The sequence below is a fragment of the Sus scrofa genome, chromosome 14, assembly GCF_000003025.6.
Source record: "Sus scrofa isolate TJ Tabasco breed Duroc chromosome 14, Sscrofa11.1, whole genome shotgun sequence".
In the NCBI taxonomy this organism is placed as follows: domain Eukaryota; kingdom Metazoa; phylum Chordata; class Mammalia; order Artiodactyla; family Suidae; genus Sus; species Sus scrofa.
Genome location: NC_010456.5, coordinates 60,480,305 through 60,604,716, shown reverse-complemented (window position 1 = coordinate 60,604,716; position 124,412 = coordinate 60,480,305). Strand labels below are relative to the sequence as shown.

General features: G+C 45.1%; 1 protein-coding gene and 1 long non-coding RNA gene across 7 annotated transcripts; one reads left to right on the top strand and one right to left on the bottom strand.

Annotated features, from left to right (window-relative positions):
* On the bottom strand, nt 4,909–76,088 carry LOC102163174. Of its 2 annotated transcripts, XR_002338974.1 has the most exons (4): nt 75,734–76,088; nt 74,057–74,154; nt 8,753–8,832; nt 4,909–6,764 (listed from the first exon to the last, which is right to left on the bottom strand). It is a non-coding gene; the product is annotated as an uncharacterized LOC102163174 (long non-coding RNA). The 2 variants fall into 2 exon arrangements; XR_002338975.1 differs by lacking the exons at nt 4,909–6,764; nt 8,753–8,832 and adding an exon at nt 15,573–16,290.
* On the top strand, nt 76,168–123,233 carry RAB4A (RAB4A, member RAS oncogene family). 5 transcript variants are annotated; one of them, XM_001925483.7, is made up of 8 exons: nt 76,168–76,512; nt 100,334–100,414; nt 103,313–103,427; nt 110,154–110,216; nt 111,694–111,848; nt 113,220–113,315; nt 116,440–116,574; nt 121,527–123,233. In XM_001925483.7, exons 1-7 carry the CDS (start codon nt 76,482–76,484, stop codon nt 116,553–116,555), a joined length of 657 nt encoding a protein of 218 aa, XP_001925518.2. In that variant the 5' UTR covers nt 76,168–76,481; the 3' UTR covers nt 116,556–116,574; nt 121,527–123,233. The 5 variants fall into 5 exon arrangements, with proteins under 5 accessions (XP_001925518.2, XP_020930071.1, XP_020930072.1 ...); XM_021074412.1 differs by lacking the exon at nt 121,527–123,233 and having other exon boundaries at nt 76,175–76,512; nt 116,440–117,036; XM_021074413.1 differs by lacking the exon at nt 103,313–103,427 and having other exon boundaries at nt 76,266–76,512.

The following is a 124,412-nucleotide window of genomic DNA, read 5'->3' as shown; positions in this document are numbered from 1 at the left end:
TGGAATGCAAGGATGGATCCACATATGAAATCAATCAATGTAATATACCACATTAATAGAATGAAGGGAAAAAAAAACATGATTATCTCAGTTACTGCAGAAAAGGCATTTAACAAAATTCAATACTTTTTCATGATAAAAGCACTCAACAAATTAGGATTAGGAAGAAAATTCCTCAAAATGATAAAGACCATAAATGAAAATTCACCACTAACATCATTCTTAATGGTGAAAGACTGAAATCTTTTTCCCTAAGACTGGGAAGCAAACAGGATTTTCAGTTTAGGCACTTCTATTCAACATAGCTTTGGAAGTTCTAGCTAGAGAAATTAATCAAGAAAAAGAAATAAAATGCATACAAATTGGAAAGGAAGAAGTAAAATTATCTCTGTTTATGGAACCCATGATCTTAAGTGTAGAAAGCCATATCTCTACACACACACACACACACACACACACAAACCTGTTACATCTAATAAACAAATTCAGCAAAGTTAAAAGCAAGATAAAAAATTAACACACAAAAGGAGTTCCTGTCGTGGGTCAGTGGTTAACGAATCTGACTAGCATCCATGAGGATACAGGTTCAATCTCTGGCCTTGCTGAATGGGTTAAGGATCCATTGTTGCCGTGAGCTGTGGTATAGGTCACAGATATGGCTCAGATCCTGCATCCTTGTGCCTGTGGCGTAAGCCAGCAGCTACAGCTCCAATTTGATCCCTAGCCTGGAAACCTCCATATGCCAAGGGTGTGGCCCTAAAAAGCCAAAAAAAAAAAAAAAAATTAACACACAAAAATTAGGTGCATTTCTGTGTGCTTATAATAAACAATAAAAAAGGAAATTAAGAAAACAAGCATAGGGAGTTCCCATTGTGGCACAGCAGAAACGAATCTGACTAGGAACTATGGGGTTGCGGGTTCGATCCCTGCCCTCGCTGAGTGGATTGAGGATCCGGTGTTGCTGAGAGCTGTGGTGTGGGTTGCAGATACGATTCAGATCTGGCATGGCTCTGGCTGTGGCGTAGGCTGTCAGCTGTGGCTCCAATTCGACCCCTAGCCTGGGAGCCTCCATGTGTGGCAAGTGCAGCCCTAAAAAACAAAAAACAAAGAAAGAAAGACAGAAAAAGAAAAACAAGCATTTACAATAAATCAAAAAGAATAAACTACCTAGGAATAAATTTAACCCAGAAGGCAAAAGACTGAAAACTATAAAACATTGCTGAAAGTAATTACAGAAGACATACAGAAATGAAGACATCCTGTGTTCATGGATTAGAATAATGCTAAGATTGTAAAATGAAAATATTATCCAAAGCAATCTACGGATTTAATGCGATCCTTACCAAAATCACAATTTTTTTTTTTCAGAAATAGAAAAACCCAGGTGGGAAAACAGAAAAAAGCCCATTTTCCCAAACATGTAACCCCAGCCTGGGTCCCCAGTAGAAAAGCTGAGAACATACTTAGGGTAGCATCAACATAAGGACATTTTTTTTAAGACTTTCATGATCCCATTGAAACATTTTTTGACATAAGCGTCTTGAGAAAAACTTCTGAATGCTTTAGATATTCATAAACACAGTGTTCAGTGCTGTGTTCATTTTCAGTTGCAGCTGGTGGTGAAAGTGGTGCGCCCAGGGCTCCTGGGCTTGAGGTGGGAGTCAGAAAGGCGCTGGCAGCTTCCAGCCCCACCTCGTGGCCCCTTCTGCCCTCATCAGGGAGAGAGAGGCCCAGAGAGGTTTCAGGGACCCAAGTCCAAGACCCACAGCAGAGCAGCAGCAGAGCGAGGCTTCAGGCCCAGCACTTGCTGCAGAAGCCAGATACACGGACCCCACTTTCTGCACCTGACTGGAGCAGCCCCAACTCTTCCTTCACCTGCACATGGGAGGATGACCCCAGGGCCAGAGCAGACCCCTGCAGGACCACTCCTGGGGAGCAGCTTTTACCTGCACACCACCAGGAAGGGGCAGTGCCCCCGCCAGCCAGGCTGTGAGGTTGAGCAACCCGTCTCTAGGTTGGCTTAAACGAATCATAAGAGAAAACGCTGAGAGTTTGCCCAGACATAGAGCACTCAGTTCTCCTCCAAGCAAGCCATTGGCCAGTGTTGGGGCTCCAGGTCCAGCAGGTCCCATCCTAGAGCAGGGAGTGTGACCCCTGGATTCACAGATCCAGACTCTCTCCATCCACAGGAGAAGCCCACCCGGGCCCCTTGGGGGTGCTGGTTTCCAGCTGATGGTGGACTTTGGGCACAAAGGCTGGGGCTCAGTTCTGGGGGCCTCCTTTTCTAGGGGTGCCAGAACCTGAAAACGCTGAGAAACTGCTCAGAGGAAGAGTAAAGAGCTCTGGGCAGAGGCCAGAACCTGAACACAAAGCAGGACCCAGGACTTGAGCACTGGCATCTGAGAGTCAGGACCTGGCGGGGGGTGGGGGGAGAGAAGAGGGGGAGCAGCCCCATGGTTAACTTGCATGGGCAGATTGTGTGTCCCTCCCTCTCAAGGGTCCTCATTGCCCCATCCCCCAAGACATCCCAGATAAAAATGTTAGCATTGGAAATGAGCAAAGGGTGTGCTGTCACTCTTCTGTAAACATTGTCATAAATGAAGCATCTCTGGAAAACTGCTGTCATCATCAGGGGTCAGCAGTCAAGGGTGAGACAGAGGGTTTCCAAGCTTGGGCAGGTCATCTGCCCCCTAGGACACAGAAGCATCACAGCTGTAGGTGAATGAATGCACGCTGGGGCTGTGTTCCAATAAAATGTTATTTACAAAGGCAGGTGGTGGCTGGATTGGCCCCCTTCGTGCTCTTTAATTTGGCATCTAAGTAAAACCAGGGTGCTTTCAAACACAGCTGTGGCTGCAGCAGATGATTCTAGCACCCCACCCCCAAACAAATGCCTATGAAAATCCTAGAGTGCCCCTAGTCCTATATAACCTTTTCCTGATACAAGCCAGGGTCTCTACACCTGGCACTAAGTCGGGGTGTCTGCCTGGCCAGGAGGCGGAAGAAGCCAGGAGGTCTAAGTTAGTCCTGAAGACAGCAGTGTGGAGAGAGTTCACACTCCCTGCTCCTCAGATAGGAAATTGTTCTTCTGGTCTTTCTCCAGAGAACTGCATTGATAATAAACAGATTGACGCCAATGAAAACAAGAGGGGAAAGTTGACCCTTTCCTCAGGGAAGGAGCACATCCCGACTGGAAACCAGTCTGCTTTCTCCTTCCTGCCAGGCGGTAGGGGTGGTGGGGGACCAGGGCCTCCAGGACCCAGCAGACAGGCCAGGAGACTCACACGTGGCAGGAAGGGAGGGGTTTAATTTAGTCTGGGGATGCTGGATTTCTGGGAAAGGCTTGTACAGTCTCATTTCCTTGAGACTTCTAAGAAAAAGTGAGGTTCTCACTGCTTAGAGGGAGTGGAGATAAGATTTCCTAAAGGCAGAAAAGGCAAGACTTCTTAGTTTCTCCATGGTGATAATCATCATGTGTGGATGAAGGTTGCGGTTCCGATTTATTAAGGGCTTCCTAAGTGCCAGGCCCTGGGCCAAAGTTGCAACTTCCATTTTACAGGGAATGAAGCAGATTTGGGACAGTGTGTCCAAAATCTCACAGTAAGGAGAAGAGCCAGGGTTTGAACACAGGACTGCAGATCTCTTTGGGAAACACATTTCTTAACACCCTCACCACGGGGAGTGTGGTCTTGCAGTTGTCAGGGCTGTCCAGAGAAGCAGGAAGCAGAACTGAGGTGGGCAGTGTGTGTGTTTTTGTGTGTGTGTGTGTGTGTGTGTGTGTGAGAGAGAGAGAGAGAGAGAGAGATTGATTTTAAGGAATTGGCTCAGAAGATTGCTGAAGCTTGGTAAATCCAGTCTGTGGGCAGGTCCAGCAGCAGGAGACCTAGGGAAGAGCTGCAGTTCATGACCATAAACGTCTGTGGACAGAATTCCCTCTTCTCCCGGGGAAGTCAGTCTTTGTTCTCCTAAGGCCGTCACCTGATTGGACGAGACCCACCCACACATGGAGGGTCATCTGCTCTACTTAGTCCTGATTTAAATGTGAATTTCATCAAAAAATAGCTTCAAAGAAACATCTAGAATAGAGTTTGACCAAGTGTCTGGATATAGTAGCCCAGCTATGCTGACATAAAACTAACCACCACAGATCCCCTCAGCACTCCTGCATCACCTGGGAACTTACTGGTAACCTCAAATCAGGCCAACCAGGCCTACAGAGTCAGAATTTACATGGAGAGTTGGAAAAATGCCACTGCAATCTGCTGCTCAGCTCTAGAGCCCTGAATTTGTTGCACTGACTGCACAAAAGTCAAAATCTAAGGATGCAGGCATTTTAAGAATTAAAAAAAAATTTTTTTTGGCTATACTGGTGGTATATGGAAGTTCCCCAACTAGGGATCAAATCTGAACCACAGCTGCAACCCCACTGTGCCAGACAGGGATCAAAGCAGAGCCTCAGAAGCAACCCGACCCGATACAGAGACAATGGAAGCTCCTTAACCAGCTGTACTGCAGCAGGAACTCCAAGAATAAATTCTTATACAGTTTGGACTAGTCAATAACTTTCAAGACTAGATCACCTGCTTCAATGGGTATTTCCCTAGGGGGCAGGAAAAGCCCATCTGATAATAGTCCCTGCAGTCCCCTTTGTAAGAGAATTTACTCTCACCACACGGGCTTTTGTGAGCCAGAAGAGTATCATTGGAGTTCCCATCGTGGCACAGTGGAAACAAACCTGACTAGGAACCATGAGGTCGGGGGTTAGATCCCTGGCCTCACTCAGTGGGTTGATAATCCAGTGTTGCTGTGAGCTGTGGTGTAGGTCTCAGACACGGCAACCTGGCATTGCTATGGCTGTGGTGTAGGCCAGCAGCTACAGCTCTGATTAGACCCCTAGCCAAGGAACCTCCATGTGCCGAGAGTGCAGCCCTAAAAAGACAAAAGACAGAAAGTCAGGAAGGAAGGAAGGAAGAAAAGAAAAGAAAGGAAGGAAGGAAGGAAAGAAAAGTATCATCAACTTGGTTGAGAGGCAGGAGGTTTTTCAGTTTACTGATAAAAGGTCAAGGTCTCATATGGGCACCATAACATACCCAGAGACCTAGGTCCCCAGAATACGGTCATGGACATGTTCCAGAGATCACGGTGAACACATCAGAAACAGAATCCTGCCAGCAAGAGTGGTCCGTAAACCTGTGCCTGCCTTGACCCGGAGTCCACCTGAGGGGCCCGTGGAAGCCTTGAGGTGGCAGTCAATGACATCTATTTCCAAGTTTGGGCCAAGGGAAGGTGTGGTGGGGCTTCCCAGAGTATTGGTGTGGTCCCATCAGCAGGCACCCAGGCCTGGTCCCCCATTCCAGTGGAGAAGAGCTGAGACTGAGGAAGAGGAGACCAGCCCTCACCTTCCCTGATGCCACTGCCCAGCCAGGTGAGTTAGGGAGGGCAGGTGGCTGCAGAGCAACCCCTGAGGGGCCTGTGGAGCCATGAAGGCAGAAATCAGGCCTCTGCAGAGAAGGACGTCTGCCAGCAGTGCTGGATGGGCATGGGGGAGGGAGAACATTCTGGGGCTGAGCTCTGCCGTTTTCAGTGCCACTTGAGCTAAGCAGCATAAGGAGGAGACTTATTTCTTCTCAAATGTTGATGCTAATTTTGAAATCTTCCTATTCTAACAAGACATCAAACTATATAATAGAACACACAGATTGCCACCCGAGTGACAGCTCGCCCAAGAAAAGCCCACATGTTCTGCTCTGTTGTTCCAAAGCCTGTGCCGCCTCCATAGGCCCCACCTCCACCCCCACTTCACCAGCTCCCATGCTGGGAAGGCTCCACACAGCCTGCCCCCAGGGTCCACGCCCTTAACACTTGTTCCCCAGGCATGTTGTGAGGTTAAATGTCATCCCAGACTAAGAGCCACCCACTAGCGGCACCTTCTGAGAAGTTGGACCCCAGCAAGGCCCACCCCTGGCTAACTCTGCAAGGCGAGCTGAACAGCCTCAGAACTGTTCAGCAAATTCATCTGCTCAATGAGTCAGACTTGAGCTGATATGTACATTGGACATTGGCATTAGCGCCTGGGAAAGAGAACAGTGAAAATTGAGACAGGATTGGTCCAAAGTCTCTTTCTTAGCAGAAGAGCTGAGCCAGCCTTCCCCCACTCCCCCACTTCTCTCATCTTTCCTCCTCCCGGCACCATGCAATGCCTGTAACTGCCAATCACACTGGACCTGCTTCCTATCTTTACCACTACAGTGACTTTTCTCCTTCAGTTAGAGGGTAGCTCCCTCAAGGATCAAAAAGTCCCCCAGACACTGCTGTCATTCACAGCTGGCAGCAGCACGCAGCCCTGCCTTGTCCAGACCAAGTGACTGCCGAGCTGGCTGGGCCTCCAGCCCCATGCTTCCTGGCCCTCGAACCTCGCCCAGTGTAGGTGACTTGCTGTTGAGCTATGGGACAGGACCTGCTTGACTGCAGCAAACATCTTTAAGATAATCATCCTGGAAAAGTCTTTGCAAAGGACTGGACAGGCACATCTGGACTCCAGAGGCTGATCTAGAAAGGAAACATGCCCCAGCCCCCATCTGCCTCTCGGAGAACCTGGGACTCATTCTCAGGCTGGGGTGAGCCAGGGGCGTCTTCTCAGGTCTAACCAGGTGAAGAAGCATCTCTTCAGCTTCAGGGCAGCCAGTGACTTCGCTTTTTCCTGAGCCATATTTTGTACAGGAAAAGACACACATCTTTCCAGCTTCCATTGATCGCCTCTGCACCTGTATAAAATAATCACGGTTATTGGAGCTAAGACATGTTGGTCCCCTGCTCTATGTCCTGCCTTGTCCTAAGCATTTTATGTGGCTGCTCTGGCTGAAGTCTCATCACCACCCCATGGGATGTGAGCATCCCCATCTCATAGAGAAAGAACAGAACCTTTAGGGACAGTGACATCCGAGATGTCATAGCCCACAGCACAGAAAGTGTTTCAAAGCCAAAGTCCTAAATCATCATACAATCCGGTCTCCCCGAACCTGCACCAACAACCAGCCTTCATCAGAGAAGCGGTGGCCTCCTGCTTTCCAGGCCTTCTGACCTGGGGACAGGCTCCTGGGCTACCCTGGTGATGTTCTAGGCCACGGGGGCCGGTGTGTGGGGGTGGGGGTTGTCAGGTGAAGAAGTATTGCAGAAGTTCTTCCCAAAACTAGGCAGGGTGTTGTCTGCTTGGTCTGCAGCCCTCCTTCTACGGCTGGTCTGCTTTCTTGTCTGGAGCTCTGCCCTCAGCCAGCTCTGCAGACCCTCTTCTGAGCACCCCCAACTCAATACACTTCCTCCTCACTCTCGACTCTGAGCTTCTGTGTAAGGTTTCTCTGGATCCTGCCCCAGGCTCACCTGCAGGACAGGGGTGGCCCCTCACTGGCCTCATGTCTGCCCTGGGCCTGGACTGGCCAAAGATGCACAGCAAAGCCACAAAGCAGGGCTCAGAGAAACTGAGTAAATTTTCCCTGGTCTTATAGCCCCTGGATGGCAATATTTCCTTGAGTTAAGATTCCCCAACCCAGTCACACTTTCCTCTGCACCATCTTGGCCTGAGCACTGGCCCCCTTCACTGGGTGAAGGACAGTGGAAAATGCCCCAGAGCAGACTCCGGTGGATGCGCCCTCTGTCATGACACTGCTGTCCGCACTGGGGTGCAGGGGATCAGACAGAGAAGCTGCCCAAAGGGGACAGTTGTGGGCTGGACGCTGAGAGAACTGAGGGCTGGGGAGTGTGGGAAGGGGGTGGGGAACACGCATCTTGGGAGGAGGAAGGTCTCAAGTGAAGAGAGCCCTTCTCCAAGTCCCTGTCCGGAGGCAGCAAAGGGCATCAGCAAGTGGACAGCTCCATGGGGTAGGGGAGGAGTAGAGGGAGCGTGTGACCCCAAAGATCTGGGGTGAGACAGATGAGCTTGGGGCTGACCTCTGTAGCAGAGAGGCAGGGAGGGCCTGTGTAGGGACAATGCCCTTAGAGGACAGCTGTGTGGCCAGCAGTGTCATGAGTGCTACAAAGGAGAGACAGTGGGAATAGATGGCAAGAAGCTGGAAGGGGTTCATTGCAATAATCCCGCCTCCAGCCACACCACACCTTGGTCAGGTAGGTGAACCCCCAGTCTTCCCCCAAGAGGCTGGGCCATGGATGTGGGCTGAGAAGCCAAATCCCCCTGCCTGGCCCCCGAGGCTAGAGTGCTTGGCTCCTCCCAGCTGGGGGGTGGGGTTGGGGGTTGCCTGCAGAAGGACCTGTTGCTGCAAAACCTCTACTCCTCCCTGGAGTCTCCCTTGGAGGAGGTTTTGTTTCTCTGAGGGTGACCCACACACCACTGACATCACGCCATGCAGAAAATTGTTGAAATGTGGATGCTTAGGCTCAGAATCCCGCCCTCAACACACATCAGAGCTGGTTTTAGGAACAATACTATTTATGCAGACTTTTAAAACAACTTTTATAGGAGGTCCCACTGTGGCACAACGCATTAAGAATCCGACTGCAGCAGTCTGGGTCACTGCAGAGGCGCAGGTTCGATCCCAGGCTGGGAGACTTCCGTATGCTGTGGGTATAGCCATAAAAATAAAAATATAAAACAAAACTTATCATATATTGTTTCTATATTGTAATTCCCATAAATAATATATTTGAAATATTTAAAACACAGGAGATAGTGACATGCACCAAGTCATGGGGAGGGGATGGCAGAGAGGAATATAAGAAAGGAAATAATAAAATTACTTACAGGGTTAATGGGCCTTGGGTTTTATATGCCCTGGTTTTATTCCTGAGGAATGGCAAGCACATGCCACCGATCATCAGCACCTGTTATTCAGAGGGTTTGATACCTCAGTATTTGTTATAATATTCTTTGTGCCATCCTCATTTTTAATTATTTTTTCTGAAGGGCAGCGCAGGGAGAAGGACACCTCACACTGACAGCAGTTTGGTTCCGTGGGCGCTTCCTCACACACCTTTGAACCCCTCGGCAGGACGACCAGGATTCCACCCTCCGTGTCTCACAGGAACTCGAAGGGCTGGCAGGAGTGGATGACTTGCTGAATCTGGGACCAGTAACCCTGCCCTGACTTGGCAGTGGCCTCCCTGACTCCAGGTTCAGAGCTCTGGGCTCTGTGTCACCTGCCCTGAGGTTCAGGACACACCTGGGCCTCCTGGAAGAAGATGCTGCCACTGAAACCAGGTCTCAGGGGAGCCTAGAGGGGAGATGCCCGAATCTGCTGGGGGCTGTGCCCAGGAGGCCGGGATCCCAGATGGGGACCAGGAGGTTGTGGCAAATCCATTCACTCACCCAACCATCGTCTAGCAACCTCCCGCCATGACCAAGCCCTTCTAAACTCTTCTGATACAAACAGATGGGCAAAATCTCCTCACATTCCACAGGTAGAGGTGGGTGCTCTTGGGCCCCTGGGGGTGAAGACAGAGATTCTGCCTGGGGCAGGTCCTCACTCGCTCTGGAGCGCTAGGCTTTGGATCACATTCCTCCACAGAGCCTACCTGGGCAGCTCCAGCTGGTCCCACCAGGTGCGAAGGCACAGAACCCACGGGAGGGTCTGGTGCTCACGCACCTCGCTCCCCTCCCCCTCCATCCTCCTTTCCCCTTGGTATCCGGGCAAGGGTCCCTCCTGCCACCACCTCCGTCTCAGTCTCTTCGTTTACTCTCCTCCCTACTTGTAAGGTTTGCTTTGAAAGTTTGCATAGGAGTTCCCTTCATGGCTCAGTGGTTAATGAACCCAACTAGGATCCATGAAGACTAGGGTTCAATTCCTGGCCTCCATCAGTGGGTTAAGGATCCCGCGTTGCTGTGGCTGTGGTGTAGGCTGGCAGCTATAGCTCCGATTCGACCCCTAGCCTGGGAAACTCCATATGCTGCAGGTATAGTTCTAAAAAAAAAAAGAAAGAAAAAAAAAGAAAGTTTGCATAAAGCAGCTCCATGGTGGCTCAGTGGGTTAAAGATCTGGTGTGGTCACTGCTGTGGCTGGGGTCACTGCTGTGGTGTGGGTCTGATCCCTGACCCAGGAACTTCCACAGGCAGACTGAGCCAAATAAAAATTGCATAAGTAATGCCCCATATCACTTCTTGCTCTTCCAGAAGCCCCTTCCTTCTCCCTCTTGGTGGAGACAACTGTGCAGCCTCCACTCTTCACTGTCCTGCAGCCACAGCTGACCTGCTGTGAGTCCTGACCACCCTCTTTCCATCTCAATAGCTGCCCCCAACTTGAGCTCCTCCTCACCCTGATGTTTTCATCCAAAACACATCAGCTCCTAACACAATATTACTCACAGCTTGGGTCTGCTGCTTGTCTGCCCCTCCCCCGCCTCCATTACAAGCTCCTGAAGGCAGTTTTATCTATTCTGCTTCAGCTGCATCCCCAGCACCCAGAACACCCCCTCCCCCCACATACAGCATTCCTTTAATAGCTGTATTTTGAGTGGATGAGAAGAGAGAATTATTCACCAGAAGCCACCAGAACCCAAGCATGTGGCCCTGGAGGTCTGAACAGCTGGCAGGTGGTGTCAGGACAGACCAGAGCACAGGTGTGTGGGAATGACAGGCTTCCGAGAGCCTCATAGCCTTCAGGTGACCTGGACAAAGCCAGGACCTTGGGAGGGAGGAGTCTGCTGGGAATTAGAGCCTCTGGGAGCCTGGGAGGGAAGAGCTAGGCTTGCTGTCCCAGAAACCTAAACCCAGGCTGACCCTACCAAGCTCAGTTCTCAGGCCTGAGGTTTCATTTCCCCAGCTCCAGGGACAGTGTGTTGCCAGAACTCAGCCTCTGCTCCCTGGTGCAGGATAGAAAATCAAACTCGGAGACAGAGTTTTGGTGAAGGAGAAAGAATAGCTGTATTGCTTTGCCAGGCAAAGGAGGATCACAGCTAGCTAATGCCCTAAAGACTATGCCCCCTTTAGAGAGATTGTGAGGTGGTTTTCTAATTTGGGGAGTGAAAAATAGGACCACAGATAAGGATCAGGGTAGAGGCAAGCTTGCACTGTTTTCAAAGCTGGTGTTCAAAGGTCTGGTGGTCTTCTTTCCAGAATAAAGAATGCTTCATTAACATCTTTCATTTGTTGGGGGGTTTAGTTCTGCAGAACTCAAAGATATTGTTATCTATATTCCTTGAGGAGGAATCAGGACCCTGTCCCAAGGCTGCACTGTTGTCTCTTGACAGCTCCTCTCTGATCTCGGCATCCCCTCCCTTCTCTGATTAGCAACTGCCCTTTGGAACCCAGGGAAGGTCATGAAGGCTGAAGTTTATTCCCTAAAAACAAGAAATGGGGGACACAGAAAGGCTTGTGTGCCCAGGAGCCCCACAGGACCCTGCTTGGTTTCAAATGCAGGCCTGTTTGTCTCAAGGGAGCACAGCACTAGGTGATAAAACCGATAGAGGTAAGGCTTTAGGATGAAAACTATCTCTTTCTAAAAGCTCGCTCCACAGCTTACACAGAACATAGGATACACATAACAGATATCTGAGTACAGACTTTGGGAGCAAGAGGTCACTCAAGAAACCAGCTTTTAAGTGCAATTCGGTACAAATATTTATTGAGCGCTCACAGTGCACCAGGCTCTTTAGGGCTGAGGGTAGGAGCCATCCATTAGAGCTGCCTCTGCAGTCCTTCCCCAGGGAGGTGAGGAGGGGCCTCCATCCGTTTAACATGCAAATGTGAACAGTGCTCCTCCCCGGGCAAAGCTCCACCGCTCTCTCATTTTGTTATAGCTTTTTTCCCAGGGAATGGAGCTTCCCAAGAGAAAAATCAGCATTTTCAATCTGCGCTGTTGATTGTTCACAGCTCCACACCCCTACCACCCCGCCCCTTCTTTGCCAGAGTCGATTGTAATTGCTGGTTTCTCCCCCGCCCCCATCCACAGGATTTCATATGGTTCATCTCCAAGCCTCATTTCATTTTATAGCCACCATTTTCTGGCTTTTCTACCAGCAGATGTGGCTGAAGCAGCAGTTTCTCAGATTGGATGACCCAGGATCTTAACATCCAGAGGGCTGTCTCTTCAACACTGCACACTTGAGCTTCCTATAAGCCCTTACATTGTATTCGTTAAGTCGGACTTTAAAAATTCTGACATCCGCTCAGGCAGTAGGTTAGAGAAGGCATGCCTCTCCTGTTTTCCACCATATCATCAGCCATCTCTCCTCATGCTGCACCAACACCCTTAGCATTTAGGGACTGTGGGAAGTGTAGGACTTCAAGGCCTCTTCAAGGAGATAAGACTCAAAAAACCTCTGGCAGAGATAAGAATTACCAGAACCTTATGGCCCCACCATCTCATTGTCATCGTTACAAAGTTCCTGAACCACAATCCCCCCACCCCACAAGCAACCTGGCCAACTTCTCCCTGTCCCCTACTAGGAAAGGTATGTGGCCCACTCCTCACCCCACCTTATAGGTACCTTATAGGCCCCCATCCAACCAGCAAGTGTATCATAAGACCCTTCTTTCCCCATCCAATCAGAGGTCAGCAGGTGTATCCTGAGACCTTTCCTCTCTCCCTGGGCTATAAAAACAGACATGACCATGCACTCAAGGTCAGCTCTCCCTGATTATCAGGAAGTCAGCCCACTATGTTAGCGCATTTCTTGCCTCAATAAAACTGTCTTTTCTTCACCCTGCTCTGAGTCTGGAAGTTCTTTTCCAACCTGTGCACGGACCACAGTAGGCAGTAAGAACAGGTGGTCCTTCTGGGGAAGTGACAGCGGTATCCAATGTCCTATCCTGAGGTGTGGATGCTGAGTTGCATATGGGTCATGGTCTTGCTCTTGGCTGAATAGTCCCGATTCCTTTATTCCTGGCTGGGCACCATCCAAATCCACTCTCTGGCCTCCTGGAGATTCTTCCAGCTCTCTAGGACAACGCAGGACTTCTGCCCAACTTAACCTAGATAGATGGGACTGTTGGGTCAGAGGGGAAAATTCTGCCAATTCCAGAGTCTAATAATGTAATGGATTGTTTCTAAAAACAATGGACAATATCTCATTTTAACAGGACCCTGGAAAAAACGGACAATGATTTTAGCCAGCTTGAGATTTTTGGTCTTAGCCTGGAAATTACTTGAAATTTTTCCGCCATTTTATCTATAACACATTATTGATTACATGTAGATTTAAAAAAAGAAGAATTAAAAACAGAAATCTTTGCATATGAACTGGAAAAAGCATCCAGTCCAGAGCAAGGAGTCCTGGAGCATCGCCGCTCAGACCAGGGGGACCCTGGGTGCAAACTCACCATGTGGCCCACTTGTGCCCTCAGCCTCCTGCAGCACCTTCCTCTCACCAGCCTCCTGGCCTCACCTCCCCACCATCTTCCCTCCTTGGCCCTGTAAGCAGGGATACAGGTCCTCTTCAAACAGCACTGCTTCCCAGACCTCTACCCACACCCCTTGACACAGTGTCCATGGGAACACGTGCAGCTGAGGGCTGATCACATTCGTGGGATCAGCCTGGCCATAGCCACAGGCCTGGGCAAGCCTGTTGATGCCAGAACTCTTGCATTTAAGAGCGAGTGTGCAGGATAAGAGGACGAGGCAGCCTCTCTCCCTTCAGGAGATCCAGGAAACTTGGGGGACAGGGAGGCAACAGGAGTGTGAAGAAAGATGATAATCTGATTCACGAAAATGTCCAAGTGGGCTTCATATAAGCAACTAATCTGCTGTATTTTCAACTCAATTCTATGGATTGAAACTTCATTTCTTCATAACTTCTCTGGAACACATCTATAAATGTGAGACATGATTGTATATATGGGTAAGTAATTCCTAAATGAAAGCAATGAATCAGTAGACTTTGTGAACTGTACAAGAAACTTGCAGGCTTGATTTTGCTGAGAATGTGGGAATTCTGGTGGCCAGAACAGCTGGAAGAATGGGATTTTTTCAAGACGCTGCTCCCTGGGGATTTGGTGGGAAGCCCCGTCCACGTCCTACCTAAGCACCTGGGGAATAGGCACCTCCCCGTCCACTGGACCTCTTTCTAAGGACGTTTTTAAATTTTGGTCATCAAAGCAATACATTTGATACCTTTACTCCATCACTTAAAAGCTGTGTGATTCTGTGTTAGATCCGCAGGACTGCCATAACAAATTCTACAAGCCGGGTATCTTAAAGCACAGCATCTCTTGTCTCAGTCATGGAGATCAGGTTGAAACCCAAGGTGCCACAGGGCCATTCCCCCCCTCTGAGAATTCAGTTTCCTCATCCATCAAATGGGGAGTTAGTCATTGTTATCCCAAACAGCCGTGCAGATTGAGTGAGTTATTCCATGAGAAGTGCCCGGCACAATGCCCGGTGTTTGCTAAGCACTCAGTCATGGTTAACTGTTTTTTTATTTTTTTTTTCTTTTCCTTCCAGTTTTATTGAGATGTAATTGATATACAGCCCTGTACAAGTTCAAGGTGTGCAACACCATGGTCTAACTTACATACAAAGTGAAATGCTTATCACAAGTTTGATCCATCATCTCATACAGATACAAAATTAAAGAAATAGAAAACAATTTTTTCCTTGTGATGAGAGCTCTTAAGATTTACTCTTAACAATTTTCACACACAACACACAGCAGTGTTAATTATACTTATCATGCTGTACATTATATCCCTACCTAGTACTTATTTTCTTATAAACAGAAGTTTGTACCTTTTAACCACCATCAACCAATTTACCCTCCCCCTCAACCTGTCCTCTGGTAACCACAAATCTCATCTCTTTTTCTATGAGCTTGTTTGTTTCCTTTTGAAGTATAATTGACATACCACGACCTTTTAGTCCCTGGTACACAGCACAGTGATTAGATATTTCTACACCTTAAAAAAGGATCATGTTAAATCTGGTTACCATCTCTCACCACACACAAATATTACATAATTATTGACTATATCCCCCACACTGTATATTTCATCTCTGTGACTAGTGACTCACTTATTTGGTAACCGCAAGTCTGTGCCTCTTAATCTCCCTCATCTATTTCTCTCCTCTGCCCTGCCTCCCCCCCCCCAAACCACCTCTTTGTTCTCTGTGTCTGTGAGTCTATTGCTCTCTTGTCATGTTTTTCCCTTTGTTTTACTTAGATTCTACATATAAGTGATATCATAGGATATTTGTCTTTCTCTCTCTGACTTCACTTAGTCTGATCATCTCTAGGTCCATCCATGTTGCTGCAAATGGCATTATTTCATTCTTTTTTATGGATGAGTAATATCCATTGTATATATGTACCACATCTTCTTTATCCATTCGTCTGTTGGGGGACATTTAGGGTGTTTCCAAGTCTTGGCTATTGTGAATAGTGCTGCTATGAACATATGGGTGCATACATCTGTTCAAATTAGAGTTTTCTTTTGGGGGGGATAAATATCCAGGACAGGAAATGGTAGACCTATTTTTCATTTTTTGAAGAAACTCCATACCATTTTCCAAAGTGGCTGCGCTAATTTACATTCCTACCAACACTGTACAAGGATACCCTTTTCTCTACATCCTCACCAACACTTGCTTTTTTTTTTTTTTTTTTTTTTGATAATCGTCATTCTGACTGATGTGAGGTGATTCTCATTGTGGTTTGATTTGTATTTCCCTGATGATTAGTGATGTTGAGACTCTTTTCATGTACCCGTTGGCCATCTGTCTATCTTTTTTGGAAAAATATCTGTTAAGGTTGTGTGCTCATTTTTCAGTCAGATTTTTTTATATTGTGTTGTATGAGTTCTTTGTATATTTTGGATTACCCTCTTATTGGAATATTGTTTGCATATATATTCTCCCATTCAGTAGGTGGCCTTTTTGTTTTGTTGATTGTTTCCTTAGCTGTTCAAAAGCTTTTTAGTTTGTTGTAGTCCCATTTGTTTATTTTTGCTTTTGATGCTCTTACCTAAGAAGATGTATCCTAAAAATCATCACCAAGAATGAGGTCAAGGAATTTACAGCCTGAGTTTTCTTCTAGGAGTTTTATGGCTTCAGATACTGCATGCAAGTCTTTAATACATTTTGAGTTAATTTTTGTTTATCATATGAGTGACCAGTTTCATTCTTCTGCACGAAGCTGTCCAATTTCCTAAACACCATTTATTAAAGAGACCATTCTTTCCCATTGCCTACTCTTGGCCCTTTATCATAAGTTAATTGACCATATATGTGTGGGTTTATTTCTGGGCTCTTGACTCTGTTCCACTGATCTGTGGGTCTGTTTTTATGCTGATATATTGTTCATTATTCAATTTCCATTCTTCATGACCATGCTGTGGGTTGAGAGAATGGCAATCTTGAGAGGAAAAAGGAAAAAAAGAAAAAAAATCACTTGGCACCAGTTACTAATACAGATCCAGAGGCAGGATCTAGCCTGAACTTAAGACTCCAAATGTCCACACTTTCCTGAAAACTAAGAAAAAGCTGTGTGCTAGAGATTTCAAAAGGTTTTCACATTCTGTTTTGTAAACCCAGCTTGAGAAGAGAGGAGGAGGGCTGAGGGGCAGACCAGGTTGTTTCCCAGCCCATCTGTCTGTTCTACTCTGTTCCCTGCAGATGTTTAAAAACCACCCCAGGGAGTGACAGCTAGTGCACCTCACGGCTCAGGAGTTTTGGTCAGAGAAATTGGAGGCTCCAACTAAGAAGAAGCTGAACTTTGGACAGGGCTCTGAGAGGGCAGGACCGGGAGAGACCACCAAGCCTGCCTGAAGGAGGCAGGACAGAGGACTGAACGTAAGAAGGGGTCCCGAGCACAGTGCTCCATCCCCCGGGTCAGTGACCTGGAGGGTGCCTCCTTGTTCCATTTCCTTATGAAGATGACCTTCAGCCTGGCTCATTGCAGAGGCCACTGCATCCCAGTTCATCTCCCAGGGACATGGATCCTGCTCTAGGATCCTGCTCTAGGATCCTGGCTTCGACCTGTGACTTTCTGGCGGGGTTCAGGCTGCCTTGATCCCACCCCCACCCTACATATAGCTGAGAGGAAATGCAGTCTGTTTGTCCTGATCAGCACCTGGTCATACAGGGTTGAGTTGGCTTCTCTTTGTACCCTCTTGGATTTGGGATGCAAGCAGTACAGGGCCAGCCTTGGGCTCTGACCTGCCAGAAGCCCTAGCTCTGGTCTACTTGCTTCTTGGCTCTGCTCGGTTTTTTGTTTTGTTTTGTTTTGTTTTTTTCTTTTTATGGACACACCCAAGGCATATGGAGATTCCCAGGCTGGGGGTGAATCAGAGCTGCAGCTGCCAGCCTGCACCACAGCCATGGCAATGCCAGATCCAAGCTGCATCAGTGACTTAACACCACACGCAGTTCACAGCAATGCAGGATCCTTAACCCACTGAGCAGGGCCATGGATGGAACCCAAAACCTAACCAGGTTTGCTACTGCTGAGCCATAACAGGAAATCCAGGCTCTGCTCTGGTTTTAACAGGTCTCCCCGCCCAGGTACTTGGCTCTCGGCACTATAGCCACACGCCTTCTGCATAGCATCCCCGGCTCCAGAAACTCCAAGGACTCCCTATAGCCAGTATTTCTCTACCATCTTGGCCATATCTCCCTGCAGCCTGTCCCTCTTGAAACAAGAGGCCAACCAAGGAAAGTGAAGCCTTGAGTCCCTCCCACAAGGTTCTCAGGAGGGACTTTGTGAGGCTGGAGATTCAAGCAGCACTTTCTGGGCTTATGGGGCCAAATCAACCCACGGCTAGTGGAGAGTCTGTGCCCTGACATTTTTTATGAGCTCTGGACTTGTAGGTGTCCAGCTGTCTCTGGTAGGAAAGCCACAGTGCCCAGAGAGTGAAGATTTACACCTGAGCACACCCAAGGCACACTCTGGGGCCTTGAAGGAGTGACTGGGAGGACTCTGTGGAGGTGCCAAGCTCCTACCTCCGACTGTTAATGTAGATGCGGTTTTCTGAGCCTTCTAGCTGGTGATGCTTGGGAATATTTGGGCTATGATTAGAAAACTATAATTAGACTATAGCTGATAACACTGTATCATGTAATTGAAGTTTGCTAAGCGAGATCTTAAATGTTCTCACCAAAATGAGGGAAAAAATGAAGAAAACTTAAGCCAGTGGACTAAACAATTGATCTGCTGAAGTTGTGGAAGAAAAACTGGTTTTTCAATTGGTTGGTTTTGAAAATGGTTTTCCACACACCCCACCCCAACACTAACATTTTTTGCTGCCCCATCCACATCTGTTTTTCTTTCACCAGAAGTCCTGGAGTGATGCTTAAAAACAGGACATAGTTTCATCCTCACCCTGTATTCTCTGTGTTATGAGATGCCTTTGCTGTGCCAATATATCAGATATCAATGTCAGTGCTTTCCAGCCTAAGGGCCAGGAGGCCCCCAGAGCTGGGCACGTTGAATTTATGCCCCTTTGCAGAGAGGAAGGGAGAACCCACAGCATCCCAGTGCAGAGAGTCAGAATGCACTTGCAGGACTGGGCTGTACTGGCTGCTTGGGGAAGGGCTGTAGGAAATGGGGCTTGGATTGGATGTTGTCAGAGAGTGGGGGCCACTTATGATCGGGTATCTTAACCAACCTCATGGAGAATGAGGGCTGGCAGGCCCAGCTACTGCCCAAGTCGGCAGGAAGCATTGGCCTCTTGCATCAGCCAGGGAGGGGCAGGTCTGGTGTTTGCATTTGTCTGAGTTGAGACCTGACTGCAGAGCAGTCCTATCTCTCTCATGCTCCATCATGGTCATCACAGTCTTGTGCAGTGTCGATGTTCCAAAAAGACATTTCAGTTTAACAGCAGAGCACCAGCCCCAGAGGACCAGGCCGGCCTGGGTGGGGCTTCTGTTCTCGGTGAAATGAAACACACTCTACTTTGAATTTATCTCTGGGACTTTGTTTTTCTTTTACCACCCGGTCCACTATCTAGGACATAGCTGTAAATACTATATTTGTTTATCCAAGAAAACCTTGTCTTTTGGAAGGCTTCTCAGTAGCCTCCCGTGTCCACGGCTCTCTGTTGGGCAGAGATCACAACAGGGCACCACTTGGCCACTCTCATTCCCGGGGACCTCAGTGTGGACACCCCTCTCCCAGGTCAATGTGCTAAAGCCGGACCACAACTCAAACAGGGAAGAGAACAGGTTGCAACAACTTAGGTTTCACACTCAAGAGATCTGAAGGTGACTTGCTCAGAGGAGAGGGGCTGATAGTGGAGGACAAAACAACTCTTCCACACTGAGAGAGGCCCTCGCAGCACTGAGCACTTGGAGGGAAGTGGCCTGGGCAGTGGGGTGAGGCCTGGTCTTCTGGAAGAGTCTGCGGGCTCTGTTATCACAACCAGGCAGAAGAGGGTGAAGGACTTTACACCATGTGCTGTGTTCCATGACCCCGTCTCCTCTCCCTGGAGCTACGAGACCATAGCACACATTTCCAGATGGGTCCCCCACTTTGTGCTGCAGAAAATAACTTGGGCAGACAGCCTTCCCAGGCCAGGGGGTGCAGGACATCCGCTGTTAAATTCTTGAGAGCCAACCTAAAAAGGGGTCTAAGCACCCCCCTAAATCCAAACCACCTGATTCCTTTGCCTGGACACGGGGCTGGAGTCTACCCAGGATCCACCTGCCTGAGGACCCCCAAACATGCTGGGTATGCAGATGCCCCAGGAAACGTATTAAAATATAGATTCCTGGGTCCTGTCCCTGGGTCCAACTGAGAAGGTCCGAGGGGCCCAGGAATCTGCATTCTTAAGCTATCTGGCCCAAGGTGTTTTTATAAACCACAAGGAGCTTGGGAGCCACTAATCTGGTCCAATGTTTCTCAGCTAAAGAGGGGATGTTCAGACCATGGAGCTTTACTTTCCCCAATAAAATATATGTGTGTGTATGTATCTGTCTTTGTCTCTGCGTACATCTGTATCTGTTTATATGTGTGTATCTGTGTGTCTGTATGTGTGCGTCTGTGTCTGTGTTTCTGTGTCTGTATCTCTGTGTGTGTCTGTATATGCTTTTCTGTGTGTGTGTCTGTGTTTCCGTATGAGTCTGTGTGTCTGTCAGTGTGTATGCTGCCCTTTCTGTCTCCTTTCTCCTTATGTTGAAATGCTCTCTAGAGAGATTTTTGGAAAAGCTCCCAGGGATTCTAATGCCTCACTCCCTCCCCTCCTGCTGTGGAAACCACTGAAGGGGAGCAGACTCTGACAGCCAAAATGTGCCTCTTTGGCAGAGGGATTATCTTGAGCTGATTATTTTTAAGAAACAGCTTTCACGGAAGAAGCTCTGAAATACAACTAGTTACCCTTTATAAGGGATATTCCCATTTATATAGGAAATCTCTACTTGTAAGGGTGTCACCCTCCCAGGAAAAGGGGGGTGACTCAACCTCTAGAAACCCTTATCAGTGGAGAAGGCAGCAATGCTGACCTGTACAACGACTTACCAGGCTTTGTCTAGACCCTCTCATAACTGGCTTCCCACCCAGCATCTTCTATTGTCTTGTGCCCGAGATGGCATTTAAGGTGGTGTTTGGGCCCTGTGAGGGGAGCTGCTTGGCTTTCCTGGATCTCCGCCATGTGTACAGGTCACATGTTACTAAACTTATGGGGTCTCAGCCCAGAACCCAGAAAGTGGAGGGAAAGTCTTCTCCACCCTCCCACCCCCCAACCTCTCCCAGGGGTTTACAGAGAGATCCCGTTTGCAGAGCAGCTCTGAGTCTGAGGAAGGAGCCACCTGCTCACTGGCTGTACTACAGAAAGAGCCAGGCCACCAGGAGCACAGCCTCAGCCCAGCGTCCCCACCCTCAGGGTTCTAGGGGGCTCAGGCGGAGCAGAAGTGGGTCTGGAAGGACTGGGAAGGGTGGGAAGCCAGCAGGGCAGGGCGGAGCCGACACCCAGAGGGAGGGGATTCAAAGTGAGGCAAAGCTGCTGGAGGAGAGGCCCTGGGGGCTCTCCTGAGCTCATTAACTTGCAAATCGGTTTTCACCCCTTATCTCTTAGTAGCACCTTTCTCAGTGGCCTGAAGAAAAGGCAGCTCTGCTACACAAGCTGCTGCTGCTTCCTTGACTCAGGGGCCCTGCGGAGCCACCATCACCCACAGCACCTAATAATAGGGGGTCCCTACACTACGAATGCTTCCCAGAACCCAGAGATCCCCCTACACCCAAAAAGGAAAATGAAGCTTCCAAAGGTGGCCGGCCCACCATTGGGAAAATGCAGAAACCCACAGAAAGAGACAACCTGAGAGATCCAATTAAACTTCCCAGGTGAAAATCCTGTGACACCAAGGGCTAGAGAATGCACATGCGCAGTCCTCCCAGCCACTCACCTCTGCAGACTAGCCAGCCCTCGAAGCCCAGAACACGGTCCTCTACCCACAAGCACAGAGCCTGCCCCAGACCTACCCACCCAGAGGGTAGGGTTTGCACAAGCCCAGTGCAGAGATTGGTTCCAGGTCCTCTAGGGTGCAAACCACAGACAAGCAGGAAATTTTGCCTACAAGGATTTGCTAATTAGCCAGTTAGACAAAATTTAGTTCCGTGACAGGGCTTGCCTGTTTCTGAGCCTGGTCAGCCTTTACAGTACAGACCCTGACTTCCTGGGGTTATTTCTGCTCAGCCACAAGCCATGAGCTGCAGTCACTCCATCTTTGTCCATCAGATGTATATTTCATTGTCATCCCTTCCAACGCTAACACTGGGCAACAGAGCACAGAGAAAAGGAATTGAGGGTGCCTGCAGGCTGTAGGCAGGGATGGGTTCTCCCCAGGAATCCGCTTCTAGCATCTCAACTGCTTCCAAATCTGCCTCTTAGAAGATTCCCAGTTACTTCTGAAAACCATGCAATCTATTGCTTGAAATTTTCATGGGCTTCAGGTAAAAGTTTTGCCAGAGTCCTTAGCTGCAGGCAACTGGGAATGTCTACTAGCTAAGACAGAAAGAGATCTAGATAATTCACAGAATTCTCAGGAGCGCTAAATGGGGAAAAAAAAAAAAAAAAAAAAGACTGTAGACAGAGCTTCCAGAAGATGGCCCCTCCACCACTGTCCCCAGGAGGTCACTGCCTCTGCAGTTATAGGTTTAAGGTTGTGCCTGCATCCAGCCCTGGGATGGTGAACCTGGGCTGCTGCAGCTGAGGCCAAAGGCAGGCACTACACATCTCATCGATGACCAACTCAACAGACTTGTCTTTCTGATCCGCCCACCCCCCAGCCCTGATCCTCTGAGGCTACCTGTCCCCCACCTATGTATCCCCAGCACTTGACTCAGGACAGAGTGTCTCCACTAATGTCTTGTCTCCAGGCAGCTAAGAAGGCAGCTGCCTCTCATTCAGGGCAAGAAAGTTTTCCCAGGCCCTGGTCTGTGGAACTTGGATGGACAGTCTTGTGTTTTCTCCATGTGGCTCACCTGATAAGGGGTTTATGAACTGTGGCAAGTGGTTCTCTTGTTCATCTAATGTGGCTTTGTTGGGTGTGCACAACATCTGTAATGCCTGTGACCACTGCACTCCCCAGTGAGAGCCTGCCTCAGCCTTCCTCCCGGAAACCTGGCCAGACGCCTGCGTCTCCTCCTGCTGGTGACCTCGTGGGGTCAGGGCCTCTCCCATCTGGGATATCACTGCCTCTAACACTGCTCCAGATTGGTGCCTGGCTTTGCAGCAGGAGCCTAATCCATGCTCTGCAAATAAGTGGGGCCTTCCTCAGGACTCAGGGGCCAGATGGGCAGGAAAGGCAGTGACTTCTGAGTCTGCCCAACCTGGAGTGATGGGTGCTGTCACTCTGAGCCTCTGCCAGGCCTGTAACTCAGCACAGTGAGAGTATGCCACTCTCAGGCAGGGCCCATGTCCATGAATGAAACCCCCAGTGGGAGAGCTCAGCAAAGCCCCATTCAGATAGCAGCACAGCAAGAAGGCCTGGAGGGTTTGCAGGCTCCCTGCATGGTTGTCACTCACCATTTAAGGCACAGAACCCATTTAATAGAAATCACATGCAAATTCTTTCCTTCCATACCTCAAAGCTGCAGACTCTTCCCCAGTTCTGGAGCTCAGACGCCAGGGCTGTCCTTGGCACTGAGGGGGCATCACGGGTGAGCTGGCCACACTCAGGGAGCCAGCCCCAGACTCCAGACATTCAGCCTCCAAGGCAGAGCGGGGCCCCCTCATCCCGTTCTGGCCCTTCCCAGTCACTCTCTTCTGTCTCCACCCCTCCTACCCCTGCTTCTGTGAGTCTAACCAAATGTCCCTATAAGACATTCTCACTTCCCTCAGATCATTCTCTGAACAGAAAATGTCCCAGTTTGGACCGATTTCCACCCACATGGGTTGTGGCCTATTCTGCTGGTCCTGGGGTCTCATCATGAGGGATAAGGTGCAGTTTCTCTCCTGGAAGGGCAGCTGGTGATTCTGTCTGGACCACATTATAGAAGTTCTGGGGCAGAGGGGCTGACGCTCACTCGGTGCCAGGCTCTGGGGGAGTGGGAGGGAGGCTGCCTCTGAGCTGGAGGTGGGAGGGGAGTGAGTTTTCCACTGTGAGGAGAATTCAGGCCAAAGGAAGGAGGAGACCGTATCGCAAAGGAAAGAGTGGGGGACACCCTGTCCCTAAAGCAGAATTTACAGGGGGGAAGGAAGTAGGAGGCTTCCCACCTGTTGGGGGGGCAGGTGGGCCCTGGAGCCACAGGACGAGTCTGAGTGGCACTCCCTCTTCTGCCACCTGCAGAGTCCAGCCCTGCCTCCATACGAGGCTGCGTCTCGATGCTAAAGGGCCCGGGCTCCCTGAGGTTCCCCTGTGCCCACTCCAGTGCCCCCAGCATCATCTCTGGGGAGACATCCTCCATAAATGCCTGATGAATAAATGAAGTTCCCTGGTGGCCTAGGGGTTAAGGATCTCACATTGTCACTGAGTAGCTCAGGAACCTACTGCGGTGTGGGTTCCATCCCTGGCCCGGGAATTTCCACATGCCATGGGCATGGCCCCCCCCAAAATAAATAAATTTAAAAAATTTTAAAATAGGAGTTCCCATCGTGGCTCAGTAATATCCATGAGGGTGCAGGTTCAATCCTTGACCTTGCTCAGTGGATTACGGATCCTGTGTTACTGTGAGCTGTGGTGTGGGTTGCAGATATGGCTTGGATCCCCCGTTGCTGTGGCTGTGGCGCAGGCCAGCAGCTACAGCTCTGATTGGACCCCTAGCCTGGGAACCTCCATATGCCGTGGGTGCAGCCCTAAAAAGACAAAATAAAAGAAAATAATAAATGAATGGACATCTTAGTCTCATAAAGTCCATCCAAAGCACCCACAGGGGACTGGCCTGGTCAGATGGGATTTTAGGGAAATTGCTCCAGCAGCAGGTGAGAGGGGCCGGGTGCAGGGATGGGGGGTGTTGGAGGAAGGATCGGGTTGGGGTCTGTTATGATACTCCCCCAGGTCAGGCCTCCCTTTGACTCCTCTAGTACTGCAGTGCTTCCCACTCTCTACCCCCATGGCTGGGAGAACTGACCACAAGCCCAGTCCCAGGGGCCCCTGGGTCCAGCCTGGACCTTCCAGGCTCCATTGGCCAGCATCTCCAGTCTGGTCCTCAGGCCTGGCCATCACTCGTTCAGTCTGTGTGGATTCTGGCCACAGCTCTGTGCCAGTTGGTGCATCATACGCTGAGCCCTGAGGGGGAGTTGCCTTTGTGCTTCTGTTGTCACTCCTGGTGACAAAGGCCACTGGCCACCTGGCGACAATGTCCTGAGAGTGGCCCCTGCTCACTCACTCCCAGCAGGAAGGCCCCACCCTGGAAGGCGCTGCGTTCCCCTCAGACAGCAGCCTGAGCAGCTGAGTGACGTGGGGGCTCTCACCGCAACCTTGAAGCGGTCAAGGGAGCAGTCCCTTCTAGGTGCACAGCCCGTGGACTGTGGGAATGCACAAGGAAGAGTTTGGAGAGGGATTTCCAGCCCTCCCAGAGGGGTGCCTGGCCCTCATCAGGCTGTGCCTGGGGGGCCAGAGGTCCAGTCTCTCCAGCTCCCAGGAAGGATCAGGAGACCAGGACAGCAAGACAGTTGTTTCCATATGATAACAGCCTTGACACGAGAAAAGGAGGTGAGAGCAGACCGCCGACCCCACTCACCGCCCCCAGAAGCATCTCCATGCACACATGAAGACTGATGGAGTCTGGCTGATCCTGAACCTCTTTAAGGCTTAGAGGGTTGGTTCCTTAATAATTAATTGTAGCCCTACTTGCAATTTTATTGCTCAAGATAACATTTTTTAGGTCAGCTTGTTTCTAGTCCCATTAAGAAATTATTAATAATAAAAAAGAAACTATTATTAATGGTGATTTAGTAAGAAATTATTAATAATTTCTTAACAAAATGGAGGAAAAGCTTATATAAAAAATTGTCTTAAGCAACCAGATTGTGAATAGGACCATAATTACTTCTGTTTATAATCAGTTACAGAGATATTAATTTTTTTTTGGTCTTTTTGCTTTTTCTAGGGCTGCTCCCAAGGCATATGGCGGTTCCCAGGCTAGGGGTCGAATTGGAACTGCAGCCGCTAGCCTACGCCAGAAACACAGCAACACGGGATCCGAGCCGCATCTGCAACCTACAGCACAGCTCAAGGCAACACCGGCTCCTTAATCCACTGAGCAAGGCCAGGGATTGAACCCGCAATCTCATGGTTCCTAGTCAGATTCGTTTCCACTGTGCCACAGCAAGAACTTTAATTTTTAAGTAAAATGCACATCATAGAATAGACATGTGAATAATGCGATTTTGAATCATACAGATAGGTTTTTAAAATGTTGAGTTGCTGCCTCCCCAGTGCCCCACTTCTCCAAATCTATGCTGAGAAAATTAAACCTTCCTATCTTGCTTCCTTAGGCCTCAAATGCAGATTTTGCTTCCTTTCTGCTCTCAGAGAGATATAGTCTGGCCCTTTCCCAAGCCCTTGCTGTCCCTCATGTAATCTCTGTCTTAGTGGTTACATTTTTTTTTTTTTTTTTTTTGCCACACTCTCAGCATGAAGATGTTCCTGGGCCAGGGATTGAACCTGAGCCATAGCAGTGACCAGAGCCCCAGAAGTGACAATGCCAGGTCCTTAATCAGGAGCTTGTCTCAGGCTCTCAATAAATTGTTACTCCTTGAGGGTCACAAAGACTGGGACATCCACATCCTGTGTTAAATGTTACGGCTTATCCACAACCCACATATATAAATGTGTGTGAAATGATTTAAACCAAAATGTGCTAGAGGGAGTTCCCATTGTGACTCAACAGATTAAAAACTGACATAGTGTCCCTGAGGATTCAGGCTCTATTCCTGGCCTCTCTCAGTGGGTTAAGGATCTGGCATTGCTGCAAGCAGTGACGTAGTTGGAAGATGCAGCTCAGATCCAGTACTGTCATGGTTGTGGCGTTGGTGTAGGCTGCAACTGCAGCTCTGATTTGAATCCTGGCCTAGGAACTTCCATAAACCACAGGTGTGGCTGTAAAAAGGAAAAAAAAAAAAAAAAAAGTGATAGAAAACTGACCTGTAAAGAAGCCACAGGGAGCATCCAAGACCCGAGCAGCATGTTTCCTGTTATCTTAATTCTATGTCTTATACAAGCTATATAGCTAGGAATATTTAGTTCTTTCCCTAAAGAAGCTCAGTTTTCCATCCTTTGCTGTGCACCCTTGGCACTGGAACCCACACTCTTTTTCTTGAACCCAAAGTCATGGTCTAGAAGTAGAGCTCCTTGTACCTTCTCCTTTAAGGTACACCTCAAAGCCCAGTTGTCCTGTTTCTGAGGGCTGCTTTCAGGAAAAGAGAACTAGGAGGCTCGGGAGGTGGAGAACAGACAAAGGCCAGATGGAGAATTGGTGTGACTATAAAAAAATCAAGCAAAGAAAGAACCATTTGGTGTTTTTAAAGATGAAGAAAGAAACGTATTCCATCTGATATTTGGCTCCATATGTTGCAACTAGAGATGCAAGAATTCTTGAGAGAGCCTGAAAAGTTATTTTCAAAATTTTGTTGAGATGCGTTACTTCACTAGATGGTATTTCAGGGAGATGGGAGGGTCTGAGAATGCCAGTGTTCTCTGTAAATCGGATGGAAGATGAGGAGCTCAGCATAAATGGTGGGCACATAAGGCTCCCTTGGCTAAGAGGGGGGGGGGGGGGAGCTAAGGGAGTTAGCACAAGAGTGGAAAAGGAGAGGGGAAGTTTAACTCAAGAACATATGTAGGAAAAGGAATTTAAAGAGAGGCTATATTTGACTAAACAACTTAGACAGCAAAGACAAAAGTCCCCTCAAAACTAACCCCAGCAACCTAATTCTGAATGACAGACACCAGAGCTTTGGAGTTTTCAGAATGGGGTTGTGATCAGACATTTGCATTCTTTTTTTTTTTTTTTTTTTAATGGCTGCACCTGCAGCATATGGCAGTTCCCAGGCTAGGGGCTGAATTGGAGATGCAGCTGCTGGCCTACACCACAGCCATAGCCACACCAGATTTGAAGCGTATCTGTGACTCACCACAGCTCACCGCAACACCAGGTCCTTAACCCACTGAGCAAGGCCAGGAATCAAACCTGCATCCTCATGGATACGAGTTGGGTTCTTAACCCACCAAGCCACAGTGGGAACTCCCAGACATTTGCTTTCTTGACATGGGGATAGACCAGCCCAAGGAACAGACCTGGGCAGCACTAAGCTCTATAGGCTAGCATGTTGGGAGCCACAGAGGAGAGATTGGGGGGTGAAGTAGCCCTAGGAGGCCTGGAGCCATCCCTCAGTCCCAAACTATAGCCAAGCACTCGGTGGATGGCAACCGCTGGGAGGGTCTTCAATGCCAGTCAGGAGAGATCTAATCCGTAGCATATGGAAGATTCCACGTTAGGGGTTGAATCAGAGCTGTAGCCACTGGCCTATACCATAGCCACAGCAACGCCAGATCTGAGCCATGTCTGCAGCTCACAGTAACGTCAGATCTTAACCCACTCTTAACCCACTAGGTGAGGCCAGGGATCGAACATGGGTCCTCATGAATACTAGTCAGGTTTGTTACTGCCAAGTCACAAGGGGAACTTCCTTTTTTTTTTTTTTAAGCTGTTAATAAGTACCACACACTATTCAAATTTTCATGTGCATTATCTTCTTTGAGTTTCATAAAAATCCAGTGAGCTGGCCCCGTTGCTATTACCCATCTATAGATGAGGAAACTGAAGTTCAGAGAGGTTTAGCTATTTCTCTACGGTTGCACAGCTGGTGAGTGGTAGAGCTCAGATACAAAGCTGCTCAGTCTGACTCCAAAGCCTCCTGCCTCTTACCTGCCTTCCCCACACTCTTCTCCTGCCACGTAATCACGATGGGAAATTAATGATCCACAGGTACAGATAGACTTTTTAACATTTATGTTTGCTCTTGGAGAAAACTGAAACCCAGCAAATTAGAGACATAAAAGCAGATCCATCCTTGGATTATTCTGGAAAATCAATGTCAGTGAACCATGAGGGCTTTCATAAAACAAGAGAGCTAAAAATAAAATACCAGAGTGAAGATTCCCCAGCCCTGGGCAGAAGAGGGGTCAGCATGGCCAAGCAGGGACAAACAGTGTCTGGAAAGACTTTGCAGGTCACAGGTCCTGACCCCACCACCCACTTAGCTGGTGCCCCTCCTCTGTTAGCTATATGTTAACAACCACTTTCCAGAGGGGACAATGGGTGAAGGCAACCAGAAAAAGACCATGGGGCCAACTAGCCACATGTGCCCCTGTGGCACTATGGTCAGGGTCCTGTCACAAAGCCAGCCCTGGATGTGGGCCTGGCTTCCCACAGCTGCCCTTGATCTGGGTGCTCAGAGGGGCCAGGCTGGGCTCGGGGTTCCTCAGCAGAGAGCCTGGACTGTGTGGAAGCTGAAAGGGATGGCCTGGAGGGAATGGAATCATGGGGCGGGGGGCTAATGCAGGCCAAGCCCGCCTTTACCAGCCACACCACAGGTCCAGGCTCCAACGCCTGCCCTCCTACTATGACCGGGGCTTCCTGCCATCAATCAGAAAGCCCTGCCCTCGGAATGGTGCCTCCATTCCTGCCTCTGTCTCCCCACCAACCCCAGGTCTCCTCTGTGCTCTAGTCTGCAGAGCTGACATCACATCTCGAGCAGAGGCTCTGGGAAGGACACGAGCCTTCCCCGAGTTAGCGGAACTGGAAGGCACAGCAAAAGGAAGTCAGAGCAGGTGCTAAGCCAGCTGATCTGCCACAGTTTAGTAAAGAAGCCAAGTATTTAGGCTTCTGAGCTACTGAGAGTGGTGGTAGGTTGGGGTAAAAGGAACGTATCTTGTTTTCCAACCTAGGGGACCCCTGTCATCAGAGGACAAACATGGAACGTGGAAGGTGAAGAAAAGTTGTAAAAGAAACATGGCCCAGGGTCCTACCCTGAAGAAGGGATCGAACTGCTGTCCCTGCTTCCTTCATGCCCCCCCACTGCCCCCACTCAGCCCTGAAATGAGAGCAGTTTGTGTCCACCAGCAGGCACACAGGGCCTGGCCAGAGGGGCTGGAGTCCAACAGAGGGCCTGGGCCAGGACAGAGCAGGCAGCGCCGCTTAGAGGCACACTGAGTCCGGGGCAGCCGGCCCTGCCCAGCATCGTCTGGGGTCAAGCTGGGACCCCATCCTCCCAGGAAAGGTGTTCCCAGCCTTCACAGTGACCCAGGCCCTGGAGCAGCTCAGATTCCTGCAGCCCACACTCCACAGCCAATTCAAAGAAAGAGCCATGTGACCAGAAACATTAACTAAAATCAAGTCAATTACCATTCAGTTTTTTGAGAGCACATAGAAGATGGGGTTTACTGCACAGCAGACTTTGCTTACATCCTCTTTCTCCATCTCTTCCACTGACCCCCGGACAACTTCCCTCTCACTCCCTGCCCCCAAAAAGCCTATCCCCACAAAGCCTTACTTAGACACCCATGTTTCTTTCCCTCTTCCTTTCTTTCCTCTCCTCCGGGGTCTCCTGCATGTCTTGGATTCTTCTGCTGTACCTTCCACCATCTCCTCTCACCTGCCTCCTAGATCCCTACACTGACTGTAAGTCAGAGAAGCCCAGGACAACAGAGCTCGCAAAGGGAGACTGGCTTGGCTGGTGACGGTCAAGGGGGCTGCAGCGGCTCCTGGGCATAGTTGTGATCACAGCAGAAGGAAAAGGAATCCATTCTTCTCTCTGGAAGGCTCAGAACTTCACTAAAGCTGTAAACTTTGGTATCCCACCATCACCCCATCCCTGTCCTTGGACCAACAGCTGGCAAATCTTAAGAACACGTCACAACTTGCCCAGGTTCAAGGCAAAAGCGGATGTTCCTCAGAAATGCCTGGCTCCCAGCCTCCCCACCTCTACCCTCACTTCTCTGCTGTCAAACTCCTTTGAGTTGTTTCAGTTCAAAATGTGAGGATTCCTAGTGTCGGCCAGGCTGGAGGGCAGCAGGTGACCAGCACTGAGACCCCCACTGCCCACAGTGATGCTCAAATCCTTGAATTAATTAAGTCAATTTAGCACGGACTCCGCACCTCAGCACAAACATTAGTTTCTACCCTAAGTGGAGCTCAAACCCAGGAAATACCTAAATATGTTCTCCTGCCCAGCATGGCACATGAATCACTTCCATCATGGAAAAAAAAACAGGCAGGAAAACAACAGTGCGTTGAAACTAGTTATACAACAGGGCCCGCCTGGTCCAAATCCTGGCACTCAGCTAACATGGGACAGCCAGTGGCCTGGTGGAGCTTGATTGCTTATGAGATGAAGAGGCATCATCCATTCCGTTCTCTGTGTGTCTCCCCACCAAATTTCTTTCTCCCGCCACCCCACCCCCCGCCAACCCCGGCCGCATGGGCTGGGGCCCAGGAAGTGAGACACTGCCTCCAGCATCATGCGGCAAAAGCAAAGAACATCTTTGCTGGATGTGGGCTCCTCCTGACCGCCTGGTGCCAGCACCCACATTACCCAAGCTCGGCCCTCAGGACCCCTGGGGTCCCTCCTCACCTCACCTCCTCCCACAGCTGCTCCACTGCCCATGGTCCCTCCCTCCTTCTCTCCTGTGTCTGCCTTGCTTCTTTCACCTGATCAGTAACTCCTCTTTCTAGAGCTCAGATCCAGTCACCATTATCCCACAACAAAAATCCCTCTTTGGCCAATAAAATGTGATGGAAACACTGCATGTCACTCCTGAGCAGAAGCCCCAGGGGCTCACATGGCCGGCCAGGTTCCCAGGCTGCTTCGTGAGCCCTGGTCCCAGTGCGGAGGCCCTGAGACACTGATGTCAGAGCTCCACTCAGCACCAAGGCATCAGGGCACAGCTGCGCTTGGCTCTGGGGAAGCCTCCGCGTCCAGGAGCTTGCTTCCCGCAGCCTGAAGGCATCTGCACTGAGTGATCAGGAGGTGGGAACAGCCCTGGGTGGTTCCTTTAGAGCTTCCTCAAGCTCACAGCTAGTGCCTGTGCTGATACCATATAATGAGGATTTCGACTGGCCTTTGTCCCAGGTTCCTGGGAGGGAGACTACGTTAAATCCTCAGTATTTCCCAAGTAATAGGAATGTCTTCATTATTCATGCTCCCTGGCCCCGCCTGAGTTTATGCTAACATTAGCTAAGGAGGAGGCTCTCAGGGCCCCCTAGGTAGTTTCAGGATGGGCTGGTCCTGCTGAAAGACCAACGCTGTGATTGATCAGAGGGTTGGGGCTTGAGCTGCTGACATCAGCCCTACCAACCTCCAGGGAGGGTGGAGCCTGGATAAGGACTCCAGTCACATGGCCACTGATTCAGCCCATCCTGCCCTCCTAGGGCAACTCACACTGAAGCTGGCAGGCTTCCTAGCTGGCAAACACATCTATGTGCTGGAAAGGTGCTGTGCCTCTCAGCAGGGTGGAGGGTTCCTTCAGAGCCCACCCAATGAACCTATGCACTAGGCTGCTTCTGACTGTGTCCTTTTTTTTTTAATTTTTTTTATTTATTTATTTTTGCTTTATAGGGCCACACCTGCGGCATATGGAGGTTCCCAGGCTAAGGGTCAAATTAGCTGTCAGCCTACACCACAGCCACAAAAACACAGAATCTGCAAACTACACCGGCAACACCGGATCCTTAACCCACTAAACGAGGCCAGGATGGAACCTGCAATCTCATGGTTCCTAGCTGGATTCGTTTCCACTGCGCCACAAAGGGAACTCCTGACTGTGACCTTTATAATAAAACAGAAGTTATGGCACATTCCAGAGCTCTTTAAATCATCCTAGTGAATTATGAAGCCTGAGGGGATCACGGGAACCTCCTAGGTTTGTGTCTGGGCAGTCTTATTGGGTACCATGCCTTTTAATGTGTGGGTCTGCTCTCACCCCGGGTGGCTGGTGCCAGAACACAGCCATGGGTGGCAGGATTGATATAAAAATAAGTCAGGTGGCGAGGTCCAGCAGGGGGGCAGCCTGGGGATGAAGAGGTGGAGACAGAAAGCTCTGCAGACACAGGGGTATCTCTGGTGAAGACCCAGGCCCCTTCACTCTCTCGCAATCCCATATCCTTGCAGCCAGATGAGAACCTGTTTTTCCAGGAGGCTGGGCTCAGCCTGGCATCAGCGACTGTCTCAGCAAAAGCCATAAAATGTCTTACCGCCTCTCTACCACCCCGGAGTGTGGTGTGGCCCTGCAGGGATGGTGAGAAGAGGCTTCCCCTCACTCCAGTTCTGCCTGCACCTTATTCTGAGCACACATTCTTAGGCGCCAGGTCACCAGCCACAGTTCCCAGGGACAGCAGGTCCCTCGAGTCCCCTCTTCATTCGCCTTCTAGGAAATTCTAAAAGCTGACTGAACATCAGGACATGAGGGGGAAGTACACGCCCCTGTACACATGTCCAGTTTTCCTACATAAGCTTCAAAACACATCTACCCAAAAGGTGGCCCAGACTGAAAGTGCGTCACTTCAAGAACAGAGCCAAATGAAATACGAGACACCACTCATAATTCCAGGCCAGTGTAAGGGAGCCTGACAAAGCTCTAGAAAGCAGGGCGGGCAGGAGGTGCTAAAGAAGGGTGACACAGCCTTTGGCCTCAAGGCCTTAGCCATCTAGTTGCAGAAACAAAGTCTATAAATGGAAAAGGCACTGCAAGGCAGGCCATGACTAAATTTCCAGGAAGGTTGGACAGATCAAAAGTCAGTCTGGTGAAGAATCTAAAGAAAGAATTGAGCCTTAAGGAAATGTCACAAATGATGTTGGTCTTGAATGATCTCTTGCCAAAGAAAAAGATTTTTTTTTAATTAGATATTTTCCTTGCCTATTCTCAACCTATTGAAATTGCATCAAACCCCACATCCATACATTATCACAAAACATTTGGACATCATAGTCAGGATGGTTGGACCATGACACTTATTCAAAAGACAGGCTGAGTTCTTCAGGGTGACTTTCCTAAAAGAGGACCAGCCAGTTCCCCCGACACCCAGCCCCCTTCCTCTTTGCTTCAGGAATCTGCCTTTGCGTCTTGTGTGTAGCACTTTGAGAGCTACACAAGGTGCCTATTGGAGGTCAAGAGCAGGATGATACTAACATGATGCCCCAGCACTAACCTCAGGAGGCCAAGGTCACTAAGACACACACAGAAGGAGTTCCCGTCATGGCTCAGCAGTTAATGAACCCGACTAGTAGCCATGAGAACGTGGGTTCAATCCCTGGCCTGACTAAGTGGGTTAAAGATCCAGCATTGCCATGAACTGTGGTGTAGGTTGCAGACGTGGCTCAGATCCTGCATTGCTGTGGCTGTGGTGTAGGCCAGCAGCTGTAGCTCCGATTCAGCCCCTAGCCTGGGAACCTCCATGTGCCGCAATGTGGCCCTAAAAAGACAAAAGACAAAAAAAAAAAAGATACACACAGAAATCAATGACCCTTCAAAGGGAAGAAAATCCAGTTTCTAATGATTAAAACTCCACTCAGTATTTCTTATTCACAGACCATAAGAAAATTCAGTAAGGAGACTTAGTCTTAACTAATCAACAGAAATATTTAACTTGATATCCTTCAACAGATACTAATCATGAGTTAGAAGATCTACTAAAGAATAGTTTACAATAGAAAAAAGAAAAATTACCTAGAAGAAATTCAAGAAATAAGTAAAAATCCCTATAAAAATTAAAATGTTACTGTAGGACACCTAAAAAATATCCTGAACCAATAGAAAAGCCTATTATTGTATTTCTGGATTGAGAAACATCATGAAAGTCATTTCCCCCAACTTACTACATAAATCAATAGCTCCATAAATTAACAATCCAAATAAAATACTAACAAGATTGTTTAGCAAGATAAACTGAACCTATAGATCAGATAGAGAAATAAGCAAGCCAAGCAATCTAGACCTTTCTGGAAAAGAAGAGTGATAAAGCATTAGCCTACACAGATACTGACATGATATAATTAATAAGTGAAACAGTGTGGTACCGATGAAAAATAGATGGGCAGATAAATAGGGCAGAATTAAAAGTCCATAAATAAACCAAAGCACAAATGAAATTACAGTGTGTGAAAAGGACAGCACTTAAAGTCAGTGCAGAAAATACAATGTTGGGAAAATTGGACAGCCATCTGTAAAAAAAATGAAGTGGGATTCACACTTCAAAACTTACACCAGGATGAATCTAGTGTGGATTTAAATTTTAACATAAAAAAAATAAATTATGAAAATATTAGAAGACTCCAGGGAATTTTTTTTCCTTGCTTTTTTTGCTGTTGCTGCTGCTTTTTAGGGCTGCAGGTGCAGCATATGGAAGTTCTCAAGCTAGGGGTCGAATCGGAGCTGTAGCTGCCAGCCTACACCACAGCCATAGAAATGCAGGGTCCAAGCTGTGTCCGTGACCTACACCACATCTTGTGGCAACACAGATCCTTAGAGAGCATGTCCAGGGATCGAACCTGAGTCCTCTTAGACACCAGTTGATTTGTTTCCACTGAGCCACAACAGAACTCCCCAAAGGACTTTTTAAAAATAATTTTGGTATAGATAATACCTTTCTAACCATGAAGCAAAAAAGAAGCCATAAAAGAAAAAATTGATCAACTACATACATACACATGTTTAAGAATCCGCCTGGCAAAAATCAATATAAGTAAAGCTAAATGACAAATGACAAACTGGAAAACACATTTTGCAACTCACAGCACTAACAAAGAGTTAATCTGGCCTAATATAAAAATAACTCCTTTTCAGTAAAAACAACTCAATAGAAAAAGAACAATGACCAAGGGGGAGTTCTTCCAAAATAAAATGAAAATGAACATGGAACAATGTCCAGATCTACTTACGATAAGAGGGATGCAGGTTACAATATCATTGGTACTCCATTTTTCACCTACCAAACTGCAAATGTCAAAAAAAATTGATAACTGTTATGGAGGCAAGTGTAGGGTAAAATAGGCACTTATAAATTGTTGGTGGCCAGGAGTTCCCATCATGGCTCAGTGGGTTAAGAATTCAGGTTCAATCTCTGGTTCTGCACAGTGGGTTAAGAATCCAGGGTTGCCACAAGCCATGGTGTAGGTCAGAGATGTGGCTTGGATCTGGTGCTGCTGAGGCTGTGGTGCAGGCTGGCAGCTGCAGCTCCAATTCAGCCCTAGCCTGGGAACTTCCATATGCCGCAGGTGTGGCCCTCAAAAACAAATAAATAAATAAAAGGTTGGTGACCAGTTCAATTGATACTTCTGTGTAAAGGAACCTGGCAGACTCCTTCAATACTTTTTGACTCAACAATTTTACTTTGGGGAATTTTTGCCTATATTTTATTCATATGTGCATTATAATGGGAAGGGTTTGAAAACTACCTAAACAGGAGTTCCCCTTGTGGCTCAGCAGTTAACAAACCCAACTAGCATCCATGAGGACATGGGTTTTATCCCTGGCCTCACTCACTGGGTTAAGGATCTGGCATTGCTGTGAGCTGTGGTGTAGGTCGCAGATGTGGCTCAGATCCCGAGTTGCTGTGGCTGTGGCTGTGGCTAGAGGCTACAGCTCCGATTGGACCCCTAGCCTGGGAACATCCATATGCCTCGGGTGTAGCCCTAAAAAGACAAAAAGAAAAAAAAAGAAAAGAAAGAAAGAAAACTACTTAAACAACCATTAATAGGGAATCAATTAACTAAAGCATAAGTCATATATGTAGTGGAATATTAGGCAGTCACCAAAAGAATGAAAAAGCTCCTCATGCACCAATGGAACATTAGCTCCAAGATATATTTTAAATAGCTGAAAGAAGCAAAGCACAATACAGCATCTAAAATGTATAGAATCTGTTCTTTAATATGAAGAAAAATACACTCTTTAATATAGAGAGACAGTCTCTGGAAAGATACACAAGAAACGTGTCCTCTGGGAAGACCGGTGACCTTGAGGCAGGAACAGCCGTGGGGCTGTCCAAGTATCCTTTACTCCTTTTATTTTTCAAATCTGCAAGTGCATTACCTACTAAAAAAAATATGTTAAATAAAAGTAACCCAAATAAGAACCAAACAAATGCATTTTCTCCTAGAGAAGAGAGGAGAAAGTTGAGAATTTCCCTTCGATGGGCAGACAGAGGCAGTCTAGAGTGGAAGTTGTGGGGGGGCGGTAAGTGAGACAGAGAGGGCCCCATGGAACCATGAGGGGAGGGGTCTCGTGGTTCTGGAACCCTGATGACTCCAAAGGCCACTGATAAGAATGTGAGATGAAGCTCTGTTTCAAATAATTACTATTATTGGGACACGCAATTTACCTGGCTGACAGGACCTGCAGAAAAGTGGGTTTCCTGATGTTTGGAAATTCCCTCCTCATGTGTCAACATCTGTGCCAAACTTTCTAAATGATATTACCTCCCTTCACTAGGCTCTATTACATCCTGGGGCTAGCCCTCTGGTTCCTCATCCCAGGAGCTGCAGGAGAGAGCTGGGCTTACGTTCCTCACACAGAGCCAGGCACACACGGGATGTGTAGCCATCAAATATTTGGTGCACAGATACATCCATAACCTCAGACTGGAGTTCTGTTCTGGCTCAGCAGGTTAAGAACCTGACTAGTATCCATGAGGATGCAGATTCAATCCCTGGCCTCACTCAGTGGGTAAAGTATTCCATGTTGCTGTGGCTGTGGCGTAGGTTGTAGCTGCAGCTCTGATTCAACCCCTATAGCCCAGGAACTTCCATATGCCACAGGTGTCGCCCCTTAAAAGATAAAAAATAACTAAATAACCTCAAATGCATCTTGTCTCCCCCTCCCACCCCATGCCCACCTCTCCCTGCATCTGGTGTTCTTCACACTCTCACCCCCAGCTCCTTCTCCGCCCAAGCACATTCACCGACAGTTCCATCAGGTCAGTGTGGGCAGCACCCACACTCTCACCATATCCCCCACCTTTTAAGGGGCCCCCTTGGTGTCAGTAATGTTTTCTCTGGGTTCTGGGAGGACCAAGTGACTGAGACCATCTCTAGGGACACCGTTGCCAAGGGGTCCCCGGAAGAGCAGGGGGTCCAGTCAACTGGGGACCACCACTGGGTGTGGGTGGGTGGCTTTTTGCTCTTGCTTCATTGGGGCTGCTCAGGACTGAGCCTCAGATCAGGGACATCAGAGGTACCACTTAGATGGTGAGCATATCTCCCTGGAGGCTGAAGTGCTTCTCAGAGTTGCAGCTGCTGCCTGTGTGACCAGAGCAGAGCCCCAGGCTCACCTCACACCTTCCAGAGCAGACTTCCCAGGCGGAACCCCTGTATCTGTACCTTCAACACCCAGACAGCTGGAAATACACCCCAAACTCTGTGCCCTCTGCTGTTTATTTTGTAACTTCTAATTTCAAACTTCAGAGAAATGATTCAGGAATAGTACAAAGCACTCCCTCATACCTATCATTCACGGGTTATCCACATTTTGCTACATTTGTGCTCTCTCTCTCTCTACACACACACACACACACACACACATATTTGGTCTTTTTGTATTTTTAGGGCCACACCTGTGGCATATGGAGGTTCCCTGGCTAGGGGTCCAGTCGGAGCTATGGCTGCCAGCCTACACCATAGCCACAGCAATGCAGGATCTGAGTCGTGTCTGTGACCCATACCACAGCTCATGGCAATGCCTCTTTCTTAACCCACTGAGAGAGGCCAGGGATCAAACCCATGTCCTCATGGATGCTAGTCAGGTTTGTTAACTGCTGAGCCATGATGGAAAATCCCAATCTCTATTTATATATTTAATAATTGTTATTTTATGAACGATTTGGAAGTCAGTTGCAAAGACATCACTCCCTTTTACCCCTAAATATTTCAGCACTTCTCCCTAAGAATAGGATATTCTTTTACACAACAGTATAATTTTCATATTCAAGAAATTCAAAACTGACACAGTTATCTATTCTTAGCCCAAATACCAACTCCTTCAATCATGGAGTAATGCCCTTTACAGCCACTTTGTTGCCCCAGGATTCAGTCCCGGTTCCGCATGGATTGAGCTGCATACCCTCTCTCTACTCTCCTCTGGGCCTGTCTGCTGTCTCTCCCTGCCCTGCCCAGCTGCTGCATCTCTGGGGACAGATGGACACACAGGAGCTGCAAGAGGCTGGGGCCATGGAAACAAGTCATTGTCCAACCCACCTGACACCTGCACCAGAGAGGTACAGCTCCAGGGCCCGGGGCTGGTTGCCAGAGCTCCATGGAAGACAGGCGAGACTTCCCCTGGGGACCTGGGCCACAAGCAAGCACTTAGTTCTCTTTAAACCTTGCACTTTCATCAGGTGGGCTTCCCAGAGGGAAGCTGCCAATTTCTCCTCCCAAATAACTCAGCCTCTAGCCTTCTGCTCAGGATCCAAGGGAGGTCTGAAACCACTGACTTCTCTGTTCCCTCCCACACCTGTAAGGAAGATAGTCTGCCGTCCCCACTCCACCCCACATAGCCCCCACCCCTTCGCAGCTTTCTCCTGCCTTTCTTCTCCCTCCTACTCCTGCCTCTGTTGCTGTTTTTCTCATCTTTCTACTTCAAGACCAGAGCATTTGGATTTGCTCCTAAAATATGCTTTTCCTGGCTGTTGGAGAGACCAGTAAAGACAGACCTAGAGTTCTGGCTGCAAGTTACCATGACCAGTCCTTGATGCCTATCAGGGAGTCTCTGAACCAGGAGTCCTCACAGGGACTACACAGACCTGGACCAGATTTCCAGGAAGCCAAGAGAATTCAGGCTTCAGGCCAGACCCTGGGTGGGAGGTGGGGTGGGTGGGGGAGGGCAGCTCCAGCGATGTGCTAATGCAGTCATGTTTCTGCAAAATTTGCAAAGTAAGATCCTTGGTATTTTTCTCTTTAAACAAGCTATTCAAATTTTATAAGCTACCACCATACACATATACAGATAATATGTGTGTGTGTCTCTGCAATAGGTAGACATAGATGCACAGACACATAGATAGATACGGCAATAATAATAGTATCCTTGATGAGTTCTTTTACAGAGAAAACAAATTTTTTTAAGTCCACACATGCAGCATATGGAAGTTCCCAGGCTAGGGGTCGAATCAGAGCTGCAGTTGTTAGCCTACACCACAGCCACAGCGACATGGGATCCAAGCCATGTCTGCGATCTATACCACAGCTCACAGCAACGCTGGATCCTTAACCCAGTGATGAGACCAGGGATTGAACCTCCATCCTCATGGATACTAGTCGGGTTCGTTTCCACTGTGCCACAACAGGAACTCCAAATTCAAATAAAAACTGATACTTTAACATTTCTGTTTGTTTCCCAACAGGTGGGTGAGGTTCTTGCGAGCTGACAGAAGCATGCCTCTTAAAGACCTGTCCTGATCTTTTTTTTTTTTTTTTTTTGTCTTTTGTCTTTTTAGGGCTGCACCCTTGGCATATGGGAGGTTCCCAGGCTAGGGGTCTAATCACAGCTGTAACCGCCGGCTTACACCACAGCCACAGCAAAGTGGGATCCGAGCCACGTCTGCAACCTACACCACAGCTCATGACAATGCTGGATCCTTAACCCACTAAGCCAGGCCAGGGATGGAACCTGCGATCTCATGGTTACTAGTCAGGTTCGTTAACCACTGAGCCACTACAGAAACTCCCTGTCCTGATCTTTTGAGCAAAATTCCAGACTGAAGGAAGCTTTTCTATTCTTTTTCTTTCTTTCTTTCTTTTTCTTTCTTTCTTTCTTTCTTTCTTTCTTTCTTTCTTTCTTTCTTTCTTTCTTTCTTTCTTTCTTTCTTCTTTCTTTCTTTCTTTCTGTCTTTCTTTAACATTACTGGACTCTTTCTGGTTTTCTAATCCAAAAAATCTCTTCCCTAGAGTTCTCTTTTCCAGACACAGTCTATGTGGCAGAAAAATCTGCAGCTGAACTTCCCAGCCTTTGGCTGAAGGAGCAGGGGACAGAGCAGAACTCAACCAAGGCTGAGGAAGAGCTCCCATAGTGCCCTGTGGGTTCCTTCTCACCCTCTTCTGGTATTATAGTTGTGGAAGAAGTGCCACTCAAGCCAACTGTCTTCCCATCCAATCTCACATCCATTTAGTTGTTTTCTTCGAAATGCAGCCTCATTCAAGAAAATAAAGACCATTTTTCATCTTACCAGTTATTCCATTTAAAATATTCTAACTAAATTAATTGATCGTGTTAAATACAGTCATTTCTGAACATTTCCATAATGACAAAGGAAATCCTTGTGCTTGCTCAGCACATCTCTTCTTAGAAGAGTGTATGGGACACACATAGGGTGTTCTCCTTGCTCCTCTATTTATAGCAATTGCCTGTGTTTACTAGGCCAGCAAGGTTCTGGGAACTCAGGTAAGAAAAACTCTCTAAGAGGGGAGCACTCTAGTGGCCTAGTGAGTTAAGGAGCTGGTGTTGTCACTGCTGTGGTACAGATTCGATCCCTGGTCCTGGAACTTTTGTATGTCACAGGCCCAGCCAAAAAAAAAAAAAGACCAGGAGTTCCCGTTGTGGCTCAGCAGAAATGAATCCATCTAGTAACCATGAGGCTGCGGATTCAATCCCTGGCCTTGCTTGGTGGGTTAGGGATCTGGCGTTGCTGTGAGCTGTGATGTAGGTTGCAGACACAGCTCAGATCCCAAGTTGCTGTGGCTGTGGCATAGACCAGCAGCTGTAGCTCCCATTTGACCCCTAGCCTGGGAATTTCCATATGCCAGAGTGCGGCCCTAAAAAAAAAGTTTCCCCATTCTGGGTGCCCTAAAAGCCACTGCTCCCCTTCAGCACCTCAAAGCCTGAGGTGACCCTGAGCATTCAGGTCTTTCCAGAGCAAAGCTGGACCCACCACTGATGTTGGAAGACACACCCTTGGAGCTTGGGGCCAGTGTGGTCTGTGAGGTGACAGCTCAGTATTTGGGTGTCTTCTGAGAAAGTGACCTCTCACTCTACCTCTGCAGGAAGAGAAGCAAAACCCCAAAACACCAAAAGCAGCTCTGGTTTACCGAGCCAAGACTATGCATATGCTTCTCAGACGTTCGCTGATCTAACCCTCACAACAGAGGGCTATTATCAAAACAAACAAACAAACCGTGAACTAACAAGTGTTGGCAAGGATGCAGAGAAACCAGGATCCCTGTGCATTGCTGATGGGAATATAAAATGGTCCTGTCACTATGGGAAACAATATAATGGTTTCTCAAATAATTAAAAATGGAATTGCCATATGACCCAGGGAGCCCACTTCTGGGTGTAGACTCAAAGAACTGAAAGTAGGGACTTGAACAGATGTTTGTACACTCATGTTCACAGCAACTTTAGTCACAACAGCTAAGAGAGGGAAACAACCCAAGTGTCCATTGAGAGAAGAATGGATAAACAAAACATGGTCATCCATACAATGGGCCCTTACTCAGCTTTAAAAAGGAGGGAGATTCTGACACCTGCTACAACACGGATGAACCTTGAGGACATCATGCTAAAGGACATAAGGCAGTCACAAGAGGACAAGCAAAGGATGATTCCACTCATAGGAGGTCCCCAGAGCAGTCAAGTTTTAGAGACAAAAAGTAGATGGTGGTTACCAGATGCTGGGGGAGGGGAATGATTAGTGTTTAATGGGGACAGAGTTTCTGTTTTACAAGATGAAATGAGTTCTGGAGATGGATGGTGATGATGGTTGTACAGCCTTATGAATGTACTTAATACCACTGAACAGTGTACTACTTCAAATGGTTAAAGTGGTACATTTTTGTTCTGTATATTTTACCACAATAAAAACAAAATCCTACGAGTGAGGTGCTTTTATTTTTCAAGATGTACCAGGTAGTTCTATAAGAAGCAGAGCCAGGACCCTCACCAGGCAACTGGACTCTAAGGTCTGGAACCCAGCACTATCATCAGCTGCTGGCCGCTGACCGTTGACCATGGACATTACCATCTACTTGGTTTAAAAAAAAAAAGGTAAAAACGATAGATAGACAGACAGACAGACAAATCTACCTGTACTCTGGGCAATCAGAGATCCAAGTCGCCTGAAATTGGTGACATGGTCTTTCCAGGGCAGCTGATTACAATCATGTGTAACATGGCCACAAATTAGCAGTTGTCTTACTCTATCACATGAAATGGAATTTGAGCCCAGAAGTTACAAAACAGGAGTAAATTCAAATAACTGCTTAGTCAATTTCCCAATTGCCCAGACGTCAGTGAGGAGACAGCTGCCAGCCTCTTGGGCAGTCACAGAGGTGTGCGGTTGCTTGTCAGAGTTATCGTGAAAATACTTTGAGTTGGTCACCAGGTACTGGGTAACTTGATATGTTTACCTGATTGAGTGACAGCCCATCAGACCCTGGTGGTGGGCGGCTGGGACCCTGCCTGGTCACACCCCACCCAGGACCCCAGCACACAGGCAGCTAATTTAAACTGTGGTACCTAAAACCCAATGAAAGAGGGAAGGAGGGAGCTCCCTGGTGGTGCAGCAGGTTTAGGAGCCAGTGTTGTCACTGCTGTGGCTCTGGTTACAGCTGTGGCTCAGGTTCTACCCCTGGCCTAGGAATTGAGTATGGCCAAAAAAAGACAGAAAGAAGGAAGGAGGAAAGCAGAGAACCTGAAGAGTAAACATTACAAACCATCAAAACCAGAAGGCCAAGGGTACATATTCTGTGGGGATAGGCCAGCTATTTGCTCTTCCTCTGGAGGGTGCGATGTCTATTTAACTGGAGAAGAGAGTATGACTGCTTCGTGTGTGTGTGTGTGTGTGTGTACACAGGACATGGAGGCCAGGAGGTCATGGGGCCTCTGTAGCCATTCAGAATGTCCACTCTCTGTGTCACAGATAAGACAGCACTCTAAGGCCAGTGACTGAGCAAGAGCACAGTCTTGTTCCCAGAAAGAAAAGAAAAACTGGCAGAAATAACCATGTTAAATGCCTGCTTTGACTGGGCAGATGGCTTTAAACATTTTATGCAACAACTCACAGTAAGAAAGACGTTTTACTAGAGTCTAGCTCTCTCTCTTTCTCTCTCTCACACACACACAAACACACCTCATAACTATAGGTGATGTACTCTGATATTTTCTATTCTATTTTTTATATGTAATTTTTAATTGAGGTCTAACACACTGTGATAAAGTGCACAAATCTCAAATGTGCAGCTCAATGATTTTTGTAGGGTTCTCTAATCTTTTTTTACACATAGTTTTATTGAGATATGATTTACATATCACAACATTCACCCAAGTGTACAACTCAATAGTTCTCAGTATATTTCCAGAGTTGTACAACCATCACCATAATCTAATTTCGGAACTTTTAGAATTTTCATCAGCTCAAAGAGAAACCTCATACTCAATATCTATTCTATTTATGTATTTATTTATTTATTTTTATTGTTTTGACCACACTTGCAGCATGTGGAGGTTCCCAGGATGGGGATCAAACCCATGCCATGGCAGTAACAGGAGCCGCAGCAGTGACAGTCCTGGATCCTTAACCCACTGAGCCACCAGGGAACTCAGACATATTTATTTTTTTAATACCAATCATGACTCACCACATTTATTTCATTAGTGGGTCATAACTGCAGATGACAACACCAGTGTCAGACTTTTCACTAACATATCTCATTTATTCCTCACAAGAGCCCTAAAAGACAGGTATGAATGTGCCCACGTTGAAGGAGAACCAAGGGGCAGAGGGTCACAGGAACTCCAAGCTTCCCCAAGGGACAGAGGTGGAAGTCAAAGCCAGTTGCAGACTCACGAGAGCCACCATCCATCCCTGAAATAGGGAGGCTGGTCCAGGGCAAACCAGCCCCACAGGCCCACATAACAGGGAGATTCTGGGCTTGGCCAGCAAGGTAACTCACTGCCCCAAATGGATCAAAGTCAGAGAGGTTGCCAGACAACCTGAATTCAAGTCTCACTGATGCAGAACTCAGCAGTGGCATTTGTCATCTGTGGGGCTGGGTGACACCACAGCAGGATTTGGGAGATGAGCTTGAGAAGCAAACAAACAACATAAAACCCCTTCAGGGATATTGCTGCCTCAAAGGCCTTAATTGAGTAGCTGATGACCATGTTTCAGAGGCTGTAAACCATTAACGTATACATATTTTTATAACATTAAACTATTGTTACCATTAAAATTTAGGGCAGTTTCAATCAGACAAATGTTGAAAAATCCTACAGAATGACTGATATACAGCATGTTGTGAATAAGTTCAGTTGAAAAGTTCATATCTTCTCTTAGAAGCCCAACCCCTCAATAAGCCAAAGGATGGGGGGAGGGTCAGTGCCATGGGGGATGGAGGGTATGTATGTGTCTGCGTGTATGTCAGTGTGTGCCTGTGTATCTGTGTGTGTGTGTGTCTGTGTGTGTGTCTGTGTCTGTGTGTGTGTGTATCGGGAGAAGGAGCACTCAATCCTCACCTCCACTCAGAATGATCCAGAGGCTTCAGACGTGAAGTCACAGACAGACACACTTCTGCCCAAGGTGCCACGAGTTATGTGGACACAGATGCTACATACTTGCCCACTGGCTGCAGGAGAGGCTCGACCCAACAGCAGAGGGTAGGAAAACCCAGAGAGCATGGGTCTGTGTCTCTGACAAACTGAGCCATCCCGAGGATGTTTGAGCCCTGAAGGACCAGGGCAGGGGGTCCAAGGGGCAAAAGACAGGGTGCAGTCCTCCACAACACATGTCAGGGCATTAATGAGCATATCTTAGGCATCTACCACTGAGGTGTAGAAGACAGCGGAGGCCATTAGGGGAGGAAAATGTATTAAAATGAGCTTCCCCTTCCACTCCAGTCCTACCCCATTTCTACACTCCTATAAAGAACTAAACCAGGGTCCCATGGAGGTACCAGCTTCTTGTTCTATAAGTGGAGTATACTCGTCCATTCAACAAGCATTGCTTGAGCACCTTGTAAGTGCCACCAACTGGGGTGGAGAGCCAAGAGCTGTTTCACTCTCCCCTAGAAACTCTCTACTGGTCCCAGCCTGGGTAGGTCATTATGAGAGCCTACAAGACCCTCTGAGCACAGCTGTGCCAGGCCTCCCCGTCAAACACCAGGTCCAGGATCCAGCAGAAAAGCGGGAAAGAGATGGACGCAGGACCAGGGAGGCAGCATTGGCCAGAGCAGGGCAATGCTCCATGACTAATGTGTCCAGCCTTATCACACACTTGCTCCGGAATGGGCTCATTCACAGCCCCCATGGCCAGAAGGGTTCCTGCTGCAAGACGCAGTACAGGGTCAAAGGGCATAGCCTGATCCCATAAAACAGGACAGGGCTGGTCTTGGTAGGGTTGAGCCTCCGCCCCTAGAGCAGGGGAAACTGATACTGACAGCCATGCAGTGCGGGGGCACCCAGATTCCTCAGGATCCTCAGACCCAGGTGCCTCTGCAGCAGATCTCCCCAGGAGATCCTCTGAACCTTTTAAGGGTAGAAGCGAGTCTGGCTTCTTACAAGCTCCACTGCAGGCAGCAGAAGTGGCCATATGTGGAGAAGGAGAGGATTTGAGGCAGAGGTCAGCCAGCCTCTATGCAGCCAGGAGGCTCAGGGCCTGTTCCAGAGGCCAGGCCTGGGGCCGAAAAGGGGCTCCAGCAGGAAGCCACACTCAAGCGCCCTCTTTGGGGATGCCTTTGACCCTTCCCTCCATCAACCTGGACCTGAACCATTCCCAGACCCATGCTGAGCCTGGACACCAAACCCGACCTTCCTCTGATCCAACCGCCACCACTGCTCCCAGTGCCTGGTTGTCCAGGTCTGGTGGGGATGGACGCCACCAGGGTGATGACCCATGGCACTGCCAGGTCTGCATACTGGGCTGGAGGCTAGACTCTTGTGACATCGCACATCTCTGGTGGGGTGGGGATGTAAGAGGCTTGCAGCTAATCTGGCCTTCCAAGTGACAAGAACACGCACCTGAGCGGTGAAGCAAGAGCTGGAAAGGGTTTACCTAGCCTTCCTTCCACCTTCTGCTTGCTCATCCCCTCCTCTAGTTGTTCTGGCCCCACAGATGGGCAGGGGGCCACTTCAGTGTCACTTCAGACTGTCACTGCAGGCGACAGTCCCCAGCCTTACACACAGGCCCGGAGCAGGGCCCAGGGAGAGGAAAAGGAGACTGGGGGTCAAGGAGAGAAAAGGTCAGGGCAAATGGTGGGTCCCCAAATCACCCCAGTGGGTAGCGAGGATCTCTACCACCCACTGACTCCGCCAGCCTCGCCTGAGGGCAACCTCCCCAGGCCTAAGAGGGATGGAGCCCAAGGAAACAGAGCCGAGCTGACCATAGGACCGTATGACTACAAAGCTCAAAGACTGCAAAGCTCAAAAGCAACACAGCTTTCTGCTTCTTAAACGTCTGTGTGCACAAGGGCGCAGTGGAGCTTCCCGCCCAAGGAGGCTCCATATCCCACCCGACTCCGCGGGCTCTCTGAAGAGGTCTGGACCCAGCGCTTCTAGCCTGAGCCTCTGCCTAGAGCTGGACGCGGCCACTTAGCGCCCCCTGCCGGCGGCTCCGAGAGCGCAGTGCACGCGGTAGGACCCGCGCAGCAAGGAGGCTTCACCAAGAACTGAGGGCAGCCGCCCTGTTCCAGACCGCTCTGGGTTTTGAACACGTCACTCTGCACACTCAAGAGGAAAAAGGGGAACAGTTCAAATGAGAGTTGTCCCTAAGATGTGAATGACCTTTCAGATTGAAAAGTCTCAAAGGCAAGTAGACTGTGTTCCCACGGTCTGAATTCAAAACACAAAAGACCAGAAATGAGATCTGATCCTTGACTAAAAATAAAACAACAGTAAAAAAACATACAGAGATGGACAGGAAATGTTAACGGAAAGAGTATTTGCACCTTTTCTTGTGCCAGGCACTGTTCCAGAGCTCTGCACTATCTGATTTACCCATCATCATGCTCCTAAAGATGACATAATTATTAGTCAATTTAGCAGATGCTGGAGGTGGGGCACAGGGGTGGGGAGTAACTTGCAAGAGGCCACATCACCAGAAAGGCACAGACAGAAGAGAAACAGCCAGCAAGGGCCATGGGGACAGAGCAACTGCTTAGGGAACAGATTCTCTGGGTGTGCAGAGACATGACCCCACCCTGAATATGCAGGGACACGACCCTATCCTGAGTGTGCAGGGATGGGGACCTCACCCTGAGTATGCAGGGATATGACCTCACCCTGAGTGTGCAGGGACAGGGACCCCACCCTGGGCATGCAAGGACAGGGATGCTAGAGTGGCAGGTGCTTTTATGTCTACTGCTCCTTTCTATTCTTCTTCCCTTTGTGACTGAAAACCAACCAACCAAGGAAGTGTTTGTGGGTCCACAGTGAGGTGACCCCTGTCCCCATGGCAGAGAGGAAGCACCACCCAACCTCCTGGAAGGGATCCTACCCCTGCACCGGGGCACCCGAGGTGACTTTACTGCACTCAGGTCCCTCTGGGCATTTGTACCGAGATGTAGAGACATCTGAATCTCCCTCACAGATCTGAGTCTCTGCCAGGTCTTCTTTGCCATCTTGTTTTCTAAAAGAAACGAGGTTGTCCTTACCTGCCCAGCAGGAGAAGTAAATGAGCTCAGGGACAAAGTTCACCCTGGCTGAGCCTGTGTGACGCCTGACTCTTCCATAAAACACAAATCTGCTGGCGCAAGGAACAGAAGAGGACAAAGAGCAGTCACGTCATGGGCTCCTGGCGTCAGCTTTTAGGCGGAGGAGCAGGTGAACCAGGTGGAGGCCAGAGGCCAGGCAAGGAACACAATTAAACCTTGAAACCGACAGTACCCGGGGACCCTCTCCTCCACTCTCAGGGGCAGGACCCAGGGTGACCTTCTGATGTGTCCCCATATCATGCCAGGGCACAGCAGAGATTTGGCAGCTGGCCATAGCACAGCCGTGCCAGGGACAGGCTAGGAACAAAGCACAAAGGAGAAGGAAGGAACAAACCAGTCTTGTCCCCTGTTCAGAGGGCGCCTTTGTGTTTATCCAACACAACAGGATCGTTGCATTAAAGACTCAGCACTACCATCAAAGTCAAACCTCCCAGTCCAGGACCTGGGCGACAGGCTGGGCCAGCCCCGCACCCCCATCGCCGCCCCTGGTCCTGTGGCAGGAAGAAGCCCACTGCCAGGAGCTGCAGGAGGGCGAGTGGCCTGGGCAGTGCCCACCCACTCGAGCAATCAGCGCCTGCCCCTGGTGTAAGCAGAGTGGGCCTCCGGAAACCAGCTGGAAGGGAATTTTGAGGCTGAGCTGTCACTGATTTATGGGGGTCTTTCAGGGCCAGAATGACACCATCCACCCTCAACCTACCTCCTGCTAACTTAGATTCTCAGGGCTTTAAATCATGGTGACAGCCCTGCAGGCACTCAGTGGAGGAGGGGGGACATTTCCCAGGCCAGCACAGGGAGTAGGGGTGGGGCTGGGGAGGGGGGCTGCTCTATGCTCCCCTCCCCCAGTGCTCCAAACCACAACCCACTCCTTCCTCTCAGGCCTCTGCTCAGCAGGGGAGTTCCCTGGTGTCACAGTGGGTTAGGGATCCAGGGTTATCACCCCTGTGGCTTGGGTTGCTGCTTTGGCACAGGTTCCAACCCTGGCCTAGGAACTCACACATGCATGGGTGCGACCAAAAAAAAAAAATTAGCAGAGCAAGGACTCTCTTTTCACTGATTATAAGCTTCCTCAACTGAAAAAAAATTACAGAACCTAGAAAAAAATGATTGACATGACAACTCATACTTAACCTCATATTATTGCTAAGCTTCAAAGCAAACACCTGCCACTGTTGATAGAGTATTTGTTAAAGCATTGGAATGGCTAAGTACTTTTTTTTTTTTTTTTGTCTTTTTAGGGCTACATCCTTGGCATATGGAAGTTCCCAGGCTAGGGGCCAAATTGGAGCTGCAGCTGCCAGCCTTTGCCACAGCCACAGCAATGCCAGATCCAAGCCATGCCTACAACTTACACCACAGCTCATGGCAACACCGGATCCTTAACCTACTGAGTGGGGCCAGAGATCAACCCAAAACCTCATGGATGCAAGTCAGGTCTGTTACCACTGAGCCACAATGGGAGCTCCAAGTACTTTTTAAAAAACAAACTACCACACCACTTAAATCTTGTCTGGCCAGAGGAATTTCCGACCGCCTAAGGCAACTGAGTGTCCATTATTTCCACCCCACCTTTCAATGCCAGACCAAACCTTTTAAGTCTCCTGCCTCTTGCAAAAAAGAAATGAAAACCACAGCACACTGGAAAGACTTTATTTTGAGGGCCCCACAGTAGCTCGCTCTCCACATGGGAGCTAAAGTCAAGAGCACAAAAAAGCAAGACAGGTAGAAGGAGAAATTAGGCAGGATCTGAAAACTGGAGGAAAGCTCTCGGAAGCAGTACCACAAGAAAAAGGAAAACGGGAAGATGACTTCTCCTCTGACATCAGCTGCATGGCGCAGCTGGAGTCAAGGCGAGCCATGCAATTATCAGCCCACCAGCATGCTTCCTTCTGCTCCCACTGTATGCTTGCCATTGTGTTTGCAATTAGAGGTTGTCTCCGAGATGATCTAGGCTCTCCTAGAAGAAGAAACCCCGCCTGATAAATCTAAATCATCCAGAGAGGCTCACATTGCCCTCCCTGTCCTGCCACTTATGACGGAAGAGTCTGCGTCTGCCCCGAGGTCAGGGCGGGGAGAAGGTGAAGATGCTCTGTGATCCACAGATTTGACTCAAGGGAGGCACTCAGGAGCCAGGACACCTCCTTGCTTGCTTTATATTCAATGGGCTGTCACATCGCTGTTTCCTCCAAAACTCCAAACAGGAGGGGAGGGCTGTGACCTCAAAGGGTACAGTGGGCCCCGATACTGCCTGTAAAACGCAATGCTCAGAAAAGCATTCTAAGTGCCATCACACTTGATTGCCCCCCATGGAGTTTGATTTGCCTTTTATTCTAATCAAGCCAGCACCTTCCTTTTTTTAATTTTATTTATTTATTTTTGTCTTTCTAGGGCCAAACCCATGGCATATGGAGGTTCCCAGGCTAGGGACTGAATTGGATATGTAGCCACTGGCCTACGCCACAACCACAGCAATGCCAATCCCAGCTGCATCTGCAACCTACACCACAGCTCACAGCAACACCGGATCCTTAACCCACTGAGCAAGGCCAGGGATCGAACCTGCATCATCATGGATCCTAGCCAGATTCATTTCCGCTGAGCCATGATGGGAACTCCAAGACAGCACCTTCTTGATGCCAGTCCCTTTCAGCATGTGTGCACACTGGCCCGGATGAGGGCGAGGGGAGACAAGAAGACCAGAATCGTCGAGAATTTCCAAAATTTCCAAGCCAGCTACCACCAAACCAGATGTCTTTTCTTTGGCAGTTGCTAGCATTTTTTAAGCATTCTGAATTTTGCTTTGCTCAGTCACCCATTTTTAAAGTGCATCAATGAGTAGGCTCAAAGGAGGAGTTCCCACCATGGCGCAGCAGAAACAAATCCAACTAGGAACCATGAGGTTGCAGGTTCAATGCCTGGCCTTGCTCTGTGGGTTAAGGATCTGGTGTTGCCGTGAGCTGTGGTGTAGGTCACAGACGCAGCTTGGATCTGGCATTGTTGTGGCTGTGGTGTAGGCCAGCAGCTGTAGCCTCGATTAGCCCCCTAGCCTGGGAACCTCCCTATGCTGTGGGTGCTGGCCTAAAAAGACAAAAAAAAAAAAAAAAAAAAAAAGAAAGAAAGAAAGAAATCTGCAGCATAATCACAAAGAAGAATTCTTTGTAGGTAGTATAGAAAAGGGTGAAAATTATCATAAAGGGATTATATCCAGAATTTTTTTATTAGAAAGTGTTATATAAAATGTTGAACTTCCAGTGTTTCTATAAAATGTAATAACCATAGATTAGAAAGATTAAAAAATATTTTTAAACTAAATGAGAACAGAAAAAGTAAAAAATATAATAACATGTGGCATCAAGTTAGCTTATTAAAGGAAATATGAAACATACCGGAATGATTAAAACTACAGGATGGACAAACACCAAAGTCAGCAACGATTTAAAGAAGCTAAGCTCTCAGATGCTGCTTGGTAGGAGGTTAAACTGGGCTTTTTGAAAACTGCTTAACATTATCTACTAAAGCTAAACATACACCTACACTCTGGCCCAGTAATTCCACTCCCAGGTATATACCCAGCACAAAGCTGGTGCCTGTTTCTCGCTGATGGCAAGTCTATCATGGCCAAAAACTAGAGGCACCCAAATGTCTTTGCACAGTAGATGGATATTTCCAATCTCTTGGATTTAGGATGTTTGTGATTTCCAACTCTCTTATTGATCCAACATTATTCTCCACTCCTTTACTTAGAAATTCACAGTTCCAAAAGGCAAAGTCCTCAATCCCCACCCCCCTGCCCACCCCCAGAAGTGGTGGGGAAACATGATTACATTGGGGCTTGTGTCAGGCAGCCCAGGTCAGAGGATGAAGGACTGAGAACAAGACTTGGGAGTTAGAGACACAGAATTCATTACCCTGGGAAGGTCTGCCTGTGCTTACATTTCAAAGGGTAATAAAACCTGGATCCATTCACTTCCGTTCCAAAGGGTTGTAACAACCCAGGGTCACCAGTGTTTAGATTTAAAGAAGGAAGCAATTTGGAAAAGGGCTAATAAACATATAAAAATGTCCAAGCTTATCAATACTTAAAAAAAAAAAAAGGCAACAAAACTCAGTACCATTCTTTGCTTGTCTAAAATTGAGCAAAGAGTTTCTAAATGTTTTGCTACCAACTGTTGGAAAGATGAAGGTAAGCCTTCTCACACTAGGGGCCAAAGGTGCCTAACAATAAGCCATTAAATGCCTGAACTCTCACACACACCTTGTACCCTTTTCAAATTACCCAGGGAAATGACAGCAGAACCATGAAAAGATCGAAACTCAAACAGCCTCATCACAGGGTTATTTTTGATAGAAAAACCTAACAGTCTAACCATAGAGGCTTGGTTAAATAAATCACGGTATACCTATCCATCTTGAAATGCTGTAGGAAAATATTTAATGACAAGAAAACTATTCACAATATATCATTACGCAAAGTGTATGAACATGTATGTAACCATAGGTATAGACACATGTAGAAACACACTGGAAGTCTATGTACCAAACCGGCGAGAATATGAGATATTTAAACTTTCTTTCTTTCCTTCTGTTTATCTATATTTTGTAAGTTTTCTAAAATGAATTCTCATTATTGCTGCATCAAGAAAAACAGTAAACGTTACTATATTTAATAATGTAAAGGAGTCAGCCAAGAACTGGATGGAGCGCAGTCGTTCCTGGATAGAATGACATCCTGCACCCACTTCCTCCTGCATTGGTGAGTCACATCCCTTGCCCCCAGGAGCTTCAGAAGCTCCTTCCCTTCTCACCAGCCCCACCGACAGAGACAACTTAAGGTCTTCCATAAAAGAGAAGGCATCTCATCTCAAAAAATTACATACATTCATAAGCATATATAGAGGTACAAAATTATGATCATAAGGTAAAGTTTCCACTAGTGACTAAATTGAGTACACGTGTTACCAGCCAGCAGGCATAATAAAGATTGTGGTAGGAATAACAGGACACGTGGTTTCTAGACTCCTTGTGGCAAGTTCAGAACATCCTCCCACTATTTCATCCAACGTCACAGCTTGTACAAGAGCTGGTAAGACTCATTCGACAGATGAGAAAGTAGAGTAAGAAAAACAAAACTGGATTTGAAGTTTCTTAACTTCAGATGACTATATAATTTTTCATCTAATAAGCCTTTTTTTTAATAGGGAACCAGCTTTATTTCTTTTTCCAAATGGCTAATCCATGGTGCCACTACCACTGACGGTGTAATTAATCTTTTGCTCACTGATTCAAAATGCCACCTTGTGAGATCCAGATTCCTCTTTTCTTTTTTTTTATGGTCACACCTGTGGCATATGGAAGTTTCTAGGCTAGGGGTCAAATTGGAGCTGCAGGTGAGGGCTATGCCACAGCCACAGCAATGCCAGATGTGAGCCACATCTGCAACCTACGCCACAGCTTGCAACAACAACAGATCCTTAACCCACTGAGCAAGGCCTGGGATCAAACCCATACCCTCACAGACACAATGTTGGATTCTGAAGCTCCTGAACCACCATGGAAACTCCTAATAAGCCTTTCTGTGAATGAAGAGGGATATAATTACTAATTATATTCTGGCAACAGTATAAACTGGAACTGTCGCCAGCATACTTACTATTAATCCTTACTTTAAAAACCATAATCCAGAGTTCCCGTCGTGGCGCAGTGGTTAACGAATCCGACTAGGAACCATGAGGTTGCGGGTTCGATCCCTGCCCTTGCTCTGTGGGTTAGCGATCCAGCGTTGCCGTGAGCTGTGGTGTAGGTTGCAGATGCGGCTCGGATCCCGTATTGCTGTGGCTCTGGCGTAGGCTGGTGGCTACAGCTCTGATTCGACCCCTAGCCTGGGAACCTCCATATGCTGCGAGAGCGGCCCAAGAAATAGCAAAAAGACAAAAAACAAAAAAAAAAAAACAAAAAAAAAAAAACAAAACCGTAATCCAAGAGTTTCCTGGTGGTCTAGTGGTTAGGATTCAGCACTTTCACCTCTGTGGCCTGGGTTCAGTCCCTGGTCTGGGAACTGAGATCCCACATCAAGCATTGCATGCCACAGCCAAAAAAAAACAAAAAGAAAAAAAAAACCCAAAAAACAAAACAACACCTGCAATCCAGAGAGAAACTGGAATGAAGAAACTTCAGTGTGTTTTATTTTCAGCAAGTCAAAAACCACCTCACTTATTTCTTGAGACTTTGAAATTGTATAAGACAGAAAAAAGAGATGGTTGTTCAGAAACCTCACAAGCCCAGAATCCTAGGAAGTGGCTGCGTTCCAGGTTCCAGGCCTGGGGCCACAAAGCAATAAGCTCATTAACTTGTCACTGGAACTTCCAAATCAGGAAGAGTTCTGAGGAGGGAAAGGAGTAGAGGCCGGAAAGTAACACCTGTGGCCAGAGGCACTCTGCAATCCACTGGGGGAGGCTGCAGGTCCAGAGCTGAAAGTTTATGTTCTTGGGGATGGGAGTGGTACCAGCCTTTGTTGGCTATTCATCATTGTCACTCAAGAGGCATCCCATAAACATTTGATGAATTAATGACTGGTTGAATGTATGTCATCAGAAGGGACTTAAGCAAAAGAATTACCAGGTTCAATATTGGAACAGCATTTGTGGTCACAGGCCAAGGCTTCAGAAGCCTCCACAACTGTACTATTTCTTTTACTTTCGTCCAGATAACTCCCAAGTCCTGTAAGATTAGGATAATAGTAATATGTATATAATTATGTTATGGAGTTGATATGATGATTAAAAGAGTTATTTAATGAAGTGCTTAAAATAATACCTGCCTCAGAGTAAGTATTATATAAATGGAGGTGAAGGTGGAGGTGGTGGAAGTGGTAGCTGTGATGGTGGAGGTAGAGAGGATAGAGGTGTTGATGGAGGTGAGAGAGGTGATGGTGATGATGGAGATGGTAGAGATGATGGTAGGAGTGATAGAGGTGGTGGTGGTGGTGGTGAAACCAAACAGGACCCTGTGGGGCTCCTGGGCACAAAAGCCTATGTCCCCCATTGCTTTTTAGAAAATAGGCCTCATTCAGCCTCCTTGACTTTCTCTGAGTCCAAACAGTTGCTAACCAGAGAAGGGAGAGGATGCAGAGAGATCAGAGAGGAGCTGTCAAGAGACAATAGCGCAGCCTTGGGAGAGGGTCCTGGTCCCTCCTCAAGGAATATAGATAACAATATCTTTGAGTTCTGCAGAACTAAACCCCCCAACAAATAGAAGATGTTAATGAAGCATTCTTCATTCCAGAAAGAAGGACCACCAGAACCAGTCCTGGGAACACTTAATACCAGCTTTGAGAAACAATGCAAGCTTACACCCCCTCTGATCCTTATCTGTGGCCTATATTTTCCACTCCTAATATAAAACCACTTCTTATTCTCCCCCAAAGAAGGGGCACAGTCTTTAGGGCATTAGCTTGCTGTGACCTTCCTTTGCCTGGCAAAGCAATAAAGCTATTTTTTTCTCCTTCACCCCAAACCCTTGCCTCCACATTTCTATTCGGCACCAGTGGACAGAGGCGAAGTTTCAGCAACAGTGATGGTGATGGATGTGGTAGAGGTGGAGGTGGAGTTGGTGGTGATGGAGGTTGTAGAGATCATGGTGGAGATGATGGAGGTGATGGTGGTGATGGTGAGGGAAGTGGTCATGGTGGTGGTTGTTGTAATGATGGTAAAAATCCAAGCATCAAAGAATGATTCCAAATAATCTATCATACACTCAGTTGGAGTTCCAGAAAGAGTATAAAGAAAGAATAAAATGAAAGAAATATCTGAAGATATCATGCCCCCAAATATCTAAGATGATGAAGAACCACAGATCCAGGAGTTCCCATTGTGACGTGGCGGAAACGAAACTGACTAATGTACATGAAGACGCAGGTTCGACTCCTGGCCTTACTCAGTGGGTTGGGAAGCCGGCGTTGCTGTGAGCTGTGGTGCAGGTCCAAGACTCGGCTTGGATCCCACGTTGCTATGGCTGTGGTGTAGGCCAGCAACTGTGGCTCCAATTTGACCCTATCCTGGAAACTTCCATATGCCATGAGTATGGCCCTAAACAGCCAAAAAAAAAAAAAAAAAAAAAAAGCCACAGATCCAAGAAGCCCAGGCAGGATCAATATAAAGCCAAACATACCTGACATATCACAGATAGCTGAAAACTCATAGATAAAGAATGAAGTTATGAAGGCAGCTAGGAAAAAAAATTACTTATGTAGGGTAAGAAAAGATAATAATTATAGGTGCCTTCCTGAGGATCCATGGATGCTGGAAGACAAAGGAGATACATCTTTACAATACTGAAAGAAAAAAATCTGTCAACCTAAAATTCTATACCAAGCAGAAGTGTCTTTCAAAAATTAAGGCAAAATAAAGATTTTTAAGACAAACAAAAGATGTATTACTGGCATATCTGCTGTAAAATAAAATTAAATTTTTTTCTAGCAGAAGGAAAATGATACCAAATGGAATCTGGGATCTCAAAAAGGGAGGGTAAATATGTGGGTAATTTTTTTTAATCTTCTTTAAGTTTTGACTACTTAAATCAGGAGTTACAAAGTGTAGCCCACAGGTCAAAACCTGCCTGCTGCCTGTTTTTGTAAATAAAGCTATGCTGGAACATATAGCCATGCTCCTTGATTTACTCATTATGGTTGCTTTTTGCTACAGCAGCAGGGTTAGGCAGCTGCAACAGAGGCCATATGGCCTCAAAGCCTAAAATATTTACTGTCTGGATCTTCACAGAAAAAGTTTGCCAACCCTGGTCTAAAGCAAAAAAAAATTCCAAAGGATTATGCAGTTTATAACCTATATGGACAATATATGGCAATAATAGCAGAAAGGATGGAAGCAGAAATGGACTGTTGTCTGATCCTCACATTCTGCATGGAAGTAGACTGTGACGTTAGAGACGTATATCATAGTCCCAGAGCAACCAGCGGAGAATAATAATAAAACTAAGGGGTTTTATGGCTAAAAAATCCAAGAGCTGAAATAAAGTAGAACTGTAAAAAGTACTGAATTAACCCAAAAGAAGGCAGAAGAAAGAAAAGAAGGATAAAAAGCCAGATGGGACCAAAAAAGGAGGGAAAAAAAAAAAGCAAGATAGTAAATTGAACCCAAGTCCATGAAAATCACATTAAAGAAATGGTCTGAACACGCTACTTAAAAGGAAAAGCTTGTCAGATTTTTTTTCAACAAAGCAAGTCTCAATCTCTACCGTCTACAAGAAACCCACTATAAATATAAAGACATACAAAGGTAAAAAATAAAAGGCCAGGAAAAGATAAGCCATATAGACAACTGATTTAAAAAGCTAGAGAGGCTCTATTTATGGCAAACAGAGTAGAGTTCAGGACAAAGAATATTGTCAAGGATAGAGATGATTATTAGGTGTGGGAGTGGTGGTGATGGGGATTGGAGGAAATCGGTCAAAGTACACACTCTCTGTAACAAGATGAAGTGCTGGGGATGTGATACAGCATGGTGACTATGATTAACCCTGCTGTATGGTATATAGGAAAGTTGGCAGTGGAGTAGATCTGACTTCTCATCACGAGGAGATTTTTTTTTTCTTTTTCTTTTATCTATATGTGATGTGGATGTTAACGAAGCCTATTAAATAATCATTTTGCAATATATGTAAATCAAGCCATCATGCTTACATTTTAAAACTATACAGTGATGTATGCCAATTATTTCTGAATAAAATTGGGGAAAAAAGATGAACGTCACTTTTTTTTTTTTTTTGGTCCTTTTTTTAGAGCTGCACCTGTGGCATATGGAAGTTCCCAGACTAGTAGTCAAATCAGAACTGTACCCACCATCCGACACCACAGCCACAGCCACACCAGATCCAAGCCATGTCTGCAGACCTAGACCACAGCTCACGGCAACGCTGTGATCCTTAACCCACTGATTGAGGCCAGGGATTGAACCTGCATCCTCATGGATGCTAGTCGGATTCGCTTCTGCTGAGCCACAACGGGAACTCCAAATGCTACATCTTATTATAACAAATGGCCCGATTCTTCAAGATATAACAAGGCCAAATACATATGCCCCTAACAACAGAGCTTTAAAACACAGGAAGAAAAACTGATAAGAAGGAAAAATAAGTGAATGCCAAATTATAGCGGGAGATTCCAACATTTCTCTCTTAGCAATTGATAGAAAGTAGACAGAAAATCAGCCATGATATAAAAGATTTCAATGTCATATCAACCAACTTGACCTAATTGATACTTACAGAACATTCCATTCTGCAATGGCAGAATACACATTCAAGTGCACCTGGAACATTCACAGGATAGATTACCTCCTGGCCTGAAACAAATCTCAATGAATTTGAAAAGATTGAAGGGAGTTCCTACCATGGCACAACAGAAACAAATTCAACTAGGAACCAAGAGGTGGCAGGTTCAAGCCCTGGCCTCGCTCAGTGGGTTAAGGATCCGGTGTTGCCATGAGCTGTGGTGTAGGTCGAAGACATTGCTCAGATCTGGCATTGCTATGGCTCTGGTGTAGGCCGGCAGCAACAGCTCCGATTAGACCCCTAGCCTGGGAACTTCCATATGCTGCTGGTGCGGCCCTAAAAAGACAAAAAAAAAAAAAAAAAAAAAAAAAAAAAGAAGAAGAAGTAAGTGGATTATGAAACAACACAGTATATCCTGATTGTGTGTGTGTCGGTGTGTGTGTGTGTGTGTGTGTCTGTGAAAGACTAAAAGGCACGCATTTTAATGTTAACCTCAGTTATCTCTGATCATGGAATAACATATCACTATAATTTTCTCCTTTGTGCTTCTCTATAAAAGCCAAATTCTCTGGAATTAATATGTATGGCTTTGAATCAGGAAAAGAAGTTTTATTTAAAAAACATGTTCTGTTATATCCAGTTTGAAATACATTTTTTAATTGAAACCTCCTGATACATTACACAGAGGTTTTGTTTCTTTTTTGTATAAATGAAACAAGTAACTGTTCAGCACTCCACTAATAACAACCTCTGGGGCAAGAGTGGGTAGGAAGTGAGGGAAAGGAAGAGAGAAGAGAGCTTTTAAGAATCAGAAGAGGTGCCCTGTACAGTGGGAAAATAAAAAAATTAAAAAAAAAAAAGAAGAGGTGCCAACTAGGAAGAGGGACTTCAGAATACTAGTTTAAGCCACAGAGTAAATACACACACACACATTCACTCATGGGAGTGGGGGTGGGGACACAGAGCCAGAGAGAGAATGGAAAGACTGAGAGAGAAAGAGAGAGAGTCACGCTTTGACCAGCAGGTGGGAGTAAGTCCTCCTTGGTCTCCCTTTCTCCACTACAGGATCACCTGTGACATTGAGGGACCAGCCCAGCCTCAGACACTCGCCACACCTAAAACTCTGGCAGACTGTCTCTCTTTTAGGTTAAAGAGTTACTTTTTTTCTTTTTCTGTCTTTCTTTTTCTTTTTTTTTTCTTTTTTTGTCTTTTTAGGGTCACACACTCAGCATAAGGAGGTTCCCAGGCTAGGGGTTGAATCAGAGCTGCAGCCACCGGCCACAGCCACAGTCACTCGGGATCTGAGCTGCATCTGCAACCTATGCCACAGCTCATGGCAACGCCAGATCCTTAACCCACTGAGCGAGGCCAGGGGTTGAACCTTCATCCTCATGGGTTCTGCTGACCCATGACTGGAATTCCAAGAGTTACTTTCTAGAGCGATAATTCTCTTTGTCCCTTTTTGAAACACAGTGCATACTTGGACCCAAGTTGTCAATGAGCCGTCTATGCTTTAGCGCAAATTAATTAAATCAACATTTGTAGGTATGCTGTGGGAAAACACTGTTTAAAAAAAAAAAAAAAGACATCAGGATTCTGAGCCAGATAGAATCTACAGGAATCTTAGAGTTCCCTTTAGAATTATTTAACTTAAAAGACCATCAGGGGCTCAAAGTTCCAAAGTATGCACTATGCTAAAAGGCTTCTCACCACTCACCACAGAGTAATAATAATAGCAAGGAGCTACTGTGAAAACCCTATCCTAGTGTTTGTTGTATATATTCACCAAGATGTACAGTATCTCTTACTAAAGGTCAAGTTTTCCCTGCTTCTCAAAAAAAAAAAAAAAAAAAGAATTAGTTAACTTATGAGGAAAGCTGACTTAGCATTATGAGGGTTAGCTGCCTTAAGAGAAAAAAGAGTGGATGGGAGGAGTGCAGTGGAAAGGGGGACTGGCAGGGCTGCAGGCTCTTTAATATTTCACTAAACCATCAAGACTCCTCCCTTTAAGAGGTGGAGCTCCTAGTATTAGACTAGGGCCAAAGTGATGGTGTAGGACTTCAGACCAGGTCAGAAATTGAAGGCTCAGTGGTGTCTCTGTCTCTCCCACACATGCTCTGCCATGTTGTACAGACACTCAAGCCATCCTTCCAGAGGCCACTGCAGTGGGTCAACAGCTGCAGGAGCCTTCTTAGAAGCAGCACTCCAGCCCCAAGCAAGCCTTCCAATGACCAAAGCCCTGGCCAACAGCTTGACTTCTGAGGGGCCCTGAGCTAGAACCAGTCAGCTGGGCCATTCCTGGGTCCCCAAACCCATAAAACTGTGGGAGATCACATTTGTCATTTCAAACTGCTACACTCTGGGGTAAATTGTTGCACAGTAAGATGACTGAGGCAAGTGAAAGGAGGCAGGGGGTGAACTATTTTCTTTTAGCTTGACTTCAGATTCTCCCTGCTCCCCCACCCCAGCATTGTGCCTGCACTCAGGGAAAAGGAAAACTCAGTGATCTGACAAGGGGAGGCCTGGGGAATGTATCTCACAGCATCACCACAAGCTCCACCTGTTGGAAATACAAGTTGGAGTTCTATCTTTTGAGGCTGCAGGATTGGGGGTTGGGTCAGTGTGTACTGAGCAGCCAACACAGTGCTATCCACAGCAGATCCTGGAACAAAGACCCAGATCCTGCCTTCATGGCCTTTCCAGACCAGCCCTCCTCAAGTGTCTAGTCACGGGTGCATAATGATCCAAAGATGGAGACTGTTCCACACTTAAGGGTGGAAGTCTCAGGTGCTGGCAGCCCCTTGGTTTAAACAGGGCCCCACAGCAGTAGAAGGGCAAGCATGTTCTATTTTCTAGAGAAGAATCCTTTTTTTTTTTTTTTTGGCCATGCCCACAGCATGAAGATTTTCCTGAGCCAGGGATGGAACCGAGCCACAGCAGTGACAATGCAGGATCCTTAACCCTCAGGGCTGAAATCTATGCTAATACAAGCAGTGAGCCCAGCTGCAGGGTCCCCACAGAGCCTCCCACAATGCTGAGCACAGAACCCACTCAGTCACAGTATGTGATGCAATGCTTCATAATCCCTGCCCTCGCCGTCTCCACTCTTCCCAGATGGCAATAATGCAGCTAGATAATGAAGCCTCCAAATTTTCTCTCTGACCCTTACCTCTATCCATGTGTACCTCCACCTGCCTACTCAGCATCCCCACTCACACTGGACAAACCCTGCTCTCTGCATCCCTCGTATGAAGATGAGTACCATAGTACCTCTATCCCCATGCACTCCTCTGCAAGTGGTGCTGACACCCTCCCATTCATTGCTAGGGTCTGTGTCCCCGCCCTTTGAACCTGGCTGACCTCTGAGACTCCCTCAAGCAATAGAGGACAGTAGAAATGAGCTGAGGGACTTGCAGGGCTGGGGCATAAAATGCCATGAGCGTCTACCTTGTCTGGGGAGCCTCACTCTCAGAGCCCAACCCCCAGGCTGTGAGGACCCAGAGAGGCCGGTTGTGGGAGCTCTGTCTGATGGCCTCAGTTGAGGACACCCAGCAGCAACAGCCAACAAAAGCATGGAGCCTTAGACAGTTCCAGTCAGTGCTGGAGCCGCTGCTGAGCCCACTTAGTTCCCACTGAGCTCTGCCCCTGTGACAGACTTGTGAGCATGAGTTTAAGATGGTCTGTCACTCAGCTATAAACAGCTGGAACCCCCCACCCCGCTCCACCCATGGCTGCCTTTTCTCAGGTAATAGAACTATCCTTTACCCCATGGCTCAGGCCAACACCCAGATTCACTGTGCGCTCATTTCCCACATCTCATCCATCAGCAGATCTGGTTGATTCTACCTTCAAGATACATCCAGCATCCATCCTCTTCCCATTACTTCACTGCCTACCCCCAAGCCTCCATCACTGCTGGGGACCATTGCCAAGCAACCCCTCCACCTCAGCAGACTGGACCACCCTCCGCTCCTCCACTGTACATATCTCCCCTGACATATTCCATAGTTACTTATTAATTTCCTCGTGTTCTGCCTCCTCCAACAGCAAGCAAGCTGCTGGAGGCAGGAATGAGGCTTGGTTCATAGCCATAGCCCCAGGAGCAGAACAGACCCCAGACTGATGGGCATTCAGCAATCTTTGCTCAACAGGTGAATGAGCACCGGGCTCCGATGCTGACAGCAGAGGGCACTGTCAACACAAAGTAAGTCCTTCTGAGGAGCCACCTTTCTTTCTGCTCCCTTAACACAATTTTTTTTTTTTTTTTTTTTTTTTTTTTTTTTTTTTACTGGATCACACGATTCGACTTCTTTTAAAGAAAATCTACCAACACATCAATAACAAAGAAAATATTGAGGGATTTGCCTCACTGCTGGGCATTCTGAGTTGTAGAGGAAAACATTTCTAAATGTTTTTCTAAATGTGCTCTGCCTCTCCACTTCCTGATGGTCCTTGAAGACATCAGATCTAAAAGCACAGGGAAATCTACTCAATATCCTGTAGTAACCTAGGTGGGAAACTATCTGAAAAGGAATGGATACATGTACATGTATAACTGAGTCACTCTGCTGTACACATGAACACAACACTGTAAGTCAACTGTACTCCAATGAAATTTCTTAAAAAATAAATAACAGGCACCCACTTCAACTATTTCACCAAACAGAGCAGATATAAAAAGAACCTTGTAGAAGTAACCCTCCAGGTGGGGCAGTGCACACTGAAGTCACCTGCCTTTTCTGTGGCCCTACAAACCACTTCCTGGGTGAGGGTCAAACCACAAAAGGTGGTATCTGTGTTAAGAAAGGAGAAAGTCACACTCACAGTAAGTTTATCTTATCACCGGTCATTATTCTTTTGACACTAGAAGACTTTAAAAATCACATAAGTAATTCTATGCCAATCAGAACATGTAAATAAAAATATTTCAAAAATCCCACCACCTGGAGGTAACAATTATTATCATTTAGATGCACGTCCTTTTACCACTTTGTCAATGTATTCATATACATATTTATATTTTTTATGAAAATGGCACCATGCCAAAACAACTCCTTGAACCCTGCTTGAAATCTGTAGCTCTGAGATTTTCCTCATCTCCAAAATGGGAGTAATAAAACCAACTCCTTGCAGCGGGCCTTCAAAGGATTAGAAAGAATGTGAGGAGTGCCTGACGTGCAGAAGACACTCAATAAATAAGAAGACATTGTCGTTGTTGCCAAAAGTAAGTTGCAATTGTTTTTTATCCTGGGGCACTGCGGAAGGATTTTAAACAGGGAGTGTAATTGTGTTTTCCAGAGCTCTCTGTGGACCTTGGAGCCTCCTGAAATTATCTCTAGGACTCTCTGTGTACATGGATGTGTAGGCCTTCCTGGAGGGAAGGTGCTAGTTCTCACTGGGTCTCAGGGAGTCTGTGGCCCCGTAAAGGTAAAAAACAACTGTGGGAGAGAAGAACGCAGTGAGGTAGGCAGGCAGGAGTGGTGGTGGAGAGGTGCCAAGTCATGAAAACACTCAAACACACCTACGAAGAGGACCATGTCTAAGGAACTGAGGCCTCCTGCCAAGACCTGCCATCCCCAGTCTGAACTTCAGATGATGCAGCCTCAGCCAACTTCTTCACTGCAGCCTCAAAAGACACCCCAAACCGGAAGCACCCAGTTAAACTACTGCAGATTCCTGAGCCACAGAAACTGTGTGCAATAACATATTTGTTTTAAGACACTAGTTTTGGTATAATTTGTCCCAGAGGCAACAGGTCCCTTTAACTTACTCCAACCCCATTACTGGACATCAGTGCCTTTGGCCCACTTGATAATCCAGTATCCATGATATTCTCCTTTATGATATTTCCACACACAGACAAAGGCAAACTGACCTCAGAGCTGAGCCCCTTGCCTCTGCACTGTGTGACCTCCCAGGTTCCCTTACATGATAATGTAACATTTGCACAGTGCTCTACAGCTGACCAAATGCATGATCACACTCCATCCTCACAGGGATGAGGAAACGCTTTTGCATTTCTCCATTTTGTAGTTTGAAAAAATGAGGCTCAGAGGAACTGAACTGGTTTGTCCAAGGTCACAGAGGTCATGAGTGGAATTCAAAATATGTCTTTCGACTCCTTATCCCAGATTCTTTCTGTATTAGGTTGGTTGTACTGCCATAACAAAGTAGCGCTAACTGCATGGCTTAAAACAGTAGGAATGGGAGTTCCCGTCGTGGCGCAGTGGCTAACGAATCCGACTAGGAACCATGAGGTTGCGGGTTCGGTCCCTGCCCTTGCTCAGTGGGTTAACGATCGGGCGTTGCCATGAGCTGTGGTGTAGGTTGCAGACGCGGCTCGGATCCCGTATTGCTGTGGCTCTGGCGTAGGCCAGTGGCTACAGCTCCGATTCAACCCCTAGCCTGGGAACCTCCATATGCCGCGGGAGCGGCCCAAGAAATAGCAACAACAACAAGAACAAAAAGACAAAAAAAAAAAAAAAAACGGTAGGAATGAACTTGTTCACGGATCCAGAGGCTGGATGTCCAAAATCAAGTCATCAGCAAAGTCCATTTGGAGGCTCCAAGGGAAGATGTGCTCCCTCCCCTCCCATGGTTCCTGGTGTTGGTGCTGGACATCAGTGCTATGCCTTGGCTTATGGCTGCACCATCTAACCTCTGCCTCGTCCTCACATAGCCTTCTCTCCTGGTGTGTCTCTCTCCTCTTTCTATAAAGGCACTGGCTCACTGGATTCTACCCTAAAGAACCAATCTTAACTTACTCTCTAATTACAACTGCAAAGACCTAATGATCAAATAAGGTCCCATTCACTGGTAGCAGGGGGCAGGTCTTCATCATATCTTTTGGGGGAACACAAATTAACCCACAAACCTTTTATAAATTACATTCTTCCCTGGTAGACAAATCTAAACTGGGAATTCTTGGGATTGTCCTTGGTTGGTGCTGCCTTGCTTTGCCCCCAAGTGCAGCCTGGGGACCAAGCAGCCTGGAGGGTACACAAAGTATCCACCAGGGGACTCCACTTGACCAGAAAATAACTCCAAAATACGTGCGGGTTTATTAAATTCCTTCATGATTTTTCTTCTTTCTCTTTAAAGGTTTATTGAAGTATAGTTGATTTACAATGTTGTGTTAGTTTCAGGTGTACAACAAAGCAATTTGGTGATACATGGTACACATATCCATTCTTTTTCAGACCTTTTTCCCATACAGGTCACCACAGACTACTGGGCCAAGTTCTCTGTGCTACACAGCAGGTTCCCTGTTGACCAATCATTTATATACCTCAGTGTGCATATGCCAGTCCCAAATCCCCAATCCATCCCTCCATAAATTTGTTTCTTAATTTTATTTCTTAAATTAGGACTTCAGAACTGATGGTCCAGAGAGGTTCAGGGGTGTACTAGTTCTCTAATCACATATTTCTGAGCAGCTTTAAAACTTATTGTTCCCACATTTGTAGCTGTGGAGTTGGAGCCATCTGTGCTAGTAGGTTCTTTGTGAAGAGAGTGGGATCTCCCAGAATTCTTAAACAGGGCACCCCCTTGAGGGCAGGAGTGCTAGACCAGAGGGGCCAGGAGCTGTAGAGGAGGAGAGCGATCCTGGCAGGACTGGCTTGAGCTTCTTTCTCTAAGGTCATTTTACACCCTCAGCAAAGCTGCCCACCACTTCCTCTTCACACATCATTCCACTCCCTTCCCACCCAGACTCCTGTCCTGCAAGCTTGCCCTGAACCCCACTGTGTATTGGTTCCCAAAGAGCCCTCACAGTCCCAAACCAGCAGGGTCATTGGTAAAAAAGACCCACTTTACCCACACGTAATGTGAAACTTGAAAGCAGAGCACAAAGGGGCTGGGAGGAAAACCCACAGAATCCTCCCCAGAATGAGCACCACTAACTCCTGGCCCTGAGCGACTCGCCCATCCTGGGGACCCTGGTATTCGGCTGTGGCACAGACCGTGGGCTCCTATAAGATGGGTAAAGGCCCAACATCATCTCAGTGGCACCAATACTGTTTCCCCCCAGGATGGTACCAGTGTTCACCCAACCGTCATTCACCCCACAAATATTGGGGGGGTGTCTCAAATGTGCCTGTTGTTGGGGCAGGTGCTAGAGGGACAAGGAGTACAACAGAGGTAAAATCAGGCCTCAGATGGGCTCCACTCCCGGGTCAGAGGCTCCAGAGGACTGCCCTGCTGACATGGAGCTGTGGCTAAATTGTGGAGGTGGGAGAGTGAAAGAAAGAAAGAAACTGGACAGGTGGTGCTTTAAGAAGGAAATGGACAATCTCAACAGAAAGGATCCAGGTAAAGCCCTCCTGAGAAAGATGAGAGAGTGGAGAGGGGTGATCAGACCTGGTGGGGCAGGGGCACTGTACCCCAGCCTGTCCTGCCAGCTCTGACATGTTGGCTGTGTCCCTGGGGAAAAAGCTCTGCTGACTGGGGCAATTGTGGGGGTCCTGGAGGGGAAGGGAGCCACCCCCAAACACAGACAGCTTGAAATGTAGCCCTCAGTATATTTCCAACCTGTCTATACTCCTAACCGGAGAATTACCCTCAACACATGAAGACCCTGCCTCCCATCACATTTAATGGTCCACCCTCCCCAGTCCACCCCAGGACTCCTCAGGTGTTGAGACCACCTGTTTTAGAAACCTGAGGTGCTTGTTTTTTTGTTTTTGTTTTTTGGGTTTTTTTTGTTTTTTGTTTTTTTGTCTTTTTAGGGCCACACCCACGCATACAGAGGTTCCCAGGATAGGGGTCGAATTGGAGCTACAGTTGCTGGCCTATACCACAGTCACAGCAACACCAGATCTTCGACCTACACCACTGCTCACAGCAATATCGGATCCTTAACCCACTGAGTGAGGTCAGGGATCGATCGAACCTGTGTCCTCATGGATCCTAGTCAGATTCGTTCCCACTGAGCCACAAAAGGAACTCCCCAAGGTCTTTGTTAAATATACGGATCCCTGAGCCCTGACACAGACTCGGTGAATCAGACCCTCTGGAGACAGGGTCCAGAAGTCAGTGTTCCGCCAGTCCCCAGGGGGCACAGTTTCAGAATCAGCAAAAGCCTCTCCTCATGTCTGGAAAAACAGCAGGCCTGTCCTGATGCACAGAGTTGTTGGCTGTGTTGTGTTTACCATTCTGTGGGGCATGTGCATGATAAAAAATGAAATGGGCTGAACTGTGCCCCCACCCCCCACACTCACCCCAACATCTCAGAAAGGGACCTTTTTTCAGGCCAGGGTTGCTGTGAATGTAATTAGCTAGGATGAGGTCCTTAGGGTGGGCTTAATCCAATAAAACTGGTTTCCTTATAAAAAGGGCAAGTTTGAATACACACACACACACACACACAACCTGCCAGTGTGAAGGCGAAGGCACAGGTGGGGGTGATGCCAACCAGCAGAAGCCTAGGCAGCGTGGAACAGATCCCTACCCCCCGCCCCCAGCCCTTGCAGGGAGCCTTGACCTCAGCCGTGCAGCCCCTAAGATGTAGAGACCGGAAACGTGCGCTATCTGAGCTCCTGGTCTGTGGTACTTCAGCATAGCAGCCCTCACAAATCAATAGAGAGAGGGGAGATGGTGCAAACATCACACTGTTTCACAGTACATCTGCTGGCCTGGACTACTCTCTTCAGGAAAAGAAAGGAAAATTCTTTTTCTTTTTTTGTATTTTTAGGGCTGCACCTGCAGCATATGGAGGATCCCAGGGTAGGGGTCAAATCAGAGCTATAGCCGCTAGCGTGCACAGCCACAGTAATGCCAGATGTGAACCACATCTGCAACCTACAACACAATTCACGGCAACACTGGATCCTTAACCCACTAAGCAAGGCCAGGGATTGAACCTGCATCCTCATGGATCCTAGTCAGATTCATTTCCACTGAGCCATGACAGGAACTCCAAGGAAGGGAAGTTCTAATGCCTCTGACCTCAGTCTTTCCTGTAAAGTCACAGGGAACATCACTAAACCCAGTAAGCTCTTCTCTTAGCTCTCCTTACTCTTGTATTAAAAGGCACATTTTACCAAGCTAAGGGCTAGAAATGGTATTGGCCAAGGTCTGGGCTCAGATAGTGACATGGAGACAAACAGAAAGGATGGAATTTGGGGAGGGGGCATGGTGGGTGTTCTCTGCAGTGGGAAAACCCCACCTGGATCTCATGGAATGTGACATATCTTCCATAGGAAAGACAAAAATCTTCTATCTGAACTTAAAAATCAGCCTAGAGGGTTGGGAGAGAGTATCAAAAAGCTTCTGGAGTGACATATCATGATGGTTGTGGTCGTTTGTTACACAATTGTGTAAAATTTGTCAGAACTCCTTAAAATGTACACAAAATTGGTGAATTTTGCTACATGGAAATTATACCTCAGTAGAGCTGATTAAAGTGTTAAAAAAATCAACCCATAAAAGAAAATTCTGGGGTTTTTGTTTGTTTGTTTTTGGCCTCCCTACAGCATATGGAATTCCAAGGCCAGGGATCAGATCCGAACCACAGTTGTGACCTACACCACAACTGCAGCAACACCAGATCCTTAACCCACTGTGCCAGGCCAGGGATCGAACCTATGTCCCAGCATTGCAAAGATGCTAATTATTCTGTTGCACCAAGGCAGGAATGCCAATAAAAGAAAATTCTGGTTAAATGTATTTGCTGGTGAATCCAAGAGGAAAAAGAAAAAAACACTTGTTTTGCAAACCACCTTTTTAAGAAACCAGGCTAAAAAGAGTCCATTTGATTTGAAACACAGTATGGGAAAGAAAAAGAAAAGCAGAAGAAAGATAACTCTATAGGACTTTTGCTGAAAATGGAAAGAAAACACATATTTTAATATCCTTAGGCAGATAGTTAATCTGATAGGGAAAATATAATAAAAAGAAAACAAGAACCAGAAAATCTTCTTCTTCTGAATACAGAATAAAAATTAAAAGAACCCATGAATAGTCTCTGAATATAAATGCTGTTCAATGCAGAAATAAACAAAGAAGCATTCCCATCAGAACTAATGGCAGATTAACTGGCAACTTTCAAATTAAAAGATGAAGATGGAGAATGAACACACCACTGAACTGGACTTAACACTGAACACTGTGTACTTACATCAGCCTCTGCAGGACATTCCTGTCACATGCTCTAGGGGACATTAGTGTTGCAGAACCAGATGTTAACTTCTGGGTTGTTTGCTATCTCACAACAGGCCTGGGCTTACACTTAAGTCTCAGCAGTGCCTGTAAACACTCTCCCACTCGCATCTCCATGCACACCCAGCATCTAGGGCAGAAGAAAATGCAGGTGTGGTGCATCCTCGGCTGCAAAGGAGAAGAGTGAGGAGAAGTACCTGGGCAGGTGGGTGAGGGTCCAGGGAAGTGACAGAAAGCACCCAGAGTATCGGTTTTGTTAGGTTTCCTTACTTTAAATAATTTGATGTCTTTTCAAGTCACACCTCTTGGTTTTGGAGGTTTTCATACTGTACTTTTTTTCTTTTATACATTATAGATGAAAAGGAGACGTGTCTAATTTAGTTTGGCTTTAGAGAAAAATGCCAACAATGATACATACCAGCAGTGAGAACTGCGGCAAAATAAACCATTCAAAATGGTATAATACCTACCTCATGAGTTCGTTGTGAAGACTGGGTTTTACAACATACGTAAAGCACTAACACTATACTAGCGTTTAAATAAGTCCTCAGTAAATAGTATTAAATGATTCTTTCGAATGGTTTTTTTGTTTGTTTTGTCTTTTTAGGGCCACACCCACGGCATACAGAGGTTCCCAGGCTAGGGGTCGAATAGGAGATGTAGCCACTGGCCTACACCAGAACTACAGCAATGCCAGATTCGAGCTGCATCTGCGAACTACACCATAGCTCACAGCAACACCAGATCCTTAACCCACTGAGTGAAGCCAGGGATCGAACCTGTGTCCTCATGGTTAATAGTCAGATTCATTTCTGCTGATTCATGATGGGAACTCCTCAAATGGTCTTATTACAGCCTTTCCACAATTACAGGTGGCATATAAAAGAGAGATTATCAAATTTCCCATAAATCAACAAGCTTAAAATTCAGATAATCACATCAAATTAAATCCAAATAATAAAGTGCTGCTGAGTTTTATTTTATGCACTCACTCAAAAGCTGTGTAATTACTGAGGGTTTGCTACATGCCCAATACTATTTTAGGCATGGGGACAGAGCAGGGAACAAAACAGACACCATCCTTTCCTCACAGAGCTTACAGCCTAGAGAGGGGCAGACAACATCCTAAGAAATGATGTGCGGTAAATGTTGGGAGCCCCCAAAGTAGGGGGTGTGTGAGGGGAGGGGGGAAGGATACCTACTTTATATCTGAAAAGGAAGGCCTCACAGATAAGGTGCCATATGTGCAGCATGTGAGGGCTGTGAGGGTAGAAGCCACATAGTCACCTGAGACAAGAGCATTCCAGGCAGAGGAAGGAGCACGGGCAAATGCCCTGAGGCCAAAGCCTACTTGGTGTGTTCAAGACTCAAGAAGGCCCATGTGATCAGAGTCAAGAGACCAGCACCAGAGGAGGGGCAGACCAGGGAAGTCTCAGAGGCCTCATAAGAGACGGGACGAAGGGCTCTAAGCAGAAAGGGGCAGGGAGGCCAGTTAGGGGCAGCACACCAGGGAGGTGGGCAGGTGTGGGAGGGGGGCACAGTCTTGCAGGCGGTTTTGAAGGTGGAGCCAGGAGGACTTGCTGATGGTTAAAACACAGGCATGAGTGACGGAGGAGGACCCCAAGGTTTTGCCCTGAACAAACTGCTATCTACTTAGACAGGAAAGCCTGCAGAGGGCAAAGGTTTATTGAGAACTTAGGATGCTTGGGTTTTATTTTGTCAGTATTAAGAAGCGAAATAGGCATTCAAGTGGAGATGCCAAGTGAGCAATAGTACGCAGAGGCCCAGGCAAGGGCTTTTTATGAGATATTTAAAGCCCTGTGACTAGATAACATCAAGTAATGAGGAAGTGAATGAGGATCAGAAGTCCACAGCCTGCAAGGAAGCAGCACTCCTGAGCTGGGGAGCAGAGTGGGGTGGCATTGGGGCCCTGGGCAGCGGGGAGCAGGCAGAGGCGTGCAGAGTGGGCTCTCTTCAAGCCTTCACCTACTGACCTGGCAGTCCTGCAAGGAAGCTACCTAGGGCCAGGTGAAGTGTCACCTGTGAAGACTGGAGGAAAGAACCCCCAGCACTCACTCAGGGCCCAGGAGAGCTCCCAGCCCCAGAATCTCAGCACGGCCTCATAAGCCAAGGATATGGGGCAAGTCAATGGAAGGGGTTGGCCTCAGCAATGGACAAAACTGCTGCTTTGGGCTCCCATAGAGGCTTGAAAATAGGACCTGAGCACATCAAACTCTTCCCAAGTAGCTTAACCATATCCCAGAATGAAGCTCATAAATATTTATATAAGTAAACAAGTAAAGTTCTTAATGTCTGGCACCCAATCAAACATTACCTGGCATTGAAAATATTACTTGTAACGAGGAAAAAGGCCAATCAATAGTAACTGTTTCAGAAATTACTCAGATGATAAAATTAGTAGAAAATGACCTTAAAACCATGATTTATTTATTTTTGGCAGCACCTGAGGCATGTGGAAGTTCCCAGGTCCAGGATCAAACCCGAGTCAGAGCAGTGACAACACCAAGCCAGAAAACTCCTAAAACCATTGTTAAAACATATTCCTCAGGTTCAAGACACTAGAGGTGAGGCTAAGGACAGAGCATGGACCACATACATACACTCAAAGTGAACATCTAGAGATGAATAATGTCTGACATGGAAAATATACAGATGGGACGGACAGCAGATGAGACACTGGAGGAAGGATGTGTGACTTTGAAGATGGGGCAACTGGAATTATCCAAAATGAAACAAGAAAAGAAAGACTGGCCAGAAATGAACAGAACAGCAGTTTGCTATAAACAAATTCTAGTGGCCCAACATTTATATGATGTGGTCATCAATGCAGAAGAGAGGGAGGGACAGGGAGATAACTCAAGAAATAATGACTGAAAGAACTAAAAATCTGATAAACACTATAAACTTGCAGACCAAAGAAGTTTAATGAAACTTGCCAAAGACTATGTCAAAAACCACATCAAGGCACATCAGAGTACATCATAATCAAACTGCTGCAAGCAATGATAAAGATAAAATCTTAGGAACAGGCAGAGATAAAAGATACAGGGCATACACAGGAATAAAGATGAGGTGAGCAGGAGACAATGTAAGAAACAACGTAAGCCCCAAAACATTGTAATAGGGGAAAAAACTGTTAAGTTGGAAATCTAATCTTAGCAAAAATATCACTCAGAAACAGAGGTAAAATACTTTTTTTAGACATATGGTAACTGGAAAAACTCATCACCAGCAGACGTGTGCTTCCAGATCTGCCAAGGGAAATCCTTCAGGCAAAAGGGAAATGACTGCACTTGGAGATCAGAATTCACACCAGAGGCTGAGGAGTCCTAGATATGGTAACCATGTGACTCAACATAAAACGCTTGGTCTTAGTAAACCCATGAAAGGGGAATTTGCTGGGAAATGTGGTAAAAACAGAGTGGAACATCAGGAAAGAAATTCTGACACGTGCTACAACATGGATGAACTCTGAGGACATGATGCTCCATGGAATAAGCCCATCACAGAAGGATAAGTGTGTGACTCCATTCACATGAGGACACAGAGCTGTCAAATTCGTAAAGACAAAAGATGGAAGAGAGGCTGTCAGGGGCTGGGGGTGAGAGGAATGGGAGTTAGTGCACAGTTACAGTTTTGCAAGATGAAAAGAGTTACGTGGATGGATGACAGTGATGGTTGCTCGATGTGAATACAGGTGACCTTCAAACAATGTGGGTTTGAACTACATGGGTCCACTTATACCTTGATTTTTTTCCCATAAATACATAGTTGACCCTCCATATTCACTGTGAGGCATCCTGGATCTACAAATGCCACCTGGTGCTGAGTCTTCACCAGCACAAGCTGGGCAGGAGGTCTGAGTGAGAGATGAACTTCATTGTGCTAGTCACAAGCATGTGGGGACATCTTCGTTACTACAGCTAACTCAGCCCACCCTGACTAACTTTCCCTAACACCACACATGTCCCATCAGAGAGGTCACTTTGTTGGCACTAGAAGGTAAACCAGTTCAGCAGCCTCTGAGGCCTCTTCCGCCTTGAAGACATGCGTTATATGTCACAGGTGTCATCATGGGTGTTTAACTAAGGTACCTTTTCAAGCCTCTACTGACCTGTGCCAAACTGGCACTTTCTCAAAGTAACACCTATATACTGCTGAGTCCCTCAACACTCAAACACAAATTGGCTCTTGTTCTTGGCCTCTAGTTACCAAGGAAAGTTACCATGACACAGACTGACCAAGGTCCTCCGCCAAGCCTGGCTCTTCCAAACATGCCACATCCCTTCGTTCCCAAAGTCACTGCTCCCTGGAATGTCAGAGTCATGCTGGATTCTCAACCCTAGGCCTTTCTAGGCTCCTCTGCAGGGAGCTAGGCCACTGTTCTAGGCCTGACGCTGTGCCTAGGAGTCTACCTGTCCACTGGTCCCTCCAGTGATGCCACTGTCCCCACCCATATGGTCCTCTGCCAGTCCTGGGGAACAGGACTCCTTGTGAGGCTGGCAGCCCCTGAGGATCCTAATTTATCACTAAATGGGAGGCACTGCCCAGGAACAAAAAGGAAAGTACCAGGTGTTTTTAGGTGCCACTGACCTGAGGAGGTGTGGGCAGGACCTATTTTGGAAGAAATCCTTCTCCTTTCATTTCCCTTAGATGAATCTCCAATGCACCTAGGCTTTTAGAAACTTCTCCTGAAGAGAAAAGAGAAAATAATTGGAGAAAACACAAATTAATTTTGCAATAAGTTTTCCTTCTACATAATCAACAGTACCTCAGAACCAAAGCTGTCTCTAAGAATATCTAGGAGAAATGTATCATCTCTCAAAGATTCAAAGTTACTGAGATGCAAATCAACTTTCACATTATTATTCAAGGAAGTTTGTCTCCTTCAAACCTCAGTTCTTGAGTACTTCCCTTTCTAACTTGTGATATTTGGCTTTATATTTGCAAACTAACACAAAAATGGCTTCTTTGGGTGGTTTTCGCAAAACAAATAGTTTTTCCCAAAGGCCTAAGTATTCGTTTTCTACAGAAAGGAAAACTGCTCTCAGCTTTGAAATCGTTGCTTAATTTTTATTTCTATCACCCTGCTCAGGTTTCGCACATCACATGGTCCAGTTTCAGTCAATAATCTAGTGGTTCCTTTCTTATTATCCACAGAAGTTCCCAACAGGAAGAAAACTTCAATGTAAAGAATGGGATCACCATCTTTCCTCTGACATAGTTCTAATCAGTGTCTGTCTGATACACTCAGGAATGAAAATCAAACCTGACCTGTGGAAAAGCCAAATAAGAAAGCAACAGTGTCCAAGCCACTGAACAAGGGACACATGCAGAATAATTCTAGGGTATTACGGTCCTCCCCATGTTTCAGCAGGTGGCCTTCTCTGCGATTTAGAAGCAAGGATATCTATTTCTATTAGAATCAGTGATGCAGAGCCAGAGAGTCATTGGGGAGGAGGCGAAAGGGCTCAGGGAATGGAAGGCCTGATGCCAATTTAGAGGACAGAGCCAAATGGACTTGAAAAAAATGTATTTCCTGGTACTCCCCCCACAGCCAAGCCACTTGGGAGCTTAGCCAGGGCGTGTTTTTAGGATTCTACTGGGTCTTTTGAATAAGCTTGGGTCTTCTTTTTCTTTGTCTCTTTAGGGCCACACCCATAGCATATGGAAATTCCTAGGCTGGGGTAAATCAGAGCTGTAGCTGCTGGCCTTCCACACCGCAGCAATGCAAGATCCCAGAGGCCTCCGAGACCTACACCACAGCCCAAAGCAACTCCCAATCTTTAACCCACTGAACAAGGCCAGGGATTGAACCCACGTCCTCATGGATACTAGTCGGATTCATTACTGGTCAGCCACAACGGGAACTCCTGAATAGGATTGGGTCTTATGAGATGCCATGTGGCTCTGATCATGCTCCAATGGAGCAAAATCCCAACCAAAGTCCTCTTCCCAGTCAACTTTTTGGTTTATGGCTACTTTTCCCACAGAAAGGGATTCTGAATTCAGCTGTGCTCCTTAAATCAAAATGTTCAACCAGCGACTCCTACCCTTAGACAAACACCCGCCAAGAGGGGCTTCCGGTCCAGGGGCCTCAGTCCCCTGAATGCCGAGCAGTGGGGCCAATATCTAGTCCTCTGGGGCTTCCTCAGAGCCCGCACATCTGAGCTTCTGACGGTCCCGCCGACAGCAGCTCGGCCCCCCAAGAGCGCCTGGCAGGTTCTGAGCGGAGCTCAGCTCCCCCGCGGTAAGCCCGCCTCCCCGCACCTAGGGTTGGCCTCCAGTCGGACTCCTGGGGTTGCGGACTCCTGGGGTTGCGGACTCCTGGTTACACATTCACCACGTCCCCGACAGGTCACTACCGCTTAGAGGAAGTCTCTATCTGGCAGAGCACGCCAGGTAACCACGAAGAAGTCTCTACTGAGGTGGCGGCCAACCTGGCAAGACTGTCTTTCTCCCCAGGGCAGGTAATGGCTTTCTCTGCCCGCTGGGACCCTACAGTCCCAGTCCCAATCACCGGGGCCGGCTGACCGCCTGCCCCGACGCGCCCTTCCCAGCTCCTGCGCGCCCCTGCGACCTGGACTGGGCCGGCCACGCCCCTCCGCGCGTCCGGTCTCTGCGCGCACACGCCCCGCCCCGCCCGCGCCCGTTACCACCCACGCCCGCACCGGCCCCAGCTTCTCTGCGCCCCTAGGCCCGCCCCGGCCTCCCCGCGCGCACGCGCGACCGCGGGCTGGGGGCCGGGCCCCGCGCCCCCTCTCCTCCTCCTCCTCCTCCCCCGCGTCCAGGCCGGCGGGGGAGCTGGGGCCGTGCGCCTGCGCGGAGCCGGCAGTCCGGCAGGGCCGCATCCGCGGGGTGGCCGGCAGTTGCCGTGGGGACCGCGGGCCCCTCCCTCCTCCAGTGCCCTGCCCTTCGCCGTCCCCCACCGAGGCGCGGCGGGCGACCCCGGCCTCCTGGCCCCGGCCCCGCCAGAGCTGCAGCCGGTGACCCGGCGAGAGGCGGTGCCGCTCCCAAGATGTCGCAGACGGCCATGTCCGAGACCTACGGTAAGGGGCGGGGGGCGGCGGGGCGGAGGCCGCGGGGATGCGGATCCGAGTGTCGGGGGCGTGGGTCGGGCGGTGGGTCGCGCATCTACGTGATCTGTTTCTCCGAGTGTCCTTTTGCTTCTCCTCCGCGTTCACGCCGGTAGGGTTTTCCTTTTTTACTCAACATCAACAGCTTAGGGTTTGGGAAGCCAGTTCGAGATTCGGTTTCATATGCGGTATTGTTCCCAGCTAGAGTTGTGAAGGACTTAGGGCGACGCCTTCAATTGAGTGTGTTCCTTCCTCAACTATTGCAGTCTGACCATTCCTGTCTTGGAATTCCTTTCTTTGCAGTGGGATTACAAGAAGGGCTTGTCGATAGGCGACTTCATCCATTTCTTCCTCTTGGGACCTTTCAGGTTGCGTTATGGCTACTTACAAACACCTCTGAAGCAGAGCCCTGTCTGCTTAATCTTTGCTTCCTCGGTAGCACCCAAACCTGGAGGCGCCCAACAGAGGTTTTTTGAGTGAAAGAAAGCCTTTCCAATTCATCGATTATGTTTTGTTTTTGTTTTAATCCTATGTGGTAAAAATAAACAATGTAGTATACCCCTGCTCTGTGTCAGGGCTGCAGAGGTGTTTGCTAGTCTGGGATCTCTCTTTCAGAAGCATGCATTCTCAGGTAAAGACTGATTTGGGTTTTACAGTCCCTGGAGATGCACAAGTTCAGTTACCTCTAGTCAGATCAGTCCTGTTGCCTCCATTTGTCCTGGCCTACTGCTCCTTCCCATCAACAGATAGATGTGGACTGGTTTTATGGCGTGGTGCCTCAGCACTGCAGAACTCACCACAGGCACTTCTCTGGTCTCAGGGAACTCACAGCCCAGTAGGGGGTACAGTGTTAATCTGGTTGTGACACTAAAGATGGGTTAAGAACCCAGGTGGGAGTTCTGAAGGAATGTGGTCTCTAAAGCTATGTGAGAAAGAAACCTGACCTGACCAGCACGGCCAGGACAGCCTTAACCTGTCCCCACAGGCCCAGCCCCCAAGGGCTGCAGAGTCCCTGTAAAAGGAGTGCATCTGGGGCTGGCCTTGTTCTCAGTAACACTGAGAGCAGGAATCTGTTCCTGGAAGGCTTAGGAAGTCCCACTGGGCATCCCTGGTTGTAGGATCAGTATTGTCAGAGTCTGATGCTACCACACTTCACATGCACAAGGTCTGCCTCTCTCTGTAGAGAGCCACAGTCAGATTCCATAAAGGACATCACTTCTCCAGCAAGTGTTGAAATTTTGGTTATGTTTTTTCTTTTTTTGTTTTTTTGTTTTTTTTTTTGGCTGCACCTGAGATATGTGGAAGATCTCAGGCCAGGGATTGAACTGTGCCACAACAGCGGCTTGAGCCACTGTGGTGACGCCAGATCCTTAACATTGCCACAAGGAAGTTGCCACCAGGAAACTCCTAGTTTTTGCTTTATTTTCAAGTGCTCCTTACCCCACACTTTTTTTTCTGTGAGCTGGATAAAAAAGCGTAAGGGAGGGTTAGAAAGTTCAGGAAACCAAATGGAGGAGTTCCCATGTGGGTCAGTGGGTTAAGGATCTGGCATTGTCACTGCAGCTGTCCAAGTCCCTACTGTGGCTCTGGTTTGATCCCTGGTCTGGGACCTTCCTCATGCCACAAGAGGGGAAAAAAAAAAAAACTTGCCAAGTAGGGTGATGAGTTAGTGAGAAGGACTGGAAGTCAGAGCTTTTATGTTTCATTTATCTTCTCTGAAATGACACCCTTGAAAAAATATGGCATCTCTACTTCAGACAGAGTTCATTGAGTGTCGCAAAATAACTGACCAAATTCTGTCCATAAGGCTTTGAACTTTAGTGCTCTTATTTCATAATACCTTCCAAATACATTTACTTTTCACTAACTAAATTTAATCCTTTCCTCCATCAGAGGAAATTAGATGAAGCTAACAGAGAATTAGTTTTGGAAAGCGCAAGTATGGCACTTGAAAGTACCAACCCAAAGTAAAAGTCACCCCAAACCAAGTCCTAAGCTGTCACCTTCACTTATCATTGGTAGATTTGCACAGCATTGTTTCCCCAAAGTAAGTCAGGTTCCCTGCTTCCGGACGTTTGCCTGTAGCTGGGAAAGGAATGTTTGCCTAATCTTTAAACTCCTTTGTACTCTGTGCTCGTTTTCTCTCTTCTGGAAAAGGAGTCTTTGTAGCTCGACAGGGATATGATGAAAAATAAAGAACCAGTGCTTGCTGGTATACTGTTAATGAGCTCTGTCTACCTGCTTTTCAGCACATGAAAGCAGTATTTCAGCTTTGTTGGCTGTAGTGTTCAACATTTTGCTGCTTTGAAAGCACCAACCATGGGCATACTTTACATTATGTAATACTTTATATAATATTGTAATACAAAATCGAAACCTCGAACACATAGATTTCTGATTGAAATCCTCAATCTGAATATGCCTAAACTGAAACAGTGTTTCCCAAATATTGTTAGATTCGCAACATTCTTAAAGTTGGTATGGCTTGGGGCATCCCAGGGAACTCCAGATTGGCTGATCACAAATTGGCCTTAAGTAATTTCTGGTACCAAGATTTGTGAGACAGTTGTGATGTTCAAGAAGGCACTAAAAAGTGTAAGTGGTGTGGAAGATGCTAGAAAAAAAAAAAAATTCAAGGGCCGAGGCAGTTTGAGAGTGAGGAAAAAAAGACCAATCTCCATACACATTGGAGTTTATGAGTTCTACGGTGACAATAGTTTATGAAGCAAGAACACAAATTGTTAGTCTTATACTAGTTTTGACACAGTATACTCTTAATATGTTTATTTTGTGCTTTATTTTTAAGTATTATAGCATTTGCCACATAATTTTGAGAATTATGGACATATCAGGACATATCATGATAGGCTGCTGTGAGTTGACTTGTGTCCCCAAAGGTGTGCTCAGGTCCTAATCCCAGGTAACCTGTGAATGTGACCTTCTTTGGAAATAGGGTCTTTCCAGCTGTAATCAGGGTAAAGCGAGGTCCTGTTGGGCTAGGGTGGGCCCTCATTCATTGACAGGTATCCTTACCTGTCCCTTGAGAGGAACTTGGACATAGAAACAAGCAGGGAGAGTGTGATGTGCAGACAGGCTGAGATTGAAGGGATTTAAGTACAAGCCAGGATGCCTGGCAGCCACCAGACGCTAGGAAGCGGCAAGGAGGCATCCTTCCCTGAGGTCTTTAGAGAGAGCCTGGCCCCACTAACACTTTGACTTTGGACTTATAGCCGAGAACTACAAGACATCTGGTTTGTGATATTTCATTACAGTAGCTTCAGGAAACTAATACATAGGCTTTGGAAGTCAAAATAGGATTCCAGGAGAGATGTAAGTCATGGTGGAGTGAGGAGTGAGGCGGAGTGAGCGGGATATTCTAGGCAAAGGAAATAACATCTTCAGAGTCACCTGGCTCCAATGAAGTATAAAAAGCTTGCTTGTTAGGGAAATCACCTAAGTTGCCGTTCCTTTATTTCTTTAGATGGGGCAGGTCAAAAATGTCATCAAAGGAAGCAGAGCATAAAAATTAGAATAAAGGGTATTTTCTAAAATGAGTTTTTATCGTTTTAAATGTTTTTGTCCTTTGCCCATCATTGAAAATTGGTGAAGAAGGACCCAATCCTGGGGGCCACTTTAGCAGTGGTTCCCAGCTGCCTGTGCCCGAGTCCTCTGGTGTGTTCAGATTCTGGTTCTTCATATTCAGTTTGCACCCTCCCAGCCCCCAGGTGCCCACCATGTCAGCGCACCGTGCTGTACAGTAAGTACCTTAGAAAACACTGCTCCTTGGAAAATCACAAGCTTCTGATCATTTTTCATGGTCATTTGAACTATAAAGCATTCCAGTCCTTGCTTGTCACTGCCTTTCTCTGAAGTCTCTTAAATATTTCTAGCACATCAATCCCTCAAGCTAAATAACTTCTTTTCAACTCCCTACCTAACTGCCCATTTGGATGGCCTCAGGGTATCCTAACCCTGCCCCAAACCCAACTAATTACCCAGCGCTATTCCCCAGTCTTCTGTTTTCCCCAGGTACCCATTTGCCTAAGAGATGATCTTTGCTCTGGATATTTTTTTGGAATGAGAAGAAAGCTGACATTTCTTTGATTTTTTTTTCTCATAAAGCATCCACTAGAGATTGGTCAGACTGATGTGATAGGTTTTTTTTCCCCTCATTCTTGTGAACTCCATTAGAATACTGGCCAGTGAAAATAGTTTGAGGGAAAATCTTTGATTCCTCCGTGTTCTGTAACGCTCTTGTCTTTGGACGTCACTGCTTTCCCTGCCAATCTCATGATGATGATGGACTGAGTTCTGTGTGTTTGAAGAATACTTTTGCTTCTCTGTAGCTGTGAATATGAGTCAAAAGCTAAAATAATGTGCAGGGTACTACCATTTAAAAGATGGAGAAAGTGAGGCAGATGTAAAGGATAGCATGTCACAATATGACACGTCGGTCAAATTAACACTGTCCACAGATTATCCTCCTTTGTAATCCCCACTAAGCTTTCTAAATAAAAATAAGTTTACATTGGGAGAGATTTGACCAACAAATAAATCCCTGCTAATGATGGATGTGACCTGGAGGAATCACGCTTCGTCACTCTGCCACAGTCACCTGTAGCACTGTGCTGCTCAGAATGGTTACTGCTTATGTGACAACACTCAGTGACCTTAGTCTTTGATTTCTTCCTGTTTCTCTATGTGCCGTGTTTTTGGCATTTAAGAAGTCTTTAAAAACCGCTAATTATACTTAGATATGGGTGGAAAGACACTTCATAAAGCACTAATACATTATGAATGAGAGGATGTATCTTGGAGCTTTGTCATTTCTCAGGTATGAATTTTTAATCTTCCAGAAAAGAGACTAGGAACTTATAAACACAGCATCTCTCACTCCTTTGTTATAATCAAAAGTACTGTTATGTGTGGTGTGTTCGCATAGTTCAGTAGCTTCTCTGGTTCACATGCTTACATGGGTTATGACAGGGGTCCTCACGAAATAAACACCCATCTCTGCTGCCCGTGGGGCCTGGCAGATCAGTCAGCTCTTGGCTGTGACAAAGCACATCTTTTTCAAGACTAGACCATAAGCTCCTTGGGAGCAGGGGACGGCTTATGTGACTTTCTGTCCCCACTGCTATGACCAGCTCCTACAAGGAATATAGAGTGAGCCTGTGCCTAGAGTCCACTTGGAGGTTGTGTATCTTCGTCTCAGTTATAGAATACAAAACAAAAGGCCAGGATGAATAGAAACCCCCTTGGAAGATGTGGTGTAATTCTCTTCTTTACAGTAGAAGTCTGACAGTTTTTTACATTGTGTGTGATAGAACTGCAACTATAATTAAAACCTATCCACAGACTGCGTTGTCTGAACTAAAGATACATGGGCATCCTTTACGAAAACGGACTTCCCTCCCTGAAGTTAGCCCCCAGTGCAGTGGGGCCAAGGACTGCAGAGGTGCCTCTGCTTTGCTTCTGGGGCAGCAGCACTGGACCACTGCCCCTAGACTGTGACTTTGCACCTGCAGAGAGAACATGATGGTCAGGTGATAGCTGGTCAGCCTGGAGGTGCGAGAGCCAGAGGCAGACCCCCAGCACCCTTCCCTGTGGCCTGGATCACCCAGGCAGACACCTGGTGACCCAAGCTGTGCTCACTCAGCACTCAAATGCCCAGCAGTGGGTGGTTATTAAATCAGTATTCGTTGAATGACCTCCCTTAGCTCTAAATTCGTGTTTACTTAACCACCTTCTGATTATAAATTGACTCTGTGACCAAAAATACATTTTAAAAAAATTACCCTTAAAAGAAAATTTCTGTTTGATAGATCATTAGCTCTTTGGTCATTTTATCAGGTGGAAGGTTTCCAGCTGCAAGTTGCAGAAAACCTGGCTCAGAATGCCATAGGTAATACAAAAATGTGTTTTCGCCACTAGCTATAGATGAGGTTTCGGGGCTGATTCACTCAGAAGCTCAGCTGTGTCAGCAAGGACATAGAGCTTACCATCTCTCTGCTCTGCAGAGTTGTCCTCACCTTCATCCCCTCAGAGCCATAAAGCGACAGCTCTTCATGGTCTGGGAACCCTTCCTTGTTTTCACCCTTGGAAAAAAGGGTGCTTTCCTGTGTTTATGAAACAGAACCCTTCCTCCCTGTCTGACTGGGTCGCATTAGGTCAAGTGCCTGCCCTGGACCAGTTACAGGCCAGGGCATTGCCCTGCACTGACTAATTAAGCCTGTGTTTCTAATCCAGCCTCAAGCAGGGAGGAGGTGGCTGGGAGCCGGCCATCACCAAGGCCAGTCCTGAAACTCTGGGGTCACGTAGCAGCACTGTGGGCAGAGCGTGGCCTCCACCTTGGGCCCAGAATGGGATCCCTGCTCTTCTTAGGAAAAGCAGAACTGTTGTTTGGCAGACCCAGTATACTTGCATTTGATCTTAGTTCTTACTGTCTTTGTGAACCTGCTAAAAATATTTGGTGTTTTGAAGACTAACGCTCACCTTCAGAACTCACCTTTGACAGTGATAATACTCGGGTGCGGGGGGGGAATAGAAGTTGGGTATTTGGTGTCCATTGCTATCTCCCCACTTTTCATGTATTTAAACTTTGAATAATCTTGTCATAAATGCATACATAAGCTAGGATACTAGTCACATACCCTTATAAACATGAAGTTCTTATTTTAAATTATATTTTTAATATTAAAATCCATAGAGACCTTCATAGTCCAGACACTGATAAAACTGTGTTGGTAAAACCTAAAGTATATTTGGTTATTACATAAATGAGTTCCTTGAAATGTTCACAACTATGCAAGCATTATGAGTTCAAAATGACTCCCTGCATTTCTTCTGGTATGCATTGTTTAGTAATAAAGTTAATTTTCCCTAGTTACATTGTCCCAAGAACAGTGTTTTTTCTAGCTGTCACATGACTAAAGAAGCTTTCACGTCATCATCCTTCTGCTGTTGACCTATTATTCTGTTTCTGTCGTACCAGGAAATCTTTTCTTATTGAGAAACCATTGGTATGCCAGCCTCAATTATAATTCTAATATCTAGGTGAAGGGTGAAGCTAGAATAATCTACCCGGAGTACTTTATATGCAGTGCCTGCTCCTCACCATGACAGGGTAAGATAAACACTGGGACCCACCTCTGGTGAGGAAACGTCGGAGAAACCAGGCGTCTTCCCACAGTTCCAGAGCTGGGATCGTGGAGCTGGCATTGGTGCTGATGTGTCTAGCCTCACACTCGCACAGGTGGTCAGGTTCTTACTCTTCCTTTCGCAAATAGAAATCTATCTCCTCTGTAAAGCTCGATCAGTGATGACTCAGGTTAAACATTCCCCCCTGGACCTCATTGCCCTCGTGCATGTTCTGGACAAACATTGATGTTTGACAGGAGTCAAGATCTGTCTCTGACTCAAGCCAGAACTGGGAGGTGGGCGCTGAAGCTTGTACCTTCTAAACTAATGCCAAAGACCTTTTGCATTCACAAGGAGTGCTTCCGTAGATCGGTGTGATCTCTGATATTGTAAAACCTATTGTGCTATTCAGGGCTTGCTCCAAAGTTGTGATTCAGAGAGACATGTTTTTTGTGTGTATCCTCAAATAAAAAATTAACCGTTCAACTATTTTTATTATACTAGTGTTCTCTGAAACATTTTGACAAACAACTTGCCTTTATTTCTTTATAGAATTTTATCCTCTCATATACTTCAATCAGATTTAACATTGTACTCTTTAAAGTATCCCAAACATGTTTCCTGGTTAAGGTTAATCGTTTTTTATTAGGTCTCTTAATTTCTGCCTGCTTCACCCGCTGCTGACTTCCTTTTCTGGGCAGTTTTCCACTTTGGGAGAATTATTTATTTATTTTATTACATTATTACATCAAGTAGAAAGCAACTAAGAACTTGTTTTGATGCTGGGTGGTTGACCAGGCTCACTCATCTGGTGACCAGCTTGCATCCACACCTCAGGCTGACAGTGGGTCTGACCCAAGTGAGCACATCAGCACAATCAAAGATCCTGTCCGGACCTTGACCATGAGCCGCCCTCAGAGGGTCTCTCTGTGTCCCCAGATGTCACAGCTCTTGTCTCCTTACATTTAGCTCAGGCTCAGGCCAACCACCATCCTGGGCAGAGTGCCAGGCTGCCTTCATGTCTGTCCCACCTTCTGTCTTTTTTATTTTACCTGCTTTCCATGGGCCACTGCTTTTCTGCCACCTAGGACCCCCTACCCTCTACCCCCGCCTTACCAGTAAACCAAAACTTTTTTTCGCTTTGAAGTACATGTCATCTGAGGTCCTGTGTTCCACTGGCTCCTCCTTGATGCTGTGTCCTTGAGACTATTCCTTATTCTAGGAGGTCACCTGGCTGTGGTCTGCTCTCCACCCCAGCTCCCCACTGACCTTGAGTAACCCAAGCCTCTCAGCTTCTCAGCGTCCTTGCTGGTCCCCTTCTCTTCTGCCCCCACCTAGAGGCTCTCACTTCCCTGGCTGCTCACTGGATATGGTCCATGCCCTGTTCTGGTCACCCCACCTCGTCTTCCTATAAGAGCTCCTCCATGCCCCCCCTTTCTGGTAACAAGCTGTTCCCTCTCCAAATGTGACCCCCCCCATCTTTCCTTTGCCTCCTCCTTCTCCAGCTGTACAAGCTTTGCGACCCCCGAGCCTGGCCTCCCAACATCTGCCTTGCCTGCTGCCATGCAGCTCTTTTCGGGTAGAGATCACTGCAAATGTGTGGTCTCTGCTTCTGGCTGGGTGCTCAATGATGCCAGCCAGCATCCTTTCTCCTATCCCAGCCACTTTGCTTTTTCTCACCCTACTCTCACCTCCAGAGGTGACAGAAGAAGTTGCTGTGCTAAGGAAACCCTTTCTCCTCTGCTTACCCTTCACCCTTTTCCAGTTGTCACAAAGGAGGTCCCTCTCCATTGCTAAGACTCAGCCCTGCCTTTGACTTTGGTCCTCAGCTGTCATGTCTCAGGGACACATGTCACCAACTGTCCCTTTCTCTTTCTACTGGTGACTTCCTGTCTGCTGGTCGTCATGTCCCCACCACCCCCACTTCTTACCCTGTCTCTTCTTTTCACCACAGCCAAGCCACTGGCAAGAGCTGTCAGTGCTTTTATCTGTTGCCTCTCACTTCCTCAGTTCTTGGCTGCCTGCCTTTGTCCCACCACAAGTGGGGCTCTGTTCCGGGTTGCTGAAGGTCAGACCCGGGCACTCTCTGCGGACCATACCGAGCTCCCCTTCCCAGACAGCCCTCAAAGGATCTGCCGCCCCAGCTTTCCTCCATGGCTCAGGACATGTGAGGTTCAGTCTCTGAATTTGCGTCCTGTATTTTGCTACAACATGGACACGTCTCAGGACCTTCAGGATTTCTTATCTCAGTCGTTGATACCCCAGACCAGTTAGTCTCTAAGCCAGAAACCAAGGGACCCTTCTCAGATGACCCACTATCCCAGTGCCTGTTCTGTGAACTACATGGAATGGATCCCACAGCTATCTGTCATCCACCTTTGCTTCCCTTCTGACCTTTGGAAATCTTAAAAGCAGACCTACTGCTTGTGGGAGACACTAGGACGGCAAAGGTCATTTGGTCTACCCATCCTGACAGTTTTCTTGATGGCTGAAGTGCATTGGTGACTCTCAGTGGTTGAGCATATGTGTCCTGCTCTTAAGAGTCCCTCAGGCCAGTGCCCACTGTCGGGTTTGTCACTGTGCCTGCAACCACAGTCTTGCTTTAGCACATGCTACCAACCTGCTGTGGTTCAGGAAATTGAGGTTGCTTGAAATGAGTGTAAAAACAAGTCAGTAAGTTCCAAGTGAGGTTCTCACATTGAGTTAATCCTTTGGCTTTGTGTTAACTGTTCAGTGGAGGCCACTTTTTCCTGATCTGTATTTTGTTTTTGTCCCTGAATGGCTGACTTTTGCCCAAAACTCATTTAACATTTCTCATGCAAAATTAAAAATACATGAGTAGGATATATCCATTTTAGATTTTCTCTTTGGGGATATGGTCTTTCCCCCCTAAAGCTTAATTCGTGCTAAGGAAACCCTCATCAGGTGAATGTAATTATCATGAGTTGGATGCAAAACATTTCTTTGTAATTTTGAGCAAATTTACATCCACTATAATAAAACAACATCAAATCTAACTAAAGTAGACATAATTATTTAACTATCTCACACTTAGTTATCTTATACAACCTAACAGTGTATCTTATACATCCTCCTTAATTAACCTGTAATCTGGCCATTTACTTGCCCCTTTTTTGTAGCTGTAAAGCACTGTACACTTGACACATTAAAACACATACATGATCTGCAATGTGTGTGTCACTCAGCTTCAAGCAAGGAAAGAGAAAAAGAAAGAAAAAACACAGATTATAAAAACAAAATAAATCAGTGAAACCAGTGCACTTTCTACCAAACCCATGGACATAGGTGTGGTCCATGAGAGCCTCGCTGCGGCAAAGCCAGCAAACCCCTGAGGAGAGACGTCAGGTTTTGCAGACGATGGGGGCTTAGCTCCAGGGAGGGCTATGAAGTCCAGATCTCATCATCAACAGGAGGAATTAATAGAAACTCCTTGTAAGTTGGATTCTTGTCACTGACATGGAATGAGTCATTGCCCTCGTGGTGCTTGGTCTTATTTGTGTCAACCAAACACGTGCATCTCCAGACCACAAATAACAGGATGCACAGCCCGGCATTTCATCTGCTGCCCCTTCCTTCTGGGTACCATTTCCTCCTCAAAGCACATCCTTTGGTGATCCTTTCAGTTTAGGATGTGCATAGTAAACTTAGAGAGTCATCATCTGATAATAGCACCTTTCTTTTATTATAGATTCATATGTAGTTTTAAGAAAAAATAGAGATCTCATGTACCCTTTCCCCTGTTTCCCCAGTGGTAACATTGCAACACTGTCCTCAGACATCACAGCCAGAATATTGATGCTGCCAGGTCACCTCCATCACCACAAAGTTCTCTCCTATGTCCTTTTAATGGCGCATACTCTTCCTCCCTGGCCCCACCCCTCCTTAGCTCCTGGCAACTGTTCATCTGTTCATCATTTCTTTTTTTTTTTTTTTTTTTTTTTTGTCTTTTTGCTATTTCTTGGGCCGCTCCTGCGGCACATGGAGGTTCCCAGGCTAGGGGTCGAATCGGAGCTGTAGCCACCGGCCTAACCAGAGCCACAGCAACGTGGGATCCGAGCCGCGTCTGCGACCTACACCACAGCTCACGGCAACGCCGGACGGATCGTCAACCCACTGAGCAAGGGCAGGGACCGAACCCGCAACCTTATGGTTCCTAGTCGGATTCCTTAACCACTGCGCCACGATGGGAACTCCTGTTCATCATTTCTGCAGTTTCCCTGTTTCAAGAGTGTTCTGTAAATGGAATCATGCAGGGTGTAATCTTGTAGGATTGACTTTTTCACACAGCATGATTCTCTGGAGATCTCTTCAGCTTATTGCATGTATCAACGGTTCACTCCTTTTTATTGCTGAGTAGCATTCTTTGGTACAAATTACCAATTTGTTTAACCAGTCACCTGTTGAAGAACATCTGAGTTGTTTCCAGTTTGGGGGCTATTACAAATAAAGCTACTACAGACATTCATGTGCAGGGTTTTGTGTGAACATAAGTCTCCATTTTTCTGGGATAAATGCCTAGGAGTTCAGTTGCTGAGTCATAAGATGGTTACATGTTTAGTTTTTTGTTTTTGTTTTTGTTTTGTTTTGTTTTTTTGAAAAACTGCCAAACTGTTTTCAGATTAGCTATACCATTTTATATCTCTACCAGCCATGTGTGAGTGATATAGTTTTCACTCGCCAGCATTCGATATTGTTACTACTTTATATTTTAGCCTTTCTGATAAGTGTGTAGTAATACCTTATGATGGCTTTAATTCACATTTCCCTAATTATCGGCTAATTCTTGATCTTTTTTTGTCTTTTTAGGGCAGCACCCAAGGCATATGGAAGTTCCCAGGCTAGGGATCAAATCAGAGCTGCAGCTGCCAACCTATGCCACAGCAAAAGCAACACAGAATCCAAGACACATCTGCGACCTACACACAGCCAATGCCAGATCCCTAACCCACTGAGCAAGGCCAGGGATTGAACCTGAATCCTCACAGATACTAGTAACCCACTGAGCCACCACGGGAACTCCTAATTACTAACCTTAAACATCTTTTCTTTTTCTCTTTTTTCTTTTTTTGGCCGCACCTGTGGATGTGGAAGTTATAGGGCCAGGGATCAAACCTGTGTCACAGCAGTGACCCAAGCCACAGCAGTGACAATGCCAGACCCTTAACCTGCTGGGCTACCAGGGAACTCTGATCTCAAACATCCTTTCACATACTTACTTGCCATTTGTATATCCTTTTCATGTCTTATGCTTGTTTTCTAATTGGGTTGATTGATTTTTTTTTTTTAGTGATTTTTATTTTTTCCATCATAGCTGGTTGATTTTTTCAATTAATTATTTTTTTGAGTTATATTTGATTTACAGTGTTTCAGGTATATAGCAAAATGATTCATTTATGTATTTTTTTCAGATTATTTTCCATTATAGGTTATTATAAGATATTAAATATAATTCCATGTGCTATACAGTTAATACATGTTGCTTATTTTATCTGTTTTATGTAATGCATGTTGCTTATCTGTTTTGTATCTGTTAATCTCATACTCCTGATTTATCCCTTCCTCCTCCTTTTCCCCTTTAGTAACCCTAAGTTTGTTTTTTATGTGAGTCTGTTTCTGTTTTCTGTATAGATTCATTTGTGTTATTTTGCGTGTTCCACATATAAGTGATCCACTTAATATTTGTTCTCTCTCTGACTTACTTCACTAATAATGTTCTCTGTATCACTGCATATGGCAATATTTCACTCTCTTATGGCTTAGTAATGTTCCATTGTGTGTATGTACCACATCTTCCATCCTTTTGATGGTCACTTGGGTTACTTCCATATATTGGCTGTTATAAATAGTGCTGCCATGCTGTAGGTGCTGCCAAAATAAAAGTAGTACTGCCATGAACATTGGGGTGCATGTATCTTTTCAAATTAGACTTTTTTTTATCTTTTCTGGTTATATACCCAGGAGCGGTGTTGCTGGATCATATGGTAGCTTTATTTTTAGATTTTTAAGGAATCTCCATACTGATTTCCATAGTGGCTATGGAAGTCATTTGATGACAGCCATTCTGATCAGTGTAAGGTGATACCTTATTGTGTCTTTTTTGTTGTTGTTGTTGTTTGCTTTTTATGGCAGCACCCAAGGCATATGTAAGTTCCCAGGCTAGGGGTCAAATTGGAGCTATAGCTGCCAGCCTACTCCACAGCCACAGCAATGTGGGATCCGAGCCTCGTCTTCTACTCACACCACAGCTCACAGCAATGCTGGATGGATCCCCAACCCACTGAGCAAGGCCAGGAATTGAACCTGCATCCTCATGGATCCTAGTCAGGTTTGTTAACCACTGAGCCATGAAGGGAACTCCTACCTTATTGTGATTTTGTTTTGCATTTTCCTGATGATCAGTGATGCTTAAGCATCTTTTCATGTGCCTGTTGGCCAACAGTATGTCTTCTTTGGAGAAATGTCTATTTAGGTCTTCTGCCTATTTTTTGATTTGATTGTTTGTTTTTTCAATATTGAGTTGGATACACTTTTTGTATATTTTAGAAATTAACCCCTTGTCAGTTGCATCATTTGGAAATATTTTCTCCCATTCCATTAGTTATGTTTTCATTTTGTTGATGAATTATTTTGCTGTGCAAAAGCTTTTATTGATTAGATTCCATTTGTTTGTTTTGGCTTTTATTTTTTTTGCATAGGGAGACTGATCTAATCGTGATTTTGGACACCATTTATGTCCAAAAATGTTTTGCCTATGTTCTCTTCTAATTTAATGGTGTCATGTCTTATATTTAGGTCTTTAAATCATTTTGAGTTTATTTTTGTGCGTGGTGTGAGGAAGAGTTCTGATTTTATTTACATGCAGCTGTCCAGCTTTCCCAATCCCACATGTTGAAGAGACTGTTTTTCTCCATTGTATATTCTAGCCTTCTTTGTTATAGATTAATTGACTTTGGGTTTATTTCTGAGCTGTCTGTTCTGTTGCATTGATCCATAAGTCTGTTTTTGTGCCAGCACCATACTGTTTTGATTACTGTAGCATGGTGGTATTGTCTGAGGTCTGGGAGGGTTATGCCTCCAGATTTGTTCCATTTCCTCAGGATTCCTTTGGCAGTTCTAGGTCTTACGTGGTTCCATATAAATTTTAGGATTATTATTCTAGTTTTATGAAAAATATCATTGCTATATGATGAGGATTGCATTAAATCTGTAGATTGCTTTGGGTAGTATGGACATTTTTGCAATATTAATTCTTCTGATCCAAGAGCATGGGATATCTTTCCATTTCTTTGAATCATCTTCGGTTTCCTTTATCATTGCTTTATATTTTTATATTTTTCAGTGTATAGGTCTTTCATCTCCCTGGTTAAGTTGATTCCTAGGTTTTTCGGGGGTATTTTTTTTTTGGATAAAATTTTAAATGGATTTTTTTGTTGTTTTGCTTTCTCTTTGATATTTCATTTTTATTGCAAAGAAATGCAGATTTCTGTATAATCTCATTTCCTGCTCTTGGCTGAATTCATTTATTAGTTCTAATGATGGGTTGTTTGATTTTTTTTTTTAACTCTAACTTTCAAAGGATGTTTCCCCCCCCATTGGTGTATATAATCTGGTTGCTAGTCTTTTGTTGGATATTTTGCAGATCTTTTCACCCAGTCTGTAGCTTATCTTTTTATTCTCTTAACAAGATTTTCTACAAAAAATAGTTTTCAATTTTGATGAACTCCAATTTATCAATTTTTCCTTTATTGGATTTTTTTTTTTTTTTTTAGTGTTCAATCTAAGAGCTCTTTGCTTAGCCATTGATCCTAAAGATCCTCTCCTATTTCTTCCTATAAGTTTTACAGTAATATTTTATCTCTTAAATCTGTGATATATTTTCAGTTATTTTTGCTTAAGATATGAGACTTAGGTCAAACTTCACCCCTCCCACCATGGATGTCCAGTTACTTCAGCACCATTTGTTGAAAAGGCTCATTTTTTTTTTAATTAAATTTTTTTTGGTTTTGTTTTGTTTTGCTTGCTTTTTAGGGCCATACCCAAGGCATATGGAAGTTTCCAGGCTAGAGGTCCATTTGGAGCTGAAGCTGCCAGCCTATACCACAGCCACAGGAACATCAGATCCAAGCCATGTCTTTGACCTATACCACAGATCACGGCAGCACGAGATCCTTAACCTGCTGAGCGAGACCAGGGATCAAACCTGAATCCTCATGGATACTAGTTGGGTTCATAACCTGCTGAGCCACAGTGGGAACTCCCTGTTTGATTAAATGGTTTTCGTACTTTCACTTATCAGTTATAGGAGGATTTGGGTTTTGTTTTGTTTTGTTGAGATTCTTGGATTGTCTATGTAAACAATCATATCATCTACCACTAGGAACAATTCTATTTCTTTTGACATGTATGCCTTTGCATCCTTACTTTATATGACTCACTGCACTGGCCAAAACTAGCTATAGGATATTAAATAAGAGTGGTGAGAGCAGACATTCTTAGGGGAAAGCAGCATTTCAACATTCACTGTAAGGTTAGCTGTAGAATTTCTAAAATGTTCTTTATCAAGTTCAAGTTTCTCTCTGATTTGTTTGTTTTTGAGAGTTTTTTCATCATGAATGAGTATTGACTTTTGCAAAATGCGTCTTCTGCATCAATGGATGTGATTGTCTGATTTTTCTTTTTAGCCTGTTAGTAAGTACACTGATTGATTTTCACACATTGAACCAGCCTTTTCATTCTTAAAACAAAGCCCACTTGGTCATAGTGTATAATTTATATATATATATATACACACACACACATATATATACACACACACACATATATATATAAATATGTGTGTATATATATATATACAAAACTGAATTTTGTTTGCTAATATTTTGTTGTGTTCATGAGAGATACTGTTCTGTAGTTTGTGTTGTTTTAGTACTGTTTTTTTCTGGCTTTGGTATCAGGGAAATACTAGCCTCATAAAATAACTGGGGGAAGGTTCCTACCTCTTCAGTTTTCTCAAAGACATCGTTTAAATTTGTGTTGATTTTTTTTTTTTAATGTTTGTGGAATTCTCTAGTAAAACCATCCCAGCCTGAATATTTCTCTTTTGTGAGTTTTTTCATTAGAGATTCAGTTTCCTTAATAGTTATAGGGCTATTTAAATCATCTGTTTCTGGAGTTCCCATTGTGCGCAGCAGAAATGAATCAGACTAGGAACCATGAGGTGGTGGGTTTGATCCCTGGCCTCGCTCAGTGAGTTAAGGACCCGGTGTTGTATGAGGTTTGTGTAGGTGGCGGACTCGACTTGGATCCTGCATTGCTGTGGATGTGACGTAGGCCAGCAGCTATAGTTCCGATTAGAACCCTAGCCTGGGAACCTCCATATGCAGCCAGTGCAGCCCTAAAAAGCAAAAAAAAAAAAAAAAAAAAAAATCTGTTTTATGTTGGGTGACTTGTAGTACTTTGTGTTTTCAGAGAATTGGTCCATCTCACCTAAGATGTCAAGGTTAGTAGAGCTGCTCTTGTTATTCCTTTGTTATCCTGCCAAGTCTGCAGTATGATGCCCTAAAATTCTCTGTTTGTGTACTCTTCCTTTTTTGTATTTTAATCAGTCTTTGTTATATAAATGAGCTGAAGATGGCCTTGCACATTGGCGCCCTCTGTAGTTTTCGTCTTCACAGCAAGCTGAGACATTAGTTCAAAGCCCACCAGCACTAGACTCAAATTCTTACACACCCAGTGGCTTTAAATACAGCCCCATGAAGCATACTTTTAGCCCTTTAGAGGTTGCCTGCTTTGAGTATCCTGTGAAGCTTCTTTCTCCATCTGCTAAGCTTTGACTAGACAAACTGGGGCTTTAAGCATCTCCAGAAGATGCTGCCAACCAGGCTGCTGAGCAATGTCATTTGGACACATTATTTCCCAGGGATGTGATGCCTTTCTCCCCAGAGTCCCCAGCCCTATTTTCCCTCCGGGCGACTTGTCTGGAAGGCCTACTGCTGGGAGGGACTTCTCTCCCATGAATCCTGTCAAGAGTGCTACCCAAACAAGGGTGTTGTATGCTGTGACCATCTCTAGGTCCTGTCTTTCTTTTTTTTTTTTTTTTTTTTTTTTTTTTTTTTTTTGTCTTTTTGCTATTTCTTGGGCCGCTCCTACGGCATATGGAGGTTCCCAGGCTAGGGGTTGAATCCGAGCTGTAGCCACCAGCCCACGCCAGGGCCACAGCAACGCGGGATCCGAGCCGTGTCTGCAACCTACACTACAGCTCACGGCAACGCCGGATCGCTAACCCACTGAGCAAGGGCAGGGACCGAACCCGCAACCTCATGGTTCCTAGTCGGATTCGTTAACCACTGCGTCATGACAGGAACTCCTCTAGGTCCTGTCTTTCTTTGATCAGCCTCCAAATCTTGAACTCACTGGTTTTGCTAAAGGTTTGCCAATTTAATTGATCTTTCAAAGGAACTAGCTGTTTTATGAATATTCTCCTTTGTTTTTCTCTCTTCGATTTCATTGATTTCTGCTCTTTATTTCCTTCCTTCTGCTTGTGTTATGTTTATTTCACTTTTCTTTTTCTAAGTGCTTGAGGATAGGACCTTAGGTAATTGAAATTGAGACCCTTTCCACTTTTCTACCTTAATGCATTTAGTACATTTGCCTTTCAACACTGCCTTAGTTGTAACCCACAAACCTTGATGAGTTACATTTTCATCTCCTTTCAGCTCAGTGTATTTTTCAGTTTTCTAGGAGACTTCCTCTTTAAATCATGGGTTATTTAGAGGTGGATTGGTACAAATCCTAGAGAACATAGGCAAGACATTCTCTGACATAAATCGCACAAATGTTTTATGTGTCGGTCTTCCCAGGCAATAGAGAAAATAAACAAATGGGACCTAATCAAACTTAGAAGTTTTTGCACAGCAAAGGAAACCATGACAGGAGTTCCATCATGGCTCAGCATTTAACAAACCCGACTAACATCCAAGGACATGGGTTTGATCCCTGGCCTTGCTCAGTGGGTTAAGAAGCTGGCATTGCCGTGAGCTGTGGCGTAGTCGAAGACGCAGCTCGGATCCTGCATTGCTATGGCTCTGGTGTAGGCTGGTGGCTACAGTTCCAATTGGACCCCTAGCCTGGGAACCTCCATATGCCATGGGTGCAGCCCTAAAAGGACAAAAAAAGAGAAAGAAACCGTTACCAAAAAAATGAAAAGACAGCCTACAGAGTGGGAGAAAATAGTTGCAAATGATGCAACTCATAAGGGGTTAATCTCCAAAATATACAGACAACTCATACAACTCTACAACAAGACTCAATTGAAAAATGGGCAGGAGCTCCCGTCGTGGTGCAGCAGAAATGAATCCGACTAGGAACCATGAGGTTGCAGGTTTGATCCCTGGCCTCACTCAGTGGGTTAAGAATCCAGCATTGCTGTGAGCTGTGGTGTAGGTTGCAGACATGCCTCATATCTGGCATTGCTGTGGCTCTGGCATAGGCCAGCAGCTATAGCTCCAATTGTACCCCTAGCTTGGGAACTTCCATATGCCACAGGTACGGCCCTAAAAAGACAAAAAAAAAAAAAAAAAAAAAAAAGTGGATTGGTTAGTATCCAAGTATTCGGAGATCTTCCTGTTATCTTTATGTTATCGATTTCTAGTTTGATTCCTTTGTGGTTGGAGAACACATTCTGTATGATTTCAGTTCTTTTAAATTTGTTGAGGTTTGTTTTATGTCCCAATGTGTGGTCTATCTTGATATATGTTCTCTAGGCCCTTGAAAAGAATATGTGTCCTGCTCTTGTTGAGCAGAGTGTTCTATGAATGTTGAGTCAATTTTCTGTGCTGAGTTTCCCTGTATCTTTGCAGATTTTTTGTCCAGTTCGATCAGTTGTTGAAAGAGGGGTATAGAAGTCTCAGCCATAGTGGTGTGTTTGTCTGTTTCTCCTTTCAGTTCTGTCAACTTTTAATTTGACATGTAGATCTTTTTTGGTGCAGACATTGAGGATTCCCATGTCTTATTGGTGGATTTACCCTTTTATCATTATATAGTGGTATATAATTATCTTTTAATTGATATATTTATATAGTTTACATTTAGTGGAATTATTGATCCATTATAATTTATTTTTACCATTTTATATTTTTGCTGTTTGTTCTGTTTTTCATGTCCTTCTTTTTCCTGGGGTTTATGTGAACATTTTTTAGAATTCCATTTGATTTACCTACAATGTTTTTGAGTATATCTCTTTGCATAGCTTTCTTAGTGGATGCTCTAGGTATTACATTATATCACAGTCTGTTGGTGTCATGATTTTTTGCACATTGAATTCTACCCCAACACTGTGAAGACAGTAATCTTGCAGTTAGGGAACCTAATTTCTTCATAGGGAGTTTTTCCTTTCTTTTTAATTGGTTGTACACTTTAGTATTGGGTCTCTACCTCATCCTCTGTTTGTTTTTTGTAAATCCCCAAACATCTATTAAACCAATTTTGGACCTTTTCCTTCAAGTATGCATTTTTCTTTTTATTTCTTTTCTTTCTTTCTTTCTTTCTTTCTTTCTTTTTTTTTTTTTTTTTTTTTTTTAAGCCACAACTGCAGCATGTAAAGGTTCCCAGGCTAGGAGTCCAATGGGAGCTGTAGCTGCTGGCCTGCACCACAGCCACAGCAATGCCAGATCCGAGCCACATCTGTGACCTACATCACAGCTCACCACAATGCCAGATCCTTAACCCACTGAGCAAGGCCAGGGATCGAACTTGCATCCCGATGGATACTAGTCAGATTTGTTTCTGCTGAGCCACGATGAAAACTCCAAGTCTGCATTTTTCTTAAATGCTCATATTCTCTCTCTCTTCATTTCTCTGTTCTGTCTCCTGGCAAATTTCTCCAATCTAGTTCACTAATTTTTCCTTAGTTTCATTGATTATACTCTTTAACTCATCCATTGACTATTTGTTTTTAATAACTGTAATTTTTATTTCTAGACATCCTAGAAATCTGTTATTTCATATCACTTTATCCTTTTCTTATGGAGTTAATTCCTTTTTTATGGTATTAATCATCTTGAGTATACTTTTATCAGTTTTTTTTTTAATCAAACTCTTGAAAGTGTAATGTCTTTGGATTTCTGGCTCACTCATGATGGATTATTTCCTGAAGGGTTTTATAATTTTAGATTGTGAGCCCATCTTCAGAGGAGCTGTAAGTATGGACTTCATGTAGCCTGGATTGCAGATGGATCCTTCCAGAGTCGCCTGCATTTGCTTCTTCTAGGCATCCTGATGACTTCACTTTCTAGAGCGATTTTTATTGTTTTAAATTTCTTGACTTGGAGGTTCATCATCCGCATGTTTGTCTTTGTTTGGGGGTTATTTTTTGACCACAGTTGCAGCATGTGTAAGTTCCCAGGCCAGGGATCAAACATGAGCCACAGCAGTGACCTGAGCCACAACAGTGACAATGCCAGATCCTTACTGCTAGGCTACCAGGAAACTCCAGGAAGTACATATTTTTACATATGGAAATTACACATCTTACCTGTCTTTTGTCCAGAAAGGTACAATTCAGTTGGTATGTTACTTTTTACCTGATGAAGCTGTAGTGTAATTTGGAAAGCAATTACAATAATAGAGTCCATTTAAGCAAAACTTCTAAACCAGAAAATAACAATGGAACAAGCATTAAGCCAAAGTAAGCTTAAGCATTAACCATTAGGTCAGTCTAGGTATATGATTTCTATTCCAGAATTAGATGGATTTGTGGAACTCCTCTTGCTTTGTGCGTAGGGAACATAAGAAGAGTTCTCATTTGTATATATAAATTATTTTCTCTCTCAAAGCTTACTTTTGCCTATATAGGGGTAGCATCTTTACCTTCTCATCTTCCTTATGCAATGTATTGGGCTTTATTTCTTAAATATAAGAGGATATTGAGCAAGATTGAGAAATACCAGTATTTTCATTTTAACCTGGCAACCTTACCATCTTCCCTTCAATTTCTTGGTCTGCAAAAACTATTAAAATGATTAGGGCTCAGCAGTAACGAACCCAACTAGTAACCATGAGGCTCAGCAGTAACGAACCCAACTAGTAACCATGAGGACACAGGTTCAATCCCCGACCTTACTCAGTGGGTTAAGGATCCGGTGTTGCCATGAGCTGAGGTGTAGGTTGCAGTTGTGGCTCGGATCTTGCATTGCTGAGGCTGTGGCATAGGCTGGCAGCTGTGCTCCAATTCAACCCCTAGCCTGGGACCTTCCATATGCTGCAGGTGCAGCTGTAAAAGAAAAAAATGATGAGATGTGGCATATTTTACTTTGTGTGGTAAAATGTACATAACATGAGATTTGCGACTTTGACCATTTTTAAGTCTACAGTTTAGTGGGATTCAGTACATTCACATTGTTGCCTAGTTATCACCACCACCATCCCCAGAACTTTTTCATCCTCCCATAGTGATACTCATATCCATTAAGCCCTAACTCCCCATTTTCTCTCCCCCATGTCCCCATAACTACTCTTCTACTTTCTGTCTTTATGAGTTTGATGATTCTGAGTACCTTATATGAGTGGAATCTTCTGGCGTTTCTCCTTTTGTGACTGATTTTCCTCTCTTAGCACAATGTTTTCAAAGTTTGTCCACACTGTAGCCTGTGTCAGAATTTCCTTCCTTTTTTAAGGCTGAATAATATCCAGTGTATGTACATGCCATATTTTGTTTATCCATCTATCTGTTGACGAATAGTGGGTTGCTTCCATCTCTTGACTACTGTCAATAATGCTGTTATGAACACTGCTGTGGCTTGCTTTTAAAACAGGCAGTGAGAAGCATAAAACTGTTGGTATTTTTCAATGATAACCATTCTAATAGCACCATCCAATAAGTTTAATTTCCTATAACCATTTGAAAATCATGAGAGGTTGAATAGGCTTATGCTTTGAGTTATGGTGGTAATGAATGTAGTTCTTAGGAAACAGGGCTAGGCCAAGCATCCGAAATAGACTATTGGGGCTTTATTTTAAAACTTGAAGTTTCATTATGGTATAGTTGATTTTCAATGTTATGATAATTTCTGCTGTATAACAGAGTGATTCAGCCATATATATATATATATATATATATATGCACATACACACACACACATCCATTCTTTTTCAGGTTCTTTTCCCACATAGATTATCACAGAGTACTGGGTAGAGTTCTCTGTGCTATATAGCAGATCCCCATTAGCCAATCATTCCATATACCTCAGTGCGCATATTCCAATCCCAAACCCCCAGTCCATCCCTAGCCCCTTTGGAAAGCATAAGTTTGTTTTCAAATCTGTGAGTCTGTTTCTGTTCTACAAATAAGTTCATTTGTATCCTTTTTTTTTTTTTTTTTAGATTCTACTTATAAGTAGTATTATGTGGTAATTGCCTTTCTCTTTCTGACTTACTTCACTTAGTATGAGAATCTCTAGGTCTGTCCATGTTGCTGCAAATGGTATTATTCCATTCTTTTTATGGCTGAGTAATATTCCATTGTATATATGTACCACATCTTCTTTATCCATTCCTCTGTCAATGGACATCTGTGTTGCTTCCATGTCTTGGCTCTTGTGAATAGTGCCGGTATGAACATACAGGTGCATATAACTTTTTGAATTATAATTTTGTGTGGATATATGCCCTGGAGTAGAATTGCTGGATCGTATAGAAGTTCTATATTTAGTTTTCTGAGGAAAACCCGTACTGTTCTCCATAGTGATTGTACCAGTTTACATTCCCACCAACAGTGTAGGAGGTTTCCCTTTTCTCCACATCCTCTTGAGCATTTACTGTTTGTAGTATTGGGGCATATTTAGGGGAGAGAAGGAACCAGAGCTGGGAGTGCTTGGTCTGGGTTTGAAAGAGGAGTATTGAGGTGACACTTTCAGGGGTGCACACTCAGGAACCAAGGATGTGGGACAGGCCTTCAGGGCTACAAGGCGAGTTTGGTGGCCTGGGGGTTGGTTAGTGGTGCTGGCTCAGGATCCAATTCCATTCTAGAAATCCTCTATTTCTAGTTTATGGAAAATAGGATCCCAGATTGCATATATTCCTCAGTGTAAAAAGGAAATGAAGAGCCCACTCTGCATGGAATGAGGCAAATTTCACACGTGGAATGTTGACCCAGCCTGGGCTTAGGCCCCTTTCCTGCAGGTCCTGGATGAGACAATAGAGGCAAGATCAAGTCTGCAAGTGTGCAGAGAACTTACACTTGCTCTTAACGGACTTCTCAAAGCTTCAACTAAACCAGGTCCATTCTTTTGAATAGAAAACACAATTTCTAGACAAGTTTTGCTTGTCACTGCGTATGCATATTTATTTGAAAAGCAAAGAGACAGACTTTAGACATCACCAGAGTAGTTTTCAAACTTTTAGTATCAAAAGAAATTGTCCCCTTAGCAGTTTGAAAAGGCACTGGCTCAGCATGGAAACCAAATGCTGAAAAGGTAAAAAGGTAAGTCCGTGTGTTTATTGCCTTTTTCACAAAATCTTGTTACCTCTTTTTTTCTGTTATATTAACAACCAAGATTTCATTAAATGTTACAGTTGTAGACTACGTTCACAGCACCTGTTTTAAAGTTCTTTTTCATGGTCTCTTTTTGTTTTTCAGATTTTTTGTTTAAATTCTTGGTTATTGGAAATGCAGGAACTGGCAAGTCTTGCTTGCTTCATCAGTTTATTGAGAAAAAATGTAAGTGATGTCACATGGTGTTCTCAATTTCTTCTGAGAGTGCTTCTGCTCAAATTTGTTGACAGCAAAACTTCCAAATAAGTTTTCAGGAAAAAAAGTTTGTGGCTTAAAAATATTTTTAAATGACGTTAAAAGTTCATGCTATTAAACTTCTAGTAATGTGGTTTTTATTTAGCATTTTAGTTTTATAGTAGTTCATTGTTCATTATGTAGTGAATTGTCCTGTACATTTTCTAGATACTAAGATACAATATGATGATGTGGAAAACAGCAGAGGAATTCCATTTCCTGACAGGAGGTGGCCCAAGAACCCTAGTTGCACATTTTGGATAAATAACATTTGGTCCTCAGTGGCCTTGTACTGTCATTAAGGCAGTATTGTCATCAGTTCAGTTTTACAGGTAAAGAAACAGAGGTTTAGAGGAGTTAGTGTGCATGCTCTAGAGTGGTCACCTAGTAATTGCTTAGAAATAAACCTGGGCCTTTGAGCACAGAAAATATCTCTTGTCCTTGACCTACATGTTTTGGTAAGGGAGGTTGAATTCTGTATTCCAGGCTACTGTAAAAGATGGTATGATTGTAAGGCCCTCAAAATAATGCTTTATACTGATGGAAAGAATTGTGGAGAATGGCCTGTTTGGTAGCGGTAGGGGTAGGCAGGTGAGAGCCTGAAAACAGAATTAATTTAATTTAATGAAGTGCATAAGATACAGTAAGTAGTGGGTAAAATGGGGAAAGAGGCAGCACAGAGTGTCTTGGGAAAGAGCTTTGAAGAACCGTAGTCTAGAAATGTATCCTTCTGCCTCCACATTCATCAACCCAGAGCTCAAACCCCTGTGTGGGACAGGAACCCAGTGTGGCTTGTCAGGGAGCCAGGCCTTATGAATTTAACCAGCATCCATTTACTGGGCGGTCAAGCTTCTTTACAAGTTACCAGGCTTTGCACTGTTCTGTCTCAGAAAAGACTGCTCAGGAACATCAGGTCAGGGGCCCAGCCTCTGTGGAGAAGGCTCCCCCCCGCCGCCCCCCCCAGATCCTCCCTAACTCCACAGGACCACAGTCAGGAGGAAATAGGTTTCACTTTATTTCTGTTGTAGCCATGTCTTAATCAGGATGTCCTTGGCCTTTAGGGTCACCCTCTGAAGGCTTGCCCAGGAGCTGAATCCTAGCCAGGTATCCACACTCAGTCTGCACTGTCTGGGCTGAGACAGCTGCCAGTGCCAGTACTAATAACCTTTCACCCTCTCATCCCCAGGAAGCAGTAAACACTGCTGTTAAGAAGCATCTCTGATTTCTGGTACAATTAAATTTTATCCTATGGTTATAAAATATAAACCAGTCAATGAACTGTAGAGCCATGAAATGTATTTTTAACTTATCCTTCCAACATCTCAGAAATTTTCTTTTATAGCTAGCTTATTCCAGTTGGGTGGAGCAGACTACTTATTTTGCCTGCCTCCCTGCCCATTCACAAAGTATTGATTTCTCCAACAAATTTCATTCCAAATTATCACCCTACAATACTAAAATTCATGACAACTCAACAGCTATAATATGATAGAGTTTTTGGTTTGGAGTTTGTTTTGGATTTTTTTTTTTTCTTTTCCTTTTTAGGACCGCACCCGAGGCATAGGGAAGTTCCAGGTCACAGGTCTCATCAGAGCTGTAGCTTCTGGCCTACACCACAGCCACAGCATTGCCAGATCCGAGCCACATCTGCAACCTACACCACAGCTCACGGCAACGCGAGATCCTTAACCCACTGAACAAGGCCAGGGATTGAACCTGCAACCTCATGGTTCCTAGGCGGATTCATTTCTGCTGCGCCACAACGGGAACTCCAGATTTTTTTTTAACTCTATTTTTTCCCCGATTTTCCTTCACCTTTTGTGTCCATCAAGCTTCTTTCTTGGGCTACAGTGCTTTTCCCTCCCTTTGCTTTTATTTGTTTAGAATATTTATCCAGGAGTTCCCGTCGTGGCGCAGTGGTTGGCGAATTCGACTAGGAACCATGAGGTTGTGGGTTCGGTCCCTGCCCTTGCTCAGTGGGTTAACGATCTGGCGTTGCCGTGAGCTGTGGTGTGGGTTGCAGACGCGGCTCGGATCCCGCGTTGCTGTGGCTCTGGCGTGGCCGGTGGCTGCAGCTCCGGTTCGACCCCTGGCCTGGGGGCCTCCATGTGCCGTGGAGCGGCCCAAGAAATAGCAACAACCAAAAGACAAAAGAAAAAAAAAAATAGAATATTTATCCAAATAGTTGAAACTATCATTGGCAAAGTTGTAGAACTGTCACCAGGTGGTAAGCCCTTCAAGATGGCACCCTGTATTTTATTCATTTACCACTTATGAGAACCTTAGCAGTGTCCGGTAGGTACCATCTCATGGTGTGGTTCCCCTTCAAGCCTCAGTTTTAAAACATAATGGTCGTGGAGTTCTCATCGTGGCTCAGTAGAAACCAATCTGACTAGTATCTATGAGGACGCGGTTTGATTCCTGGCCTCATTCAGTGGGTTGAGGATCCAGCATCGCCATGAGCTGTGGTGTAGGTCTCAGACTCCGCTGGGATCTGGCATTGCTGTGACTGGCGTAGGCCAGCAGCTGCGGCTCTGTTTCAACCCCTAGCCTGGGAACCTCCATATGCTGCAGGTGTGGCCCTAAAAAGACCAAAAAAAATGGATTGTTTAGAGGTTTTGAGAAAAAGTTGTATTGTGTCTTTGAGAATAGGAACTGTGTGTGTTCGTTTAAAACAATGAGTGCTTATTATCATCTGACTGTTGGAAAATGAATGATAAAGAAAATTGCATTTTCCATTGACTTAATTATTGATTTTAATGTTACTTCTCTAAATCTATAAACCTGTTTCCTTAACATTCTAAACTTAAATTTCTTTTTCTTTTTCAGTCAAAGATGACTCAAATCATACAATAGGAGTGGAATTTGGTTCAAAGATAATAAATGTTGGTGGTAAATATGTAAAGTTACAGATATGGGACACAGCAGGCCAAGAACGATTCAGGTAGCTTTTTCTCTAACATAATAAAAATATTTGAAAATTGGATTTGAAATAACTATATTCTTAATACATAATTGTTCCCTCCTCCCCCACACAGATTTCAGAAACCTCACCTCTGGAAGCTTTAAGACAAGCTAAAAGTCAGGTTTTTCTCCATGCAGCAGTAATTTACAAAAGAATTAGAAACTCTTCTGAGTAAATGCATCCTAATTTAGAAGCTGACTTACTCTCTGGGACCAGTGAGTTCCTTAGGAGAGTGTGGCATTGTGTATTCCACAATCAAGACAAAGTAGGAGCACAAATAATTTTTCTCTTAAATCACTTTAGAAGGAGAATGTGTTTTTTTGTTTGCTTTGTTTTGTTTTGTTTTTGTCTTTTGCCTTTTCTAGGGCCGTTTCCCATGGCATATGGAGGTTCCCAGGCTAGGGGTTGAATCGGAGCTGTAGCCACTGGCCTACATCAGAGCCACAGCAACGCCAGATCCGAGCCACATCTGTGACCTACACCACAGCTCACAGCAAGGCCGGATCCTTAACCCACTGAGCAAGGTCAACGATCAAACCTGCAACCTCATGGTTCCTAGTTGGATTCGTTAACTGCTGCACCACAACAGGAACTCCTAGAAGGAGAATTTTTTAAAAACCTCTTTGGGGGTTGTTTTTGCTTTCACAAAATAGTCTCTCCTAAACATTTTTATTACACTACAATCATAATGGATGTTTGGAATGATAACCCCAGATCATTGCAAATTAGGTTATATGTTTAATATTTTGTAACCACTAAAGCAAGAAGGAAGGTTAGTATTTTAATTGCATCTTTTGAATAGATACACAAAGTTAAACAGAACAGATGTTAACAGTTTCAAAATTCAGTTAAATAAAACTCCATCCCAGTGCAAGCATTTCACTTAAAGTCAGGTGTATATTATATTTTAAATGCTCAATAATTGTTTGCTTCAAAAGTATTATAATGTGGCTTCAGACAATACTCCAAAGTTGCGGTAATCAAAACAGCATGGTATTGACACAGAAATGGACATATGGATCAATGGAATAGAATAGAGAACCTCAGAGTGAATCCATATACCTATGGTCAGTTAATCTTTAACAAAGGAGGCAAGACTATACCAGGGACAAAATATAGTCTCTTCAGTAAATGCTACTGGGAAAACTGGGCAGCTACATGTAAAAGAATGAAATTAGAACATTATTTCTTACCACATATAGAAATAAACTCAAAATGTATTAAAGACTTAAATGTAAGACTGGATACTATAAAACACCCAGAGGAAAGCTTAAAGCACTCTTTGGCATAAATTGCAGCAATACGTTTTTGGATCCATCTCCTAAAGTAATGGGAATAAAAAATAAACAAATAGGATCTAATTAAACTTAAAAAAACTTTTGTGCAGCAAAGGGAGCCATCAGCAAAACGTAGATGGTATACAGAATAAGAGAAAATATTTGAACATGATGCAGCTGATAGGAGTTAAACAGACAGCTCATGCAGTTCAGTATCAAGAAAACAAACAACCCAGTCAGAAAATGGGCAGAAGACCTAAATAGACATGTCTCCAAAGACATGCAGAGAGCCAACAGACACGTGAAAAGAAGCTCAGCATCACTGATAATCAGGAAAATCCAGACCAAAACCACAATGAGGTTATTACCTTACTCTAGTCAGAATGGCCATCATTAATAAGTCTACAAATAACATATACTGGAGCGAGTGTGGAAAAAAGGGAACCCTCCTAGACTGTGGGTGGAATTTATATTGGTACAATCACTATAGAGGACAGTATGAAGTTTCCTCAGAAAACTAAAACAGAACTACCATATGGTCCAGTAATCTCATTCCTGGGCATATATCCAGACAAAACTATAATTCAGAAGGATACATGCACCCTTGTGTTCATAGTAGCACTGTTCACAGCCAAAACATGGAAACAACCCAAATGTCCATTGACAGATGAGTGGATTAAGAAGAATGGAATACTACTCAGCCATTAAAAAGAACAAAATGCCATTTGCAGCAACATGGATGCAACTAGAGATTCTCATACTCAGTAAAATAAGTTAGACAAAGACAAATACCATATAACATCACTTATATGTAGAATCTAAAATATGACACTAATGATCTTCTTTACAAAACAGAAATAGAATCACAAATACAGAGAAGAAACTTCTAGTTACCAAAAGGGTGAAAGTGATAGTGGGGGTATAAATTAGCAGTTCGTGAGGGAAAAAGAATCACAATCTTTTTTTCTTTTTCCTTTTTTAAAATTTTTTATTTTTTATTTATTTATTTATTTATTTATTTTGCACTTTCGGGCCTCCCTGCAGCATATGGAAGTTCCCAGGCTAGGGGCTGAAATGGAGCTGCAGCTGCCTGCCTGTGCAATAGCCACAGCAACACAGCATCCAACCCACATCTGCAGCCTACACCACAGCTCAGGGTAATGCCATATCCTTAACCCACTGAGCAAGGCCAGGGATTGAACATTCATCCTCATGCATACTGGTTGGGTTTGTTACCACTGAGCGAAGACAGCAACTCCCATAATCATTTTTAATCATGATCATTCTGGAAGCACCGATTAAACATGGATTCAGTTCAACATTTATGTTTTCTGACTCGTAGAGCCCACTGAAATGACTGTAAAATAACTGAAAGAGCATTAACTCAACCCCAGAAAAGGAGAGTACACATCGTGATTAAGATATTTCCAAAAAAATGTTAAAGCTAGGAAATGGATAGTCTAGTGGCTGATAGCAGAGGGAGCTGCATCTCAATTGCTTGTAGTAGGAAGGCCAGTAAGCAGGAAGCCATTCTTTCCTGCTGAATCCCAGAAAGGCCAGGGTTTGGAAGCATCAGGTCAATGGTGCATGGGTTTCCAAAGCATTTTATGTACGTGCAGACACACCCCTCCACACACACCCCCAAACCCACAAGGTGAAAGTTCAATCTCTGGGTTGAAACAGGTTCTAGACTCAAGGTCATCAAGTCCAACAGAGGCCTGGAAAGATGAGATTTAAGTGAATCTGCTAACCCTCACCTCCTTCCTACCTGTGGGCAGCTGTGGGCAACCAGGTGTTTTGTGGCTCAGGCAGGAGCAATGATTCTTTTCTGCAGAAAAATGAATAGCCCCAAAGAAATAGCTTAAAGAGAGTGACATTTTGGTTTCCCCAATGAAATAGCCCAACTCTGTCCAGCCGTCTCACAGTGAAGCCCCCAGTACACACATAAAGAGCATCTTTGAGACTTGCATTCCTTGTTCTTGAATATAAATGATCAACCACGGATCATCACCAAACACTTGAAGAATGTTTCTAAATTTAAAAAAAAAAAAAAACCCAACATAAAGAAAATAGAAATGTTCACGGAATAGACTAAAACTAAAACTACGGTATCCTCACAAACAAGAGTAGGGATTGCATTTAGATAGTAAGAACCAAATTATAATTTAAAAAGAGCAAAGTGTTATATTAAATAGAGATCTTTCAGAAAGTTAAACGATAAAATTGCGATGGGAAAGGGAAGAGACACCATGAAGAATCCTGCAGAATTAGTCGAGGAAGTCTAAGACCTGACTAGGCATTCCTGAAGAATGAACAGGGGCAACAATAAAAAAAAAAATTGAAGAAAATTTTCCACTGAAGGAATGAGATTCCAGATTTATTGGCCCACCTCACACCAAATACAAATGAGTATGGGAAAATCCAGACCAGGGTGCAGCATGTAAATTTTGAGAACACAAGGATGAAGTGAAGAAACAGAAAGATTTCAAGAGGCAAAAACAATCACATATAAAGGATTAGAAATGAAAGCTGCTGTGGACCGTTCAACTGCAACATTTGGAAGCCAGAAGATGACTAAAGCATTGCCTTCAAAACTCATGGTGAAAAAATGTTTTTCCAACCTAAAATTCTAAACTTAGCCAAACTATCCATTAAGTGTGAGAATAAAAATCAGAATACCTTCAGTTATGCAGGAATGGGATAAACAAATGTTATCTTTCATATCTTTTTAGAAACTTCAGCAGGGTGTGCTTCACCAGTCCAAGGGAGTAACCCAGATAGAAGACAGAGCTGCTGGAGAGCCAGCGCTGGGGGACAGGGAGTTGGCAGGGGCAGTGGTTATAGGACGATGCTACCTGCCAGGAGCATGGTGAGAGAGATAGGGGCACGAATGAGCTGAAGATTCTTTTTTTTTTTTTTTTTTTGGTCTGCAACTGCAGCATATTAAAGTTCCTGGGCCAGGGATCAAATCCAAGCCACAGTTGCGCCCTACACCACAGCTGTGGCAAAGCCAAATCCTTACTCCACTGCACTATAGCAGGAACTCCTTCCTGAAGATTCTTATCAAAGCAAAAGTGCATTATGCTCTAAAATTAGTAACACAAATATTTTCACAAGCATTTCATAGAATTACCAAAGCAAGTACCAAACGAATGAATCCAGAAGATCCATGAAAGTGAGGATTGTTGTATTTTCTGTTTCTTTGTCTGGAGCCCAGAATAGTGTCCGGCACATGGGTGTCCCACATGCATTCTTTTAACCAAGCCAAAGGGAAAAAACCATCAAATTCTGCAGGACAGTGCTCATCCTGGTGTTGGGGGTGTGGATGAGCAGGATTCACAGGAAAGCGTGAGGCAGGAGAGGGTGGTGCTTCATTTCCAGCCTTTGACAGTATTTTACTTAAAAACTATGTGCATGTGTTACTTTGGTTTAAATTACTTTGAAAGAAAAAGTAATACCTCAAAAAGTGTTCTTAAATGCTTAGATTTGTATACTTAAATAGTAGTTCTACTGTAAAATAAATTATTAAGAAATAGATGTAATTTAGTCTGTCTTGAAGAGAACTCTTAGGTAACTCTTCCTTTAGAAACTGAAGCTAAAATTGATAAGAGTAGCCTCTTAATATACCTGAGAAAGAACGCCCTCTGCCCCTCCCGGATGCTTTCTAGGGGAGAATTGAGTCCAGTTCTTCTCACCCTGCCTGCCTGCTGTTTTCTAAAGTGTGGGACCAGTGGTAGTGATTTAAAGGTAGATTGGGGGAGCTCCTGGCTACATGCCTGCCTGTCGTGTTTAAGATCTAAAAAGTAAGTTTAAAGATACCTGCCCTTGGAGTTCCCGTCGTGGCTCAGAGGAAACGAATCTGACTAGTATCCATGAGGATGCAGGTTCGATCCCTGGCCTCACTCAGTGGGTTAAGGATCTGGCATTGCCGTGAGCTGTGGTGTAGGTCGCAGACGTGGCTTGGATCTGGCATTGCTGTGGCTGTGTCTGTGACATAGGCCAGTGGCTACAGCTCTGATTCAACACCTAGCCTAGGAACTCCATATGCCACAGGTACGTCCCTTAAAAAAAAAAAAAAAATAGCTGCCCTTATCAGAGTATCAAGATAGGGGTTCTTACCAAAGTTTCTGTCCATAGGCAGGGTGGATTAAATCACTGACCATTAGGCACTGCCCCTGAGCACAGGGGCCTTGTAGATCTTGAGGGGAAGACCTTATAGGTCTGGGGAGTGGTCTGAGGGACACAGGTGACAGTGGGGACATGGGCATGGGCAGAGGAAAGTTGGCGGCTTAGATTGAGGTGGTGCGGTGAAAATGGAGTGATGTGCCTGGTATAGGATATGGACAGTTGGTGAGTTGGGTCCTGACTGATGGACCCAGTGTGGAGATGGGCACAGAAGGGTGGAGGCCACAGGAGAAGTTCTGGCTGGATGAATGGAGTGGGAGCAGAGACCTGACCACCCCTAGTTGGGAGGGACCTGAAGGCTGGCAACTAAACAAAGCCTTGGGTGAATGTTGAGTGTGACATGTTCATGATGTGCCCACATGGAGATGCTGGGCTGGCAGGTGGATCTTACAGAAGTGGTCCAAGCTGAGGATTAAACTTGAGTCAAGAGCGTTGGTAGAAAAGAGAACTCAGGATGCAACCCTGGGGAGGAACTCCAGTACCAGTAGGGCTATTTAGGCCGAGGGGTAGGGACAGGTGCTGCTGGGCTGGGTCGGAGCCACAGGGCAGGGGTGGGGCAGGGATGAGGGTGCATCAGCTCTTGGGAAATTTGGGTGCAAGCAAAGCCTGCAATGGGACAGTAGAAGGAGGATCGGATCGAGGCGCCCTCCTTGTTTAAGATGGGAGGTGCCAAAGCAAATTTGATTCTGCTAGTGGGAAACATCTAACAAAAGGCGGGGGGCGGGGGGGAGAGATGCGTTGTTGAGAGAAAAATCTGAAGGTTGTGAGAACGGGCAAGATATTCTGGGGGTATAGGGGGAGCTCAGAGCAGATGGATAAGGCTCCTGGTCAGTAGTGAGGCAGGAGGAGGGGAGTGCAGGCCGCCTGGCTGGAGAATCAGTGGGAGACTCAGGTCCCCTCCCTGGTGGGAAGACATGCAGGGAGCGGGGAAGGCACAGAGCAAGCCAAGCTGCCTGGAGCTTAGTGCCACCTGTGCACCCTCCTGCAAGTTCTTAGGGTCAGAGAGTACCTTCGGGTCAGAGAGTACCACCTTGGTCCCAGCCTGACAGCCCCACCCCCTGCCCTCCTAGGACACAATTGTAGATAGAATAGCTCCTCAGGTTCAAATGACTTGGCGTCATTTCTCTTTAAAGTTATATCTGTCCATCTATGGAGGTCTTCAAGGCAAAAACTGGTGTGGGAAGATGGTCCTCAGGATTAAAGGCTCTGATCGGTTGAAAGTAAAATAATGTATCTCTTCCAGGTCTGTGACGCGAAGCTACTATAGAGGTGCAGCAGGGGCGCTCCTGGTCTATGACATTACCAGGTAATGACACCCTCGCCCACCCCACCCCACCCCTGCTGGTGGAAGAGGCCATCTCTCTGCTCTCCCAGGTCCATGCCTCCCTGTGGGCTGCGCCATAAACATCAGCCCCCAGCAGCATGGCCCGCAGGCAGGAAGCCCCTCAGCCCTTTCCACAGGGGTCTTGGAGGTTTTTGAACCAGCCCCTCCACTGCTTTAGCTCGTAAAAAAGTACACAGCTTAGATAGATTAAGCATCCCCATGTTTCACTAAGTTTCTGCATGATGTTCTGGCACTTTGCTTAGGGTTTGCAAAATGAAGCTTTGTCTGTGGTAAATTGTTAGAAGTAATTGGCGTCCGCCAAGCACAGGCTCTCAGCTTGATTGCCTGAGTTCAAATCCCAGTCAGTCACTAGCTATGTGAGTCCTCAGGTGAGGGGCTTTGGTTGTCAGGACTTTAGTTTCCTTGTCTGTTTTAAGGCGTAAGGAGGGCCGTACAGCACTCATGAGCTTTTTGGGCGGTTAGATTGGTTAATAGAAAGCTCTTGGCACATCATAAGGATCTGAGTGCACTGTCCTGTGTGTAGCTATCACCCGGGTATCTCAATTAAGTTTAATTAATTAAATATTCAGTTCCTTGGTCTCACTCTCCCATTTCAAGTGCTCAGAAGTGCTATGTTGAACAGTGCAGGTGGTAGAACTTCCTGTCTTAAAGAAATGCCATCAGATGGTGCTGACCTCAGTGTTTGCCAGCACCACCTATAAACATGTCATCTGAGAGAGTATCACCCTGCTGCTGTGACACACACCCAACCTAGGTCCAGAACAAGGGGCTCTGGCAAAGAGGTGGGCAGCTCCTTGCCAGGCTCTCTGCATCTGCCTGGATGGCAAAGGTTCAGTTTGCTAAAGTGAAGCCACCAGGCACAAAGTGGGCCAGGGGAGGAAATCTGTCCTTAGATATGTGAGGGCTGCAGACAGTTCTGCAGGTGATGGACCTGGTCAGGTCCTGGCTTGACCAATGGCTGCTCGTGTCTCTGGGCTCAGGTTTCTTCTGGAGGAGGAAGATAATAAGAGTCAATGTCATGGAGTCTTCACAGAGAGTCAGTGTGATAAACCCTGTGAAACAAAGCAAAGTATGTTGCAGGGTCCTTGCATGGCAGCAGTTAGCTTAGGTCTTGATCACCCTGTTGTGCATAAAAGCTCAACTACTGTAAAATGAACAAGGGAACTTCTGTTTCCTTTTGCACCCTGATTGGGAAGACCACAAACAGCAAGCTCTCTGACTTGCTGCTCATTTTCCTGGAAACAAAATGAAACACACCCTGTGGCCATGGTGTCTGTGGCTATAGCGTGCACTGGGGCATTCAGGTTACCTCAGTTACCTGTAAGGTTGGTGGTGTTGCCCTTCATGTGTAGAAGTGGTGTGAGTGGTGTGAATGACTGGAAAGAGTTGCTAGCTTTATAAAATACATGTGCTATTTTCACAATCTTATATTACGCAGCCGAGAAACCTACAATGCGCTTACTAATTGGTTAACAGATGCCAGAATGCTAGCGAGTCAGAACATTGTGATCATCCTCTGTGGGAACAAGAAGGACCTGGACGCTGATCGTGAAGTCACTTTCTTAGAAGCCTCCAGATTTGCTCAAGAAAACGGCAAGTGACCTTTTACACATCTATTGGAGTTTTAAGATTGAACCATATTTAGGAAATGCGAAACTTCCTTATAAACCTAAACCTATTTGGCATATTTTTGTCGTGTTACATTCTGCCTACAAAGTTACTGTAATGCTAAAAGTACATTTCGTAGTATTCTGTGATGACATTTCAGTCGAGGATTTTTGAGTATTATAGCTCTTGGTTTAAATGAAATTTGTAACAATAATTTCTAAAACCCCTAATCAGATGATGTCATCTTTTTTTTTAAATGTAACTTGAAGCTAAGTTGGTTACTAAATAGAGAGAGAAGCAATAGAAGAAATACTGGACTTAATTGGCTTTATTTTACTTACAGTAAATTTAAGTCATTTGGCTGTAGATGCTTTTGAAACTTCTCTAAATTTCCATATAGAATACCTGAGGATAACACATAAAATGAATGGTTGCTTAGAGACAGCAGAATGATAAGGAATCAGATGTTTTTAAATAACTTTAATTTTTAGAACTAAAATATCCTGATATCAATTTTCATATGGACTCTAGGACTGCCAAATTATACTGTTGCAAATTAACAAGTTTTCTGCTGAGAAAATAAACATGCACTGAAAACATAAGCCGTGTTGAGTTTATAAAGAAGCTGTTAAGAAGTATGCAAGCTTAGAATGTTAGAGCTTCAAAGGAATTTATTTGTTATTTAAATAAACCTCATTTTTGCAAGCAAGGAAGCCAGTGTCCGGAGAGGTTAGGGTTTGCTCAGGAGAGCGACTTTTCTGCTGGGTGAGATACCAGCTGGTGGATAAGAAGAGCACTCCTTGGAGTTCCCTGGTGGCTCAGCAAGTTAAAGGCCCAGTCTTGTCAGTGCTGTGGTGTGAGTTCCATCCCTGGCCCTGGAACTTCCACATGTCATGGGTGTGGAGGGGGTGGGGGAAGAAGAGCCCACCTTCATACAGGATCCCTTCACTGTCAGGATGGCATACTGCCCGCCCTGTAATCCCCCCCAGGATTGCAGGTTGCGTTTGTGGTCACATAAAGGCTATTGGAAAGGAAATGGCTCCTTTGTCTTATATCAACAGCTGGGCAGTATCAGCCAGCCCACTTCCTTAACCAGCCTCTAGCTAGCTTAGTTTATTTGATTTAAATGCTAGAACAAAATACTAGTTACTTTTCATCAAAAGTTAGAACTCTTCTAATATTTAAAAAAAGTATCTTGACACATATTAATTTTATATTTGCAGAAATACATGGTTTTAAGTAATAAATTACATTTTGCCTGCCATTCTAAGAGAATATTAAACAGGCAGTTATTAATTGAATAATTGCAATTGTCTTCTAAACATGGCTTCGTGTTTTGTTTGATGTCAATTTTAGAGCTGATGTTTTTGGAAACAAGTGCACTAACAGGGGAGAACGTAGAAGAGGCCTTTGTACAGTGTGCAAGAAAAATACTTAACAAAATTGAATCAGGTAAAAAAGGCTTTCCGTTAATAAACTTTTCTTTAGCATATTTTACTCTTTGCCTCAACAGTATCACTTTTCAGTATTTCCAGGAGTGATTTGGTCAAGGGTATTTATTCTCTCTACACCTGCCGACCTTCAGCTGCCACTTGTGGGTTCAAAGGTCTTGTGCACCACCCCTCTTGCCCAGTGGTTTTTTTTGCCCCACTGATGAAAGAGACAAGGGTCAGGGTGTCAGCTGGTGTTTGCTTTTTCGAACCACAGCCTTTTTTGACCCATCATTTAAGGAAGAATGGACCTTTGTCCATCCCTATCAACAGCTTGCTCACTCTGCTGGGCCCGTGGTTTGGGTATCGTGAAGAGTTTATTTCTGAAGCTAACTGAGCAGGTCTCAGTAATCACCTGTCTCATTACTGTTCTATTTGTTGCTTCAGTAAAAATAAATTTTAAATAACCTTAATGTAAGCAGCTGACAAAATAACATGCAGTTAATCATTTATTGAAGTTAATTTTTATTTAAATGTCACCAAAGTTATATGTGGACTTCAGTTTTTCATTGAGTCATTCAACTACCTGTGCCTATTCTTTGTCAGGAGCTGAGACACCAAAGTAAATTAATCACAACCCTTGCCCTCAAGAAACTGTCATGGGAAACAGTCAAAAAATAATTATAATGCAGTGTGGTCGATACAGTACTTGAGACAAGCATGGGATCTGGGCCACAACAAGAAGGGAAACCCACCTATTCAGGAAGTGCTATCAGGAAAGGCTTCCAGGAGGAGTTGGTGACTGAGCTCAGGCTTTTCAGATGTGAGGAGGAAGAGTGAGCAAGGGAGTGAGAAGGAGGGTAGGCTGGCAGAGGGACAGCATGAGTTGAGAATGGGGGGAAGCTAGAGTTACTGGAACAGAAGGACTTCAGCAGGGAATGGCAGGAGACGATGCAGAGGAGAAGCAGCATCCAGGCCAGTCATTGTGGTCTAAGATCTGGAACTTTACCTTGTTACTAAGTCTTCACTGGCTGTGCACCAGAGTCACCTGGGATGCAGGCAGATTTGGATTCCAGGCCCTGCTTCTGGAGATGTGGAAATAAGGCCTAGGCATCCACTCTTTCATGTGATTAATTCTGATATTCATCTGAGATTGAGAACCACTGCTGTGGGGGTGAGAAGCCCTTTGGGGTGGTGAGCAGTGAGTGATATGGTCAGGTTGTGACTGGGGACAGATCACATGTGTAGGTAGCCTTGTCAAGGATAGACTGGAGGGATCACAGGGCTGAAGGCCAGGATGCCAGTTAAAGCATTTTTGAGTGATCCCAAAAAGGTGACTGATTAAAGCTATAAACAGGGATGTGGAAGCAGAGATGAAGAGATACAGATGAATCTAAGAACTATTTGGCGGTGGCACCAGGATTCAGATGCTAAATATCAGTGGTGACAACTCTGAAGAAGTGTGATCATCCAGAGAGCAGTGGGAAGAGCAGTGACCCGGAGCAAAACCCTGGAGACCCTAAAGGATAGAGAGGAGGGGAGATGTTAGAGATGTGTGAAGAGAGCCAGATGTGTCACTCCAGCCCCAATTCCACCAAAGGATCATTCATTATCAGATACAGTAGAGGAAGTCTTATAAGCTGAGACCTAAGCTTAAAAATATCCCAGGGGCTGGGCAGTAGGAAATCTTTGGTCATCTTTACCAGCAGAATGACAAAGGCAGAAGACAGGATACAAAGAGGAAGCAGAGACTGGATGCCTCCCTGGAGGAGGCGGCGGAACGCTAATTTAATAGGAGAGGTGTCAGGAACAAAAGAGATTTAACACCTTTAAATGCTGAGAGAGAAGAGAGTAAGGTAGAAGAGAGAAGGAAGGAGGGGAGCTGACCAAAATGGGTCAGGGGGAGGGGAGCAGACAAGGCAGAGTGTCGGGGCTCAAACAAAGGGCTGGCTTCACTTCAACTGTCTGTGGTCTTTAGATCTGAAAACAGGAACAAAAAATTTACTCAACTTGGTACAAAACAGTTATTTTTAAAGACTCAGTAGTATAAATAGTTAGCATTAAAAAACTGGCATAGTGTTGAGGTAAGCTCATATTAAACATGAAGTTTTATGTAAATTACCTTCCCACTTTAATATTGCCTATATGGCTACAGTGCATGTAAGTTACTCATATAAAACTTCCAAGATCTTTTTCTCCTGAGGGCATTAAAATCATAATTACATCAGGTGAAAAAAATATAAAGACAATTTAGAATTCTTCAACACTACTTCAGCAGTACTTTTGAATTTTAATTTTCTAAATAGTACATTGATGTAGTTCAGAAACCATTATTTTCTCCTACCTCTTTTTTACACAAAAGTTAGCATTCTATAAACTCTGCATTTACTATACCCACCAGTCTTTACAAATCAATATAGAGAGACTTCCATATACATGTATGTGCTAATGTACACATATACACATAAAGGTGTGTAATATTCAGTTGTGTGTATTGCCGTAATTTATTTAACCAATCTACTTTGGACATTAGCGTCGTTGCCAATGTTTTACTGTTGCAAACAATGTTCCAGTAAATAACTATTTGTATATCATTTCACATACATGAGTGTATGTGTAGGATAAATTCCCAGAAATGGAACTAATTGCTGGATCAGAGAACACGAGCATTTGGAATTTAGGTAGAGGCTCTCAAATTCATCCTGTTAGGGTTGTAGCAATTTATGAAGGGGTTTATTTCACTAAAGCCACACCAGGGTATGTGATCATACTTGGGTTTTTACTAGTCTCATAAGTGAAAAATGTTGTCTTGATGATTTACTTTTAAATTAATCTTTGTATACATAATACAGTCACACAATTCCAAATTCAAAAAGTACAAAAGAGAATGCAGTGAAAGGCATTCCCCGTTACCCCATCTCCTGTCCCCAGCTATCTACTTTCTTGAAGTCAGACATTTTTACCAGTTCTTTATGTATCCTTCCAAAGATATTTTTATGCCCATGCAAGCAAACATGTATATATGTTTTTTCCTCCTTTTTCAAAACTGTGTTGTATATAGAGTTCTGCACTTTGCTTTTTTCACTTATATTAAGTGGGGATCAGAGAAGCAGAAAAACTTTTTCTAAAGACTTGCTTGTCCTCAGGTGAGCTGGACCCAGAAAGGATGGGCTCAGGAATTCAGTACGGAGATGCTGCCTTGAGGCAGCTGCGGTCTCCGCGTCGCGCACAGGCCCCAAGTGCTCAGGAGTGCGGCTGTTGAAGCTACTCTGGGAGCACAGGTAGGTGCCCACATGCATCATAGCTTCTCTGCCAGCCCTTCCGCCTGGCACTCTGTTCACCCTGGGGTTCTGCACAGGCTAACTGTGGGGGTGGTTGTTGCTTTTTGGAATGGAGAGATGATTGTGTAATTAAAAGTTAGAGGTGCTCAGCAGCAGAATGCACATTCTTCTCAAGCACATAGAACACTCTCCAAAATAGACCACATCCTGGGCCATAGAACACACCTGAACAAATTTAAAAGAATAGAAATCATACAGTATCTGCTCTCAGACCACAGCAGAATTAAACTAGAAATCAATCATAGAAAGATAACTGGAAAGTCCAAAGTACACAGGGATTAAACAGCACACTTCTAAATAACACACAGGTCAATGAAGAGATCTTAAAAGAAATTGAAGAATATTTTGAACTAAATTAAAAAAAAAAAAAAACGGTTTATCAAAACTTGGGAGGATTCAACAGAAACAGTGCTTAGAATGAAACTTACAGCATTGACTATATGGATTAGAAAAGAAACTCTAAATATGATCATCTAAGAGTCCACTATAGGAAACCAGAAAAATAAGAGAAAATTAAATCCACAGTGGGCAGAAGAGAAGAATGAACAATTAAAGCAGAAATGAATGAAATTAAAAACCAGAAAATCAGTAGAGAAAAATCAACAAAACCAAAGCTGGTTCTTTGAAAGAAGGCTAGTAAAATCATTAAGACTCTAGCTAGGCTAAAAGGAAAAAAAAAAAATGTAAATTACTAATGTCAGGAATGAAAAAGAGGACATCACTGCAGATCCTATGGATATTAAAAGGATAATAAAGGAATACTGTGAATACCTCTATACCCACGAGTTTGATAACCCAGATGAAATAAACCAATTCCTTCAAAGACACAACTTGCCAAAACTAACACAAGAAGCAATAGACAATCTGAATAGGCCCATATCTATTAAAGAAATTGAACCAATAATTACTAACCTTCCAAAACAGAAAGCATCAGGCCCAAATGGGTTCACTGGTAAATTCTATCAAACACTTAAGGGAGAAATTATACCAGTTCTTTACAATCTCTTTCACAGAACAAAAGCAGACAGAATATTTCCTAACTCTATGAGACCAGCATTACCCTAATTCCAAAACAGGACAAAGACTTACAAAAAAGGTAACTACACACCAGTATCTCCCATGAACATAGATGCAAAAATCCTCAATGAAATGTTAGATTGAATCCAACAATGCATAAAAAGAAGTAGGTACCACTTCCAAGTAGGTACCACTTTATCCCAGGTATGCAGGGCTAATTCAACATTCCAACATCAATTAATATAATGCATCATGTCAACAAGGAACAAAAGTCACATGATTTCCTCAAGAGATACAGAAAAATAATCTGATAAAATCCAATATCCATTCACGATGAAAACTCCCAGCAAACTAGGAATAGAAGAGAATCTCCTCAATTTGGTAAAGAAAAATCTACACAAAAACCTACTTCTGATAACATCACACTTAATGGTGAGAAATTTTAAGCTTTTCTGTTAATATCAGGTGAAGGCAAGGTTATCCTCTCACCGTTCCTTTTCAACCTCATACTAGAAATCCTAGCTAATAGAATAGGGAAATAAAAGGTATGTGGATTGGAAAGAAAATTAACTTTGTAGGCAGATGACATGATTTAGCTATGTAGTAAACCAAAAAGAATCTGCAGTCTCCTATATAAGTGAATATATAGCCCAGTTGCAGCATACAAAGTCGGTATACAAAAGTCCATTACTATTCTATATGCCAGCAGTGAACAAGTGCAGTTTGACATTGAAAACATAAGGAGGCCCTGTTGTGGCGCAGCGAAATGAATCTGACTAGTATCCATGAGGACACAGGTTGAATCCCTGGCCTCGCTCAGTGCCATGATCTGTGGTGTAGGGCACAGACACGGCCCGGATCCCGTGTGGCTGTGGCTATGGCATAGGCCGGCAGCTCCAATTCAACCCCTAAACTGGGAACTTCCACAGGCTGCTGGTGCGGCCCTAAAAAGCAAAAAAAATAAAAAGATACCATTTACATTAGCATCCCCAAAAAAGGAAATACTTAGGTAGAACTTTACAATATCTTTATGAGGAAAACCAAACTGATTGTAAAGTTTCTGTGGAGAAGCAAAAAACCCATAATAGCCAACCCAGTAAAGAAGAAGAACAAAGGTGAAAGAATGTCACTACCCAACTTCAAAACACCAGAGAGCTGCAATAGTCAAGACAGTGTGGTATTGGTGGAATAATAAACAAAGAGATCAATGGAACAGAATAGAAAGCCCAGAAATACACCTACATACATGTAGTCAACTGATGCTTGAGAAAGGAGCAAAGGCATTTCAATGGAACAGAAATCATCTTTTCAACAAATGCTTCTAGAACAACTGGATATCCATATGCTAAAACAAAACAAAACAAAATCTGGATACTAGACCTATACCCTTCACAAAGTTTACCCAAAATGGATCATGTAAGGAGTTCCTGTCATGGCTCAGTGGTAACGAACCTGACTAGTATCCATGGGGAGGTGGGTTTGATGCCTGGCTTCACTCAGTGAGTTAAGTATCCAGCATTACCATGTGCTGTGGTGTAGATCACAGACTCAGTGTAGGCTGGCAGATGCAGCTCCAATTCAACCCCTAGCCTGAAAACTTCCATATGCCATGGGTGCAGCCCAAAAAGGAAAGAAAAAGAGAGAGGGAGAAAGAAAGAAAGGACAGGATTGTGCAAGATGCAAAATTATAGGACAGGACTCCTAGAAGATAAAATAGGAGAAAATGTAGATGACCTTGGGTATGGTGGTGCCTTTTTGGATACACTAAAGACACAATCCATGAAAGAAATCACTAAGAAGCTGGACTTCATGACAAGTAAAAACTTCTGCAGTAAAAACTTCTGCTCTGCAAAAGACGATATTAAATGCCATGGGTGTAGCCATACAGTTTTTTAAAATCAAGAGAATTAGAATTCAAGGTGTAGACCAGGAGAAAATATTTGTGAAAAGACACATCTAATAAAGGACTGTTATCCAAAATACACAAGAGCTCTCAAAGTTCAACAAGAACATAGACAACCCAGTTTAAAAATGGGTCAAGACCTTAACAGACACTTCACCACAGAAGATATCCAGATGGAAATAAATCTGTGAAAAGATGCCATCAAGGAAAAAGCAAATTAAAACAATAAGATACCACTACAAACCTATGAACATGGCCATAAATCCAAGACACTGACAAACACCAAATTCCGGTGAAGATGTGGAGCAACAAGAACTCTCACTGGTTGGACTGCAAAAATGGCACAGCCACTTTTGGAAGATAGTTCGGCATTTTATTATAAAATTAAACACACTCTTACTCTGTTATCTAGCAGTCTCACTCCTTGGCGTGTACCCAAAGAAGTTGAAAACCTATATCCACACAAAAACCTGCATACAGTGTTTATAGCAGCTTTATTCATAATTGCCCAAACTTGCAAGCAACCAGGATGTCCTTCACAAAGCAGATGGATAGATTGGGATCCATCCAGACAATGGAATAATATTCAGCACTAAAAAGAAATGAGTTCCCGTTGTGGTGCAGCAGAAGTGAATCTAACTAGGAACCATGCGGTTTCGGGTTCAGTCCCTGGCATCGCTCAGTGGGTTAAGGATCTGGTGTTGCCATGAGCTGTGGCATAGGTCATAAATGTGGTTCAGATCCTGCATTTCTCTGGCTGTGGCGTAGGCTGGCAGATGTAGCTCTGATTAGACCCCTAGCCTGGGAACCTCCATATGCCACAGCCCTAAAAGGCAAAGAAAAAAAAGAAATGAGCTGATAAGCCATGAAAGACATGGAGGAACCTTCAATGCGTATCACTAAGTGAAAGGAGCCAATCTGAAGAAGCTACAGACTGTGTGATTCCAATTATGTAACATCCAGAAAAGGCAGAACTCTGGAGACAGTGGAAAGATCAGTGATTGCCAGGGGTTGGGGATGGAAGGGATGAACAGGCAGATTTTTAGGCCAGCAAGACTGCTCTGTATAATACAGTAATGGTGGATACATGGCATCATTTATTTGTCCAAATCCATAGAATATAAAACACCAAGAGTAAACTGTAATTTAACTATGGCCTCCGGGTGATGATGACATGTCGGTGGAGGTTCATCCACTGTAACAAATGTACCTGTCGGTGGAGGTTCATCCACTGTAACAAATGTACCATCTGGTAGGGATGTTGATAATGGAGATGGCTGTGTATGTATGAGGGCAGGGAGTGTATGGGAAATCTGTGTACTTTTCCCTCTTCAATTTTGCTATGAACCGAAAGCTGCTCAAAAAAATACAACCTTAAGAAAAAATTCTAAAGCAACCACTGATATAACACAACAAAGAGTTTTGGCTAATAAGCCAGCATGGGAATTAAAATGGATAAACATAATTAACCTAAATCCAAAAAAAGGCAGAAAAAGAGGAAGGGGGGGACTAAATACACATGGAAAAAGTGTAAAACAAGTAGCAAAATGCTAGATTAAACCCTATTTACCAATTTTAAAAAGATATTCTGTTTAAAGGAATTTATGGGAAATCCTTATGCTCTTGCTCAAAGAAAGGGAAGGTGTAGATGATGGAAGTGACTGAGTTAGAGATTCTTCTGCTTAATGTCAGTGAGGAGTCTTTCTTGCGTTTGTTGAAGTCTAAATGAATGTGCCTGTAGCTAAGGCTTGTTTATAAAATTTGCAAATAGAGAGTTGATCTCTTTAAAGCTTCTTCTTTTTCCCCATTTATCACAGTGGACTTTGTTTGTATAGTCAACATTATCTAATAGGCATAGGCAAGTTTAAATAAAAGTTGGGCGTGTTCACTGATTCCCTTTGTGACTTTAAGCTGTGTTTGTTTGTACATGTATAGTTAAGCATATTTCTAAATTATTCTTAATGTTTTTTAGGTGTTCATACAGTGGTATTTGGGACACAATTGTTGGAGCTTGAAGAAGAAGTTTTTTACCACCATCTTTTTCTACTTTATATAGAAGTAGATCTTTGTGCGGAAAAAAATCATTTGGGATGTTATGCAAGCTAGTAGATGTGGCACAGCCAGCCGTATGATAAATCCAATTCAGCGGACAAGACCATTCAGTGTACACATGTATGTGAAAAATGTTTTGTTCCATATCTTCCTTCCCCCTTTGGTTTGGATCCTGGCTATGACTGTACATAAGCTAGTCTGATGCGTCTCCACAGCATGGATCTGATGTATGACTTGATAGAGCATTGCACTAAATGCAGTCTAATATTTTTTAATCGTATGAACTAAAATCTGTTCATTGTGAGGTGTGCTTTGATCATCATGGCGGCTATATTGCACAGTGGGTGATATTTATGACCTTCTATTCAAAGACTCTGGCATTGATGGCTGGTACAGTGCTTAAAGTTAATTCCGTTTTCCACAGTCCACAAGGTGTTCACATGAACCACACTCTAGAGATCAGTAGTTACTCATGTACTGAAATAAAATGAAAAATGGAGTTTTTCCATGATCTTTACACAGTCCAGCACTCTGTTGATTTTAGAACATCTTCGTCCAGATCAGTTCAGGAAGTATAGCTGGGTACCTGCTCTGTTTTAGGCACCATGGACAGCACTAAGGATTCTGCTACCTTTAAACCAAACTTCCTAGGCAACAGATTCTACTCTCAGTGTCTGGTCAATGCAATAGATAAACAATGTAACTTGGGGCTGCTCACCTGTTTCCAGTTTGCCAATCTGTCTGGTCTCCCTGTTAGAAAATACACTGTCTGCTACTGTGCTTTTTCTGGGATTCAGTATTATAGCATCACTGCCTCTTTTTTAGTCTTTTATTGTTTTGTGTCCATTTTAAAGCAACCCACTAAATCAAGTTCATGTTAAAGGGATACCACTAAGACATTTCTGTACATCTTTTGCTGAAAACTTAAATGCCTTACTCCATTTATCAAGTTGACATGTTTTTAATTCACATGAGGTATCTTGAAGTCTAATATATACTGTATTACAAAGACTTGTTCTAATATTTTTAAATGTTTATGCAAAAAATATATATTATAGAACTTTTCTTTAAAGTTAAAATACAGTACTATTTAAAGCTGAAAGGTTAAAAAAAACATTATCACCTTATATGTCTTCTTCCACTGTGACTTTTTAGCTGCAGACTGGTACATTTCATTGCCTTTAAGTTAGAAGCTGCCTACTGCTTTTGTTGTTTTATTTTAACCAACAGAGCACAGCGGCACTGCAAACTCTGGGAATTGTCTTGGATAAAAATATCAGGATGTAGCTGTTTTAGATACTTTAATTTTGCTTCTTTTATGTTTTGGGTATTTGATTTTGAAAAGTCAGAATATGAAACAAATTCTCAGATTGAACGACTTCTTGGACCTGGCTTGAAGAATGTTTCAGTGTCTCATTCACAGTAGGTTCGTAAGCTGCTCATTTTTGAACAGCTGTTTGCATGGAATAGAAGCATGTCCATTTGACCACATCAGTTTATGCAAAAGCATACGTTTTTTAAATAAGATAAATGTTAAGTTGGTTTATAAGTGAGCCTGTTAATTGAACTACAGATACTGCATATAATCCCACATCCCTTGACCAATAAAAGTTGCTGGAGAACCAAACCATGGTAGTTCTTAATGAAGAGGGGAGATACTGTGGTATTGGACCTTGGAATGTTTCCAACACCACCAACCAGTTCTCTGATTTTTCAGACACCAGCTGAGTGTTCTACAGTTCTGTTCTGACACTACCTACCCAGAGATAGTATCAGGTCCCACAGGTTAAGGGCAAAGTCTGACCACCACCACCGCATCCCCAGACACACACTTCTGATGCCAATCACCCATGCTTCTGACCAACCAGTATCAATCCGAGGTTCCCATGAGCCCCTCCTTGGGTTTGATGAGCTTGCAGGAGCAGCTCCCAAAACTGAAACAGTTTACTTAGAGTACTGGTTTGATACAAAGGATATGAAAGGATACAGATGAAGAGGTACATAGAGCCAGGTTCAGAAGGGTCCTGGGCACAGGAGCTTCTGTCCCTGTGGAGTATGGGATGCACCGTGCTCCCAGCACATGGGCACCTTCCTGTATCTAGAAGCTCAGAAGCTCCTCAAACCTTGCTGTACAAGAATTTATCCTAGAGATTAATCCCTGAGGTCAGTGGATGGAGCTAAAAGTTCCAACCTTTGAATCCTTTCATCCTTCTGGCGACCAGTCCCAGTCTGAGACTCCCTAGTTGACCCACTTAAAGTTGACTTATTAGCATAAACACTCCTCAAAGGCCTCCTGTCACTCGGGAAACTCCAAGGGTTTTAGGAGCTTTGTGCCTAGAACCAGAAATAAAGACCAGATAGCTCTAGTAGCAAATCTTATAATACATTTCCCACAACTTATTAATTTTTCTGGTTGCTCTTAATTTACATTTCTAGAAAAGTACTTTTCAGTCTTCCTTTAAAAAGATTCTAAATTCCATTTAGACTTGAGTTTATTTTTTAAATTTTTTTAATGATTTTTATTTTTTTTCCATTATAGCTGGTTTAGTGTTCTGTCAATTTTCTCCTGTACAGCAAGGTGACCCAGTCACACATACATATACACATTCTTTTTTCTCAAATTATCATGTTCCATCATAAGTGACTAGATATAGTTCCCAGTGCTATACAGCAGTGTCTCTTTGCTTATCCATTCCAAAGGCAATAGTTTGCATCTGTTAACCCCAAATTCCCTTGTCAACCACAAGTCTATTCTCCAAGTCCATGATTTTCTTTTCTGTGGAAAGGTTTGTTTGTGCTATATATT

Excerpts from the sequence above, each read along its gene's own strand:
- RAB4A (XM_001925483.7), top strand. The coding sequence starts at position 76,482 with ATGTCGCAGACGGCCATGTCCGAGACCTACG. Across the intron at positions 76,513-100,333 it reads GGCCATGTCCGAGACCTACG|ATTTTTTGTTTAAATTCTTG; the intron begins GTAAGGGGCGGG and ends TTTGTTTTTCAG. Across the intron at positions 100,415-103,312 it reads TCAGTTTATTGAGAAAAAAT|TCAAAGATGACTCAAATCAT; the intron begins GTAAGTGATGTC and ends TTTCTTTTTCAG.